Raw genomic sequence first — 144,179 nt, forward strand, 5'->3', positions numbered from 1 at the left:
TTCTTTCACTTTCCGTTTCCATTTCACTATCCGGCTCATGAGTATCTGACGAGAATCAACAAGCAACATTGAAGGATCCATTGCATGTTTCAGTTGGGCCTATCACTAGAGCAAGATCCAAGAAGATCAAAAAAGCACTTCATGAGTTTATTCAAGATATTTTGGCTTATTAAAAAATGGGGCACTCCAAGTTTGGCCTAAAGAAAGATGAAGGTTTAATAAAACTTAATCCAAGTTTTTGATGGAATTGATCTTGCTTAATGGCTATAATCTCCTTAATAATTTTGTGCTAATTCAAATATGGGATTTGACTTAATGGTGTAATATTGCAAGACAACTTAGCTTGCATGGGTTTTTAGTAAGTTGTGAGAGTCATCAATGTGTCTAGTAAGTTGGTGTATTTATTATGTGTGTCTCCCATGCTTGTGTGGGAATTGCTGAGTGTTTAATGTCCTTGTCCCTCATTGTAAGAGGACAACAAAATGGAATAAAAATGTGAGGCTTTGTTTCTTCTTGGTTATTTTGAGAACCTGTGAATTTATCAAGGAATCCTTCCTTGCGGCGTTCAAATTTTATATTTTTGGTTCGTGATTTAATTATAATCATTGGGTCGAGGTTTTATACCTGCAGGGTCCTGAAATTACACCCGCGGCGCTCACCCAGGCCCTAAATTTCAAGAACCCTACTTCAACCTCAAAATGTCATAACATTTTTAAATCAATACTAATTAAATAACAATTAGCCCCTTAATAACCCCCTTATCCCAAATTTGGGGTTATGCCTACGACGACCCCACGAGAAATATGCTCCACTGGACTTGTAGAGAATTATTCCAAGATTATTGTGGTGGTGTCCGATCGTCAATTGGGCTTATAATTTACAAAAAAAATTGAGGTAAAAGTGAAAATTTAGCTTATCCCAGGAGATACGCCTACGCCACTCCTACGACCAATCCGCTCCGATAGAAATGATGGCAATGGAAAATGGAGTCCAGCGATATCTTCTGATTTTCGATCAGGCAAATATCTTTCGAGAAAAATGAGGAGAGAGGGAGAGAGAACGAGGAGTGAGAGAGAGTGTACGCTGGAGGCCTGTGCAGAAGGAAATAGAAAAGAAAAAGGGGGGCTTAGTCTTCCTAAAGGATTAAGATCCTCCAGGAAGTTAACATATATATAATATAAAATAATAATAATAATAATCTTTAATTAATAATAATATATTTTATTAATAAAAAAAATTAATTATTATTTTTATTAATTTAATTTAATTAGTTAATTAATTAATTTTAATTTTTAATTTTAATTTTTTGTTGAAATCACCCCACTAATCTTTGTATAACCATTTTTGGGATTATTACAGTAATTATTCCCTCCAGCTACAATGTCATTTCCCTAGAATCCATCTTGAAGATAGGATAGAAACCGACTTGGAAACTCCTCATTTATCATAATTGAAGTAAATATGAAATGAAGAAATTACTAATACGTTTGAATTCTTAGTTTAAAAAAAAAATTCATTCCCCTAGTTCTATCACAAAACCAACAAGATAATAGTCTCCAACATAACACTGATTCCACACACGTACTCGGCCGCCCTAACGTCCCAACCTAAATTTCCGAACTCTAGTCCCTCAACCCAGAACTAAACCATCGATGGATTTACCATGATTTTCCTAAAATCGTCATCCTAGGAAAAACATTGAAAACAATCAAGGAACTCCGCCTCTAAGCTTCCAGACCAAAACCCAACCTAATTTACCCACTCTCATCCTTATCCTATCTTAACCTATACTCTGGTAATTATTAACCATCAAAGTTTATAAACCTAGCAAACCTGACTCTAATACCACCTATAATGCCCCAACCCGCCACGTGGGGCCCAGGGTGCTACTTTAGTGACATCTGTGTACGTTATACCAAACTCATTATATAAAATGCAGCGGAAATAAAAGATACAATCTCTAAAAATCCATTACCAGAGTTCTATACTACCTTTATATACAAATAATTCCATTTTCTCATGATTACATCTCATAAAACTAAATAAAAATAAAATCTCTATCTATACACACTACCTACACAAATTTACACCACTAGCCTGCTAGACCCGATCTCTATGATTTTCTGAAAAGACAGTTTGTAAAGTAGGGGTGAGGCACAACTCAGTAAGGGAAAGACTAAGTTAATGTCAGTGTGTGACCAACATGCATTTAGTGTACATAAAATAACCAGTTCATTAAGTAGATAAACACATTTATGAAATCATTCTTACTTTACTCTCACACACACAATTAGCCGAGGATAGGGAAGATTACCCATCTATACAAGTAGCTTCCCTCTGCTCTAATACCATTACTGCTATTAGGGCACTAACCTTTCTCAGTAAGCTCTTGAAATTATCTTATTAATTATCCATATTCACATAAATTAACAAATATGCACAAAAGACAATCCCTGTGACAAACACGCCATTTACTTCCCCCATGACATGGGTTGTGCGGCCCGAAGGCTGGACTAAGCCTAGGTGATCAACTCAAACAAAGTAAAAAAAAACAACATCCTCTACAAGCACGTCTGCAGGCATCCACAACAAAGTTGCAGGTTCGACGCCCTTACTTCAACATACGCAGAAAGTTCGCTGGGACCCCCTACACTTCTATCCATAACAGTGTGGGTGCACATGGTCTAACTAGCAACAGTACCGTGCTCACAATACACTGGTTCCCAGGGTTCCTAAAGCATAACATGCAATTTAGATAATAGAAATCATCATTTAAAATATAAATTCACATATATTTCCTATTATTCAAAAAACCTGGCCCCCAGCCACAAAATACAACCGGCATATAGCCGTCAATTAAAACTCGACCCTCGGCCGTCAAATAATAATCCTGAACCTTGGCCAATCAAACAATACCCGACCACTGACCATTATTTCAAACTTCTGCATTTCATAAACAATTCCAATATTTTCGCAAGCATTTCTAGTATTTCTTAAACAATTCAGTATTTCAAAATCCTAAATGCAGCTATACAATAATCCATATCAATAAAATCATCTCCCACACGATTTTCCACATTTTAACATAACCATATGAACAAACAAGCTTTCCATCGTTCATTTTATTCAAAAATACCATACCAAATATCCTAAGTTTGTAAAATCTATTTCGAACGCTTGGTTTTTAAAATAACCTTTAATTTTTTAAAATAAATAAATAAATAAATATATAACAATTTAATAAATTCATGTTTAATAAAATCCTGACTTAACTTAATCTCCCTTATCTGATTCCTGAAAAGCCTGATAAAACCCCGACCTATGCCCACTGACACTCAAAACCCCTGAAACCCTGAAATTCAAACTTTATCACATTATTCATCACAATTCTCAGAGTAATTTTCCCTAAAATTTTCCTAAATTCTGAATATTCTAAATAACCTATAAAAGCTTAAATTGTTAAACTAACCCCAGATTTAGGATTGGTGCCCTGGAGCTCTAACTCAAAAACCCGCTCCAACTAGATTGTAGAGAATCTCCCCACGAATCTCCTGACAATTTACGTTATTTAATTGGGCTTAAGATTTAAGAAAAATTAAGGTAAGAGTGAAAATTAACCTTACCCCATAAGATATGCCTACGCCACTCTCACGACAAATCCGCTTCGGTAGAAATGTTGGTGGCAGAGATAAGAACCCAACGGTATCTTCGGTTTTCCGATCAGCTGAATATTGGAGAAAAAATTGAAAAGAGTGGAAGAGAAAATGAATGAGACGAGAGAGTGAGCGTCTGGATTGAAAAAAAATCTTGAGGCTTATATCTGTATATAATATTATATTATATAATTAAAAATAATATTAATTTAATTGATAAATAAATTCATTAATTAATTATTTGTTTATCTATTTTATTTATTTATTTTTATTTTTTACATTTCTATGCATAAAAATTTTTGGGGCATTATACTTGTTCTTGATTAGATAAAGTCATTATTCTGAATGTTGATTGCACACATAGAGCACTGAGCTTATAGTTCCTATATCATTGATGTGTATTGATTGATTGTTAGTGGTACATATCTTAGTGAAAGAAGCATTTTACATGTACACAAATTATAGTGTAAATTTGTTGTATTCCACGCGTAGGCCCGAAGAGGAAGACCCCTGTTAAATAGTCCCAGATTGGCTTAGACCCAGTTAGAAAAGTCCTGATAAGGTGTAGGTTGAGGTCATCCCCGTGAATTAACCTGATTGTAAACGGTACTGCTCCACTCGTTAAGTGAGGTAATTTATAGTCTATATTTTTTTAAAAAAAAAAAGGGTATGAAATTTCAGGTTGTTACAAATAGCCTGAAGCTTCGCGTCGACAGAGGAATGGTGGTGGGCGCGTTGACGATGCTCCTGCATGTTCCTTGCTAATCTTGTCATGCAGTTTTATTTTTATTTTGGCATTGATGGAGAAGCGGAGTCAAAAGTATTCATTAATGTTCATTGAATTTTGCAAATGGTTTGGCAAACTAAGCTGCGAGAAGTCGTGATAAGTTAAAGTTGACTTGCGTTTTTGACAAGGAATATGTCATTTATGGTTGTAGGTTTAGCATAGATAAAAAATTTAATATTATCTTTTTTTTCAAAACCTTTTTCCAAGACTACTGCATGCAACGTGCAGGGGCCTTCTCTTTCTTCTCAAATAATATTATATATAAATCAATGTTATAGTTTTTAATTAATTATCTGATTGTGTTAGGCATCATTCTCTGAAGCCTCTACAGAAGCTTTTACAGGTTTTTTCCAAAACCTTGTTCCAAGGAATTAAACCCACCTGCAAGAGCTGGAGCAATAAAGACTAGAGATGGAGAAATGGTTTGGAATAACATAAATTTATTTTAAAAAACAACGATAGTAAACACGAATGTGCGTGAAGAATTTGGAGATGGCGCCACAACATTTGCTGAGCTCCCGCCGGACTCAGGGGAGCTTGCCGGCGTCGATGGGCATGATGTGGGATTGGTGGGTGCTAATGCGGGAGGCAATAAGGTTGGTGTAGTTTCTGGTGCGGGGAAATTCGCTGATAGAAATGGTGATGCTAGGGATGGAGCAAGTGAGGGAGAGACAACTATTGATGGAGAGGGAGACAGTAGAGGGGTAACCGTCGGAGTTGGCGATTTTGGAGCGTAGGCAGGTGTAGGGGATGAACGTGTCATGCAAATCTCGCTAAATGGTCCAGCGAGATTTGTTTGGGAAATAAACTGATCCTGATCTTGACGGGTGGCAAATCTCTATACTTGGTACAGTGAGATTTGTCCTGACGCATGACAAATCTCGCTACTTGGTTTAGCGAGATTTGTCCTGACACGTGGCAAATCTCACTACTTGGTCCAGCGAGATTTGTCCTGACGCGTGGCAAATCTCACTACTGCGTCAGGACAAATCTCACTACTTGATCTAGTGAGATTTGTTTAAATCTCATAGGACCAAATAGCGATATTACGTGAACGTTATTCCAGGAATATTTTGCCGAACAGGGTATTACTTAATATATTATTATAAATTAATAATAAATTGGGAAAAAAACTCCATTATTAGTGGCCTATTTATGTGATGAGCACATTCAAGTAAATGCTAGAAGATGATACTTTTTTATTGCAAGCATAAATTGGGGATGTAGCTCAAACGGTAGAGCGCTCGCTTTGCATGCGAGAGGCACGGGGTTCGATACCCCGCATCTCCAGCTCTACTATCTTTTTTATTTTTGCCCGCCAATTATTTAGTTCCACGTGGACGTAATTTTTTCCCGCGCAATATTCCTTCTCGGGTTTTCCCTTCTCGGCTTCCATCAAGTCCTCTGTTACTCAGAGCTCCCAGCGAGAAATTAGGGTTTTGCATTGAACCATATCTGATCTAATCAAACCATGGAGTCTACTCAAATCGCTCTGTTGCTAGATGAAACTCTTAGTTCAGAGGGCGATGTCGTCCGGTCAGCAACCGAGGCTCTCGATCGTCTCTCTCTCCTGCCTCAGTTCCCCTTCTCTCTTCTCTCCATCGCCACCGGTAATTCCTGTTTATGTTGCTCGAATTTTTATTTCTGTAGAATTTCTGATATCATTTCTGAATTTCTGCCTGTATTTTTTTGCTAATTGAGGTTACGTATGCTGCTATTTTTTTCCTGGATAAATAACACTGTTTGGAATCATGAAGTTGCAGCTTTGGATTTGGATTTGTGTGGAATTCAGCAAAATTTATGCAATTTTGAATTGTTTTTTATTAAAATGATCACAAATTCAAATTTCAAATCCTACGCTTCAAAACCGTGCTCCAAACTTAGTATAAGATTTCTTTTCCTTTTTTAACTCATCCTCTGCAACCAAAAGGAGCTTAACTTTCAACTACTCAGTCCCTTTCTTTATGATTTATATTTGTTTCTCAGTCGTACTAAGCCCCATCTTTTGAAGGACTGGAAAGTTGAAGGTCAATTTTTGTAGCTGTTTTGATCGGGGCGTGTTTAATGGAAATTGAATTTAACACCATTAGGCAACCAAAAGGATCTTAAGTTTCAATTGTACGGTCCTCCAATAGTACAGTCCTCTCCATTACCATATTGCATTTGTTTCTCCCCAGATGGGGTTAAGCCTGATTTATTTAAGAACTGAGAAAAAGGTCAAATACACCATTTGTATAGTTGTTTTGATCTGGATCTGGTTAATGGCAATTGAATTTAACACCATTTATAGGAGGGGAAAGTCGAGGTCAAAAAGTTGCTGCTGCTGCATATCTCAAGAACTTGACCAGGCGAAATGTTGATGGGGATGGTCAATTTTCTAGGGTTAGTAAGGAGTTCAGGGACCAGCTTATGCGAGCTATGCTTCAAGCAGAACCTGTGGTTCTGAAAGTTTTAATTGAAGCGGTATGCATTATTTTGGTAGTTCTATCTGTGTTTTTTAATCTTTCATAAGCATCCATTTCATGTGTGTAAGCTTGACTTGTCTGCAGTTCAGGGTCATTGTATCTGCTCAGTTTGTTAAGGATAATTCATGGCCTGAACTTGTGCCCGAACTGCGAACAGTTATTGAAAATAGTAATCTTATTAGAAATGGCGTACCTTGTGAATGGAAAACTGTCAACGCCCTATCAGTTCTTCACGCTCTTATCAGACCCTTCCAGGTACCATAATATGCAAATGTATAATTCAACTTGCTGAGATCCTGTGCAGATAAATAATAGATTATTGCTCTTTTTGTCTTGTCACTTCCTGAATTCCCCAGGGCTTGATTTGTTTCACAAACTAGCTTTTGGAAAAGTTTAGTGAGAAAAAAATTTCAATTATTGTAAGGAAAATTTATATTTGATTAGCTCAAGTAAATGAGCTGTGAATATATATCCCCATTCCTTGGGAACAACTTGGTCCATTAAGACAAGAGAGCCTCAGAAATTTTTTCTCATAAAAAGGTAAAAAAATTATTATTGATTATCTTTCTGATCACCTTCTGGTAATCTTGGGAGAGACGCCATGAGTCCCATGACTACTACTTTTATGTCTTCTCTCTGGCACTGCATGAAGCAAACACCTTTTGTTTTTTGTTTTTATTTTTTTCCCATATCAATGGGGAGGCTAAATTTTTATTAGTAAAAATATTATTTCTTTCATGGAGACAGGAATTTAAAAAAAATAAAAAATGACAGAGAATAATGGCTTTCGGACAAGTTGTACTCTTTCCTATTCACAAAAACTGCAAGCCCATGGGTCAAAACCTTCTCTGTTCCAAATCATTTTCTTATGGCGAGACTGATGGTGAATAGCTTCAGAAGGTTTTTATCCATGGAGAAGATCCCAAGCAAGAGTGTATAGATTGTATTTCGGAGGAAAGGAGTCAGGTGGCTGTAAGGAGTTTTTAGGGGTTTTGAAGGGTTTTATAGAGGGAATTGGGCAAACACAGATTGTAGGTTTTTGTCAACTCTACATTGTGTGGATTGTGGTTCCAAAAACATGTCTTGTTAAGGGGCAGGGAAACCAAACCTGCTTTTCTATGAAAGTAGACAAACTGTCATGGTTTTAGGCAAGGCTCCCGTGCCATAGTGATGGTGGAAGGCGAGGGAAGCCAAGCAAGGGAAGTATCTAATCAGGGAATGTTTGAACAATCCAGGAATGAGGGGGTTAGAGAAGGATCTCATCGAAATTTTTGACAAAATCAAAGGGAATTTCAAATGGCACCTCTTGAACTTATGGCATAAAAGATTTAATCAGGCCTGGCCTCTGAAAATTGTTTCTCTGGGCCAACTAATGAGAGGTTTGGGGGGTTTTAGGCATAATGGTTGGAGGGCCACTTACAGACAGATTTTAAGAAGAGGGGCTGGCAGAAATGGGCCCAAATGCGGCCCACTCACAACAAATGAGAGCCAGTGATGCTGGGAGAGGTTTTACAGGAGCCTTCTTCTTCAAGGGTGAGGTCTTTTTGGTCTAGTAAAAGGTGAATGCCATAGAGGCACATGCTGCAATTGGAGGAAATTCAAAATAATGAAGATGAAGAAGGGGGACACAATGCAGCAGCTTCCGACGGATTCAAAAATGGCGCAGATGCAGCACACAGTTGAAATATTGAGGACGTGCAGAAAATATTTGTTCAGGTATACTAGCCCATACATTATGAAAATTATCATGCATTCGTGGATGAGTGAAGTAGAAGATGGATGAAGATGGTTTATACAACAAGAAAGAAGGGAAGGGAGTGAAGTTATGGAATCAGAGGGATGAGGTGCTATCTGATTACGTAGATTACAAGAATAGATCACTGTCCTCTTACAACCTCTAGGTAGAAGAGTTGTTCATCTAAAAATTGAGGAAGAAGAGAGATGAAGAGACAAATAGGAGACTTGAAGATTGCAAATATTGTGGGGTTGATGAAGGCAAAATTTTAGAGACTCTTTCATTTGGTGAGGGTTGGATTAGCTTTGTTTCGAGAATTCAGAGTATAGATGAAGTGGTAATGGTCTTTCCACAACGACAATGTGATCTCCTCATTTTGATAAACTCATAATTCCAAACTCTCTTTGTAATGTCAGTGTGAGGATAATGGTAGGGGAAGAATGCAAATCTTGAAGGTAATTCTCTCATTCCTTTGTTATTTCATTCAAACCCCAAATCACTTGAATTGCCATAGGGAGTTAGAATATGAGGGGAATCTGAATACTTTTGACCCCTTTGGGAATGAGAAACAAAACTGCGTGGCCCCAGAACTCCTTTATGATTTGGGTCTTAGTATGCTGATTCCTATGGGGATGATGTTACGCTTAAAAAAGAGGCTATTGGAGAGAGTAGAAATACCTATGAATTGAGTGTTGAATTGGTAAGATTATCTTCTTCAAATAATTATGATAGAAGGGGTAGGTTTTCAAAGATTAAATGAAGCTTTGTTCCTCGAATCGTAGAGGTTTAGGGTGGGTTCATAAGAGAAGAATAGTTAAGGAGCTGGTTAATGGAGTGAGCTTGGATACTATTGTGAAAAGAGTATGGGATTGCACAGCGGAATATAAACGCAGCAAACAATGAAGAACCAAAATATAATTCACATGCGCAGTATATCTGAAAGCAACAGGAATCCACACATAAATTTACGTGGTTCGGCATAGTCTACATCTACGGGAGCAATTGACAAAGGTTTCACTATGAAAAATCAAAGTACACAATACAATGGTTTACAATGATCTTCTCTCATCCACAATATGCCCATAATGACATATTTAACATCCCCACGGAGGCTTCCCTCCAAATACCCAACCGTTCTAATGTTTTCATTCAAAATTTGAAATCATCCTCACAGCCCCGAGAGCAATCGTCGATGAAAGGGTCAATTCGTCGACGATTAATTGTTCAGTCATCGACAACTTCTAAATGTCTGAATTTTTTATTTGCTCTCAGTATCTCCAGTCGTCGACGAATAAGGCCTTTTCGTCGACAACTTCTGAATGTCTGAATTTTATCTGCTCTCGTTATCTCCATCCGTCGACGAATGCCTGTTGCACAGCACCAATGACTTCACACACATGCTTTTTTTCCTTTGTTTATGAACTCCACCAAGTATAAGAGCCACAAAAAAACACAACAATCTCCATCTTGGTGATTATACGCCCCTTAAGGAGAACTTGAAAAACATATCTAATTGCTCCACCTTGACCTTAGAACGTTCAGTTGGGTTTGTCTCCCTTTTAGCACTTGGAGACATGAAGTAAGTTCAAGTAATGCTTGAACTTTTCAGTAGTAACCGACTTTGTCAAAATATCCGTTGCGTTCTCAGATGTGTGAACCTTCTCTAATATAAATTCACCTGAAGTAATCAACTCTCGGATCGTGTTGAACCTCACATCAATATGCTTGGTTCTAACATGGTACACTTGATTCTTTGCTAAGTAAATAGCACTCTGATTGTCACAATGCAATACAACTCCATCTTGCTGTATACCCAGCTCTTTGACTAAACTGGTAAGCCATAAGGCTTCCTTTGCAGCTTTGGCAACTGCCATATATTCAGTTTTAGTTGTAGGCAATGTTACCAGGGATTGTACCATGGACCTCTAACATATAGGTTCTCCTTTAAGGGTAAAGACATAACCCGTTGTAGACCTTCTGTTATCCATATCCCCTGCATAATCAACATCAACAAACCCCACAGCTGATGGACTATCCTGTTGCTTACCGAACATGATGCCATACTCGTTGTACCCCGTAAGTATCTGAAAATCCATTTGACGACTTCCCAATGCTGTCTACCCCGATTAGAAAGAAACTTACTCACCACACTCACTGCATGTGCGAAGTCATGGTCTTGTACACACTATGACATACATTAAACTCCCCACGACTCTAGCATAGGGGACTTTTGACATGTCCCGGATATCATCATTCGTACTTGGGCAATATGCAGTAGACAATTTAAAATGACTTGCTAGAGGTGTACATACTTGTTTTGCATCAACCATGCTAAGCCTCTCCAACACCTTCTCCAGATAACTGCCTTGAGATAACCATAGCCTCCCTACAGTTCTGTCCCGACAAATCTCCATCTCAAGTATCTTCTTGGCTGGATCAAGATCTTTCATGTCAAACTCTTCATGCAACAGTTCCTTTAACTGATTTACTTCAATTAAATCTTTAGCAGCTATTAACATGTCATCGACATACAACAACAAGAAAATAGGAGAAGTATCATCAAGTTTGTTTACATACACACAACAGTCATACTCACATCTTTTGTAGCTGATCTTGATCATGTAGGAATCAAATATTTTGTACCATTGCCTTGGAGACTGTTTCAATCCGTAAAGAGATTTCTTGAAACTAAGTTTTCTTTCCTTGGTTCACTGAATCCCTCCGGTTGTACCATATAAATTTGATCCTCCCAGTTACCATGAAGAAATGCCATCTTCACATCTATTTGTTCAAAATGCAGATCATAATGAGCTACCAACCCCAACATTATCTTGATAGAAGTGTGTTGGACCATAGGTGAAAAGATTTCATCATAGTCTATTTCTTTTTTCTGTGAGTACCCTTTTGCCACTAATCGTGCATAGAATTTTTTTTCTTTCTTTTCTGAAATTGCTTCCGTCTTCCTATATACCCATTTGTAGCCTATCGCCCTCTTCCCATCTGGAAGCTCCACCAACTCTCAAGTTTGATTCTTATGCAGCGATTCCATTTCCTCAATCATTGCACCCATCCACCTACTTTTCTCCTGGCAGTGCATTGCCTCTTGAAATGTAGTTGGATCATTGCAACTGTTAAGAAAAGCATAAGACACTAACTCTTCAAATCCATACCTTGGCGGTGGTCTAATAGTGCGTCTGGATCTCTGTATAGGAACACTATTGACTTGCTGGTGTCTCGAGTTAGAACTCCCTGTAACCAAAGGACCAAGATCATTGCTGTTGCCCTGAGCTTCTAATTCCACCTGCACAACATGTTCATCTCTGCTCTAATTTTTTGGCTCCTGTTTCTGTTAATCACATTCTTGAGTACGCTTCACCATAACTTTCTGATCAAAAACTATATCTCTATTGATCACCACCTTGTTTGCCACTAGATCTCACAGTTTGAACCTCTTCACACCCTTTTGATATCCCAATAAGATGCAACGTCTGACTTTGCGTCAAGCTTCGATCTCTCCTCACTAGACAAGTGAACATAGGCTGGACTACCGAATATCTTTCTACTGCATTTCTCGTCCATACCTCTTCTGCCACTTTCCCCTCTAGTGATGCCCTCAGTGATCGGTTTACCAAGAAACACGCCATACTAATTACCTCGGCCCAGAAGTTCTTCGGTAGCCCTACATTAAGCCTGAGGCACCAAGCTTTTTCAGATAGAGTTCTGTTCATCCTTTCAGTCACACCATTTTGCTAAGGTGTCCGACGAATAATGAAGTGTCTCTTAATGCTCTGCCGATCACAAAACTCCATGAACATAGAATTAGCGTGCTCAGTCCCATTGTTTGACCTGAGACATTTGATTCTCCTCCCCGTCTGGTTTTCCACTTTAGCTTTCCACAACTTAAACCTTGTAAATGTATCAGACTTGTGCCGTATGAAGTATACCCAGACTTTTCTGGAGTAATCGTTAACAAAACTCACATAATAAACATGTCCACCTCTTGATGTTACTCTAACCGGGCCCCAAACATCGGAATGTACATAATCAAGAATACCTTCCGTCTTGTGAATAGATGATTTGAATTTTGCCCTGTTTTGTTTCCCAAGAACACAAATCTTGCAAAATTCCAACTTTCATGTTTTCATACCTTTCAAGAGTTTCCTCTTGTAAAGTTCTTTCATACCATGTTCCCCCATATGCCCAAGACACATATGCCACAAGACGGTTTCATCAGATTCAGTATCTACGGTTGTAGCTCCACCTACAGTAGTAGTTCCTTGCAGTGTGTAAATATTCCCATCTAGCTTTTGCCCTTTCATCACCATTAGATTATCTTTCAATACTTTCATAACGTCACCTTTGGACTTATAATTGAATCCATTACAATCCAAGGTGCCAAGTGAAATTAGACTTTTTCGTAGTTCCGGTATGTGTCTTACATTACTCAAAGTTCTCACAGCAACATCAAACATTTTAATTTTAACATTTCCAATGCCAATGATCTTACAAGAAACATCATTGCCCATAAGAATTGAACCTGAATTTACCAACCTATAAGTGCTGAACCACTCCTTGTTTGGAGTCATATGGTAAGAACATGCTGAGTCTAGAATCCATGAGTTCGTAAGGTGATTCGACCCCGACGAAACTGAAAGTACATCACCATCACTACAAACTGAATTTTCTTTTTGAACCACATTTGCTGATTTTGAAGTCCACTCATGCTTTTCAACATTTCCTTTCTTCCAATCCGAACACTCCGATTTAATGTGCCCATTTTTACCGCACTTATAACACCGTATATCCTTTTTATTCTTGGATTGAGTACAAGATTTTTAACTCGATCCACTTTTGAGTTTTCCTTTCCCACGCTCAGAGTTACCTTTCACCACAAGTCCTTCTCCATGTGAGTTTTCATCGCAGATTTTCAGCCTTTGCTGAAAACCCAACAAGGCACTTGCAACTTCTAAATTAAGAGTCTCTTTCACCATCACTACAAACTGAATTTTCTTCTTGAACCACATTTGCTGATTTTGAAGTCCAATCATGCTTTTCAACATTTCCTTTCTTCCAATCCGGACACTCCGATTTAATTTGCCCATTTTTACCGCACTTATAACACCGTATATCCTTTTTATTCTTGGATTGAGTACAAGATTTTTGACTCGATCCACTTTTGAATTTTCCTTTCCCACGCTCATAGTTACCTTTCACCACAAGTCCTTCTCCGTATGAGTTTTCATCGCAGATTTTCAGCCTTCGATGAAAATCCAACAAGGCACTTGCCACCTCTTCTAAATTAAGAGTCTCTTTCTCCCATGTAAGAGTGGTAACTAAATTTTCATAAGTATGAGTTGCTGGCAAGGAATTTAGTAACATCAAACCCTTATCATCTTCTTCAAACTTAACATCAACAGGCATTAAGTCACTTATGATTTGATTAAATGCATTGATGTGCTGATTTAAGTAAAAACCATCAACCATCTTAAGCCAATAAAGACGCTGCTTAAGGAATAGTTTTTAGTAAGTGATTTGGATATGTACTGGCTTTCAAGCTTTTGCCACACAGCCGCTAGAGAATCCTCCTCTATCACATGATAGAGCACTTTGTTGGCCAAACACAAACATATTGCGGAAACAACCTTTGCCTCCAATTCTCACCATTTTGCCTCATCCATACCTTCGGTTGAACACCATACAAGGCCTTCACCATCCCTTGTTGCACAAGAAAATCCTTCACTCTCCTCTGCCACAAATTGAAGTTTCCGGTTCCATCAAATTTGACAACGTCAAACCTTGCAGAAGAAGTACCCGATGCAATGACAACAACGCTCTGATACCAATTGTTGTGAAAAGAGTATGGGATTGCACAGCGGAATATAAACGCAGCAAACTGCGAACAATGAAGAACCAAAATATAATTCACACATAGTATATCTGAAATCAACAAGAATCCATACACAAATTTATCTGGTTCGGCAAAGCCTATATCTATGGGAGCAATTGGCAAAGGTTTCACAATGAAAAATCAAAATACACAATACAATGATTTACAATGATCTTCTCTCATCCACAATATGCCCAGAATGACATATTTAACAACCCCACAGGGGCTTCCCTCCAAATACCCAACCGTACTAACGTTCTCATTCTAAATTTGAAATCATCCTTGCAGCCCCGAGAGCAATTGTCGATGAAAAGGGTCAATTCGTCGATCATTAATGGTCTAGTCGTCGACGAATAAGGCGTTTTCGTCGACGAATTCTGAATGTTTGAATTTTTTATCTGCTCTCGGTATCTCTAGTCGTCAACCTCATTCGTCGACGACTTCTGAATGCCTGAATTTTATCTGCTCTCGGTATCTCCATTTGTCGACGAATGCCTGCTACACAACACCAATGACTTCACACATATGCTTTTCTTCCTTTGTTTATGAACTCTACCAAGTATAAGAGCTACAAAAAGCACAACAGATGCCTTGTTTTTGTAAGAGTCTAAACTAGGAGAAATAGATGCTCATTTCTTTAGGAGTATTTAGGATTCTAATCATGGGTCTCTTTCCCTTCTTCAAGGGGGGCTAGATAGTGGCTTAAGATACCAGACTTGTCTTGTTTAAAGACTGCATCTTAGGGGCTATTTTTCTTTGTTGGGTTAGAGATTAGGGGTGTTGGGGAGGGGTGATTCACGTCTGTTTGTGGCCCTACACAGTATTCATTGCCATAATTTTTTGAAGGAATTGGCTAGCTTGTTTGGACTTTTGAATTTGTGTTGGGTGGTGAAGGGTGATTTCATTGTTATTAGAAACTTGAGGGAGAAGTTTGGGTGTTCAAGAGTGACTAGTAGCATAAGAAAATTTGACTTTTCATTCAGGATTGTGACCTCAGGGATGTGCCCTTGAATAACAGTTGCTTCACTTTGGTGGCATCCAAGGATGGACTAGCTTCTTGTTGCATTGACAAATTCCTTTTCATCTCTGTTTGTGAAGACTTATTTGTGAATGTTGTGCAAGAGGTGCTGGTTTGGCCCATTTTTCTGACCATTGCTTGCTACTTTTGGATTCCAATCTCGTTTAGTGGGGCCCTACTCCCTTTCGGTTCGAGAACATGTGGTTATCACACCCTTATTTTCATGATAATGTTAGTGATTAATGGAGGAAGTGCTGTGTTTAGGGATGTGAAGGTCTTAAAAAAATGAGCAAGTTGAAGTTTTCTATGAACAAGTTAAAGGATAGGAATAAAAAGGTGTTTAGAAATGTCAAGGAGAAGAAAAATAATATTTTCATTGAAATTATTTGTATGGATAGGTTGGAGGAGTGTGGCTTGTTGAGGGAGGAAGATAAAGAGTTAGAAAGGCTCATTTATACAATGAGTTGGGGGCGTTTTTGTTGAGGGAAGAGAGGAATTGGCATCAGAAATCAGGTGTTACCATGTTAGTCGGGTTAAAGAATGGGAGGAGGAGGAGAAAAGCTCATCGAGGAGTTGGGGTTAGATGCAGGGAGGGTGGTCAAGATTGGGGATGAGATCACCAATTTTTATTAAATGTTGTGTACTAGTGTGTGCAAGAATATGTTGGTGGTGGAGGGACTTGATTGGAGGCTGGACAGTGGGCTGCAGATCGGTCGGAGAGGCATTTTGAATTGGAAGAAATTAGGAGGGCTGTGTTTGACATGGATAGGGATAAAGCACCAGGTCCAAATTGTCTTATAGTGGCTTTTGTTTTTTCAGTACAGCTGGGAAGTATTGAAAGATGATATCATGGGTTCTTGAGGAGTTCCAGTGATGTGTAAGATTATTAATTCTTCCTTCACTGCCCTCATTCGAAAAAGAGAAAAGGTCTAGGAGGATAAAGGATTTTAGGTCGATCATTCTAGTGATAATGTTTACAAGTTTTTAACTGAGGTTCTCTCGAGAAGAATCAGGGAGATGTTAGGGATGGCCAGTCTGCTTTTGTTAAAAATAGACAAATCTTAGATGCAGTTTTGGTAGGTAATAAGGTGGTTGAGGATGTCAGGAGGGTCAAAAAGGGTGTGGCTTTTGAATTAGAATTTTAAGAAAGCTTATGACATGGTTAATTGAGATTTCTTGATAAAGTGTTGCAAAATATGGATTTTGGGATGTGGTGTAGCTGGATTCTAGGGTGCCTTTGCTAATATGCCAGTTACTGTTATTGTTCAACTTAAGGATTGGTTTAGGGTTTCTCTGGATTCAAGATAAGGGGATCCATTATCACCTTTTTTGTTCACTGTCATGGTGAATGGTTTCAGAAAGTTGGTTCTTCGTGCTTAAGATCTTGGGGTGATTAGGGGTTCTTTTGATTCGTAGGGAGGAGGTGGAGGTGTTTCATCTTCAGATTGGGACGATAGATTTTTCCTAGAGAATAGTGTTAAGAAATTCCGCAAGGTCCTTACTTTGTTAAGTATTTTTGAAATAATTTTGAGGCTGAAGATAAATTTTTCCAAGAGTGGTTTGGAGTGTATTAATTTGAGTAGTGGAGAGCTAGAGGTTTCAGGTCTTCAGTTGTGACTCTTTGGCTTGGCTTTTATTCTTATCTTGGTCTTCTTTTAGGGGATAATCCTTTGTTAGATGCTTTTTGGAATCCGAAAATTGACAGAGTAGGGAGGAGATTAGAAGGCCAGAAGAGGGTTCATCTCTTGTGGGGTCTAGCATTGATGTAATCTTGTTTTTTTACCTTTAATGGAGGATGGCGTATCCTCCTTTTCTTGTAATTATTTAAATTTTTTTTTATTGGGATTGGTTTGTTATCTAAAAAACAATTTTTTTTTTCCTGTAAACACTTCCATTGAAACAGAGTGCACAGATCTCAATAGCTTAAATTTGATGATTTTTATAAATCAATCTTCAATTAGGTTTCAAAAATGACATTTCTTAGACTCTAGATTTTTTAATTGGGGAAAGTTTTTCATAGTTGTGTGTTCCATTAGAATAAATGAAGCGTAAGTTTGAATCAGAACACGCTACACAAAGCTTAGCAAAGCTGAGTTGAAGAAAATAATATTTAGAATTCTTTATTTGGGAGATCTGTATAAGAGCCAATGATGAAGCTAGGATTTCGAGGATGGGGGTTAATATACTTCAAAGTAAAGCATAGCCGCATAAGAGGGTCAAATCCTGAAAATTGTGACGATAGTTTTCAATTTTTAATACTTTAATAAATCTAATTAGTTAGAGTACAAATCTCCCAGCCAAATCATAATCATTTCTCCTTGTAGCATCATGCCAGATAATAGCAGGGATATGTTTTTCTGTATTTATGTATGTGTGTGTGTGTGTATGTATATATATATATATATATATATATTTATATGCCAACTTGCTTTCCTTTTACCCTGCACTTTTTTTGTTGAGTGCACCTCACATGTAAATTGTAATTCACTTGGTTCCTTTTTTGGCAGTATTTCGTGAATCCAGGAGTTGCAAGAGAGCCAGTTCCACCCCAGCTAGAACTCATAGCTAGAGAAATTCTTGTACCATTACTAGCTGTATTTCATCATTTTGTTGAAAAGGTTATGCCTTCTTCCTTTGCTGTGCTTTTTGTCCCAATTTATTGCCTGTATTAGAAGGGTCTTCTTGGTATTGCAATTGACGGTGCATGAAACAGGCTATACCCATTCATGGTAGAACAGAAACTGAAACTGAGAGAGTTCTACTGCTTGTCTGCAAGTGTATATATTTTTCTGTAAGTGATATTTCTGTTTCTGATTCTTTTAGTAATTTAGTTCCTAAATTTATTTATATAAGTAAGATTTGCACAAAATATTCATTTGATTAGTATCGTTAAGGGGAATCTTGGTATCTAGGAAATGAAAAGGATAAGGATGTGATTCCTAGTCCTAGTCTTTCTGACTGTGCTTTGTAGCATACGGGAATAAGAAGTTATGGCTATGATATTACATTAATCCTGTAAAGTGTGGTCTGTTTTTCCTTCCTCAAAATATTAAATATAAATTAGTCAAAGTGGAATGATATTCTTTTAAGATACCAATGAAACAAGCAAGAAAAGAGGGAAGGAGGATATCTCATTCCCTAAATAGGCAAAGAGAAAATGGCTCCAAGAACTGAGAGCATGAAAAATAAATAAATGGAAAAAGTTGAAAATTTTTTGATTTGTGACATTTGGTATCTCTCTAATTATATTATGCGAAAACTATTGAAATGAGATGCACAATTAATAACTGAAGTTTACCATGCAACGCTGCTCCCTTCCCAAAAAAGCAAAAAGAAAACTAGCTCCATGTTCATCCTACTTGTTACAATTCCCATGTTTATAGTACTGTTCTCTATTTTCCATGTATATAGTTTTCGTGATCCTTCCCTTAACCTTTTTTTTATTTATAGGAAAGCCAACAATTATAGATTGAGATGCCCATGATCTTTATGGATAATTTGTAGTGCTTGTGAATGCTTACTGCGATAAAATTTTAGGTGAGATCACACATGCCATCAGCTTTAGCTCCGCTTCTCCCATCATTTTGCCGAGATCTTTTTGGGATTCTGGGTTCCTTAAGTTTTGATAACATGCCAACTTTGGAAGATGGGTATATTTTAAGGCTCAAAACAGGGAAGAGGAGTTTGCTGGTTTTTCGTGCGCTGGTCACCCGTCACCGGAAGAATTCTGATAAGTAATACAACAAAAATTGCTGCCGAACTTGTTTGGTTAAAATATTTGTGATTAGTACTTACAGTTCTTTTTTTTTTTTTTCTCCAGGTTAATGCCAGATTTTATAAATTGTGTTTTAAGAGTAGTCAAGAATTCCGCGAATATTAGCGTAAGTTCTCTGAAATTTCTAGTAACTATGGAAGGAGAAGGGAGGTATGTCTTGCATCTTTATGATGTCTTTAATTTTGAGACATCCTATATATTGGCAGCTGGCATGAACTATAATATTACTCAGCGTGCATGTTATGCGTGCATTTATCTTGCTTGTGATATGGAAATACCATTAACTACTTGTCCAGTTGTCCTATTTTACATCGAGAGCGCCATTTTTTAGAGTTCCCTAACAAATTCTTGATTTTTTTTTTGTTTTTATTTTTAGTCCATTTTTTATTTGAGCTCTTCCAATATTGGTGTTTTGTTAGGTACTGGGTAATGTTCAACCCTGTAGGTTGCTTTTCAACTGCTTTATGTATAGCTTTACGTTTTCATGCTGCTGACTTCATAATTTTGATGTAATTTTTAATTTTTCAGAAGAAGGATGCCACATCAGAGAGGATTATTTCATTAGCTTTTGATCTTGTTTCGCATGTTCTGGAGACAGGCCCAGTAAGCATTTTCATTTTTGTTGGTTTTACAATTCAATATTGCCCTGGCTGTAACTTTGGTTTCTTGTGTTACCACAAAAAATCTAACCATCTGGTCTAATACTTCCTGGTTGCAATTGTCGCTATTGAATGTATGCATTATGAGTACAATGATTTCCTTAACTTTTTTTCTGTTTTCATACCTTGGAATAGGGATGGAGGCTAGTTTCGCCTCATTTTTCATCATTGCTAGACTCTGCTATCTTCCCAGCATTAGTGATGAGCAAGAAGGTGAGGTGTCTGATTCCTTCCACTTTTAAATGGGTCCAACACTGTAAACATGTGTTCTTATGACTAAAGTATTAAAATCTGATTCACTCTTTATGTTTTTACCTTTTGTTCTGCTGTCATTATGGCAACAATATTTACACCATTCCTACTGTGGAGACAGATACTTAATAGAGGTTCATGATAATCCAATACTTTTTATAACGACTTTTATCTGTTTTTATACCATGAGATGGATCATCCCTTGATAGGATTGCACTAGTTTTATGCATGCAGTGTTGCTATACATTCAAGTTGAAGGTAGCGTTCAGTTAGTATCAAGTGTTCTATGTACCTCATTCAAGACTGATTTAACTAATTGCCTATTGGAATTCTTGTACTTGTAAGCAGGATATCTCAGATTGGGAAGAAGATCCAGATGAGTACATACAGAAGAATCTTCCGTCTGATCTTGTATGAAAGTAAATCAGGATATTTTTGAGTTATTTATCTGTTTGATTGTATGCATAATTCACTTCTGATTTATGTTTCAGGGGGAAATTTCTGGATGGAGGGAGGACTTGTTCACAGCCCGGAAAAGTGCAATAAATTTACTGGGTGTTATTTCTGTGTCAAGGGTTGGTGTCCCATTGTATAGTTCTAGATATAAGATGTATGTAACGACCCCAAAAATAATATACATGTAAGTGTAAAAAAAAATAAAAAAATAAAAAAAAATAAAAAAAAATAAAAAAAAATAAAAAAAAAAATAAATAAATGAACAAGTAAATAAATAAATAAATAAATATTATTTTATTTATTCATTCATTCATTTATTATTATTATTATTTATTTTTTAACACTTACATGTATATTATTTTTGGGGTCGTTACAATGTATTTGTTCATATAATATTAAATTATTAATATGGGTTATTTTTTACTTCTTTTAGGGTCCTCCAGTGGTGGCTTTGAGTAACGGTTCTTCATCAAAGCGTAAAAAAGGTGAAAGGAACAGAGGAAAAGGTCAACGCAGTTCTATGGGGGAGTTGTTGGTTGTTCCCTTCTTGTCAAAGTTTCCAATTCCCTCTGATGCTAATGTTTCTGAAACAAAGATTCTAAATGAGTGAGCCACTTACTTTACTCACACAAATCCTATAATTTATCATCTTCTACTTGACTGCTATGTGGGCTTCTTGCTGGATGCAACTTTAATTTCTCCCTCGTATTTCTAGATACACCAGTAAATTTGCATAAAGTTTGATGGCATATATCTCTGTGTGTGTGCATGTCGGAATGGGGGTGGATTATGTATCACAAGCATTAGTATAATGCCGAAAGTGAAGTTGACCTTCCTTTTAGTGTTGGTTCACCTAAGTTTGCATTCTTTATTTGAAATTGTCTTGTGGTTCCTTCTTTTCATCATGGGAGTTCAAGTCTACTCGGTTCAGTGAATAGCATAGGGAGCTGATGCCAGCAGCATCTATGCTGCCATATGCCGGAGGATCTGTTAAATGATACAACCATCAGCTCCGCCTCCTTTTTATCTCTTTCTTCATCTTTTCTTTTTTTAAAAAACTTTTTAAAATTTTGTTTTCAAACTTTAAAATGAAAAATTAGGAACACGGATAGTGGGTTTATATGACCAATGAATTATGGTTTCATCCCTTTGGTTTTAAACATAAAAAGAAATGTTGGAGATCTTATTATGCGCAACAGATTTTGACCTTTTTGTTTTCGGGTGCAAGTGAGGGTGCCCATTTGTGCATCAGCAATTGAGCATGGACAAATAATTGTTCAGTGGAATGAAAATTGAGGAAAGTATCACATTCAACTACCAAAGTGAACAACAAAGGGGATATCAGATCACTCTGCCTAAGTCCACCTGAAGTTCCTAACCTTTTCTGGCTTCGCGTACACTTGCTTTGTTATACAGTTATTTCTTGTTTCTCTTTGGACCTGAGCTGCAGGTTCTTTCAGGGGGTGTTTCTTTGAGTGTGATATAAAGGGACTGGAGGGCTATTTACTCTGGAGGGTGTTCTTTTTTTGTTTTTATTTTAAGTTTGGTTTTTAGGTGGTAGGCATGTTGTCCAGACATAGTTATATTTGACTTTTGTGGCATTGAAAGCGAGAATAGCATGCATTTGATGTTTTTATTTTATTTTTTATATATGTGAACAATAAATTGTATTAGAGAAACAACAACAGCAACAACAACAATAACAACAACAACAAAACCAAGCCTTAGTCCCACTAAGTAGGGTCGGCTATATGAATCATTTTTAATCCGCCAATTTATGCGATCATGGATCATTTCTTTTGATAGATTCAAGGATATTAAATCCTTACTCACTATCTCCTCCTAAGTTATTTTAGGTCTACCTCTACCCCTTCTACTGTCCCCCACAGTAACTAAGTCACTCTTCCTCATAGGTGCACTATAAGTCCTACGTTGCAAGTGTCCATACCATCTGAGTTGTCACTCCCTTATCTTATCTTCTATAGGAACTACATCTAACTTACCACGAATATGTTCATTCCTTAATTTATCTTTCAATGTTATACCCCTTATCCATCTAAGCATTCTCATCTCGATAACTTTTACTTTTTGGATATTATGTTTCTTTGTCGCCCAACATTCCGATCCATATAGCATAGCTGGTCTTATAGCTGTCCTATAAAACTTCCCTTTCAATTTTAAGGGTATTCTACAATCACATAGCATACTTGAAGCACTTCTCCATTTTACCCAACCCGCTTTAACTCTATGCATTATATCATCTTCAATTTCTCCTTCAGCTTGCATAATAGATGCAAGGTATCGAAATCTACAAGTGCTATTTATTTTTTCATCATCAATTTTAACTTTGTCTCCAATATTCCTCCTATCATTACTAAAATTACATTTCATATATTCTGTTTTATTTCTTCTTATCCTAAAGCCTCTAGATTCCAAAGCTTCTCTCCATAATTCTAACTTAGCCTGTACTCCGTCCCTAGTTTCGTCAATTAATACAATATCATCTGCAAACAACATACACCATGGAACCTTCTTTTGAATACTCTTAGTCAATTGGTCCATTACTAAAGTAAAAAGATAAAGACTCAAAGCAGATCCTTGATGTACTCCTATGGTAACTGGAAATTCTCTAGTTTCTTCATCTATAGTCCTTACACTATTCATTACTCCATCGTACATATCCTTAATGACATCGGTATACTTACAACATACACCCTTTTTTTTTTCCTAAAACTCACCATAGAACTTCTCTAGGTATCCTATCATATGCTTTCTCAAGGTCAATAAATATCATATGCAAGTCTCTCTTCTTTTCCCTAAACTTTTCCATTAATCTTCTTAAAAGATAAATAGCTTGTGGTAGATCTCCCAAGCATAAAACCAAATTGGTTTTCTGAGATCTTTGTTTCTAACCTTAATCTTTGTTTAACTACCGTTTCCCATAGTTTCATCGGATGACTCATAAGTTTAATTCCATGATAGATATTACAATTTTGAATATCTCCTTTATTTTTGTATATAGGTATTAAAGTGCTTTTCCTTCATTCATCTGACATTTTCTTAGTTTTTACAATTGTATTAAATAAATTAGTTAACCATATAATTCTGTTATCACCCAAGCATTTCCAAACTTCAATTGGGATGTTATTTGGTCCCATAGCTTTCCCATTATTCATTTTTTTTAGTGCCAACTTAACTTCGTTAACTCTAATTTTGTGAATAAATCTTATATTTTTAGTCTTTTCCTCATTTGACAATTCTAAGTTTAAGCCCTCTATTTGGTTTTCGTTAAATAACTTACTAAAGTAACTTCACCATCTTTCTTTAATATCTTCGTCCTTAACCAAGACAATATCATCCTCACTTTCTATACATTTTATATTTCCTAAGTCCTTGCTTTTCCTTTCTCTAGCTTTATCAAGTTTAAATATATCTCTTTCCCTTTCTTTTGTACCTAATCTATCATACAAACTATTAAATGATCTATATTTAGCTTCACTAACGACCCTTTTTGCATCTTTTTTTGCCTCCTTATATTTTTCAAAGTTATCTCTGTTTCTACATTTTTGTCACGTTTTATATCAAATTCTTTGTCTTTATGATTTTTTGTACATCTTTATCCCACCACCAACTCTCTTTGCTATTCGAGAATCTTCCCCTTGATTCACCTAAAATCTCTTTTGCTATCTTTTTAATAGAGTTAGCTTATCTATTCCAAAGAGTATTTGTATCTATCCCATCCTCTAAGGTCCAATTCCCATCTTTGATCATTTTATTTTTAAAGGAAGATAAATACAAGGAGAATAATATATCCTCCTGTTACAAAAGGAAAACAATGAGAGGAAAAAGAAAATAATTACAAGACAACTTAAAAAAAAAAAAAAGGATTTGGCTCCAATTTGTTTCATGAATGCTTTTGTGTCGTGAACACCTTACACGTGATTTCTAGCTTAGAAGGTGTAGAATGTGGATCAAGAATATGCACTTGGTTTCCTCCTCTTTTTTTTTTTTTTTCCCTGTACTTCTTTCACCATGGTCATAATTTTCATCATTCATTTGTTTAATCTCATATTTAATATGACTTATTATGATTCTGTTTATTTGCACTGTGGCAGTTACTATGGTGTTCTTATGGCATATGGAAGCCTGCAAGATGTAAGGAGATCTTGTTTCATTAGTTTAGTGAAATGTGGTTTACTTAAAGGCTGTTTGGTATCACTGTAAAAAATTAGAGAAACGAAAATCAGAAACAAAAATCAAAAAGCAGAAACAGAAATTAAAAACTAGAAATCAGTAACCTGTTTGTTTAACATTTATAAAACTAATACAAATTAAAAACTTAACTAAAAAATGCTCATTTTCATCTTTAAATCAAATAATATTATAAAAATATGATTAAAATCATAAAATTACAAATAATACACATCAAAAAATTACTATAATAAAAATAAAATTTATTATATTATTTTACTTAATTGTTCTTTTCAAAATTTTACTTAATTATAGCCGACCCCACTTAGTGGGACTAAGGCTTGGTTTTGTTGTTGTTGTTCTTTTCAAAATTTACTTTACAATAAAAATTTTATTGGACATGACAAATGAAAAATAGTAAAGTTATTTTGTAATTGGCTTTATTATTATTTTTTGAAATTTATGTATGTTTTTATTTTAATAATATTGAATTTCATATGATCCTTTAATTTTGATTTAATTTAGAAGTGTATAAAATGAATTATTTAGTCCAAAAAAACTATTTCTGGATATTAAAATTTCTGACAATAGGCTGTCAAAACAACTGAAAATCATAAAATTTGGTTCAGTTTTTTGGTAAACAGCTGAAAACTGGTAACAGAAATAGAAACTAACAACATAAACAAATGCGTTTTTCATAATCTGTTTCTTCACTATGGAGAAACAAAAACAATAACGATACCAAATAGGCCCTTAGTGTCTGGGAATGACTTTATGAAGTTCTGTTGTATATGCAGTTTCTAAGAGATCAGAAACCTGGATATATAACAACTCTTATTCGTGCTCGAGTGTTGCCAGTGTTTGCATTATCAGTTTATTCACCTTACTTGGTTGCCACTGCAAACTGGATTCTTGGTGAACTTGCTTCCTGTCTCCCTGAAGTGAGTTTATACCCCTCAATATCTTTCAATCATTTCATTCAAAGAAATGTGGTGCTAATTTACATGTGCACTTGCTATTCTTTTAGGGTGGACTTATTTCTTGGGCTAAGGTTTTGTTGGATTGGACTGTATTGAACATTATTGGGTCAGATTGACAGGATAGTTATCCTATCCCGTGTTTGGTCTGCCTTATCTTGAGGTAGCCACTGGTGGGGAACTGGCCAGCTCTTGCCCACATGCGTATGCTAAGAAGCTCCCCCAGCCAGCCTGTTTTGTAGTTTACCTTTGTTGTACCAAGGATGGGCTAAGAGCAGCTTAGCAAAGCCAACCTATTCCTAGCCCATGGAACATACGCTCTCTATATATTTCATTTTGTTACCTTTTCCTTTCATGTTTTGATTTTCCATAGACAAGAGTTTAAGACGTTCCCGTATTGATGTCCAGTTTCGCTTTTTCAGGATTTGAGTGCAGATATATACTCTTCACTGCTCAAAGCATTGGCCATGCCGGATATGGGGGATATTTCGTGCTATCCTGTGCATTCTTCTGCTGCTGGGGCCATTGCTACTCTTCTTGAAGTATGTGGCTGATTTCAATATAGAGATCGTGTGATTGGGGTATGCATAATATATTTTGGTTCATTATCTGGGTTATGTGTTTATTTCTGCAGAACGACTACCTGCCACCCGAGTGGTCACCCCTTCTTCAAGTTTTGGTTGGTAGGATTGGTCGTGAAGATGAAGAAACCTCCATCATTTTCCAACTTCTAAGTACAGTGGTGGAGGTTGGAAATGAGAACGTTGCAGTTCATATCCCATGTATTGTATCAGCAGTGATTGATGCTCTATTGAAGTGCTTAGCTCCTAATCTAGATCCAACGTCTCAAGTATGTACTGAACCTATGTTAATTCTCTTTCTGTAGCTTTAGTAGTTTGAGTAATTTGCATTGTTGAATTTTTTATTGCCACTTAAAGACCTAATATCACAACATAACATACAGTACAGCGATTTATGGTTCCCCATATTATTTGATTGCTTTCACTAGAGGGACAAACAACTACTTGCGGGAATGTCAAAATTTACTGCTTTTTTTCTTCTGTTATAAAGAACATTTTTTTGGAAAGTCTCATACATTGGACGGATTAATTTTATTAATTCTATGATCCGGTGAATGGATCCTTAATGCTGATCCTATCAACTGATAGCCACCATGAATGCAGTTCATTTGGTTTGATTTTATAATATTTTGAAGTGTTCAACACTTTCCATGTGCGTCTATATTGATGATTTTGGGCCTTTTGGCACTTTTTGTGTGTGCACGCATGATCATATGGATGCACATGGTGATTGTTGGCACGGGGAAAGGTTTTTCTCTTAGACATGTTTAAACTTTAGAATGGACTGACACAACACTCATATAGATGGTTGAACGAGGCTTTGCGACATTAGCTGCGATGGCTCATTCTTGGGAAGACTCCATGCCCGAAGAAGTTGAAGAAAGTGAGTCCAGTGAAATGTGGATATCTGGTCAGGCTACCATTGCCAGAGGTTTCTCATATCTTTTACAGCAGGCTTGGCTTCTGCCATCACAGTCAGTGGTTAGTTCAAGTGCACTTTATTTTAATTTTTTGAGAAACTGAACTTGGAAGATATACTGCTGTTGCAATTCTCTATCCCCTTGTGGCAGTAAAAGAAAGAAAGAGAAATACTGAAAAGAAATCCTGCAGAACTCTGATCGCTTCTATATCAAACATAATACAGTGCATTTTATAATAGTTCCCCAAAAAGGTTTCCATTAACTTATAGAAGTAGGAGCTAGATCTTCTTTTACTAATTTTGGCCCCATACCCAGTTAGCCTGATTGTGTAGTCAATTTTTTGTTTGAAACCATACACATGACCGTAGTAAGTCACTTGAATTGTATTCTTATGCTCCCATAAGTCATCAACTTGTATAATTGGTGAAGCTCGTTGATTTTTTTTGGGATCTTAGATTCATATGTTTCTGTTGCAACCTTCAGCTTATAAAGACATAATCAAGTAATAGACAATCGCGCGAAGCTCTTTCATTGAGGTGGGATTGTGAGACAGCTGCTTTAAGGTTGCATTCTGTCTGTAGATGGAGTGTTGGGATATCCGTATTGAAGAGTGTCCTGTGTCAAATTCATTTTAAGGGAATTCATTTATTGTTAATTTGGTACCAGATCTGTGGGTAGCCATTCAGATTAACCTATGCCATTGCCTTTTATTTTGTAAAAACAGCCCCTTCTAATCGTACTCCCACTTATTACAATGAATTTCCCAGTTGTAAAAACCCCAGAAGTATTACTTGGTCATTTCATTTTTACCCTATTCTAATTCACTGTCCGCAGTTTGCCAACCTTGTTTTGCTGCTACCATGCGCCCACCTGCAACCAACACTTGAACCCCAGCCGACCTACACACACATCTCTTGGATTGAAGGGAATTAAGATTATTTGGTAAATAAATATGATGGCGCTCTATGATGTCTTGTGGATCTTTCCTGATGCCTCTATGTGCTCATGCACTCACATTGGTTAGAAAATATTTTTCTATGCATGTAGTATCCTTTCCTATTTTTCTGGTAATGGGAGTTGTGCAGAACAAGTTCTTTTGTTCTGGCTGAATCAACAGCAGTACATAATCTGATCAAAATGACAAAACTGCTCAAAATCACTGCAATCAGGCCTGGCACTTGCCTTTCTGCTAAAATAAGTGCTGTGTGCTAGAATGTATTGAAAGAAAATGGAAATGATAACTGTGGCCCAGAATCACTCTTAGGAGATTTGGCTCACATACATCAGTTATGTCAACTCAATGACGGATTACCTTTTTGGAATCATACTCCAGTTAATTTAACTTCCATCTTGAAAAACTTTATTCCATAGGGTGGATTATTTTGATAGTGGCTCTCTGTCCCTTACTTTATGGGTTGTTCATACATTTATTAGTTAAACAACTAAGTTTCCCTTTGGCCGTTTGATGATTGCTTGAATTTTATGTTAATTTATATTTCACTACTTCCCTGTAATGATGCAATATTAGGAAGGTGAGGTTTTGCGTTCATCGCCCCCTTCATCATGCCTAGATGATTGTTCAACATTGCTTTGGTTCATTGTGCAATCTGTTACTGAAAGCAACATGATGTTGGAGCTAAAACTCTCAGAGTTGCTGTTAGTTTGGGCTGATGCTATAGCAGACTGGCATGCTTGGGAAGAAGTGGAGGATCTGTCTATCTTCAAATGCATTAGTGAAGTTGTTCATCTCCATAAAAGATTTGGGCTGAAGAACTTGTTTGTAAGAGGGATGCCATCCCCTCCTGCTCCGCCGGTCCCACAAGGTTCTATTATTGAAGGAATTGGTGCTTTTGTCAGTGAGGCCATTTCACAATATCCTTCTGCAACTTGGAGGGCTTCCTCCTGTGTCCATATTCTGTTGCATGTTCCAAATTACTCATTAGAAGCTGAAGGTGTCAAGCAGTCACTGGTGACTGCTTTCAGTTTGGCAGCATTTTCTCATTTCAAAGATATTCAAAGCAAGCCTTGTTCACTGTGGAAACCATTGTTGCTTGTTATATCTTCGTGCTATCTGTGTTATCCTGACATCGTGGAGAGGATTCTAGAGAAGCATGAACATAACGGATTCTCAGTATGGGCATCTGCTCTGGGTTTTATCTCAACCAAAGCTTTCAGACCTGGTCTGTTGGTGGAGTCAGAGATTAAGTTAACTGGTTGGTATCTTACTTTCTGGTCCTTATTGCGTTGCACTTGGAGAAACATTTTAGATTTCTTTACAAAGTATAGAGTGCTCAAGAGGCATAATGATCGAAGTACTACTATTTTAGAAAGTTCTAGAGGACATAATATTTTCCTTTCAAAAATGAGTTTTTTGGTGCCAATTCATTTTACTTCGATCTAAAAACAAGTTTTACTTTTCTTTAAATGCATTCACTTTTCATCCAATTTCCTTGTCCTCTATAGATGCTTTAGGGCTTGACATGTTATTTTCTTTTGCCAACAAATTTAACATATCTGTTGATTGTATAATGGCTCTCAGTTATGGCATTGGCCAAGGTGGTTGAGCGACTGTCGGAACTGGGAAATCCAGGCGGGAGGTTGATTCAGGACTGCTTCACTTCACTAATGGAGACGTGCATGCGGTTGAAAGAAGTGCAGAAGGAAGAAGAAGAAGATTATGGTGAAGAGGCTGAAGATGATGATGATGATGATGATACTAGTGATGACGAAATTGATGATGACGAGGTTTGACTGCCTAGTTTATTCTTGGATTTTAATTTTCCTGGTAAAGCCATTTGTAAGATATGCTATGAGGGCACTTTATACACCATACCCATTGTTCAATGCTTCCATCTTTGGCAACCAAAATGAATGTGCCAACATATATGCTGGGTGGTCAGGCTGTTCTTTATACTATTTATCATTATCCTCTCTAATTACAATTGCATGGAAACATGACAATTTTTTTCTCAATGCCCCTTTTCCCTTTAGGACTCTGAGGATGATGTACGCGAAGAAACTGAAGAGGAATTCCTCAATAGGTATGCTGAGGTAGCTGCCAACTTAGAAAATGGGTTTGATGTGGAGGAAGAGGATGTAGAAGATGTAGACCAAGAGCTGGAATTGGGTAAGCTATTTCTTGATGTAATCTTGGAAAATCATTTCTTTATTATTTCAAAGTTAATTTATTGTCAGCAGAATTTTCTTTTTATTCTTAAAATTTGTTAAATTTCACATATTGAAAATAACCAACAAATATCAAAATTGACTGCATGTTTTTCATTGTTAAGAGGCTTATTTGGATAAACTGTTAGATTTTGATGTTTTCCCTGTGGAACTTATTATGGCTTTGGTTGTTTGAGCTATCTCATCATGTGGAGCATGACTCATTATTATATAAAATCAAAAATTGTCCTTTTCCAATGCCATGATTAAGTTGTGCGGGTGGCCTGAGGGCTGGCTCTGGTGTCGAAGGTTGGGATGGGAAAGGGAGATCAACTTTCACATCTTACCAATTGGGGAAGAAAGGAAAAAGGAATGGGAAAAAAAATCATGTCCTGTGGCCAGGTTATTTGCAAATAGACAACCTTAGCCTTTTCTTGTGATGAATTGCTATTAAGCCTTGATATATATTGTTAGTCCACAACCTAACTGTTTAAGCTTTTAGGTGACGTGGTTGTCTAACATGGCATCAAAGCAGGTTACCAGGAGGTCGTGGGTTCTAGTCTTTGTTGCCCACGTTTATTGTTTGGTGTTTAAAAAATTATTGTACTCCCTATAATGTGTGTTAATATCATGTACTTATGTTCCCACATGCTGTCAGGCTGCACACGCGGCCGTGCGGGTGAGTGTTATGACTTGATATATATATTGTTGGCCCATAACCTAATTGCTCAAGCTTTAAGGTGAAGTGGTTGTCAAACAAATGCCACATCTCTAAGATGAAATGGTTTTATTGATTGGTAGTGTAATACGGTACTATTTTTCTATTAAGGAGTTGATGATACATTAGGAGCTATGTACAATATACTTTACCACTATCATTTTGTTATGCTGATCCTGGAGTATATGCTAGGCTTGCTGAAAGAATTTGAACATTTTTCCTGTTGCCTTGCAATGAAGAAAATAACAAATTCTGATCAAATTTGTGTTGACTGCTCAATCCACAAGATTTTTCATATGTTTTCAAGCTCGATGTTTAGTTCTCGTAGTCCATATTCTCTATTTGGCAAAAGTAGTTTCTAAAAAGTATGGTGGGCATGCAGAGTGATTCATTGATTGGTTGTGAACTTCTCTATGTGGTGTTAGGAAACACAAATTTGGGATTGAAAATAAGACATCGTGTGCATTTTGAAAATTTTATGGAATTATGCCAAAATTCAAACAATTTGAAAATCATGGCCTCAAATTTGTGTTCCTAGGCACAGTTTAAGTCAGTTATTTAACTGAATCTTTTGTACTTTCTGCTATTGTCATGCTGGTTTAGGTGGATTGAAGGATGTAGATCAGCGGAGCATTTTGCAGCCATTGATGGAGAGATGCCACCAAGTTCTAATAAAAGGACAGCCATTTCCTCCTCAGCTCGTATCAAGTTTCTTGAGTACCTTCCCCGAGTATACTTTATTTTTCGAGCGGCCTCTATGACAGAGTTCTATAGCAGATTTTACGTAGCTTATGTATAGTGAAGAAAAGGGGTTATGCCATTTTTTATTTATTCATTATTTTTAAAATTAAGTGTTGGCCCTGTTGGAAGTTCCCATTTTTTCTCTTCTTTTGGTCCTACTGGATCTTTTCAACTGTAATGCTCTGGGTAAATGGGTGTTACCCTAATGTGTCTGTGAGGTATGGTCTTCAGAATCATTGTCTCCATCTTATAAAATTAAAATAAGACTTCTTGCGTTTGTTTTGTTTTTCAACAAAGGTTTAAACACGCTTAGAGCACTGATGCATTTTATGTTGAGAGAGAGAGAGAGAGAAGCAAAAACAGTTGCTTTAGATGATGTGAGTGCTGCTCTTTCTGGTTATTTTAAAAAATTTCCATCCCAATGGAACTCAGGCCTTTTGGAACAAGGATTTGTTAGAGGGAGGGAAAAAAAAATGAAATGTCAAATATTAATGACCAAGCATAATATATATATATAAGTTTTAAATAAGGCTTGGTGGTAAAGTCGATAAAACACTTGTTTCTTTCATATTTTAGACCTTAGTTCCATAGAACAATAGGCTATTGCTGAAATAGAGAAGAATTGAAATCTTGGATCAAAACGCCTTGTATGGATGGTATGAACTGCCTAAACAAGAATTGAATTCTTGAATAGCGAAATACTAGAATTAGTTATTAATGATCTAGCATAAAGAGGATGCTTTCCAAGAATTCTCAAAATTTGCCCTTATTTGAGATTATTTTCAGTAACAAAAATAAACTATCCTAGAATTTGAGCATAATTTAGGATAGAAATGAAAAAAAGTAGGATTTATCTAAAATTGCCTCAAGTTATTATTCCATATTATGGTGCCCATTATCAATATTTTTGTAATGAAATATATTTCAGCTATTACTATGCCATTTTTTAGTGTCTCTACCATTAGAAAGGAGATTTTTGTTTGGTCTAATTTTTGCCATTCTAAAATGCTTTTATAACTACCCATAAATATTCTAAAAGTCCCAATGAATATCAATAATTATTCTAAAACACCCCATAACCACCCATAATTAGCCTAGAATAATATTTTTCTTTAAATATATTACTTTAATATTTTCAAAAGATTTCATTTTTTCACAATTATCAAAGCATGCGGATCACGCATGCACGCAGCTAGTTTGTATTAATAATAGTTTTTAGGATAGAAGACACTAACTTTCCTCAAGACTCACAAAAAGACAAAAACCTTGCGTGAGTTTTCAAAAATCTCACAAACCTTTCCTACGATTTTACAAATATCAAAAACCAACCTTCACATTTAATTTTGGGACACTCATATTCCTAATTTTTTTTTTTCACCAAATATAAGAGAGATTTATGAAAATTTTTGAAATCTCAATGGTTTGTAGATTTTTGAAGCATCATAGGAAGCTCATATCTATTTGTTAAATCTCAAGGAAGGTTGATGTTTTTTATCTTAATTTTTAAGAGGTGAATTGTGTCGCAACTTCTTTAGTTAATGTCAGTAATATTTTAAATTATTAAATTTTATGATACAATTTCTATATATTTGAGAATATGAAATATTAACTTAAAGTAAAATTGTATTATTTTAATAAAATATAATATAATGCTATATTAAATTTAATTCAAATATAAGAAATTTAAATTAAACTTTCAAATATCTAAAACCAAACTCTCAAGGCATTAATTGATGGCTATTCTTCATTGGCCCCCACAAAAAAATAAAATAAAATCCCTAACTCAAAATCTTCATAGAGGTCCATGGCTTCTATCCACGTGTATAGTACGTGCGGAAGACGCAGTTGGCTTAGCATAGATACAAATAGTAGCTCGCCTGCACCAGAAACCCTAAGCCTAGCCTCAATTTCCATATCTTCTCCTCCATCATCGCGAGGATGCAGATCTTCGTGAAAACCCTGACTGGGAAGACCATAACCCTAGAGGTCGAGTCCTCCGACACAATCGACAATGTGAAAGCTAAGATTCAGGACAAGGAAGGCATCCCGCCGGACCAACAGCGCCTCATCTTCGCTGGCAAGCAGCTGGAGGACGGCCGGACTCTCGCTGATTATAACATTCAGAAGGAATCCACCCTCCACCTCGTCCTCCGCCTCCGTGGCGGCGCCAAGAAGCGCAAGAAGAAGACCTACACCAAGCCCAAGAAGATCAAGCATAAGAAGAAGAAGGTCAAGCTCGCGGTGCTGCAGTTCTACAAGGTCGATGATTCCGGCAAGGTCCAGAGGTTGCGGAAGGAGTGCCCGAACGCCGAGTGTGGGGCCGGGACGTTCATGGCCAATCACTTTGATCGGCACTATTGTGGTAAGTGTGGGCTCACCTACGTGTACCAGAAGGCTGGTGGCGATTGATAGATTGATCTGAGAATTCACTGTTTGCTTCGATGCTTTAAATTGATGGCTTTTATTTGGGGAATTATTAGACTGCAATTTAATATTTAGGTCATGAATTTTGATTATTAGGATTGTTGTGAACTTTGTGTTTTGGAATGAACTCCAATTCTCCGAGTTTGATATGAGTTTCCTGTGTTGCAAGTGATATGAGTTTCCTGTGTTGCAAGTGCTTTTATGAGTATAGATTTATGATTTGTGATATTACTAAGTCAAATGTATAAAGAGAATATATAAAATTAAGATGTTGAACTTAATGAAGTTATGTTGGGATTAAATAAGATTGATATAGAAAAGGTGTACGATTGGATGACAATTCTATTGAAGTTTGAAAACTCCTAAGAAATGATGAATAATTAAGCAATATGATTACTATAGGTATTTAGGAATTTCCAATCACCACATTTGTATGTAAAGGGTCTATAGTTTTGGTAATCTCCTATCACAAGGCATCCATATAGAGTTTTATGCTGCCTTATGAACTTGTTAAGACATTCAAAATGAGGTATGAGGATGCATATTATTTGAAAATTAGAGTTGGAATAAAATGTAAGTTAAAATTATGTAGAGAAATTTTAGACTTTAGAGTTTAAATATTTTAATATGAGTAAAAGAAAGACATAATTCCTAATGTACGATTTTAGTCATTTGAGATGTGTTTTGGAATGAACTCCTATTCTGAGTTTGATATGAGCTTCTTGTGCTTGATAGAGTTTCATTATGGTTATAGTTGGTTCGGTGGCTAAGGCTTATAAGACAGGACTAGAGTGGATTGTATTGAATTGGGTTGGCTAAGATTATTATCCTATCCTATGTTTGAACTAGGACACCCCATTGAATAGCTTCATCATTCAAAAGACTGAAATACCTTAATTTTATTTTTTTTAAAAATTAAATATTATAACAACATTTGATGATTTGTTAAAATTTTTGAATTAAATTTCATATGAATCAAGCTGCCCATTGAAGCTGTACCGGCCGACGGTCTCTAGGTCATTGACCGTTGGCCTGAGTGATGCAGGTAATCTCCTGTGTGATACTTGTGGTCGACGAGGCCGAAGAGTGTGTTGTGGAAGATCGTGGAGTAGACATTGGAGTCGCTGCTGATCTTGGCAATGTTCAAGTTGTAAGATCTGCTCCAAATTCACTCCACAAACTACCAAACACAATTTGCAAACAAATATACATGATTTCCAAACCTTTGCATCCCCAAATCAAATTCCTCCTTCAATTCTTATAGCTTTACCAACATCGCCAAATCAAAACTTTTGCCTCTAACTGCATGTTTCTCAATATCATATGCCAGCAAAGATGTTGGTGGAGTTGTTGGAGAAGTTCTTGAAGATAGCCCTTGTGGTGACAAAAGATGGCAAGTTCAGCTGTGGATTCCTATCCAACTATTTGTTCAAGAAGCGAAGGTCAAGTGGATGGAGACATCGAACTTTTACTGTCTTTGAGAGAACCATGGTGATGTAGAAATCAGAAAAAGAGAGATGAGGAGAGGGAAGAGTGTTGGGTTATACCACATCGATTGTGGAAGGGGCTGGTGGTCAATTATTAAGTGTGAGGGAAAACCTCACTCCTTGAGCTAGCTTTTGGGGTTGAGAAGGCTTAAGACCACCCATCACTGGTATCAGAGTCTGGTTCATCAACATTCTCCTTAGTGTGCCGTGCTGGGGGAGACCCCAATGGTTGCCTTGCCGGGAGAGACCTCGATGTGTGAGGGGGAGATTGTTGGGTTATCCCACATCGATTGTGGAAGGGGTTAGTGGTCAGTTATTAAGTGTGAGGGAAAGTCTCACTCCTTAAGTTAGCTTTTGGGGTTGAGAAGCCTAAGACCATCCATCACAAATGGTTAATCCTTGAAACATTCCTACCAACAATCAGCATGTCATCCACATAAAGTAGTAAGAAAATAAAATCATCATCAGAGAATTTCTGAACAAATACATAGTGATCTGAAGTTGTCTTCTTGTAGCCTTGCTCACCTATAACAGACTCAAACTTCTTGTACCACTGTCTTGGTGCTTGTTTCAAACCATATAGGTTTTTTTTTCAGTTGCACACATAATCCTTTTTCCCTTTCACTTTGGAACCCTTTGGCTGTTTCATATAAATCTCTTCCTCCAACATGAAGGAAGGCAGTTTTCACATTCATCTGCTTAACTTCCAAGTTAAGGCTAGCTGTTAAGCCGAGTACCGTACGGATTGATGACATCTTTACAATTGGAGAGAAGATCTCATCAAAGTCAATACCTTTTCTCTGACCGAACCCTTTTACTACTAATCTAGCTTTGTACTGTTGCCGTGAAGAGAACTCATTTGGCTTCTTCTTGTAAATCCACTTGTTCTCCAAAGCTCTTTTTCCTTTAGGTAGCTTCACTAACTCAAAGGTGTGGTTATCATGCAATGACTGCATCTCATCTTGCATGGCCTCAATCCACTCTTTCTTGTGTTCATCTTCCATGACTTCTACAAAACACTAGGGCTTTCCCCCGTCAGTCAATAACACATACTGTTTTGCTGAATACCGAGTGGAAGGATGTTGGTCTTTGGCTGACCTCCTGGATGGAATCTCTGGCATTGTCAACTGCTCATCATTATCAACATCTCCCTGAGCCTGTAAGGGAACATCCACATCACCTCTACCCTAGTGGTCATCTTGAACATTATTCTCAACTTGAGATGGAAAATTCTTCAAAGGAACTGGATCCACATCAGTCAAACTGTCACCCTGCTGAGACATAGATTTCTCTACCTTCTCAATATCTTGAATCGTCTGATCTTCTACATACACGACATCTCTTACCCCCGCCATAGCAGGGGGGGCATGGGTGTTCATTTTTTTCCTTCCCTTACCCCCGCCCTTTTTTTTGGCTAGTCTGGGTAGGTCGGTGGGAGGGGATTGGCCTAGCTTATCCTATATGAAAGGGGCTAAGTTTTATCATCTTAGCCAGTCCTGTACTATCATTGTGTTCCACCATAGGCTAGGTAGACACCAATCCAAACACACCCTATATATATATATATATATTTATATATATATATTTATTTATTTATCAGTAAAGGTAAATATATATTGATCAAAACGAATTTGTACAGTATACACTGGGCATACCCAGGCTAAAGGGATCAAAACTCCATCCAAAAATGCAAAATAAAGCATATCATCACACCATAACAGAAGCCTTGATCAAGTCCAAACTACATACTAATTACATAGCATCTAATAATAAGTCATTTTCAATGGCATCAATCAATTAAATGAAGTCCAAACCTCTCAAACACAGTTCTGTATGTATGTCTCCGAACCACTTGGATCAGCTCCTCTGCAGATATAGCTTTGCCTTCGAATCTCCTCTTGTTTCTGAAGTGCCATATATAGTATACTGTAGTTTCCAAGCAAATTCTCTTCCCCACCGATTTTATTCCATTTCCTTTTCTCCTTATGCAACCATTTTAGAGCTGCTTTCAAGGTAGTCATATCTCTCCTCAGTCCCAGCCATTCTCTAAGTTGGTTCCAAACACAAGATGAGAAGTTGCATTTAAAGAAGAGATGGTCAATAGTCTCAAAATCTGAGCCACACAGTACACAAGTCTGATTAATATCCTCCCCATGCTGCTTATCACAAGTGAGTAGCTTGCCTTTAATACCCAGCCACCACAACGTGAAGGCATATTTAGGTGTACATCCACTCTTCCAAACCTCTTTGAACCACATAACTTTAGCTTTTCTATTCCTCCAATAATTAGAACTCAAAGCAGAATTTTGCCCCCAATCTTTTATCATCCTGTCTGCTTCTAACCGACTCCCACAGCTTTGCAATCTCTGATTTTTCATGTCAATCATCTTCTTAAACAGAGGGGAATCTTCATGTTTAGAAAAAGCCCCCCACAGAGTAGACCCCTTTAAATAGAAATGACGTACCCATTTGGCCCATAACGTATCCCTCTTACCATGAATGTTCCATAAAGCACGAGAGAGAAGAGCTTTATTCCAGGCTTTAATATTAAACACTCCCAACCCACCTTCTGATTTAGGGAGACATACCTCCCTCCATGCAACAAGTGGCTTCTTCCTACCTCCCCAGAGAAACATCCTACAAAGTTTCACAACATGCTCTAGGACATTGTTTGGAATAGGAAAGATTGCCAGCAAAAAACACTCCACGCCTTGAATAACAGAATTTATAAGTTCCAATTTACCTGCATAAGACAGTGTATGATCTGGCCATCCTGAGAATAAGTTGGCTATTCTGTCAAAAAAGCTAGAGTAATGCATGGCATTCAGCTGAGAAGCTGCAAGTGGAATTCCAAGATACTGGAAAGGAAACTCCCCAATACTAAATCCAGTTGTTTGATACCATCCAAGTCATACTCCTTCACTCCAGCATGAAACAGATTTTGACTTCAATCGATTAGCATCCAGCCCTGAGGCATCAGTTAATATCCTTAAGCAATCCATCATGACCTTGGCTGACTTATAGTCCCCTCTAGAAAACAGAATCAAGTCATCTGCAAAGGCAAGGTGTGTAATCTTCAATTGCTCACACTTTGGATGATATTTGAAATCAGGACATCCCTCCAGGGAACTCAGCAAATCTTGAGAGATATTCAAGACAAAATCACAAACAAGATAGGGGAAAGGGGATCCCCTTGTCTTAGGCCTTTCCTGCCTTTGAAGAATCCATAGAACCCCCCATTTAGTGAGATAGAGTAGGTTGTGGTAGATACGAATTGCGTTATCCAGTTGATCATGATCGGTGGAAATTTTAGTAGTGTCAGCATCTCTTCCAAGAATTTCCAAGACACTGAGTCGTAAGCCTTCCTGAGATCTATTTTCAACATGCATCTTGGAGATACTCTCTTCCTTGCATATTTCCTAACCACTTCCTGCACCAAATAAACCTCTACCATACTCCTTTTCTTCACAAAAGCTGATTGAGCCGGGTTAATTAAGGACTCAAGGCAAGGCTTAATTCTTCCTGCAAGTACCTGAGCAATTACCTTATACATAACATTACAACATGAGATAGATTTGTAGTCACCCGCCCCCGAAGCATGATTAGACTTTGGAATCAAGGCAATTACTGTATGGTTAAGTTGCTTGAGAATTCTCCCAGAAGAGAAAAATTCCAGCACCGCTCTCGTGAAATCCTTACCCACCACGTTCCAAGCTTTCTTGAAAAAGCAAGCAGTGAACCCATCCGGACCAGGAGATTTTCCATCTTCAATACTAAACACAGCCTCCTTGATTTCCTTTTCTGTAATAGGAGCCATCATTAGATCAATTTGAGAGTCATTAAGCACCGGTCCCTTTGCCATAGTCTGCATCAACCATATTCGAATTACTCTCCAAACCCAGTAACTGGTTATAGAAACTCAGGAATTCCTCAGCAACTTGAGAGATAGATTGAGTCTGATTTCCATTTTCCAAGGTAACTGAAGAAATATGGTTCCTATTAATATTCCTTTTCATCAGAGCATGAAAGGAGGAGGAGCTTTTATCACATTCTTTAAGAAATTTGCATTTAGCAATCTCGGCCATGAACATTCTATTAGCCTCTGCTAATCCATCTGCTTCATCTCTTTTTCTTTTACCTTTACCTGCAAGTCAGAATCTGAAGGAGAATCATGTAGGAGTTGTTGCAATTCCACCAAATCAGAATTTGCTCTTTCAGCTGTTACATATATGTGTGAAAAGTGCATTTCATTCAGCATCCTTAGTGGACTTTTGAGAGCCCGAAACTTACTAACAAAACAGTATTGCTCACTGCCCTGAACACTGGCATTCCAATTATCTCTAATCAGTTTCTGAAAATCCTGATGTGAAGCCCACATGTTAAAGAATTTAAATGGCCTCCTTCCTAATCTTTCTTTCTCAAAAACTGACACATTACACACAGAATGATCAGATAGCAGCCCAGGAAACTGAAAGTTAGCTTGAGCCCTGAACCCAGCTTGATGGCAAGAATGGTTTACCACCACTCTATCAAGCTTGCACCAAACCTTCCCATTTGTCCATGTTAAAAAACACCTGGATGATCTCAAGTCAGATAGCCCCAATTCATTAAAACAGTCATTAATGTCTTTTGTTTCATACGCAGTAACTGGCAGCCCAAATCTCTTTTCCGCAGCATATGGAACATTGTTAAAATCTCCCAAAATCATCCAAGGAGCAGCAGTTGAGGTACCCAACTGGTATAAATCATTCCATAAAAATCTCCTAGCCACAATAGTATTAAAGCCATGTACAAAACTTAAGTTAAAACATTCAGCAGTAACTAAACACTTTGCAATGCAGTGAATTACCTGCGCATTCTTCCCAATCATCTGGATATGCACCTTCTGGGGGTTCCACAGCACCATGATCCTTCCAGCTCTATGGCTTTCAAAATTGTTGCATTGTTCCCAATTTCTAAATTTTTTATTCATCAGATTTTCTAGGTTGATGACCGACAATTTCTTTTCCAAAACACCCATAATATCTATGTTGTTTTTCCTTATGAGGTCATGTACCCCATTTTTTTTCAGGGGTCTATTTAATCCCCTGATATTCCATGCTGAGATCTTCATTTTGGTTTCGAAGGGGGTTTTAACCCCTTCCCAAACTTCAGAGCATCATACTACATTCTTCCCTTTTTTCTTCTTCAAAACTGTAGTGAAGCCCTCATCTTTTTCTTTCCCCTTTACTGATTGCTCCCCATGTGATATCTGTAAGTTATTCTTTGGTACATTAACATCTCCATTTCCATTCCCCCTTCCCCCAGCTTTGTCCACACCTGGGTCACTAGCAGCACTATTTATCCCCACAGATCCCTTCTCAATCCCCTTTCCACCTGATTATCATTGCCCCCACTGTTAGCATTGATCTTACCTCTGTCAGGAACAGACCCCATATGGACAGTAGGCGAATTGCAAATTATGATAACTTCATCAGAGACCTTTGTACCACACTTTGAGGAAACATCCTTGACCCCGTCACCATCAGAACTAGGATTACCTTTGTTATCCACATCAATGTCCTCACAAGGATCCTGTTCAACAGATGAAATACTAGCATCTGCATTTGCCCTGCCATCTTCAGGGTTAGGATCTTCACTCTGTATCCCTTTGCTGTTACAGATACCCTCATTCTCCTTATTCATCTCTGTATTACTGATTCCTGCCTTCACCTCTTCAGTTTTGGACATCTGCACAGGCCTTTTAGGTCTATATTGAGGGCCTACAGATTTTTTTGAGCCTTCTCTGGGGTTACAGAAAGCAACAGTGTGGCCAATAGCCTTACATTTAGTGCAAAACCTTGGTAACCCGTCATACACCACCTCCTGGGTTACTTCTACATCCTCTGGTAACAGGACATTCACACACTATTTAATTTCTTTAGCTAAGTCCACCTTCACCAATGCTCTAGCATAAGAAATTCTAGCTTTATTAGTTGTGAGTTTATCCATACAGAGAGGCCTCCCAATATCCTCCCAATTGCACTTGGGTGTCACAGCTCGAAAGGAAGGTCCTTCAATTGAACCACAGTCCTCTGCTCAATCCCAAACTGAAAAAACCTGGGCATTCTCTTTAGAACTACGTAATAAGGAGGTGATCTTTCTTCAATTCCAAACCCCTTCCCACATCTCTCTTAAGATTCTAACTTGAATCCAACACTTCCAACAATTAGCCTCTTATTTTGGATCAACAGATAATGTTTGAGGAAATAATCCTGTGGCTTTCACATCCCACAATTGATCTGGAATGTGAAGGATTATGTCGAGTTTCTGTTCTTAGCTTAGCGCTGCGTTTGGAGCATGAATTTCAGATTAGATCTGAAATTAAGTTTAATTGAAAATATGAAACCTCAGTAGAGTGATAGATTCTGAATACAGGAGCATTCTGTTTAGTGAGTTGGTCGGTTGTAGATGTTCTGCATGTGTTTTTTTTTTTTTAAAACGGATAAATGATCTTTCAATTGCAAGTGCTTGCGATGAGAGAGGTGATTTCAGTGCTGAATGATGAGCCTCAGTAGAGTGATAGATGTTCTGCGAGTCTCAAAATGCATTTCAGTGCTGAATGATAAAAATCTTTTTACTTTCATTTTCTTTGATAACTAATGATTCAAAATTTCTTTTCTTTTCTTTCAAATCCGCCCGCCATCTGCACTCTTAAATGCAGCATTAATGTTTTTCAAGTTTAAATGAGACCTTACTCCATAGAGAGACCTTAAATTTAGATTAGATATAATATAAAATTATGTTAAAATTTGTCAGTTCATTGAATTTGAATTAGGATAAATTTCAATATATTTTTCTACCACCAGTGTAGGGCTTTTAATAGTATGAAGGGTTTTGAAATTTTTACCCAATGTATGCAGTATTGCTATTGCTCTAAACATTTTATGCAAAAGATCAGAGCTATCACTATCAAAACTTTTAAAAAACGAAAAATAAAAAATTAGAAACAAAAATTAGCAATTTGTTTGATTAATATTTATATAATTAATATAAATTATAAACTTGGTTTAAAAGTACTTATTTTACCTTTAAATTAAATAATATTATTAAAATATGATTAAAATAATAAAATTACAAATAAAACACGTTAAAAAGGTACTGTAATATAAATAAAATTTATTAAAATTATTTTGCCTAATTGTTTTTCTATTTTCAAAATTTGTTTTACAATAAAAATTTTATTAGACATGATAATTGAAAATATAGTAAAAGTATTTTGTAATTGACTTTATTATTATTTTTTACAATTTATGTATACTTTTTTAGTTATATTTAAATTTATATGATCATTTAATTTTGATTTTAATTTTAGCATATAAAATGAATAATTTAATCAAAATAACTATTTTTAGATATTAAAATTTTATCAACTGACTGTCAAAATAACTGAAAACTATAAAATTTAGTTTTTTCAAATTTTTAGCAAATAATTGAAAATTAGAAAGAGAAATTAAAAACTGACAACATAAAGGCTCGATTGATATCACTGTAAAAAATGAGAGAAACAAAAATCAGAAACGAAAACTAAGAACTTAAATCAAAAACAAAAACCAAAAACCAAAATTAGAAATTATAAACTATAAACCAATAACCTATTTAGTTAACATCTATAAAACTAATATAAATTTAAAACTTAATTAAAAAAATGCTCATTTTTATCTTTAAATCAAATAATATTATAAAAATATGATTAAAATAATAAAATTACAAATAATATACATTAAAAAATTACTATAATAAAAAAATTTATTATAATTATTTTATTTAATATTTCAAATTTTAAAAATTACTTTAAAAACAAAAATTTTATTGAACATGATAATTAAAAAATAATAAAAAATATTTTCTAATTAGCTTTTATTATTATTTTTTGAAACTTTTGTATATTTTTATTTTAATTATATTAAAATTCAAATGATAATTTAATTTTAATTTTAATTTAAAAATATATAAAATAAATAATTTAATTCAAAAAAACTATTTCTGAATGTTAAAATGTAGCCCTCTGATTAATAGAAAACTGCCCATTCTAGTCATCTCATTTCCATTAAGAACAAATCAAATAGAGTAATCAATGAGTAGGTGACAGATTTAGCACTTGATCGTGTCGGGTGTCCCTCCTTGTGGGCCCAATGCCTTTGTCTCCCATTCAATCTCAAAAAGCAACCGGCGTCTAAAGCTTATGCGCAGCACCCAGCGGCCTCTCCATTCGTAATTCCCACCAACAGCAGCAACCTTGCGGCTCTCCCCAGAGTTTCATCTCCATTCTGATTTCCACACACAACCTCCGCCTGCAGAAGCTCCTCACGCCTGCCGAGCCGCTCACGCCTGCAGCCAGCGCCGGTGTCTTCTCTGCTGCAGCAGCCTCCTGCTGCTCTTCTCTTTGACTCTAGCTGCATATTATTATCAGCACATTGGGTTTTCTCTGGTGCTACTTTGATTGGTTGTTTGGAGTTTTGTTCACAATATTTTGTGAAACTTTTTTCATCTTGCTACACTTGTTATATACCTCCTGCTGCTCTTCTCTTCGACTCTAGCTGCATATTATTATCAGCACATTGGGTTTTCTCTGGTGCTACTTTGATTGGTTGTTTGGAGTTTCGTTCACAATATTTTGTCAAACTTTTTTCATCTTGCTACACTTGTTATATACCTCCTGCTGCTCTTCTCTTCGACTCTAGCTGCATATTATTATCAGCACATTGGGTTTTCTCTGGTGCTACTTTGATTGGTTGTTTGGAGTTTCGTTCACAATATTTTGTGAAAACTTTTTTCATCTTGCTACACTTGTTATATACCTCCTGCTGCTCTTCTCTTCGACCCTAGCTGCATATTATTATCAGCACATTGGGTTTTCTCTGGTGCTATTTTGATTGGTTGTTTGAAGTTTTGTTCACAATATTTTGTGAAGCTTTTTTCATCTTGCTACACTTGTTATATACCTTTTCTATATCTGTAAGACTTTGTGCCTTTTGTGCCCAATTTGTACGAATTTGGTGATAGTAGATTTGAACTATCGTATCCCGTAAACGTATCTCAATATTAGAGAGAATCACGTTAAATATATTGTATCTCATTTTTATTTATTATTTGCATTATACCATTGATTTACTATTCAGCCACAAGGCCCAAGATTTCCTTAAATTTCTGTTTGCTTCCTAAGAAAATATCAGAAAAGAATATGCCTAGGAATGAATCAACAGTTTAGTACGACCAGTAATATAGAGTTCATTAACAATAAAAATCCAAACAGCATATATAATTGCATCCACCAACAAAAGATTTGATCAAGACTATATAAAGTAATCTGTAATTTCAAACAAAGACAAAATCAGCCTGATGGAAACTCCGATCACATCCTGAACCCATCTGCACAAGAAACCCCAATCATTGCTGCAAAACTCAAACCCTAATCAATCCCATATTTGAGAGAGTGGTGTTTCCGCAGCTTCTAGTCCTCCCATCAAAATCAAAGCTGAGAACTCCCTTGGACAATCAGATTCCTCCATCAATGCATGGTGTTGTGATGCTTGATTTTGTCTGTACTCAGTTCAGATTTTGTGATGCAGAGGACGAAGAGAAACAAAGAAGAAGAGAGGCCGAAGCAGCATATGTAGGACTGCTGGACTCTGGTGTGCAGCATTGATCATCAGGTGTTCACTCGCATCCTCTTGCTAGAGGTTTGGGTCTGCAGAAGCAAACCCCAATACGGAGGAGTTCATGCTTGCAGGGAGGGAGGGAGGGGGAAGGGCAGCTAAGCAAAGTTAATTCAAGGAAATACTCACCAGTCTCTTCGTTTGGAACACATTCAATGAATCAGTTTGGTATACAACCTAGAGAACCCACTAAGTGCAAACAAATGCCCCCTTAGGGAAAAAATGAATAATTCATCCAAACTTATATTTTCAAAACTTTTTACTAGATTTAAGGAGCCATAGTTACATTTCACTAATAGTTCACTGCAACTTGGCAAGATGGGCTTAAGCATTGAATTAGATTTGTATGAATTTAAAATGAAATACGATTTTGTATTGCATATTGTCCAGATCTACCCAGAGGTCTACAGTCAAAGGCACAAAGCCCCTAAGCTGTTCTTATCACAGAATGCAATAAGCATGAAGAAAAAGAGAGCTAAAATACCATCATTCCTTCTTCTGAGCTAGATTTAAAATTGCTTATGGGAGTAGAAATGATGACCCAAAATTCAGTCCTCAAGAGCGATCTTAAACAAGATTATAAAATAAGTTCGCATAATTACACACAATAGCAAATTCTTCCACTTGCATATTTAAAAAAGGACTTCTTTAGAGTATAGACTTGATGAGTGCATAAAAGTGTACTCTAAACATTACTTTTTCTTGCTTATTTGCTAATTTATAAGGACAATTTGAATATGTTAGTGGTATGCTCCTGACTAGATCTTCATTTTATAAAGTTTTTAATTCTAATTAATTTTCAATGATTTTTATCATAGGAGTGAAGTTAAAAAGATTTGGAAGTCAACCCTTAGCATAAATGAAGAAGATCAGCCACCTAAATTGGAGGAAAGAATATTGGATATGATATAATCCCATTTTGGAAGAATCTCTGCATACCGTTCAGTATTTTCATCATAACTATCTCATCCGATATTGGTTTTGGGTGATTCAAGTTGTGTTGAAAACCTTACATAATGGGCTACAATTTATCCTGAAATAGCCTTTCGCTAACTTAGACTTTTATTAGGTCAAAAGTGGGCCGCAATTCAAACCTGTCCAAGTTTGAAATTTGTTAGGAGACAGCCTAGACATATTTCTGTAATTTAATCATAACACTCTCATCTGATATTGGATTGACATGATTCAAGTGACGTTGAAAAGCTTATGAAAAGAGCTACAATTCATTGTGAGATGACTAATATGGATGTTTACTGGGCCAAAAGCGAGCCGCAATCCAAGCCCAGAAACCAGAGGATATTATTTAGCGTTTTTTTTTTTTTTTAAATTTTATTTTATTTATGTTATTCTGTTTTTTTAGGGTTTTGAGAGGGACATATATAAGCAAAACTTTGTGTGAAGAAAGGGGGATGATTGGGGGTTGGGTTTTGTGAAGGACGACTAGGGGCTAGGTTTTGTGAAGGTTTTCTTGAGAGTTTATTTTTCTTTCATCTTATGATGAGGAACTAATTCCCTAACTTTAGCTAGGGATGAACTTGATCAAATAAAGGTATTTCAATTTATTTTTAATCCATATTGTTGTTCTTCAATGTTTTTATATTTTCTATTTATTGTTCATCAATTGTTATTTATTTTATTTCACGCTTGAATATTCACATATCTGAATCTTTTCATGGATTTAGTCATGCTTTTTCCATATAATTGTAAGGATCCATGAATATGTTCAAGACAAACTATTAATTTTGTTACATTACTCTTCTGCTGCGATATTGTCTCCGGATATATTGTTGTCGTCAAATTTTGTTAACAAAGTTAATAGCTTTTGAGTTTTTAACAAGATGAATAATATTTAGAAAATTTACTTTAAATTTATTAAAGATTTGTAATTCTATATCTTCCGATTGAGGATTTGGGATGTGAAATCTCCAATTGAGAAAACCAATGGATTAAAAATAGATTGTTTATCTGAATTGTGAAAGGGATTCCCGATGCCTTGGTTCTTGCAAACTTGATTTTCCATCCGCAAAAGTAATCTTAGTTTTAAATCTTTATAAAAACAAGTTATTTGTTTTTTCTTAAAAATGATTTACTATTCTTTTTATTTTTATTTGCCCATTTATGTTCCTTTTTCCATCTCCCTGTGGAATCGACACTCCACAGTTGTGTTACAACTACCGCATTATTCTTTGGGCATGATCAAGACTATAGAGTGCATTAAATAAAAAAGGATGGGAGAATCAACGAGGATCAATCTGTATCAATATATTGATGGGCCTTTAAGTATGTGATTTTTACAAACGACACAACTAAACAGCATTGAAAACAGGAGCAAAACATAAAACCGCCTCAATATAGAATAAAAAGGCCAACAACATAGTCCGCATAAAAATGACGAGGTAAATTAACATATGACCCTCAGGCAGAAAAAAAGCAACCAAATATTGTCCATGCCACCTCTAAAATTAGATAGAAAATTTTCAAAAATTATGTGTACTGGTTTTTTAAAATACAAGTTAGTAGATTCATTTTAACAACAAAGATGAGAGGACTGCTTCATTGGCACCCAAAGTGAGATTTCAGATTTTGGTAAAAAGTATTGTCCAATGGTAACATGTCAGACAAAGATGCAAAGTGTATTTTATAGATCTCTGGAGTATAAAGCAAAAAATAAAGATTTTTTTTCCTACCAAACTACAGATCAATGCAAATGATTGAGGGTAAAGAGTAAGAAATAAATAAATTGAATTTGCATCATTGACATAGTTTATGGTCTTTTAACAAAATAAGCTAAACAAAACCATAATCCTCATCCTCTGCCATTAAAAAGGGCGCTCCCAGGCCATAAGGCTCCCCGCTTTGCAAGGGTAAGGGAGAAGGTCATCCTCTGCCATACTGATCCAAAAATATACAACTCTTCACTATCATCATAAAAAATAAAATAAATTTCAACTTCCTTGTTTTTTTTTTTCAAAAAATGTACTGGGTTACTGCTGGTGATTCAATCTCCTCAACAGGGAGTCAATGAATATTAAATAGGGAAAAAAAACATTTCTTTTATAATCAATATAGGAATTCATATTCCAAAATAAATAAGCTAACAAGAGGGTAACTATGTCCATCTTCTGTTCTATAAAAAAAAAAACTTTGTCCATCTTCTGGATTAAGCCATGAAGAATATCAACGAACTCAAAGGGATCGTCTCTATAGATTAATATTTCAATCTTTATAAACAAGTGTTTTATGGGTTCAAAATTTTCATTTTAATAAAAAAAAACTAAAATGAATTACTGAGGTCAAAAGTATTCATTAAGTTTAAGTTTCAAAACAAATGCATCAAAATCTGGAACATAAAGAGACTAGCTGCAAATTTCCTCCGAAGCTTCTAACAGGAATTCAAACTGAATTTGCAAAGAAAAATGAATAAATTTTGACAAAATACCTGACACCTTATATTAGATGAGTGTCGGCAAGAATGCGAAATTCATACCAAATATTACACACAGAGAAACAATATCATCAGACACCTGCATAAATATTAAGTGCAAATTAAGACCAAAGAGGTCTGTTAGTTGCATGCTTACATAGCATTTCATAAGCATATATCAGAGCGAAATAATTGAAATTAAAATATTAAGCAACCATAAGAATAAAAGAACACCAAAAGCAAACCCTTTGATTATTTCTAAAGTTAGTAGGAAGCCAGAGATAATCAAAACTGATTTCATTAAATAGACTAGTGATTGAATATTTTGTTGTGATAATATTAATCACAACATTTAGAGTTCATGCTACCACACCAATTTTACTGTTCACATTTGCACTGTTATTGTAGCTGGTTTCTGTTCCTGTTACTCTAGCAATCTATTCTTTTTAGAGGCTTTTAGGCCTTTTGATATTTTTATTTGGGTCATCTTGTCCTAATCTTTTTGGAAACAACTGGAGGGCTAAGAATAAAAGCACCCAAATGAGATTAAGGTTTTGGATTTTGGGTTTTCGTAACTTAGGATAAAACCCTTTCTTGGAGGCTATTGTTTCAGCTTTTTTCAGATTTTTTTGATAAATTTTGAGTCATCTCTTGTAGGAACAAACCCTACAAACTCATTTATTATTGTTCCCTGTTCAATCCCCTGGCATTCTTCAGCCAACTTTCTGTTATATTGCAGCTAAAGTTGAGTTTAGTTTCACAGGAGCAAATTTTACTGCCCAGCACAGCAGCACCAGTAATGGCCATAAAGGGAAGAAAGGATGCAATATGAACTTTCTTAGACCTTTCTATAAGCAGCATTTGCACAAATCCAGGATTACCACCTACATTGATAAGATTGATCAGCAATATTTTGATAGTTCAGATATGATTTGTAAGAAGAATAATACGCAAACACTCATACACCCAAAAAAAACTAAGAAGCGCAAGTGCCATAACTACATGAGTGTGTAGACAAGGAAAAGGTTATCTAAAAGCTTCCACACAGTTATTAATACTTTTACGGTTGAAGCACCTAGATGCATAAATTTATGCTATATATTTAGGCCAAGAAGAATTAAGCCGAATTAGTATTCCAAATCAACCACAAGCATCACGAATCAAGGCTTATACACAGAAACATTCTAACATAGGAGAAACGTTTTTAATGGGCGGTGCAAACCTAAAAGAATTTCACACATTGTACAAAATCCTGGTACAATAAGTTATATTCAATAGCTTAGTAAAGACATAATAGAACTCAAAAAACACAACTTCATCTCATAAATTCACCTATGTTCCCATCTGAAGCAGAAAGAATCGCCATAAATTAGAAATTCAGAAGTTCAATCAAAATAGGTTACAGAAACAGATGAAGAAACAATATTTAACAACATATTGTTGACCCACCCATGTGGGTGCATTTATTCTGCTTGGTAGTTGCAGTGTTGTGGTGCATGCGCAGCCTCGAGCATGCATATTTCTTTTATTGCTGCTCCATCCCAACGTTCCTCTCTTATATATATATGTACATTACTTTGTATAGCTGTGCGTGAGTGTTTTGAGAAAAATTATACAGACAGAAGAAGAAGAAAGAACTGTGTGTGAGGCAGAGAGATTTGTGCTGAGAGTTGAGTGAGACCGTGTTCTCCTCCGCCACTGTATTCTTCTTGATAATATAGTGTGGCTCTCTCTCTCTCCTGTGGATGTAGGCCGAGTTTGGCCGAACCACGTAATCTCCTTTGTGTTCTGTGTGTTCTGATTGTGTTGTGTTTGTGTTGCTATTATCATCCCCTTTCCCTAACAACTGGCATTAGAGATTGAAAGGGTGAGGAGCGTGATCTGAGCTTACCTTTGGGTTTGGGGTTTGGCGATGTCGAGTTGGAGCTGCGACCACAAACCACGTCGCAGAGGTGTGAAGGGAATTTTTTTTTACGTGCCGCCATACCAGCTCCTTTGAGTTGCTTCCCCGCAAAGATCGCGTGCAGCTGCTAATCATGTTGATCGTGTTGGATCTCTTAGCCGCAAGAGTGGTTGCTTGGTGAGGCCCTGCGAAAACCTCCATCTTTTTTTTTCTGAGCTGTGACGGAGAAAGGTGAAGACGAAGACAATTGAAATCTTCCCCTGCAAGTCAAGGAAATTTTTTTATTATTAAACAACAAAGGAGGTTTTTTTAATAATAAAAAAAAATCATATCTTACTTTTTTGACAATTATTGCTTTGGAGCTTTTTTTTTGCATTGGAGAAGTGTGTGTAGAGGTGTGTTTGCTGTCACGCCCAGAATTTGCAACATTTTTGCCACGTCACCAGGGGGCCCACCTGCCCATGGTTTTAAATCGCGGTAGCGGGTAGTGTAACGTAACGGTAACAGGTGCAATGGGAAGCAGGAGTAGCAGATGTTACATAATGGGAAGCAGGTGTAACGGCCATGAATTTTTTTGAAGCACGCACAACCTTGTGCATATTAGCATACTTGCATGTTTTAAGCTTTTGGCCATTCTTAGAAAGGATTTTAGTGTATTTTGGACCCTTTAGTTCGAGTAACTAAGTTATTTGGTAAGGGCAACAAGTTTACATTTGTTTTAAACCATCATTGATAGAAAATTACGTGTGCGCGCGTATTTATACTTCATTGTTCTTATCTGTGATAAATTCTTATGTGTGCTAAATGAATTAATAAAATAAAATACATTATACACTCCATTAGTCTATTAGACACATAAGACATACGAATAATATAAATATAAAATAGCTAGAAAAGAAAGAAGGTTGAAGTTGAAAAATAAAGAACATAAATATCACATTACTAATATTATTAAAAAAAAATTCCTAACAAGTTAGTATTTTGAAATTGTTAATTAATGCATCTATTGTGAATATTTAAAGAAAAGTAAATTTTGTATCATTGTCATTCTCATTATAATCTTTTTCCCCTCTTGCCACTTGGTATATTGAGAATGATATATGAAAGAGAGAGAAAAAGTGAGAAGAAAAAGTAAAAATAAAATATTTTTTTGGTGTAACAGTCCTGTAGCGGTTACGTAACGGCTGTAGCGGCCTTTACGTAACGGTCGCGGTCCGTAACGGCCGCTACGGCCGTGATTTTTCTTCCCACCGATTTCGCGGTGTGTAACAATATCGGTAACCCAAAAAACCTTTACGTAACGGTGTTACGTAACGGTTGCGGCCTTTATTTAAAACCATGCACCTGCCATGTCAGATGTGGGGCCCACACATATCGGGTCGGACATATTCCTAGCTATTTTGACCATTCCGGACGCATTGATGCAGTCGATTTTGCCAAAAACAGCCTCTAAGTAACTGTTTTATAATGGATGACAATTTATCCAAATTCAACGTGGAGAAATTTGATGGTCGGAACAATTTCAGTTTATGGCAGAGTACAGTCAAGGATATCTTGATTCAACGTGACTTGATAAAGCCGCTAATTGGGAAGAAGCCAAAAAATATCAATGATGATGACTGGGCAAAGATGGAAATGAAAACGGTTAGTACTATTCATTATGTCTGTCAAATGAAGTTAAATATTCTGTTTTAGATGAATCATCACTTGTTGAACTATGGAATAAATTAGAACAGAGATACATGTCAAAATCTCTAACAAACAAGCTATTTTTGAAGAATAAACTCTATCAGCTAAAAATTGAAGAAGGGGTAAATATTATTGATCACATAAATGATTACAACAAGATTATGACCCAGCTAATGAGTCTTGGTGTAAAAGTTGAAGAAGAAGATAAAGCACTTCTTCTCCTGGCATCTCTACCATCTTCTTATGATAGTCTTGTCACAGCATTACTTGTTGGTAAGGAAACCTTGAATTTGGAAGAAGTGATGGCTTCACTACAGGATACTGACACCCTTAGAAAGCCAACTATTAACCTCCAAGGGTGTGCTTAATGTCACGGTCCGACTATTTTCACACCCTTGTGAAGGGCCGTGCAACGCTAGCTAAAACACTCTTGTTTAACTAGCCAGCCTATCGTTTACCAACATTCATCCACAAAGCACTTTCATTAACATTCATTCAGATAGCAGCGGAAACAGTAATCAATTCATGAAAGTCGTGATAAGCAAGCAGTAAACATTGAAGCAAACGTAATTCATTAACAAATCCTCCGTTGACATGGTGTACTTAGCGAGGAAGGCAAGTAGGCTAAGCACGTTGACAATTGCTAGTGAGTTTTACAATGACTGATGAACACTCACCCTCTCCTAAGGAGGTTTTTATGTAATTATCATCCTGGCACTAGGAAACATCAAAGTGACCGAGGAGTCATACTGCCTTATTTGGCTTACAAAGACTCTACTAGCAAAGCAGAAAATAACCCTACATTAGTATTTACATGATGGAAACCCATCCCAGGCATACGAGGTAAGCGGTCACAGGCAAGCATAATGCCTTGAACAAGCTTAGCTCATGATATTCTCCCCCACTTATGCGGTCAACGTCCTCGTAGACTTTTGGCGGTAGGTACACTTCAAATTTGTCCACGTACGATTGAATATCTTCCGCAAAATCCAGCTGATTTCTGTGTCATCAAGGCATTTCCACTTCACTAGGAACTTCTACCGCTTCTTCCTTGAGGATGTGAACTTTCTGTCCACAAGGATCTCTTCAACGTCATGTCTGTCAAGTTGCACTGTCTTCAACTCTGCTCTATTGGACTGACTTCTGCTCAGGTCATTGGTGTTGGCATTGAATGGCTTGAGGCAGCTGACATGAAACTGCGGTCTTCTCCCCTTATCGGCCCACTTTTTCATCTGCTCAGAAGCTTTCTCCAGATAGGCTTGGGCAAACTCTACATTTTGTCTCCCTTCACTGGTGAAGATGTACGCCCTGGGACTCTTTTGTCTGTACGGCTCGCCCACTGTGTGAGGTAACAGCGACAGCTAGCCTGTAACAAGCTCAAAAGGACTCTTGTTAGTTGTTGAGCGCTTTTGGGCATTGCCACAGAATGGAGCCACATCAAGTAGTTGCACGCCATTCTTCTGGTTGTCATTGACAAAATGGCACAAGCACTCCTCTAATAGCTCTCTGAATCTCTTCATCTGTCCATCTGTCTGTCGGTGAGAACTCAAAGAGATGTCAATATGTGACCTGAATATCCTAAAAAATTCTGTCAAGAAGTTGTCAGTGAACATTAAGTCTCGGTCACAAATAATAACTTGCAGAACACCCCAATGTTTCACAATAGTCACAAGGAACAATTGTGTAGTCTCCTCTGCCGAACAGTATTTCGGTGCGGCCATGAAAGTACCATACTTCTTCCGCTCCCCCTTGTCTTGTTGGCAAGTGAGACAAGTTTTGGTATAATGAACCACATCATCCCGCATGTGCAGCCAATAATACCTCCCCAGTAGTCCTGTCATTGGAGTCATTCTCCGCGAATACCCCTCAACGAACTTCCTACAGTATTTAGTAAGGCCAAGAAAGGAACGCAACTCCTTCACTGTTGTGGGGATCTTCCGTTCTTGAATCATCCTTACCTTTTCCATACCCCTCCGGATACGACCTTGTTCAACCACTTGACCAAGGATATTGTTGCTTTGCCGAGCGAAAGAGAAATTCTCCTTCTTCACATCCAGACTGTTTCCCCTCAGCTTGTCGAACACTTTCCGTAGATGCTCTTCATGTTTCCTCTGAAACAACACCGATGCTCCCAATGGTGTTTTGGAAGGGCTAACACATCCCGCTTCCAATTCATCAAGTTGCTTCCCCAACTCTACTATCTCTCGAGGCGCAATCCGACATGGCCCTTTAGCAGATGGTTTCACTCCTGATAACAACTCGATCTCATTCTCCACAGTCCGTTGTGAAGGCAAATTGGGAGGCAGCTTATCCGGTAACACCTCCTTGTACTCAACCAACATCGCTTAGATGGTCGTAGGCTCTAGCCTCCAGCTCTTGGCCTACTTCTTTGTCTACCACCACTGTGGCTAGACGTGTCTGCTCACCCTGACCCAATCCCTCACTGAGTTGTATGGCTGAAAGGGACTTCCCGTCGTCTCCTTTCGTTGCAATGACTTGCACCATGCAAGAGTGATCTCCCATCAGACACAAGGAACCAGCCGAAGGCATCAGCACTGCCCTCGTCCCCCTTAGGAACTCCATTCCTAGAATGACTGGAAAGTCATCCAATGGCACCGCTGTGAAATTTGCATGACCTTCCCACTATCCACGCTTTATAGTCACTTGCTTGGCTACTCCCAGAGTAGGCTGAGCTACAAAATTAACTGCTTTCATGCGTCCTGTATCCTTCTCTAAAGATAAGTTGAGTCTCCCTGCTTCCCATTGCGAAACAAAATCATGAGTAGCCCCAGTATCCACCATAGCGCGAGTACTCTTCCCATTTATCCTCAAGTCCACAAACATTAACCCTTTTGCTCGTGTAACTTTCGGGGTTTTTGCCTGCTTTTCCAATGCATTTACCAACCGCACTGAACCCACCCTCAGGGCATCATCCTCTTTCTCATCGTCTTCCACTGCCTGCTCTGCAATGGAAGCCTGTAAAGCATTAAGTGATGCTTTGTGAGGGCATTCAAAAACTCTATGAGACCCACTACACAAGTAGCACGAAATTTAACTCTTCCCCTTTCCATTAGGTGTGTTGAACCCTTGAGACGACAAAACTTCCTTTGAGGTTAATGATTTAGAGTCGGCTCACCCACTCTTGGGTTTGCCATTCTTGAAAGACTTTCCACTGTTTCCCTCTCCGCCAAACCGTTTGGACGAAGCGGTATTATCACCAGCATAGTCAATCAAACGTTCTGCAGCCGCTTGTGCAGTTGACAAGTCTTGAACCCTTTGCCTATGAAGTTCAATTCTTGCCCACGGTTTCATCCCCTCAAGAAAATAGAACAACTTGTCCTTCTCCGACACATCCCAAATATCCAACATTAAAGTAGAAAATTGTTTCACATATTCGCTGATTGACCCCGTATGCTTAAGATCTCTCAGTTTTCTCCTTGCATTATACTCAACATTTTCAGGAAAGAATTGGGCCTTGAGCTCTCTCTTCAAGTCTACCCAACTATCAATTACACAACTTCCATTTTCAATTTCTCTGTACTTGGTACGCCACCGCAGTTTGGCAACACCAATCAAGTACATGGTCGCAGTATCCACCTTTGCCTATTCTGAGGCCATCCTCACAATGCGAAAGTACTGCTCCACATCAAACAAGAAGTTCTCTAGCTCCTTGGCATCTCGGGCACCCCCATACGTCCTGGGTTCTGGCACCTTGGTCTTACTAACTCCCGGAGTGTTGGAGTTCCCCATAGCAAGAACCATCAGATTCACCTTTGCATCCAGATCAGCCATCTACAACTGCAAAGTTTCAACTGTGTGGCGAAAGTCCTCTGACATGTCGCCTATCAAACCGGTTTGATGTTTTTGTGATCCCATCACCTCATCAACAAGTTCTCTCATCTAGGCCACCTCCGCAGCCATAGTGTTGGTTGTTGTCTCAACCTGTGCTTCCAGCACGCTGATCCTCTCAGCAGTGTTTGGTGCCATGGTCCCTTACCAAAGCTTCCCAAATCCAACAACGAAGGCAATCGAATTCATGTGGCAACTCAACCTTGGGCTCTCACCAAGTGTCACCGACTTGGCTCTGATACCAACTGTCACATTCTGACTATTTTCACACCCTTGTGAAAGGCCGTGCGGCGCTAGCTAAAGCACTCTTGTTTAACTAGCCAGCCTATCGTTTACCAACATTCATCCACAAAGCACTTTCATTAACATTCATTCAGATAGTAGCAGAAACAGTAATCAATTCATGAAAGCCGTGATAAGCAAGCAGTAAACATTGAAGCAAACGTAATTCATTAACAAATCCTCCGTTGACATGGTGTACTTAGCGAGGAAGGCAAGTAGGCTAAGCACGTTGACAATTGCTAGTGAGTTTTACAATGACTGATGAACACTCACCCTCCCCTAAAGAGGTTTTTATGTAATTATCATCCTGGCACTAGGAAACATCAAAGTGATCGAGGAGTCATACTGCCTTATTTGGCTTACAAAGACTCTACTAGCAGAAAATAACCCTACACTAGTATTTACATGATGGAAACCCATCCCAAGCACACGAGGTAAGCGGTCACAGGCAAGCATAATGCCCTGAACAAGCTTAGCTCGTGACACTTGGTCACACAAGGTCAGAAACAGACCAGGAGTAGAAATCAAAACCGTGGAAGATCGAGAAGTAGACGGTCCAAATCAAGAGCTCCAAGAAATTCCAACAACACTTATAACAAAAAGCAGATCGAGTGTTGAATTGTGGCAAGATTGGCCACTACAAAAATCAATGTCAATCCCAAAAGAAGGAGCCAGAAAATAAGACCGAAGCAAATGTCGATTCTTCTTCAGGAGAAGGAGATGCACTGTTATGCTCTTTAGAAAGAAAGGGAGAATCTTGCGCATTAAACTCTGGAGCCTCGTTTCACGCAACAGGCAACAAAGAAATGTTTAATAGGTATGTACCCGATAATCTTGGCAATGTTTATCTTGGGTGATGACAAACCTTGTGAACTTGCACGAAAAGGAGAAGCAAAAATAAATTTGACAGGTACCACTTGGAGTTTGGTTGATGTCAGATATATCCCTGATCTCAAGAAAAATTTAATATTTGTTGGACAGCTTGCAAGTGAAGGTTACACTACAACCTTCTGTGGTGAAAGTTGAAAAATTTCCGAAGGCGCAATGACATGCTTGCGTGGTAAGAAAACTAGTACTCTCTATATGACTTCAGATGCTTGCATGTCAATTTTAGTTGCTGCAGGGAATGAAGATTCAAACCTATGGCACCAGAGATTCGGTCACATGAGTGAGAAAGGTTTGAAAATCATGAACTCAAAGGAGGTGATACTAGGTCTCCAATCAGCTAATATTGACTAGTGTGAAAGTTGCATCCTCGGCAAACTAGAAAAGAGTCAACTTTCAAACATTCGGCAGAACTCCAAAGAAAGAAAAATTAGAGCTGGTGCATACCGATGTTTGGGGACCGAGCCCAGTTTCATCCATTGGCGGGAAATCCTATTTCGTCACCTTTATTGACGATCATTCTAGGAAGGTATGAGTTTTTTCTTAAGACATAAATCTGAAGTGTATAATATTTTCAGGAAATGGAAGGTCATGGTGGAAAATGAAACAGGCTTGAAAATCGAAAAGCTGAGATCAGACAATGGTGGTGAATATGTAGATAGAGAATTCAAAAGGTTTTGCTACGAGCATGGGATCATACTTGAAAAAACCGTGCCAGGTACACCCCAACACAATGGCGTAGCAGAACGAATGAACAGAACCTTGACTGAGAGAGCCAGAAATATGCGATTACAAGCAGGTTTACCAAAGAAGTTTTGGGCAGAAGCTATCAACACAACTGCTTATCTTATCAATCGAAGTCCATTAGTACCATTGTAGTTCCAGTTACTGAAGGAGGTATAGAGCAAAAAGGAGGTAAAACTTTCACATTTAAAAGTTTTTAGTTGCGTTGTTTATGTACATATAAGTGATCAGGCTAGGAGCAAGCTTGATCCAAAATCTCAAAAATGCACATTTCTTAGATATGGTGAAAATGAGTTTGGTTACCGCATCTGGGATGATCAAAACAAGAAAATAATTAGAAGTCAAAATGTTGTTTTCAATGAAAAGATTATGTACAAAGACGCGACATCATCAAATAATCCCGCACTATATAACCCTGATATTGTAGAGTTAGATGATTTCACTAACAGCAATGTGGCACAACAGACTATTGATAATTCCTAGATAGAGGAATCTATCACAGAGGAGTGCTCTGAAGCACCACAAACTCCTACTCCGACTATGAGGAGGTCTTCCCGACCGCATGTACCAAATAGGAGATATTTGGATTACTTGTTACTAACTGATGCAGGTGAACCAGAGCGCTATAATGAAGTATGTCAGGTGGATGAGGCTAGCAAGTGGGAACTTGACATGAAAGATGAGATGAAATCACTCACCGACAACAGGACTTGGAAGCTAGCTAGGTTGTCCATGGGAAAAGAAACTCTTCAAAACAAATGGGTGTACCGCATAAAAGAAGAGCATGATGGTTTGAGAAGATATAAAGCAAGACTTGTGGTCAAAGGTTTTCAGCAAATAGAAGGTATTGCTTACTTAGAAATCTTCTCACCGGTTGTGAAACACAACCATTCGGACAATTTTGAGCATTGTTGCAGCAGAGAATTTACACCTCGAGCAGTTAGATGTAAAAACTGCTTTCCTCATGGTGATCTAAAGGACGAGATATACATGCACCAACTTGAAAGTTTTGCAGAGAAAGGCAAAGAAAAACTTGTTTGCAGGTTGAATAAGAGTCTGTACGGTTTAAAACAGGCTCCAAGGCAGTGGTATAAGAAATTTGACGGCTTCATGCAAAAGAATTACTACCGCAAATGTAATGCTAATCACTGTTGCTATTTCAATAGGTATAAATCAGGTTACATAATTCTTTTGCTTTATGTTGATGATATGCTAATTGCAGGATCAGACATGGACGAGATCAGAAAATTGAAAAGGCAGTTGTCCACTGAATTTGAAATGAAAGACTTGGGTCCAGCAAAGCAGATGTTTGAGATGAGAATCACTAGAGATAGAAAGAAAGGAACCTTGCGGTTATCTCAGGCCGAGTACATCAAGCGGATTCTCAGAAGGTTCAACATGAGTGATGCTAAGACAGTTAGCACACCATTAACCGGTCATTTCAAGTTATCAAAGACTCAGTCTCCAGAGTCAAAGGAAGAGAAGAAAGAAATGGACAAAATACCATATGCTTCAGCTGTAAGAAGCTTAATGTACGCTATGGTTTGCACGAGACCATATCTCAGTCATGTAGTGGGAACCGTCAGTAGATTCATGTCGAATCCAAGAAAAATTCATTGGGAAGCGGTAAAATGGATTTTACGGTATCTCTGAGGTACAATTAACAAATGTTTATGTTTTGACAAAAGTGATCAGACATTGTAGGGATGCATAGATGCAGACTTTACTGGCGAGATAGATCACAAAAGAAGTACTATTGGATATGTTTTCACTGTAGGTGCTACTGCCGTTAGCTGGGTATCACAAATTCAGAGAATCATTGCTCTATCCACTACAGAGGCAGAGTATGTCATTGCTCTATCCACTACAGAGGTAGAGTATGTGGCCATGACAGAAGCGAGCAAGGAGATGATCTGATTACAGGGTTTGTTGACGAAGTTGGGTCTCAAGCAGATGAAAAGTGTTTTGTATAGTGACAGTCAGAATGTTATACACTTGGCGAAGAATTCAGCATTCCACTCAAAGACCAAGTACAATGGACTCCGCTATCACTTCATCAGATCTCTTTTAGATAAGGATATTAGCAGTTGAGAAAATCCCTAGCAGTCAAAACCTAGCAGATATGTTGACAAAGACAGTGACTAGAGAGAAATTGGAGTTATGCTCAGATTCAATGGGTCTCCTAGATCTACTGAAATTATCCAGAAATTGATCCCTACATGTGCCCCTCAGCAAGGGGGTGCGGGCACTCTCTTGAAGGAGTGCGGATGCCTTGAGTCTAGGGCGAGGTCACAGTGTTGTAGCATTAGCGGACACTTGGCTGCCCCCACATGTTTGGAGGGAGTGATTTGTTGACCCACCCATGTGGGTGCATTTATTCTGCTTGGTAGTTGCAGCGTCGTGGTGCATGCACAGCCTCGAGCATGCATATTTATTTTATTGCTGCTCCATCCCAACGTTCCTCTCTTATATATATATATGTACACTGCTTTGTATAGCTGTGCGTGAGTGTTTTGAGAAAAATTATACAGACAGAAGAAAAAGAAAGAGCTGTGTGTGAGGCAGAGAGATTTGTGCTGACAGTTGAGTGAGACCGTGTTCGCCTCCACTGTATTCTTCTTGATAATATAGTGTGGCTCTCTCTCTCCCGTGAATATAAGTTGAGTTTGGCCAAACCACGTAATCTCCTTTGTGTTTTGTGTGTTCTGATTGTGTTGTGTTTGTGTTGATGTTATCATTCCTTTCCCTAACACATATTTCAAAACAGAGCTTTGCACTGTTTGAAATAAATGAAAATCAAATTTTCATTTACATATTCACAAGTTTCTTTCTTTGGAAACATTCAAATCAAGGAATTGAAATCTGAACTATCAAATAAAAAAATTGGCTCCTCCTATGACAAATACAATCATAACTGTTAGGAATCATGTTTCAAATATGAGAACTAAGTTTAATCCACATTCTAACATATAATACGCCACACACAAGTTTCATTTGCAAATGATTTCCAGTGAAGAATTCATTTACAAATGAAATAAAAACTATTTTCTTTTGCATTCCAAACAGAATTTTAATCATTTATAGGAAGGGCAAAAGATGATGACCTCTATAAAAATCCATGAACCTCTCTGAGTTTACCAAAAAGGCGCCAGTTTGACCCGAGATTTTAAAAACCCACAAACCTCTCCTAAGGTTTAGCTGGAAAAAAAAAAAGCGCAAATATCAATCTTCTCTGAAGTTTAATTATAAGAACACTTACGTCCTTTCTAAACTGCCAAAAATAAGAGAAGCCTGTATCATTTTCAAAAGTCAGGTAGGGTCCGCCAAATTTTTAGGCTCGTCTTTTTGGCAAGGAGAGTTGCAAATTCAAGGACATACTTTTTGCACTTAAAAGAAACCATGTAAAGACAATAGAAACTCGCCCACAGAAGGTCCATACCTCAACGTTTGCAGGTTCTGTGCACGAGAGGGATGCCATATCTCGCCTCAGTTCCCTTAAGCGTTGCTGATAATACTCGTGGCTTGCAATATCAGCCCGTGATTTGCATCATTCTTGCGTGAGTGATCGAAGTATGTGATCCAGAGATTTTGCTCGTCAAATATATGAATCAGAAACTTCGCTGGCGACAGGTGAATCGGGATCACTGCACGCAAAAATGATATGAATCAGGGGACAGGAATCGCCAAGCCACGAGTATCAAGGCCAACCCATACTACGGAGAAGAACGACTTCCTCTCCTCTCTCTCTCTCGAACGCGTCTGCGTACAGCGCTTGACAACATCGTAGAGCATCAAATTCTAGGGTTATATGCATAAGAAAAACCAAAAAAAACCCAAACAAACCCTAACCCTTGACCCCTTGGGGATATGTCAACGAAGACGGACAGAAAAGTTGGGCAGTTGGGTCTGAAAGCAAACCTAAAACGGCTACTTATGATCTGTCCAAAAGATTGGTCGTTGATCATCTTCCGCAGCTCAAACGACCTCGTTTTAGTAAAGCTGCTATTTGAAATTATTTTTTAATTTTTATTTTTAGGGCAAAAGACACTAGCGAGAGGTTTAACAAAAACACAATGCCCGTGAGGTTTAATAATTTCTGGGGAGCATGAGGTTTCAAAAATCCTTAATACCTCTCTGAAATTTGTTAAAAAGATATAAATTTTTTTATTTTGCGAAAAGACAAGTTTTTTTAGAGGAATTTTGTATTTTTTTTGGTAAACTTTATGAGAAGTCTATGGTATTTTTTTTGAACCTTTGGAGGTTTGTGTCATTTTTGACATACCTCGGGGGGGATTTTTGGGGTTTTTAAAATCTCAATGGAGATTTTTATCTTTTACCCTTATTTTAAATTTTTATTTTTGTAATATTTGATAGTGACACCAAATGACCCCAAGTGATTAGCTTAGAATGACCCTTCACCTTCTTTTTTTTTTATAACATTTTTATATTTCATTTTTCTTGTTTTTGCAATAATCATAAAACATAAAAGAAAAAATTTCTTAAAATAGGATCTGAAATTTACTAATTGTAGGATGTCATCGTTAATATTTAAATTTATATTCAATCGGACCTCCTATCTAATAAAATTACATGAAGTTACGTGCCTCATATGACCTTACTTGATATTGTTCATGAGTGGGGTCTAGTGGAGTCTATTTAGGAGTGTATTCAAGTTTAGCTGAATTACCACAATAGGACACTTGAACTAGATTCTACTCGAGAATTTTGATTCCGAAACTTGACTCGAACTCGATTAATCACAAAATTGTTGAAAATCAAACTCAATTAAGTTAAACTCGATTCCATTATAAATTAACATAAAAATAATATATATAATGTATATTTATGATGTATATAATATAAAATAATACAAAGGTCAATTAAGCTAAGTTAGGCTCGTGAGTAGTATCGCAAAACTCAACTTATTAAGTTATTCGAGTAGTTCAAACTTGATTTAAATTCAAATAGAATAGAATTGAATTGTAGAGCAAGTCAAATAGTTTGCGAGGAGACTTTAACTCATGTACAATCCTATGTCCACTAATTGATGTGCTTTTATTGGATTTGGAGGTCCAGTAACCAATCCAGGTACATTTAATTTTTTCCCATTCTGAGAAACATTATTATGTGTGAGCTCCAATTAAGTAGATCCCATAATTTTTAGTAAATTTTAAACATGAATATAACAACTTATAATTGGTGTATTACAAATTATATCTGCAAGAACTGTTTATTCTAAGAAAATTTCAATTCCCACTTCAAAAACTTAAGTAGCATTGGCTTGGCTTTCGAATTTGTGTTTCGCACACCAGCTGTTCGATGAAAGTCCCCAATGCCAAGAGACTACTACTCTCTCTCTCTTGATAATTAAAATTTGAATATTTTGTAGTTTTTGGAGACTGACAGACATGATCAAATTGGTGAAAGCTCAATCTTGATATGAGAAATAGAAAATATATATATAGTATCTGAAATGAAAACAAAGTATAAATTGAATTCCATTGATTACTAAAATCATATTACTAAAATCTAATTTCTGAAATGAAAACTCAATGCTTGATATGATGCACTGCTTTGTTTTTTCATATTCTCCTTGTTATTGTTAAATGGTAATCTTGCCACATGCTCATATTTATTAAGAATTTATTCTTTAATTTAAAAGCATGACTTATGAAATAGTAACATAAAATTTTAGCATCAGAAACCCAAAAATAATAAAAGATCAATAAAATATTTTGAATCACCCTGCATACATAATAAGAAATTAAGAATTATGCTCTTCCTTGCCACAATATTCAAAAAAATAAAAATAAAAAACGCAAAAAAAAATAAAATAAAGGATCTCAAGCGGCAAAAAAATTAATAATAGCAGCAGCAGCTATGATCCAGCAGTTAAATGCAGCAACTGATCCCGAACTCTGCTTAAGCCTGAGATAATTTTTTTTTTATTTAAAAAATGATAATTAGAAGAACAGGGACTTAAAATAAATTACTAAAAAAATAAAATTATTATTTATTTTAAAATTTTAAAAGCTGTGAAGAAAAAAACAGACTTTGCAATTGGGCATATAATTACAAGTGCATCCTACCCTGTTAGCAATGTTGTTTGAAAGCCAGTCAAGTCCCTCGTACAACCCTTCTCCTGATGTGGCACATGTGCTCTGGATATACCTGCAAGATATTGTTGATGATCAGATGTCAATGATGACCAATGGATTTTCTTTTCATTTTTTTGTTTCTTTTGTTTTTTGCACGTTAAGGGTATCAAATTTACCAATGGCGTTGTCGGAGAGAATGAAGGCCAAGCTTATCAGTGATTTCGGCAGCATTCATTGCATTGGGAAGATCTTGCTTATTTGCAAACACAAGCAGGACAGCCTCCCTCAACTCATCCTGCAAATAGGTTTATTATCAAATAAGACCATTCTCTGATGCCTCTACTTGAAACTGTAATTTGGTCCATTTGGGCCACATGAGCACTAGGCCAAATCAATTCAGTTTGCAAAAAATAAAAACCAATCTTAAACCCATAATCAATGGATTTTCAGAGCCTGATTGAACTTTAGGATCCACAGATAGCCCAACGAAGGCCCAACCTTGGGATCCATCAAGAGCCTACAATGTGCCCAAATCAAAACCAAAGACTGATTTTTTTTGTTTAATGAAAAACTAAAACCAAAAGGCATTAGCAGAAAACATGGCCAAAGTGATTATAAAAAATGAGTTTAATTTCTATCCAATTTTTGGTTTTCAGTAATTCTCTTACACCCTTCAACTTCACTGAGAGGAAGTTTGTCTGCCAAACCCCACATACGCGCGCGCATACAGGCAAGCACACACACATAGTTACTTTCTCATACTAAATACCTATCTATGCTGCTCAAACTGGTTATTGCATCAAATCTGTGCCATTTGGGCTTAATATTGCATCAAATCTGTGCCATTCAGGCTTAACAGCCCAAGACTTGCAATAGAAGTATATTTGCCCCAAATAAATATGACAAAATTCAGAAACAAATATTAATTCTTTGCAATACCTCATTCAACATCCTGTGCAGCTCGTCTCTAGCCTCAACTACACGGTCTCGATCGTTGCTGTCAACCACAAAGATAAGCCCTTGTGTGTTTTGGAAGTAATGTCTCCACAAAGGTCGAATCTGAAATTGCCCAGGTTGAAAGAATAGAAATTGCAAATTACAAAAGAGCAACGTCCACTTAATTAATTGAAACAATCTTTTGCAGAAACTAGTAGAATCCACAGAAAAATCAAGCAAGGTCAAATAGAAATAAAAGATGCTGGAAGAAACTTGTATTTTTCACTTGCATTACTGAGTAAAGAAAACCCAAATGTCACACAAGCACATCATATCCATATTGTAGCCCTCATGCTAGATAAGGGACACTAGATTAACTAAACTGAATTCGCTACTTAAAATTAGGCATGCACACTCTATTTGTTCAAATTCATCAGCCACAATCTAGATGATACACAAGAACAAGACATGTTCATTAATCATTAGTGCCTTTATTCTTTTGGGTTTTTCTAACCACCGATTAAACTTCTTTATTTTAAGGCATAATATTGCAATAAAAATGCTATGAGTTGTCTTGCATAACAGTGAGTACTATTATGGGCCTTTGTGTTGCATCAGTCACAATGTCAATCACCCTATCATAGACACAAGGTAAAGAGAGTATGAAACAACATCTAATCCTCTACCACATGCCTGTGGGAATGAATTTGTTCGATGGAAGATACCAAGAATTTTATGGCATTAAAGTCAATGGGCCTGCCTTCATGAATCAAATAGAATAATAAAAGCAAGGTGTTTTAAAATAAATGTCAGGGAAGATATCTGTTCAGTCAGTAATCCTCTCAGTCTACATTCTGCAGAAAACACATTTGTGTTTGCATTTGTGCATGTGTGTGTGTAAATTAACCACATTGCCACAACTAGGATAGCACTTCCAAACTAATCATAAAGCAGAGAATGCTGCAAGGCAAGTTGGCCCTGAAACTCTTGCTTATGATTATGTTAAACTGTTAATAAGAAAATTCATTGCGATGCATGAAAGTAATACAGACGTAAATATTTCTACAGATATAAGGTTATGTCAAAATTTTTCATAAAAGCAAATATTAACCAGTCATGCAATGCCTAGCCTGGACTAACAAAGCACATAAAACACTCAACAAATATATCTAGCTTATGTCAAGTGCGGACAAGTGACATTTATCAGCACTAGAACATCCAAAAGCACATGTTCCATAGCTGTTCTGGTGATTTGTAGACAAACAGAACAGAGCTATATACAGCACTCAGATGTCAAAAACAAGATGATAATTCTCTTTAAAGAAAAAGGAAGCAGTGCAAATAATAGACAAGAAGATTGCTCAAGTAGATGCAAGTTGAAGTTATGCTTGATGCTGATATTATCTAAATTTGTAAGTATGCAACTGACATGCAGTTTAGTTCAAGAGAAGTGGTTACCTTGTCCTGACCACCAACATCCCAAACTGTGAAGCTAATGTTCTTATATTCCACAGTCTCCACATTGAATCCTGCCAGTACAGATAAAATAACAGTTATAAGTATAATTGAAATAAATTTCCACAAATTTAGGAGATAGAGTAGCTCCTTGGGTGCTGTGGATTGTGTTCCATAGAAAACTACTATAATCAGCTCAGAAGATTAGGGCACGTGGCTACAAACCACGGTGTCAAAGGGTTTGAATCCTTCCTCACCCACAACCGGCCTAAAGGGGAAGGACCTTTCCCTCTGGGGGGAGGAAAATCATGACCGGGATAGTGGACCACCCCATCCTCTAACTCTAATATACATGTATTAATAAAGTAGGGAACTATTTCACCAGTTGAACTTATTTAAAAAAAAAAAATCCAAAAAAGTTTAGATGTAGAATTATCACTAAGAACTGAGGATAAAATGCATTAATCCCCTAGTGTCTCTCCAACAAATAGCAAAACACAGTCATTCCTTCTATACTTTTTAGCGCAATACAGAACTCTATTTAAAGAGCAAAAGCACTGATAAGGGACCTCAAATAAAGGGACAAAAATGAAAGAAGAAGAAAATAAATATTTACTACACTCAAAAAATAAACACACCAAAACATACCAATGGTAGGGATAGTAGTGACGATTTCTCCTAGCTTAAGCTTGTACAAAATTGTGGTTTTACCAGCAGCATCAAGACCAACCATAAGAATACGCATCTCTTTCTTAGAAAACAACCGACTGAAAAGCTTGGTGAAAGACAGCCCCATCTTTGTATCTAACAAAACCAACAAGCCCCTGTTAAGTCAGAAATTCTTTTGATACAGAGTTGTATTCATTCCAGAAATAAAATAATTCCATAATCACCAAATCGCAATAAAATTCTAGAAAAAACATACAAAAAAAAAAAAAAAGAATTTTAGCCCACAACACCTGAATCTCAACAACCTTGTGTTCTAGCTTCATGAAAACAAATATGTTCATTTTTTTTAACTTTGTTCCTTATTGTATGCATACATAAGCAAGATATAGTGTTGCATCTTATGGTCCAAATCAGATGCTCAGAATTTTATTTATAGAGAAAAGCGAGAGAGAGAGAGAGAGAGAGAGAGAGATACTACTCTACATAGGGAGATCATCTACAGGTCAATCCTATTTAGGCATGCTGCAGGCAATTGAGACTCCTCTACATAGGGAGATCATCTACAAGTCAATCCTATTTAGGCATGCTGCAGGCAATTTCTTAGCTACAGTGCTGTAATCACTCGGTTCAATGCTCTTAAGCAATAAATTAACAAACATAAAATGTAAAACATAATAAAACTGTGACAAAAGCCATATTCATAGGCAAATTTTATCGATCATCCACAAGCAATTAAGCAAATATTCATGCAAAGTTATACATAGAAGCAAGTCATTTAAGTTCATACAACCAACTTAATAAGATCTAATGAGAACATCTAGGCAAATCCTGAAATAAAAGCCACATATAGCACGCCAAATTGATCTCCCCTACAGATTGCCTACTGAATGCAAAAAATCAAATCATACAAATAATGCTTAAAGTGAATCCCTTTTCCCAGAAAATGGAGCAGAAGCAAAGTGCATTAAAAAGCCCATCGAATCTGGGAAAAAAATAATAATTGAAGGTCTCTAGTGCGGCAGAAATCAGAAACTTAATTTCATAAGGTTAATCCAGCACTTTATAGCACCAATCCACTCAAAGCAAAAGTCAGCCAAACAATACAATTTTCCATCTACGGTTTTCCATAAATAAAATCCGAGAAAACAGACTCCCTCATAGCTGATCCAATAATTTGCCTTAATAAATCCCCTAGCATAACATACAAACTACATTTTCATCTAATCTCTCAGCAATCAAAAAAAAAAAACTTTTTTTTTTTAAGATGAAAACAAAAGTATACAATACAATACAAAACAAGAGATGTACACAACGATCCACCACCCAAAAAAAATTCGGACTCTTTCAGAAACGAAAGTACCCAGCTAATATTTGCAGGTGAAAATACTAGCGAAGCAGATTAGATCTATGCATGGAACACAGAATTAAGGTTTAAAAAAAGGCAAATTATTGTGGAATGAGAGATCGGTTGAACTGTAAGACAAAACAAAAACAAAAACAAAAACAAACCAAATACAAACATATGAGAAAAACTTACCTGAGAAGAGAGTTAACGAGCGATGTTGTGTGTGCGGGTGTGTGTGTGTGTGTGTGTGTGTGTGTGAGAGAGAGAGAGAGAGAGAGAGAGAGAGAGGGAGAGAGAGGTGGGGGGGGGGGGAGGGAGGGGAAGAAATCTCACGAGGTGCTGTCTGCACCAGGCGGGTTGAAAATTATATACAAGGGTGTTGTCGCCAAAGAGCGGACGTTAATGCGTCGTTTAATTTCATCATCTTAATTTTGGTTTTGATGCACCGTTAAGGCCAGGCCAGTTTCTCCTTTTTTAAAAATAATAATAATAATAAATTGCTTTTATTCATATTCAAAAAATATGAAAATAGAAATAAAAAATTAGCCACATGTTTTTTTGGTATTTTTAATTTTCTAATATTAAAAACAAATAAACAACTTCATTGAACAAATGCCCATTTTCTTATTAGACCAAATAAAAATTAAAAAAATATTATTAAAATAAGAAAAGGACAAATTTAAAAAATATCATAATAAAAATATTGATATGGCCAAAATAGTCTAGCCAATAAGAGCAGGTCAACGCCTAGCCCGCCCCTCCTCTGGGTTAAACATTCTGACAAGCAATCAGCTCTAACCCAATAAAGAGGAGGAGAGATTCACGCCAGCGGTTTAAATAGTTGAGTGATGGGCACAAGCACTTTATGACCTAGGAGCGACTCACGCCCCTACGCAATAAAGACGAATCAACCAAGGGTCAACTCAAGCCTCTATAAGAAGGGATCTGGGGAAGAAGTCAAGGTAAGTCATTCAACCTATTCTACTATTGCATTCAGCCTCTCTAGAGCATCCATCTTACTTAGGCATTGGAGTGATCCCCTGGAGTACACCCCAGGTCCTCCAAGCCTTTCTGTTTTCTATCCTTTTCAGGTCATCAGAGATCTGAGAGCACCCCTATTGGTCGTCACTGATTTTTCCTCGCAACAGTTGGCGTCATCTGTGGGAATCCACTCTAGTGAGGCACTCATCCTGCTCCCCCCTTCAGCGTTGAAAAAATGTCCACCTCACATGGCTCTAGCTTCAGCCCCCGCCGGAAAAGAGTCAGCCCAGTCAATCCGTTCTACACCTGTAGATCCTTCAAGAGTCACCAGGGAGGAGTTCCTTGCCTTCCAAAAGAAAATGGAGGACATGTTCAACCTGCTCTTACGCCAAAAGAGTCAAGAAGCATGCGCCCCACTTCAACAATGGGTGAGTCCGGATCTACCCCGAAAAACAGATGAAATAAAGGAAAGCGAGGAGAAAACTTTTCCTACCAAAAAGATAGAAGACGTGAATAGCGTAGACATCAACCAATAAAAAAGATCCTCGGAATTGGAAGAGAGGATAAAAAAGATAGAGCAAATAGAAAAAATGAGGAAAGAGGGCAAAACTAACCTCCTTTATGGGGAAGTGTCTCTACGGTCCTCGAAGCCACCCTTCACAAGAGAAGTGATGGAGGTCCCGCTGCCCAGCAGATTCAAGATGCCCACCTTTGAGAGGTATAAAGGTCTCTCCGACCCAATTGACCACTTGGATACCTTTAGGATGCTGATGCAGTTGCAAGGCGCTCCTGATGCCATTATATGCTGAGCCTTTACAGCAACCTTCAAGGGTAGCGCCAGAGATTGGTACCGGACCTTGCGACTCGGATCAATCGGCTCCTTCTCGGAGATGGAACAACTATTCACTAGCCATTTCCTCAGCAGTCGAAGGAATTTCAAAACAACAGCTCACCTAATGAGCATGGTCCAGGGAGAGAGGGAGATACTAAAGAAATTCATGCATCGCTTCAACACCGCAATCCTGGAGGTCCGCAATCTAGACATAGGAGTGGCATTGGCAGCCCTGACCACAGCTCTCCAACCTGGAAGCTTCCGGTACTCGCTAAGGAAAAACCCATCGGTTGATATGGGAGAGTTGATGATCCGAGCGCAAAAGTACATCAACTTGGAAGAGATGATGGACACTAGGGGAAGTCGCATTGAGTTGAAAAGGAAAGGGAATAGCTAGGAGATGGGCGAATCCTCCAGGTCCGCCAAAAGGCATGAGACCACTATGTTGCTCGCCAGCCCTAACATGAGACAGAAATCCAGTAAGTTCTCCACCTATACACCCCTGAATATACCGCGTTCTGAAGTACTGATGCAGATACGAAAGAAAGATTATGTCTCATGGCCCAAACCCATGCGAACTCCCCTGCCTAAATGAAACATGTCTATATTTTGCCAATTCCACAAGGATCACGGGCACGACACAGAGGAGTGCATTTAGCTGAGAAATGAAATTGAAGCCCTAATAAAAAGGAGAACCTATCAAGGTTTATCAAAAAAGAAGATCCGCAGAGGGAACCTCGTGAGCAAAAGAAATCCAACGCAAACGACGAGAAAGAACGAGTCATAGGGGAAATTGCAGTGATCTTTGGAGGATCTGCTAGTGGAGGAGACAGTAGAGGCGCTCGCAAAAGGTACGCTAAATAGGTGCTCTCAGTGGAAAAAGGGGAACCAAATAGCAAAAGAAACAGACAATATGAAGATATCATCTTTGACAGCCGAGACGAAAAAGGGGTACAGCAACCACATGATGACGCATTGGTACTCTCCTTGTTGGTGGCAAACTACAAAGTTAGGCGCATATTAATAGATAATGGGAGTTTGGCAAACATTATGTTCTGGTCAGTACTAGAAGGGATGAAAATTGGAAAGGAATGACTCAAACCAATCGCAACCCCCCCGGTTGGGTTTGGTGGAGATGTTGTTCATCCCGTAGGGACAATCACGCTACCTGTGACCATGGGGACGTCCCCACAGCTAGTTACTTTATTGACAGAGTTCTTGGTGGTTGATCGGCCCTTGGTATACAATATTATATTGGGCCGCCCTTTTCCTAATGCAGTCTAAGTTGTAACGTCAACATACCACCTCAAGATGAAATTCCCTACACCGCACGGGACAGGGGAGGTCAGCGGAGATCAAGCAGCAGCTCGGAACTGCTATGTTATGGCCCTAAAAGGAAAAATGGAGGCAAGAGAAACCCTAATCATGGAAGATCTAGAGATAAGGGGGGGATATCCTCAAATCAGCATAGTAGATGAAGATATTGCCTGCGTACCCCTACATGGCCACTAGGAGAGATCTGTGCAGATTGGGAGTCACCTGCCTGAAACCCTGAGAGTAGAGCTAAGCCAGGTACTGAACGAATTTGCGAACGTGTTGGCTTGGTCTGCTGACGATATGCTGGGTATTGATCCTGCCATCATAGAGCATAGGTTGCAGGTGGACCCCAACCACCGACTTGTGAAGCAGAAGAAAAGAAGTTTCGCGATAAAGCGAATTAAGGTAATTGATGAAGAGGTAACACAGTTGATGCAAGCAAACTTCATCAGGGAGGTGAATTACGCGGAGTGGCTAAGCAATGTGGTCTTGGTAAGGAAGCCTAACGGAAAATGGCACACCTGCATAGATTTCACAAATCTAAATAAGGCGTGCCCGAAGGACAGCTTCCCTCTCCCCCGAATCGATCAGCTGGTAGATTCAACTTCTGAGCATAAGCTTCTCAGCTTTATGGATGCATACTTGAGATACAACCAAATCCCCCTACATCAGGGTGACGAAGAAAAAACGTTTTTTATCACTGAAAGGGGGTTGTACTGTTATCGAGTAATGCCCTTCGGATTGAAAAATGTATGAGCCACATACCAGAGGTTGGTGAACAAGATATTTAAAGATCAACTCGGTAAAACTATGGAGGCATACGTAGATGACATGCTGGTAAAAATCTTGAAAGCAGAGAAGCATTGCGAAGCCCTGAGAGAGACGTTTGAACTCTTACGCAGGTACCACATGAAGCTAAACCCATCAAAATGCGTGTTCGGTGTTTCAGTAGGAAAGTTCCTTGGTTTCATGGTGACACATCAAGGTATAGAGGCCAACCCAGACAAAATAAAAGCACTACTAGAAATGAAGGCCCCGCGGACGAAAAAGGAGATCCAAGTCTTAACAGGGAGGATAGCCTCCCTCAACAGGTTTGTCTCCTGCTCAGGGGACAAAGGCTTACCCTTCTTCAAAGCGTTAAGGAAGAGAGGAGGATTCGAATGGGGGGAGGAACAGAGCAACGCCTTCAAACAGCTTAAACAGTATCTCAGCTTCCCACCTCTGTTGAAGAAGGCAGAGACAAGAGAAGAATTATACTTGTACATAGCCACAACGACAAATGCGGTCAGCTTAGTTTTAGTCCGAGAAGAAAGCAGGTAGCATCAACCCATATATTACACTAGCAAAGTGTTGAGTGGAGTAGAAAAGAATTACAGCATGACTGAAAAGGCAACATTCTCCATCATCTGTGCTGCACGGAAATTAAGGCCATACTTTTAGGCTCATAAGATAATTGTGCTGACAAACCTACCGCTGAGACAAATTCTCCAACGGCCAGAAAGTTCAGGGAGGATGACGAAGTGGTCCATTGAATTGGGCGAGTTCGACATACAATACTTGCCAAGGCCTGCGGTCAAGGCCCAGGTGCTTGCCGATTTTGCAGCAGAAAGACCCCCCGAATTAACGGGAAGGTCAGATGTATGGGCGCTGCACGTTGACGGATCATCAAATGCAGCCGGAGGAGGCACAGGATTTATCCTCACAGCACCAAATGGTACCGAGACTCTCTACGCACTAAAACTGGAATTCTCAGCAATGAACAACGACGCCGAGTACGAAGCTCTGCTAGCAGGTCTTCGACTAGCAGAAGCATTGGGGGTACCACAGATTAAGGTTTCAAGTGATTCCCAATTGGTAGTAGAGCAGCTGAAAGGAGAATTGATTTGTGCTACCCCCAATGCTTCTGCTAGTCGAAGACTTACTAGCAGAGCTTCGTACTCGGCATCGTTGTTCGTTGCTGAGAATTCCAATTTTAGTGCGTAGAGAGTCTCGCTACTATCTGGTGCCGTGAGGATAAATCCTGCACCTCCTCCGGCTAGGTTTGATGACCCGTCAACGTGCAGCGCCCATACATATGACCTTCCCGTTAATTTAGGAGGCCTTTCTGCTGCGAAATCGGTGAGCACCTGGGCCTTGACCAAAGGCCTTGGCAAGTATTGTATGTCTAACTCGCCCAATTCAATGGACCACTTCGTCATCCTTCTTGAACTTTCTGGCCATTGGAAAATCTGTCTCAGCGGTAGGTTTGTTAGCACAATTATCTTATGAGCCTGAAAGTAGGGCCTTAATTTCCATGTAGCACAGATGAGGGAGAATACTGCCTTTTCAGTCGTGCTGTAATTCTTTTCTGCTCCACTCAACACCTTGCTAGTATAATATATGGGTTGATGCTACCTGCCTTCTTCTCAGACTAAAACTGAGCTGACCGCATTTGCCGTTGTGGCTATGTACAAGTATAATTCTTCTCCTGTCTCTGCCTTTTTCAACAAAGGTGGGGAGCTAAGGTACTGTTTAAGCTGTTTGAAGGCGTTGCTTTGTTCCTCCCCCCATTCGAATCCTCCTCTCTTCCTTAACGCTTTGAAGAATTGTAAGCCAGGAAACAAACCTGCTGAGGGAGGCTATCCTCCCTGTTAAGACTTGGATCTCCTTTTTCGTCTGCGAGGCCTTCAATTCTAGCAGTGCTCTTATTTTATCTAGGTTGGCCTCTATACCTCGATATGTCACCATGAAACCAAGGAACTTTCCTACTAAAACTCTGAACACGCATTTTGATGGGTTTAGCTTCATGCGGTACCTTCGTAAGAGTTCAAACGTCTCTCTAAGGTCTTCGCAATGCTTCTCTGCTTTCAAGCTTTTTACCAGCATGTTGTCTACGTATGCCTCCATACTTTTATTGAGCTGATCTATAAATATCTTGTTCACCAACCTCTGGTACGTGGCTCCTGCATTTTTCAATCCGAAGGGCATCACTCGATAACGGTACAACCCCCTTTCAGTGATGAAAAATATTTTTTTCTTCGTCAGCCTGATGTAGGGGGATTTGGTTGTATCCCGAGTTGAATCTACTAGCTGATCGATTCGGGGGAGAGGGAAGCTGTCCCTCAGGCATGCCTTATTTAGATCTGTGAAATCTATGCAGGTGCGCCATTTTCCATTAGGCTTTCTTACCAAGACCACATTGCTTAGCCACTCCGAGTAGTTCACCTCCCTGATGAAGTTTGCTTGCATCAACTGTGTTACCTCCTCATCAATTACCTTAATTCGCTCCATCGCGAAACTCCTTTTCTTCTACTTCACAGGTCGGTGGTTGGGGTCCACCTGCAACCTATGCTCTATGATGGCAGGATCAATACCCAGCATATCGTCAGCAGACTAAGCGAACACGTCTGCGAATTCGTTCAGTAGCTAGCTTAGCTCTGCTCTCAGGGTTTCAGGCAGGTGACTCCCAATTTGCATAGATCTCTCCTAGTGGCCATGTAGGGGTACGCGGGCAATATCTTCATATGTTATGCTAATTTGAGGATATTCCCCCCTTATCTCTAGATCTTCCACAATTAGGGTTTCTTTTGCCTCCATTTTTCCTTTCAGGGACATAACATAGCAGTTCCGAGTTGCTGCTTGATCTTCGCTTACCTCCCTTATCCTGTGCAGTGTAGGGAATTTCATCTTGAGGTGGTACGTTGACGTTACAACTCGGACTGCATTAAGAAAAGGGCGGCCCAATGTGATATTGTATACCGAAGGTCGATCAACCACCAAGAACTCTGTCAATGAAGTAACTAGCAGTGGGGTCATTCCCATGGTCACAGGTAGCGTGATTGTCCCTACGGGATGAACAACATCTCCATCAAACCCAACCAGGGGGGTTGCGATTGGTTTGAGTCATTCCTTTCCAATTTTCATCCCTTCTAGTACTGACCAGAACATAATGTTTGTCGAGCTCCCATTATCTATTAATACGCGTCATCTCCATCAAACCCAACCAGGGGGGTTGCGATTGGTTTGATTCATTCCTTTCCAATTTTCATCCCTTCTAGTACTGATCAGAACATAATGTTTGCCGAGCTCCCATTATCTATTAATACACGTCTGACTTTGTAGTTTACCACCAACAAGGATAGTACCAATGCGTCATCATGTGGTTGTTGTACCCCTTCTTTATCTCGGTTGTCGAAGATAATATCTTCACCTTGTCTGTTTCTTTTGCGATTTGGTTCCCTTTTTTCCATTGAGAGCACCTGTTTAGCGTACCTTTTGCGTGTGCCTCCGCTGTCTCCTCCACTAGAAGATCCTCCGAAAATCACTGCAATTTTCCCCAAGACTTGTTCTTCCTTGTCGATTCTGTTGGGTCTCTTTTGCTCGCGAGGTTCCATTGGCGGATCTTCTTTTTTTATAAACCTTGATATGGTATCCCCTTTTTATTAGGGCTTCAATTTCGTTTCTCAGCTGAATGCACTCCTCTGTGTCGTGCCCGTGATCCTTGTGGAATTGGCAAAACATAGACATGTTTAGTTTATGCAGGAGAGTTCGCATGGGTTCGGGTCACGAGACATAATCTTTCTTTCTTATCTGCATCAGTACTTCAGAACGCGGTATATTTAGGGGTGTATAGGCGGAGAACTTACTGGATTGCCGTCTCATGTTATGGCTGGTGAGCAGCGTAGTGGTGTCATGCCTTTTTGCTGACCTAGAGGATTCGCTCATCTCCCGGCTATTCCTTTTCCTCTTCAACTCAATGCAACTTCCCCTAGTATCCATCATCTCTTCCAAGTTGATGTACTTTTGTGCTCGGGCCATCAACTCCCCCATATCAACTGGTGGGTTTTTCCCAAGCGAGTACAGGAAGCTTCCAGGTTGGAGAGCTGTGGTCAGGGCTGCCAATGTCACTCCCATGTCTAGATTGCCAACCTCCAGGGTTGCAGCGTTGAAGCGATGCATGAATTTCTTTAGTGTCTCCCTCTCTCCCTATACCATGTTCATTAGGTGAGCTATTGTTTTGACAATCCTCCGACTGTTGAGGAAATGACCGATGAATAGTTGTTCCATCTCCAAGAAGGAGTCGATTGATCCAGGTCGCAGGGTCCGGTACCAATCTCTAGCGCTACCCTTGAGGGTTGCTGCAAAGGCTCGGCACATAATGGCATCAGGAGCGCCCTACACTTGCATCAGCACCCTGAAGGTATCCAAGTGGTCGATTGGGTCGGAAAGACACTCATACCTCTCAAAGGTGGACATCTTGAATTTGCTGGGCAGCGAGACCTCCATCACTTCTCTTGTGAAGGTTGGCTCCGAGGACCATAGAGACGCTTCCCTATATAGGAGGTTAGTCTTGCCCTCTTTCCTCATTTTTTCTATCTGCTCTATCTTTTTTATCCTCTCTTCCAATTCTGAGGATCTTTTTTATTGGTTGACGTCTACGCTATTCACGTCTTCTATCTTTTTGGTAGGGAAAGTTTTCTCCTCGCTCTCCTTTGTTTCATCTGTTTTCCGGGGTGGATCCGGACTCACCCGTTGTTGAAGTGGGGCGCATGCTTCCTGACTTTTTTGGCGTAAGAGCTGGTTGACATGTCCTCCATTTTCTTTTGGAAGCGAGGAACTCCTCCCTGGTGACTCCTGAAGGATCTGCGGGTGTAGAACGGATTGACTGGGCTGACTCTTTTCTGGCTGGGCCAGAGCTAGAGCCGTGTGAGGTGGACATTTTTTCAACACTGGAGGGGGGAGTAGGATGAGTGCCTTACTAGAGTGGATTCCCACAGACGGCGCCAACTGTTGTGGGAAAAAATCGGTGACTACCAATAGGGGTGCTCCTAGATCTCCGGTGACCTGAAAAGGATAGAAAACAAAAAGGCTTGGAGGACCCAAAGTGTACTCCAGGGATCACTCTGATGCCTAAGTAAAAGGGATGCTCTAGAGAAGTTGAATGCAACAGTAGAATAGGTTGAATGACTTACCTTGGCTTCTTCCCCAAATCCCTTCTTATAGGGGCTCGAGTTAACCCTTGGTTGATTCGTCTTTATTGCGCAGGGGTGTGAGTCGCTCCCAGGTCATAAAGAGCTTGCGCCCATCACTCAGCTATTTAAGCCGCTAGTTTGGATCTCTCCTCCTCTTTATTGGGTCGGAGCTGATTACTCGTCAAAATGTTTGACCTGGAAGAGGCGCGGGCCAAGCGTCGACCTGCTCTTATTGGCTAGACTATTTTGGGCGTATCATACATGTTAAAAAACTAAAAAATATAAGCAATAAAAAACTAAAAATCCAACATCAATCAAAATACTTTCGTAACTTTAATTTTACTCTATTGCTCCAAAACCTCATACATCATATTGATGAAAATACGACAAAATACACTGTCCTTTTAGCTCTTGTGGAAGCCCGCAAAGAAGTGTCTTGAATTTCCTTTCGTCATTATTAGCACCAAGGGTGGTTTTTGATCCCTTCTTTTGTAGGAGCATTCAATACGAATTTTATTTTAATATGACTTCATGTCAGGATATTCCTACAAAAATAGTGAATATTAGCAATGCAGAATATGAAACATGGATAACAAATGCATAACAAAAGATACAACCATTGTTTACAGAAGGCAGAAAACAATTACTCCAATAGGAACTTGACATCAGAAACAATGGCAAAGTAGATACTCATTAAACTGAAATGCTAATCCTCCCCACTCCTAAAACCATCCCTCCAAAGGCAAACAAAAAATAGATCAAAAGAGATTGACCGATTAATTTGATCAACACTGACTATGACTTTGTTGTGTTCTTAAGTTTCTTTTTTTTTTTTCGGTTGTTTGGATGCGCAGACTTCTGGTTGTTCGCTTTGTATATGCTCTCTTCTTTCAATAAAATTTTCTATTTTCATAAAAAAATAAAGGGAAAATAAAATAAAGCAGATGGCTTGGTGCTAAAAAATAGGGCACTAAGTTCACGCCTTTTAGCAAAAGGGAAGAATCAACCTCCTCTAAATTCATATACCCAGATAATGCTAAAAAGACTCAAGCGATAGCTTACAGTCCAAAATAACAATCCCCTTCGTGAGTTTCTAACTCCTGAATCAAACTCTACCTCAAACTCCTACTTAAGGAAGAAATCAAGTGATACAATCCCCCTCCCTCACCCATTTCAGAAATTCAGTCTAGCCTTCTATCTATTAACTAAAGTCCTCTCTGAAATCTTCACAGAAGCTTATCTAATGCATCTGGCAGATGAGCTTGCCTAGCTATTTGATCACCAAAATTCAAAAAGCATTCCCTCTCCTCCTCACTCAGCAATCTCATGCAAAATGCTACCCTTAATTCACCACCACCATCATAACTCAGAATTTTTATGAAAGCATCGCTTCTATTTTATTTATATCAAAGTTGTCAACTAGTCCAAGAATCACCCACGAATTAACAAACAACTTCTTTCACATACCAGGCACTGGCAACTTTGTTAGTATCAAGTATTAAACCAAATGCAACATTTCATGTTGCATCCTAATCAAATAACATCCTGTTTAAGAGCTTATACAACTAAATTATAACAATCCAAGTCACGAATAGTCATTGTATTCAATACTACTCAATTCTTGAGTCCACATGACTTATTGAAAAACAAAGAGGAAAAAGCTTAGAAACAATATTTTCTGTTTTTTCCCATATATGCAGTGTGGGAGCCTTGAGCACAAGATACCAAAATGTGTGTTGTAAGTACACTTCCAAAAAAAAAAACATATTGTTTAGAGAACTTTTTAGTACCAATATATGCATTGTCTAAATTCAAAGCTTACGGACTCCCTTTTTCTTTTTCTTTTTTTATGAGTAACAAGTTCGCATGCATAAAAGGGGAAGGGGCACCAAGGGAGTGCCAACCCAAAGCAAACGACGTGTCACCCACATTCAATAATTCTATGCTTCAAACACACTGTAATGGTAATTACCTATGCCCACATAATATTGCACCCTATTAATTTATTTTTTCTTTTTTGAAGACTTCTTGTCCTCTCTTAGGCTGTAATTTCTCTCCTCTTTCTTTATATATATTTTTTTGTTATCATACATATGCTAATATTTCACCTTGACCCATGCTTGGCGTTGACAGATTATCATACTCGCTGCGCCCTACTGTACAGAAAATCTACTAAATTGCTAAACATTCTCTACATCATGGGTGCATAAATCATATTAAGGCTTATTTTCATTTTGCTCATAATCATATCATCTTTACAAGATCCCTCTCACATCATTTTGATACAATTTAGCTTGCTGGCAGCTTCTAGAAGTTTTCTTTGTTTTGCTAGTTTTTTTTTTTTTTTTAACATAATAAAAAAAATTTGGTGGTGATCTACCGAAAGTTTGAAAATTTGTGCAAATGTAAACACGTGCAGTATAATCTTACACTTTTTCAGTAGATCTAGTCAAACTTTGTGCTCATTAATGGGATACAAGCACATTTTGTCCTCCCTTTTCTAATGATGACCAAGGCAAACATGGGTTTAGCATAAATTTAGAAGACCCACAACAATGAGGCGAACAAACAAGAGAATAAAATATGAGAAATCCAAACAATTTCCATGGCATGAGTCCATACAAACAAATCCACAGAGGAGAAAAAAAAAAATGCACCAGTACTCTAGTTTCATATTTGACTATGAAGATTTGATAAATGTTCTTTTTTTGGGAATTTGGAACTTTGAACCTTAGTGCCCTAGTTACTGCATTTAACTACATCTATATCTGTCAATCAATCAAGATATATTATTTTTCTTCCTCCATCTCCTTTATTTTTTTCCCTCCTTGTTATTGCACCTGAAGTGGTTCTATTCAATTAGCATGCATGCATAACCTCTCCAAACACATGCATCCCTATCATAGAATTCAAACAGGAGTATCTACTAGACTTCCATTTGTTGGAAGATCTGACTATTTAAAAAGCTAATAATATAAATGCAAAAATTTTAACAAGAGTTTGGCACTCTTTGGGGGCGTGGAGACTAACTACCTATGAATTACGTAGGATTCAAGCATCTACTCGAACTCGACTATCATATAAAACTGCCAGCCTATAATAGAATTAAAGCTAGAGACTATTTCACAGATTTTAGAATATAGAATTAACCAAAAGCCAGGGTGCAAAATTTAGATTTAGCCATAGCTAATATCTTGTGCTGTGTAGCTACTCACACGTGCATCTTGGGCAAAAATCATCTTACAGTTTTAGAAATGAGGACTCTCACATGCATCAAAAGCAAAAATCAAGATGCATTTTAGAATTACCCTCCCCAGGTTATATTTGTATGATAATGAACTTGTTCACCTATTCAATCAGTCCCTGAGAAAATAGTGGACAGCAATCTAAATAAAGGTCTATAGTTTATTTATTGAAATCAACTCAATAATTCAATTCACATGCTATAAAATTGTTATAGAAAGAGGTATAGAAGAAGAGAACCATCAGGATAGTAAGAACCATAGAGTTTAATGGCATTGTTTCCATGATTGGGCTTCTACCATCTGGCCTCCCACATCTCTGATGCTATGTCAAACAATGAGATTTCATCAGACTCGATATTATTGAAATTGAAAAATGAGAGAGAGAGAGAGAGAGAGAGAGAGAGAGAGAGAGAGAGAAAGCAAACCTTTGCCTGCGGGGATTGAGCACCAGAGCAAGCTTGGCTTTTCTCTATTTACGCAATTGTCAAAGAAAAGATAGGATATGCAAGGAAGGAGAAAATGAATGGGGGAAGAAGAAGAAGGAGAAGAAGTAGATATCTCACAAGGTGGAGATCAGGGAGTAACTGAACAAAGGGGGTAGGGCTTGATCAATTGTTGATGATTGGAGTTGTAAAATTCATGCCAAGGTTTGGAATTAATTTTGTGGGTTGCCCTAGAAACTCTCATTTGGAATCCAAGTCCAAAGTTACTTTGTGGTCTCAAACCATGGGTTTGAAATAGGCTCCATATTAGAGGAGAATCTGGAGACAATCAAGAGGATTCTCCACTTGTATAGCCTTTAACGTATCGCAAAATATGCTTCAAGGCACGAAAGTGATCAATAGTAGGAGCATGCATATATTGATAGATGGAATTAACACTATAAGACAAATCTAGACGTGTGAGAGTCAAATATTGCAAGGCTCTAGCCAAGAGCAAAATTGTGTTGCATCTGAATATGTTGACATGTTGTCCCAGCTTCTGAAAGATGAGAACCGACCACAAAGGGTGTGGAAATTGGTTTGCAATCCACCATTTCAACGCGAGTCAAAAGATCTAGAGCATATTTTGCTTGACTCAGAAAAAAGCCTTTGTCATTGCGAATAACCTCAGCTCCAAGACAAGAGAAATTCAATTGAAAGACGAACTTCAGTTAATGCAACATGACTCTTGCAGTGTGGCTGAATATGCTCGCTCTTTTCGCTCACTTTGTGATCAACTTAGTGCTATTGGCAAACCGGTTAATGACACTGATAAGGTACATTGGTTTCTTCGTGGCCCTGGATCAGATTTCAAAATTTTTTCGACATCTATGTTGTCTCAGATGCCACTGCCTTCCTTCGCCAATTTGGTTCCCAAAGCTCTGAGTCATGAGCTTTTCTCTCGATCCATTCCTAGTGATTCCTCTAAATAGTCGGCTTTCATTGCACAACGTTGTTCTTCTGCCAACTCTACTGGTCGCAACAAGCAGGAAAATTCTACACAAGGTTCAGCCAATTCCACTAAAGGGTCTATTTTTGCTTGCCAATGGTGCAGTAAAGAAAATCACACTTCCAAAAAGTGTTATAAACTTGGCAAATTATTAAAAAAGCCAAGGCTGGTGGCTTAATTGAAGCTTTCTCTGCCACGTCTCTTGATAATCCCATTGATTTCGAATGGTACACAGATACAAGAGCAACTTTGCATATGACAAATGATGTTGTGTCTCTTGATAATTCTATCCCTTACAATGGTAATCAACGGGTGTTTGTTGGTAAAGGTAACTCATTGCCTATCTCTCAAATTGGCTCCATCTCATCCATTGTTGCTCCCAAATCATTATCATTATCTGATCCTTGTTCCTGGCATTACTAAAAATCTTTTGTCTATCAGTAAGCTTACTCAAAAGAACAACTACTCAGTAACCTTTTCTTCTACTAGCTTTACCATACAGGATCTAGCAACAAAAGTGGTGGTGGGAGTCGGCCAATGTGAGAAAGGTCTCTACATTCTTAACCGTGCCTATGCAAATTTTTTATCTAGTTTTTCTTTATGTAATTCTCGTGCTACATAAGATATTTGGCATGCCTAATTGGGACATCCTTCTTCTCGCATTGTTTCTTTTTTGAATAAGCATGGGGATATTACCATTTCTAATAAAAGCAAGTTTGATTCTGCACCTTGTTTTGGTTGCCAATTGGGAAAAAATCATCGTTTACCTTTCTCCAATTTAGAACAACGTTGCTCCTCATTGTTTGAAAGAATACATTGCGATTTATGGGGCCCTTCACCCATCACTTCTCCATATGGATATATTATTATGTATTTATTGATGACTTTTCTCGCTTTAGTTGGATTTTTCCTTTAAAGCTTAAGTCAGATTTCTTTGATATTTTTGTCCGTTTTTATAAGTATGTCACTACTTAATTTGACAGAAACATTATATCCTTCCAATGTGATGGTGTCACGCAGTTTACCAAAAACCGCTTTACCTCTTTTCTTCGTGGGTGTGGTATAGTTCAACGCATTGCTTGTCCTTACATTCCTAGTCAAAACAGTATTGCTGAGAGAAAAAATCGTCATATAACTGAAATTGGTCTCACCCTCATGTTTCATTCTAGTGTTCCATTACATTGGGTGGAGTCCTTCTCAACGGCTTGCTATCTCATCAATCGCCTCCCATCACCGGTTCTTGAAGGGAAAACCCCTTATGCGATTTTATTTGGTAAATCTCCTTCTTACTCTTCACTTCGCACTTTTGGTTGCCTTTGCTTTCCTTCTTTGCGTGACTATATGCCTCATAAATTGTCTCCTAATTCAATTCCTTTTGTTTTCTTAGGCTATAGTCTTCTCCATAAAGGTTTTCGGTGTTTGGATAAAAACACTAACAGAGTTTATGTCTCTTGTCATGTGCAATTTTTTTAGGATCATTTCCCTTATGTCACAACAAGTTTACCAACTTTGGTTTCTACAGATTATATCACTTTTATTGATCCTCTTAAAACTCTTTGCCATGTGAAAATAAATCTTCTACAGGTGTGACTTCCATCGATCGCGAGGCTCCCATTTTTTGTGCTCTTGTGCAGACAACAACAGCAATTTGCTGCCACTTGTGCTGCCTTCAACATTAGCAACGTCTTCCACGTTTGCTGCCTCTCCTCAGCCACCCTCGCCCGCGATGGCATTGGAAGTCATACCTACAACACCTCCTTCAACCTCCCAACCAACTTTCTCTACACACCCAATGATTACTCATGCAAAGGACGGTATTCTTAAGCCTCACACTATTCATTCTATTAGCCTTGGGGGCTACATAATCATGGCTTAAAGTGTTTTGATGATATTAACCTATATTTTATTCCTAGTATATTTCATCTTTGTAGATCATGTTTAGTACAGGTTCCAGTGAAGAATACATGAAATATTGGATCAAAGGCAAAGATTGGACCGAGTAGACGTCAAGTAGGAAATATCAGATGGAAACTCACTCGGAAAGGACTCAAGCACCAAAGCTTAATGATTGTATTATTTGTAATGTGGGTGTGTGTTTGAGGTAGTTTATTTTTGTAACTCTTGAGGTTTTAGTTCGTGCATGATTTCTGAGCAAGAGTTGAGCAAAATGTATGCACACTAGGACAGATGAGTTTATAGGATTTCACCAAAGTCACAAACTCAATATTCATAGTTTTCAAAGTTAAATCAAAGAGTTTGACAAATGAATCCTAAACTCAAATATGTTTTCAAAAGGGATAAGTTTTCAACAACTTGGTTTTATAAACATTTTCATACTTAGTCCCTATTTTTTCAAAACAAGCTTTATGTCCTAAAGACTCAAGAAAGTCAAGAATACTTTTATAGAGGAGATATTTAGTATATAAGATATCGAAATAAGCTTTCAAATGTGTTTTATTAATCAAGATATTTTATATTCAAAGGGAAACTCACTTGGACAAGTTTTAATCTTCATTAGACTTAATATATTTCATATACTTTTGTCCAAGAATGTTTTAAGTCATTAAAAGGCTTTTTGATAAGGAAAAACAGAGCAATCATCGACTAACGTAGTGTAGCCTTGAGTCCTAAACACCTCTCGGTATTTGGGGGATATCTTTTGCTAGAAAAGTCCAAAAAGGACAATCTTGGTGTCCCTGGAAAGCTAAGAAAAAATCTCACAACTTTCATGTTGATGACTTTTTCTGATTCAGGGCACTTGTCGACGATTGGGTGCAACTCGTCAACGAGTCCAAGCAGAATGTTTACATTGCTGGCAAAGTGCCGCTAGTCGACGAGTGGGGGTCACTAGCCGACAAGACGCATCGTGAACACCGTAATAACGGCTAGAAAATGGCTATTTTCTTTTGGGACTTTCTCCCAACGGTCCAATAACGGCTAGTAAAGGTTTTTGGCTATAAATACAAGTCCATGGACTTGTTTAGCATGGTTTTGATTATTATTACAAGCTAATAGTGAAAAATATCATTTTATACAAAACCTAGGCACTTTGCATTTTTGTTATTCATTCACAAGTGCTCAAACTCTCTTGTTCTCTAGTCTTGTTTGAATCATTTCTTAAGAGAGTAGTGTGAGGATTGTTTTGTATCAGCTCAAATTAAAGAAGCATCATTTGTATTCATCTTCTTGTAAAAGGTTCTTTGTGAACCGTTTGGTGAAAGTTCTTGGTGAACCGACTTGCAAGGCATCTTGGTGATCCTTGTGGCTCTTGGTGAGCACGGTAGGGATTTGTTCCCAAGTGTAGCGTTTGGTACCCGAATTGTAAGGCTTGCTCCGCCGGTGAAGGAGTTTTATAGTGGATTGTGGAATCTTTGGCTTAGTGCTAAGGCGTGGATGTAGGCTTGGTGCCGAACCACGTTAAAACTCCGGTGTTTAAGCTTTCCCTCCCTACACTCTTTATTTTATGTATTGTGCTTGATTTATGTTTCATATATTGTGATATAATTGCTTGAATCTTAGCAAGAATTTAATTTTATAGAGAAAGCCCAAATATGCAAAAAGAATCCATTCACCCCCCTCCCTTGGACTTTATACTCCCAGGTGGGACGCTTAACACATTCGTTAATCGGTTTGTCAACTCCTCAATGGTTTCATGTACAGATGCCATTAAAGAGCCTCGTGGATTTAAGTCGGCTGTAAAACATCCAGAATGGCTCTCTGCAATGGATGATGAAATTACCGCACTTAAGCAAAATAACACTTGGTGCTTGGTACCTCATCCTTCTGATCATAATGTTGTAGGCTGTCGGTGGATATTCAAAACAAAACTTCGAGCAGATGGAACTATCGAGCGTCACAAAGCTTGCCTTGTTGCACAAGGATTTTCTTAGAAGCGTGGCATCGATTTTGAAGAGACTTTTAGTCCAATTGTTCGCCCTGCTACTGTTCGGATTATCTTATATCTTGCCACCATGCATGGTTGGTGCCTTCATCAGCTTGACGTAAAAAATGTGTTTCTCCATGGCTTTTTTTCAGAGGAATTCTATATAGAACAACCTCCAAGTTATATTGATGCACAATTGTCAAATAATGTTTGTCATTTGCAGCATGCCCTTTATGGCCTTAAACAGGCTCCAAGGACTTGGTTTCAGCATTTCAGCACTTTTTTCCTTGGTTTTGGTTTTCTTGTAAGCCATGCAAATTCGTCTCTCTTTGTCTATCATGGTCAACATGGTGTTATTTATCTCCTTTTGTACATTGACGATATGGTTATTACTGGCAACAGTCCAACCATGCTTTTTACTCTTATTGAGCTTCTTGCCATAGAATTTTTTATGAAAGATCAGGGTGATCTCTACTAGTGTTGAGGTTATTTGCAATGACAAAGGCTTTTTCTGAGTCAAGCAAAATATGCTCTAGATCTTTTGACTCGCGCTGAAATGGTGGACTGCAAACCAATTTCCACACCCTTTGTGGTCGATTCTCATCTTTCAGAAACTGGTACAGCATATTCAGATGCAACACAATTTCGCTCATTGGCTGGAGCCTTGCAATATTTGACTCTTACACGTCCAGATTTGTCTTACAGTGTTAATTCCATCTGTCAATATATGCATGCTCGTACTATTGATCACTTTCGTGCCTTGAAGCATATTTTACGATACATTAAAGGCACATCCCACTATGGTCTTCAGCTATCACAAGATCCTTGTTCAACTCTGGTTGGTTGCTCTGATGCTGATTGGGCCGGTTGCCTTGATACTCGATGGTCTACCATAGGTTTTGCTGTTTATTTTGGTTGAAATTTAATTTCGTGGTGTTCTAAGAAGCAAATCACCGTCGCACGTTCCAGCACTGAGGCAGAATACCAAGCTCTTGCATTTGTAGCTGCCGAACTCTCCTAGACACTTCAACTATTAAGTGCACTACATATCAAACTCTCCTCTCCTCCAAAACTGCTATGTGACAATAACAGTGCCATTTTATAACATCAAATCCTGTCACCAAATCTCACTCATACCACTATGGTCTTCAGCTATCACAGGATCCTTGTTCAACTCTGGTTGGTTACTCTAATGCTGATTGGACCGGTTGCCCTGATACTTGACGGTCTATTATAGGTTTTGCTGTTTATTTTGAACAAAATTTAATTTCATGGTGTTCTAAGAAGCAAATCACCGTCGAACATTCCAGCACGGAGGCAGAATACTGGGCTCTTGCATTTGTAGCTGCCGAACTCTCCTAGACACTTCAACTATTACGTGAACTACATATCAAACTCTCCTCTCCTCCAAAACTGCTATGTGACAATAACAGTGCCATATTTATAGCATCAAATCCTGTCACCAAATCTCGCTCTAAGCACATCGCCGTCAACTATCATTTTGTTAGGGAGCTTGTTGCTCAACGGGTTCTCAGTTTGGCGTTTGTCCCCTCTCAACTATAGTTAGCAGATGTTTTCACTAAAGGGGTTGCTAAACTACATTATCTATTGGATCGTGCCAAGTTGTGCGTGTTTCCACATTCCACCACGCCAACTTTGAGGGGGGTTATCAGAGGAGAATCCGGAGACAATCAAGAGGATTCTCCACTTGTATGGCAGTTTTTTAATTTTTGAATAGTAAATTTGTTATTCTATTGTAACGTTAACATAGAGCAACGTTAACATATACAGCTGTAAATATTTCTATAAATATGAAGATCCTCACAGCAGTTACGCTTATTAACCAAAAGTGGCTCTAATACCATGAGAAGGTAACGCCTCAAGCGTAACTGCTGTGAGGATCTTCAAATTTATAGAAATATTTACATCTGAATATGTTAACGTTGCTCTATGTTAACATTACAACAGAATAACAAATTTACTATTCGAAATTTAAAAAACTGCTATAGAAGTGGAGAATCCTCTTGATTGTCTCCAGATTCTCCTCTACCGGATTCCCCTCTAATACTCCAAATCCAAATCCAAGGTCCCAAACAGACCCTGAATATATTGCTACCCAAAACAAAAACAGCCCTAATACAAACCATTCCAAAACCATCCATCACTAGGAGGGGGAAAACAGGATTTCAGATTCTGCAACCCTCAGCAGTCAGGAGAAAGAATAAGATCCAGAGTGATATGAGGCCCTACTGTTGAATCTAGAAGGTTTGGTGAAGGGATGGAAACCTTTCTTGAGATTTTAAAAATCCCATGAACCACTTTTAACAGAACTCCCTCGAGGTTTTAGAAATCCCATGGATCTCCTTAACATTTGATTTTTGGAATACTTACACCCCTCCATGAGCTTGTCTTTTTCTCACAGCTCAAGGGAGATCCATGCCTTTCTGCAAGCAGACCATGAGATTTTTGAAATCTCAAGGGAAGTATGCAATTTTTTCTCAAACTGAGGTTTGTGGAATTTTGAAACCTTAAGGGAGGTCCACTTCTTTTGCCAAACCTAAGAGAAGGTCAGTGTCCTTTACCCTTATTCTAACTAATATGAAAATTTCAAGGAATGACTATCACAATGAAAATGTTATTCCTATGTACTTTCATGTTCATCAATATCTTTTTTTCTTTTATTCAGATAACAAAATCCATGAACATCACAACAGATGTACAGGAGGAGGATGATAAGACGTCCTCCATGAATTAGCTAATCACAATGGTGCTGCCCTCCAACACCTTTGAAGATTGGACAGTGATATCACCCTAAATATCCCAAAAAGAAAGTGCCCAAAAAGAAGCAAAAACTTTGCCTTGACAATGATTTTTTTTAAAAAAAACTATTACATTACTGGTTTGCAGAATGTTTATTTCTAGGAATAAAATAGCCATAATATAGAGATTAAATCACTGACAAAAGAAAAAATGCTGCCATCATAAAGCAAATGACAAGGAAAAAATTTTGTGAAGACAACAGGGAATAGATATGCAATGATTTCACTGTGAAAATGTCTATTCCTACCCTATTCCATGTTAGATAGAATATACAAAAGTAGTGACTTTCTTGAAAATTAGTTTATTCCTACAGAATTTCTTTTCCATTCCTACCTCATTCCAACAGCTATTCCATTTCCACCCAAACCAAAGTAACAAATTTTTTCAGTATTTCAATTCATACCTGGTCATAGAATACTGAAGTCTATATGAAGATCTATTCCATCAGATCAATATAACATTGACACTGAAACTTGTATTATTACCCTGTGCGATTCAATTTGAGAGCATACTTCACTGTTCTTAGGAACATCTGCAAGCTAGTTCACTGGAAACTGGTTTTTACCAACCAGTCAGACAGAGTGTCAGGCAAGAAAATCGTCCTAGCCAGTAGAGTCTACTAGGGGAGTAGATAATGCCATCCAAAGTCTATGTGCTTATCTTTTTACCCCCAAAAAAAAAACCCTTGTGATCATTGGTACTACATTTTTTCCTTCATCATTTATTCAGGGTTCAACAGAACTTAAAAGAACATTCATCTGATCCCAATATAAAGAAACCCTATAGACTTGTCCACATGATGAAGCATGTTGCATCCTGATTGTAAACAGTCGATAATATTTATTAAGAATGGTAGGATAATTTTTTTCCTTGCAACCCATTCATAGAAAAACCACTTGAATTCCATGCTGCTTTTGAATTTTCAATAACTACAGAAAGAATTAGGTGACAAAATTGCAATGCCAGCTTATGCATCCAAAGCATGGAAACGAAAAACAGCATGTCAACATACCTTCTCATCAAAAATTGTGAAGAAGGAAGAGACTATAACAAAAGCCAAACAACCCCTCCCAGGAAAGTTTCACATTCTAATACTGAGCCCTTAGGCATATAATATCTGGAAGGCTAACTAGTTTCTGAAACAAAAATGAAGATCCACTGAAGGCTTTTGCAGTTCAGGACTGCTACTTTTGACAGTATCTGGACCAAGCATGAAGTATCATTTTGCCTTTACTGACAATCTCTCTGATTGAACAGGGATAAAAAAAACAAAAAACAAAATAAAAAGTGATTAGATTTCATTTTTAATAGATTTATACTCAATAAAAGGGCCCATCTAGAACCCAAACTGTCTAGGGAATCTGGAATAAATGTCTACAAGCAATGTATCACAACAAATGGCACATCACCGGAACTATGTTGATAGTTGTTCCTAAACAATTCGTTCTTCAAAAAAAATATTTTAACGTCAACTTATGTCCCACATAAATCACAGAAACAATCTCTCCATGTTTGAAAAGATTGCACACATCAGACTCCAATGGCGTGGGAGCCTTCTGCATGAGATTTTACACTTTTACATATCAAAACATATAAATTTCTTGGTGGACAAAGACATCCTGTTGAAAATTTCAAAAAGAAGTTTCTATATAAGATTATGAATTTCAAAACGGCTTAAAACTGAAACACAATTTCAACTGTTTTCATAAAAAATTTGACCGGATGTACAGAGGAAATCAATAGAATCGAAGATCAAAAAATGAAACTACAAAGCTGGTCTTTTCACATATGACTAATGATTGTTTTCATCCCTAACCATGGGATCCATAGGGGAATATATGGAACGGGAACATACTTATCAGTTCATAAGTAACAATCATTGTAGTTCCATAGAGAGACATATTTAAGAACCGAGGTCCAAATCCTCTATAAAAACCCCTCCATCCATCTTCTTTCAGGAGTGCCTTCGTCGTCTTGATTACAGATGGCCTTCCAACACCATAATTATCCATGACCTTCAAAGTCAGAAAGCCACACAATGATTAGGAGTTGCTATGATGTGCCCAACAAGGCACCAAACCAAACACAGGTTCAGAAAGAAAGAAATTATATTTTTGAAAAATGCATCTGGAACTAAGCTGGAGGCTGTGTACCCCTGCCCTAGGAGAAGAAAATAATGAGGAAAACAAAAATAATTTTCCCCAATCTCATTAAAGCAGAAAACCAAGAAAATAAGTTTACACTTCTGCACAACCAGAATTCTAGCTCTGCCCCTGGTCCTCCCAGGACAGCAGCAGTCCAAAAGAAAGGGAAGATTACTACAACACATTACATTACCTGAAGTCGTGTCTTTATGGTGTCTATAGGAGTAGTAATAACTGAGGAACAAGCACCAGCCACCATTCCTGCTGAGGCCTGAACTGCAATCATCTCAATATGAGACGGTTTCCTTTCCAAATCATCTCTATAGCCCAAGCTCCTAAAATTAGAATAAAATAACATAATAAGAAACAAAAATTCCAGTCCCACATAAAATGATTTAGCAACATGAACAAGTATGTGACAGATCAGGTGGACATACAAGTATACCTCCAAATAATGTGTTGAGCAGCACCATAAGTCCCCCACCAAAGTGCAGATGCAGGGGATTGAGTCACAGCTGTTAATCCAAAGCCTCTATACATACCACGAAACCCTTCATCCTTTACCACCTTACGAATAACATCAAATGGCCCACTGCAAAATGTAGTCCCAGGAAGCCCTTGAACCATTAATCTAAGGCAAATCTGAGAAAAAATCATGTCAATCATAATGAGAGCATCATGAAGGATAAATACCACACCTGATTCTAATGACACTATCACACTATTTTAATAGACTAGTGAAATGTCATGTGCATTGCACGTGATTGAGAATGAATAATCTTGAGTGATATTTGATAATTTCAAATATAATTTAGACTTTTAAAAACAAATTAGCAATACATTATTCGAATATAAATAAGAAAACTCAAAATTATTTATTAGCATTTGTATTTTCTTTGTAATTATTAAATGTGGATATGAATAAGGGAACCTCATCATGCAAGGACACAATACATTCTAATACGATAGGAAAACATAAATTACACTATATTATATTTAGATATATTATGTATGATAAGTATTAAAATTTAATTAGCACAGAACTCTGTGTATAAAAAATATACTAAATGTATTATGCATCTTTTTTTCCTTTCTTTATTTCATAAAAAAATCAATTTATGACTTACTCCATTTAAAATGTCAATAAATTTGCTTTAGTTTTCGAAAACCTCAAAGTTCTACTTTTTTTTTATTAACTTAATCATAAATTAGTAAGTTCACTCAAATTTAAATAATTTTAACCTTTTTTATTTCAAGGGCACGTCTATATTTATGATTTTGCTCCTAATATTTATCTTTTAAAAATTATAGCATTGTTTATTTTAATAATACTAAAAACTTAACTGAAGTTTTAGAACCTGCCAAAAAGGTGGTTCATTATGCTTTTTAGGATATATTTTCAGCATTTAATATTTATGATACTTTTATGTTCATTGTAACTCCGCCTGTAATGCACTTAATGTCCTAATTTTTTCACACACAGCTGGTCCCAAGCCCAGGTTAAGGAGGAGGATTGCGTTAGGTAGCTGACAGCCAGCGTAAAATTTGTCAGATCACTATGATATGAATTCGGTACGGATTCATAAGATAGTGAGTAAGAATTTAATATCCTTGAATCTATCAAAAGAAATGGTCCATGATCGTATAAATTAGCGGAAAAGGATTCATATAGCCGACCCCACTTAGTGGGACTAAGGCTTGGATTTGTTGTTGTTGTTGTTGTGTATGGATAGTATTATACAAGGCATACCAGGGACTGAAAAAATATTTATAGGAGGAGATCTGAATGGATACATTGGAAAAGATAATAAAAATTATGAGAGGATACATAGAGGATATGGATATGGAGACAAAATTGAGTCTGGAGATATGATCTTAGACGCTATGTCATATGATTTTAGTATAAGAAATATTTGCTTTAAGAAAAGAGAAGAACACTTAATAACCTTTAAAAGTGGACAAAATAGAAATCAAATAGATTTTTTTTAACTAGGAGGGTAGATCATTTATCATGCAAAGATTGTAAAGTTATTCCAGGTGAAAGCCTAACCACACAACATAGAGTCTTAGTGTTAGATATATGTATTAAAAAATGGAAGAAAAAGGATAAAATAAACGAGTGCAGGAGAACTAGATGGTGGAACCTAAAAGGAGAAAATATAATAAAATTTAAAGATAAAATGATCAAAGATGGGGATTGGACCTTAGAGGATGGGATAGATACAAATACTCTTTGGAATAGATTAGCTAACTCTATTAAAAAGATAGCAAAATATATTTTAGGAGAATCAAGGGGAAGATTTATTGACCTTGAGAAAGCATATGATAGGATACCTAAAGAAGTTCTATGGTGGGTTTTAGAAAAAAATGGTGTATGTTGTAGGTATACCGATGTCATTAAGGATATGTACGATGGAGTAATGACTAGTGTAAGGACTATAGATGGAGAAACTAGAGAATTTCCAATTACCATAGGTGTACATCAAGGATTTACTTTGAGTCCTTATCTTTTGCTTTAGTGATGGACCAATTGACTAATAGTATTCAAAAGGAGGTTCCATGGTATATGTTGTTTGCAGATGATATTGTATTGATTGACGAAACTAGGGACGGAGTAGAGACAGAGTTAGAATTATGGAGAGAAGCTTTGGAATCTAGAGGCTTTAGGATAAGTAGAAATAAAACAGAATATATGAAATGTAATTTTAGTAATGATAGGAGGCATATTGGAGACAAAGTTAAACTTGATGATAAAGAAATAAATAGCACTTGTAGATTTCGATACCTTGGATCATTTATGCAAGCTGAAGGAGAAATTGAAGATGATGTAATGCATAGAGTTAAAGCGGGTTGGTTAAAATGGAGAAGTGCTTCAAGTGTGCTATGTGATCGTAGAATACCCTAAAAATTGAAATGGAAGTTTTATAGGACAGCTATAAGACCAGCTATGCTATATGGATCGGAATGTTGGGCGACGAAGAAACATAATATCTAAAAAGTAAAAGTTGCCGAGATGAGAATGCTTAGATGGATGAGTGGTATAACATTGAAAGATAAATTAAGGAATGAACATATTCGTGGTAAGTTAGGTGTAGCTCCTATAGAAGATAAGATAAGAGAGGGACGACTCAGATGGTATGGACACTTGCAACGTAGGCCTTATAGTGCACCTGTGAGGAAGAGTGACTTAGTTACTGTGGGGGGCAATAGAAGGGGTAGGGGTAAACCTAAAATAACTTCGGAGGAGATATTGAGTAAGGATTTAATATCCTTGAATCTATCAAAAGAAATGGTCCATAATCGCATAAATTGGCGGAAAAGGATTCATATAGCCAACCCCACTTAGTGAGACTAAGGCTTGGTTGGTTTTGTTGTTGCTGTTGTTTTATGTTCATTGTCTTTTAAATTAACTAAATTGATATTTTTAGGTTCAAACCTTGACCTGCTTAAATTGAAATTTTCAAATGCAATTTTATATATAATTTTAGTTGAATTTAATTCTTTGTAAAAAAATTGTATTACCTTTAAAAGCTAAGGATATTTTTGTCCACGAAATTATATATAATATTCATACTTTTGCATATACGATAGGTAAATTAGAAGTAGAATTGTAGAAAACAATAGCATATTGAGTAAACATAATTGCCAAAAAAAAAACTTCTTGAAATTGCATTGGCCTTAAATGGCCACATACTTGCAACTTTCCATATTCACCATCACAACAAAACTAATGCTCAACAGTTCCACGTTTGTAACCAGCCAACCAAAGTTTAATGTCCTCTATGCATCTTTTTTTACATTTTTCAACCACCTAACACTAACAAAATAAAAAGGTAAACTGCACAATTAATCCTTGAATTTTTACCTAATTGCACTTCAATCCTTGATTGTTAATTTTAGCATTTGACTCCTTTAACTTGCAACTAAATTGCAATTTGATCCTCGAGTGTCAAATTTGGCTGACAGAGGTTAACCCACTTGACAAACCCATGACTAGAATCTAAGAAATTAATTTTTATCCCTCTAAGCTACAAAATGGACATAGCTTGAACTCCAAGCCAACACACTCAAAATCACATTAAGGCAGCAGAAACAAGGGTGAGGTAGCACGAGAACAGATAGATTTGGCCTTTTTTTGGCATCTTGTAAAGAGCACAAAAGTAACTTAAGGTACCAATAATATGTCAGGTGGATTAACATCTATTGGGCCAAGATGATTAAGGATGACATTGCAAATTGGCTGAAACTTGAAAGTTAAAAGGAATTGACAGCCAAAATAAAAAACATTTGGAACTGAGGTGCAATAGAGGACTGAAATTTACCCAAATTAAAAATAGGTGATCTTGAGAAAACGAAACCCCCACTAGGAGCCATCTCCCACAACCAAAACAAGGAAGCTCGTAAATGCACCTTGTAATTTATAATATCATAGAGAAGCTTGCCAAAGTAATAGATTTTGCACCCTTAGTCCCTAAGCAAAAGAAGTTATTTATTTAAAGAAATAATCAGAATGTTTTGTGTTAATAATCTCCAAATATCCAACATAAAAACATACATTTAGTAGATTGGATTTGGTATTACAAATTTTGAGGGGCTAGAAAGAGCAAAGCTATAATATTATGATGCAGAATTAATCCTCTAAAGCACATGTTCAATTGGTGATCAGATTAGTATTTCACAAATATTAAATAACTATCTTAGATATTTTTGGTGGAGGTTTTGCAAGGATAAGAGTATTCAACCATACTCAATTAACAAAGTTATAGAAAATTCATCACAAGTATAACTTCTATTCTTTTACTTATAGTGGGGATTGTTTTTCTCGTCTTTATAGAATAATTTTTTAGCATTTACTTTGGTCCCCCTGAAAAAAGAGCCCTGGATCTATCCCTTGGACCTACTACAATATGATTGCAAATACAAAATTCTTTTTCCCAAGATCATGCAAATTGGAAAAAAAGGATTCATGTAGCCGACCCCACTTATGGTGATTTAAGGCTTAGTTGTTATTGTTGTTGTTGTTGTTGTATAAAGCAGCAAGCATTTGGGCTGTATTAAACATGGAAGCTGCTGGTCATTAGCCTAAATTTTACAGCCTTCAACAGACACATACATGCATGAATGGAATATAGGACAACAGAAGTAAATTAGTTTACCTACCACATCCAAAGGTACATAGTACACACAAGAAACTAAATTTGACAACATGCCTGCCACTCCATTTGCAACGCCAACACGTGTTGCCTCAGGCATATTAAGACCTTCAGTATACTTTAGCATCACATCTTTTGATACTTCAAGTGACGTCAATGCCAAGACCCTGCCTGGCAATGAGCCAATGGCAGAAGTACCAAAGCCTCTGAAAATGCCGGGGATACCATCATTTTTCAATGTATGACTGAATACTGTTATTCCGTGCATGCGCAAAAGTTCAGAACCAGCTACTTGCATTCTAGTCTTCACTACTGCTGTGGGATGTAGTAGCGCTGACTGAGCAGTAAAGAGGACAGCCCCGATAATATGAAACCTTGTCTTGTCCAACCTACATTTGAGATCATGAAATAAAAAAACAAAAAACAAAAAAATGATTCAACCCAACTCTAAGTAAAAGAAAATTTCAAAAAATAAGCAAGCCACCTCAGATATCATATATAGAGGCAAAAAAATAGAATTTAAAAAAAATGAAAATCCAATCCACTATTGAATAAAATTCATTAAGTTTCGAACATGAGTTAGCACAAAAAAATATTGCATCAATCATCCTAACTGAATAACTTAAATGTATTTACAAATGAAAAAGGGCAAACAGGTCAGTTCCAGCTATAGCTTTAGGTATATACTAAAATCCAACTCAAAGTTATGCCTTAATGGATCACATTTCACATGCATGAGGACAGTATGAATATTGGGAAAAAAAAATTCCATTTTGAGATTGAACAAAATCATATGGACTCAGCCTGGGATAGGTCTAAATTGCATGAATTTAACTTCAATGAGTGCAGGGATAAAAGAAATTTTTGCGTGCAGCACCAGTGAACCCTCACTGCTTACTACATTCTTTAATGCATGGTTCCAAATAAAGCATGACCGTCATATTACAGACCAGGCAAACATAATTTCTCACTCCTTCCCTATGAAGGAATGAAACACGGAACATAGGACACTACAATACATTCTCCAATGTCATATACCTCTTATGTCTTAGTACAAGCTATGTGTCCAATATCTCCTTAAATATTCCCAGATGATCTAATCCAACAGATTACCATTAAGAGCTGACAACACACCTTATTCCCAATAATAGAACATGATGCAAAACATTTGTCTCTGCCATTTAAACTGGCAAGATTTGCTGCACTGGGAAATAATCCAGTAGTGAGAATTTTTAAATTATGCCAGAAACACAAACCTGAGATCTAACATCTTTATACCAGAGTTAAAATGCTCAAGTGCTCCCTGAACTTTAAAAAATATTATACATTAGTCACTGTAAATGAAAATTAAATTTAAAAAATAAAATCTAATGTGATCACTGTACTGTACCTTCTGAATATAAATTATTGCAATCCAAGTGCAATCTGGTATAATTATTTGACAAAAATTGCAATGATTAATTAACTGTGACCCCATTAGGGAAAATATCGGTGATCAATACAGAAAATTTATAAAATTCAGTGATAAAGAGAGCATTTAACCCCATTATCCCCAAATTAAACTATTATATTGACTGAAAGCCCATAAAATAAGTTTATATTATTAGAAATCTAAAGCAGAATAGGCTAAGATTAAAGAAGGATCAAAGAATGAAAAAGCCTGTTACTAAAAACTCGATCCTCAGCAAGCAGAAGTGAAGATAAATTCGTCAAATAAAAAAGTAAGGGGTTGCTTGTTATCATTTTTACTTTCTATTTTTTGTTTCTTGTACAGTGAAGGATGACAAAGTTGTCTGCATTGCTGGTTTTCAATTTCAACTAGGTTATTTTGCGCACAATTTTTAATAAAATAAATAAATAAAACTGCATGCAAATTTTGAAATAAAATTAATCTTTAAAAATTCATTAAATTTCTTTATTCCAACTGATTTCTTCCTCAATTTTCTAATTCGCTGAACCGACTCTTACCAGAAGTATATAGGGACGATGAAAAACAATGGATCCCTTTATTTTTATTTGTATTTGTTTTCTTAGTATATCCTTTTAGGAGGCCCCAATAGCCATGGATCAAACCTATCCAATTTTTACAGTGCAATGACCAAATTTACCCCAAAAAAAATCGCCATTTTTTCAACCTCCATTATTGTATGCATGCTTTTGGGGTATTGGAAAATGAGTTAAATGATTGTAAATTCTTTTTTTTAGTTTAGCATTTTGTATTTTGTAGTCCTTTTTATTCACATTATGTAAATCATATTATTTTAAGTTTTTTTGCTTTGAGCAAAAACAGAGGGCAGGCCTTGGATCAACAATAAGGTTACTTCATTGTCACAGATTCAAATTCAAGGAAATAACCCCTCCATCATAAAGCAAGGAGGCTTGTGGACCGGGGATGCTTTTTTTTTTTTGCTTTGAACAAATACAAATGTGCATTCAATTAAGTTATAATTTTTTTTAGTTTAGCAAAATATTAACCAAATAAATTGTAGATCTTCAGTCTTTTGCTTTTAACTTTATTAAAAGTTATATATTTTGCGTCTAATTTTCTGTTTTCATAGTTTTTTAGAACAATGCTTAATGACCACTAACGAATAAGCACACACCACTATGACCATATTCATTTCAAATGTGTGCATGTAGAAATAAACAAATAATCACACGAAAATGAGTAGCCAATTGGAATAATAACAACCACAACAATAAACGAGATAGAAAGAAAAGAGATCGAACCTATCCCAATTGATTTCTGTTTCGGAAAGAGGGATCTCTGGAGCAGCGACCGCCTCCGTTTCCAGTGCCATTGCCAACTCGCGCCAGTTCTGATCACCGCCAAAGCTAGCAATGGTCCTTTGGTATTTCAACAAGCCTCCGAGGTTTAACGAGGGCTTTATAAACTATAATAGATATTTCTTCTGGGTGGAGAGCACAGAAGCTACCAGCAGTCATATTTAGAGAGAGAGAGAGAGAGAGCAGCAGAGACGACAGTTTTGAAACATCATCGCCATTCTCTCCGTAATTCCTGTTGCTGTAACTCCATCAAAATCAGGGATTTAATTCGGTGTTCTTCTTTCAAGCCCAACGGTCTTTAACTTCAATTAGGCCGGGCTGGGCTGGGCTGCATGTTTGGAACATATTGCAACGCCTAGGCCGTTGGTAAATCAATCAATAATTTCAATTATTATTATTATTATTATTTCTTTTTCAAAGCATTGCCAAAAAAAAAAACTGATTTTTAAATTTTTTATTCATTTATATTCAAGACCGAAAAAAATAACCATGTACTTTGATAACATATTGTTGAGGTGAATTTTCAAAGTTTTTTGTTGTGCGAGTGGGAAAGAGATTAATGAAGGAGATACACGATTGCACTAAACACCAGATTTGTTCTTCAATTATTGAGAAGAGGTGAGAAAAAAATAGAAATTTCAAGAAAGAAGTAGAGAAATGCATAGAGATGATTGAAGGGCAAAAGTCAATAATTTCAATCGTGACCTATATAATTTGTAAATGATGGTGTTAATCGAACTAATGGGAGAGTCGTTGCTAGCTTAGTCCTAGCTGACCAATTAAGAACCTATCCATAGCTCAAATAAACAACAGTAGTTCACTAAACCATAAACCAAAAAAAAAAAAAAAAAAACCTTCCCTCTATTTAAAGGCAATTGAGCACACACAAATGTTCCCCAAAAAAATTGACTTGTATCATTGTCTTAACCCCAACAAATGACAAGCAAAGCATTGGGTGAGATAACTATCATAATTAATCAAATCTAATCTCATTTTGCTTGATCTCATCTTGCCAATCTCAAACTTGTGAAATAAATAAACTGAGTACTATAAATTTTCATGATTTACATGTCACCTCCTTATGTTGTGATTGGTTCATGAGAATGTTATTCTTAAGGATATAATATTCGTATTTTGTATTCGTGTGAATTTCAAATGGAAGAACATGTAATCATTTCAAAAAATGTTACAAGAATGGAATTTGACTTTGTGTATCGGGTGTGAGGATCGAGTACAAGGTGGTTGGTCAATTGCGTAAGAACTTCCTAGAATCCCTTGTGTTGCAAAGAAAAACCTATGGTTTCTTAGCAAAAGTGGTATATGCTCATATATTGAATAAAAATAATAATAATTAGACTTCGATTGAACAAGGACATCCATACAACAAACTCTTTTAGCCCTGAGGATGTAGTAGGCAATATATTGATTTGTAATCCATTATTAGGAGTCATCTGACAATAGTTGTGACGACCCAAAAGTTCTACTATATATATATATATATATTACATAAAACCTTGATACCATATATATATACCACCCAACCCCCAAGTGGGTAACCGAATACAACAGTCCATAAGTTATACTACAACAGAGCGGAAGCATAATATACATACATCTCATATACAATACCAGAGTACTACCATCTCCGAAATATATACACAAATCCCAAAACATAATACATCCATAATCCATTCCCAAAAGCACAGAATACATCCTTACACACCCTGGGGGTCACACTAGAACTAACCCTGGGCAACACTGTCTATCCTTTCCCTAGAGCGCTCAAGTATGGTTTCCTGATTCCTTGAAATGTTGGAATTTATAGGGGTAAGACACCTCTCAGTAAGGGAATAAATTATTATTAGTGTGTGGTAAATGAGTTTTAGGGTTCTAGAAACACATTCATTAAATAATTAAATTTAACTGAGAAATCATAATAACTGTGCTCATATCCATATACATATATATATATATATATATATATATATATATATATATATATACACATTTGCAATCATATATTTTTCTCAAAAATATGAACTTGCTCAATACATTTTCCTGGGTCTGAAACCCAACTTGTCTGTAAACGTAGATTTATCATGTCTATAATGAGAAACCATCCTGAGGACAAACATACATCATCATCATGTAATCACCCCACATGATCGGATTGTGCGACCCGAAGGCGGGACTTAAACCATGGCAGGCCTACCAGGCTAAGTCAAAACAATTCTCGTCTGTAGTACTATTGGCCCACCGCAGCCTGGTCCGGACCTAGGGGCAGTCAATATCTCTCCGCAAACCCAATCAACTGCCAATACCAACACTCTCCCCGAGAAGTGTGGTTGCACTAACTCATATCCTAACAACGGTACCATCCTCTCATATACATCACTGGTCCATCAGGGTTCTCATTTCCATAATTCCACACTAATTTTATTATAACCATTATCATTTCTGTCATATCATTCCTTAGTATCAAAAATCATGTCTGTATATATATATCACATTTCTCAATATCAAATTATCATATCTGTATAAATCACATTTCCAGTATCAAAATATCATATTTGTATTTTTAATATTTCCATAGCCTATAATATATATCACATTTCATCATAAACCAGCATAAATTACATTTCTCATGCCACATAAATTTTAAATGATATTTCATAAAATAATATTTGTTTAGATAAATACATGATAATTCAACCAGTATTTTCAAGTGCCTAATATGTCAAAAAACTATATTTACAGTATTTTTCATATTCCTATACTTTCAATTAATTGAGTTAATTTTCAAAGTTCCTGACATAATTTATTCCTCTTACCTGATTCCTCAAGATATGCCTGCAAGGATCCTAAACAGTACTTGCGGCGTTCACACAAAACCCTGTATCCATATACCCTAATTTAATCAACTCAACCCCAAAAAATAATAACCATTAAATATTTCCTAAGCCCACACACTCTTAACAACTTATTAAACTTTAAAACATCTTACTTACCCTGGTTTTGGAGTGGTGTTTGCGAAGCCTAACTCACAAAACTGCTCCGGTTAAATTGCAGAGACACATCGTCAGGATCCTGATATGATGTTTCTCCTTCAATTCGGGCTTAAATCGAGTGAAAAATCAAGGAGAGAGAGAGAGAGAGACTACCGCAGCTAGAGAGAGAGAGAGAGAGGGGGGGAGGGGAAGAGGAATAAGTTTTAACCTAAAAAAAATGAATTGAAACCTATTTATAGGTTTTGGGCCCGGGGCAAAACCATCGACAGTTTCCTGAAACAATTGACGGTTTGGTTTTTAACCAAACTGACTTTTACTTTTTTACCCTTACCAAGCTACGGTAACTCAAAACCGTCTACGGTTTTCTAAGTTCACCCAAAACCATCAATGGTTTGGCCTGTGCCAAACCAAATTCTCCTTTTTCTTACTTATTATTATTATTATTATTATTATTATTATTATTATTATTATTATTATTATTATTATTATTATTATTTTTCGAGACTCTACATTCTCCCCTCCTTATAAAAATTTCGTCCTCGAAATTTGTTATTCATCACTTATATCACCAACTAAAAAACAAATCACTGAATCTTTATTAATTACCCTCACTTATAGCGGAGGAATACAATTGTAGAGACCCAAAAATTTATAGTCATTAAATAATAAAGAGAGAGAAAATAGGTGGAAGGAAAAAAAATTCAAAAAAGGGGACAAAGTAGGGTTCGTCGGCGAACCTTCTAGTCTCGTCGATGAACTCCTTCACTGGCTCGTCGTAGTGTCTCATCGATGAAAATATACCGAGAGCGATGAATTTGGGCCTGAAGGTCATCGACAAAGATTATAAGGTCGTCGAAGAACTCTCTTTTTGGCCTCGTCAATAAGGTGACGTGTCTCGTCGATGAAACCATGGGTACAAATACACAAAACTAGGGTTTTTAGCAAGAACCTACATGCAAAAATCCTCTCTCTCTCTCTCTCTAGAATTTCGTCTCCTTTGTCTTCTCTCTAAATTTTCGGATTCATTCTTCGCCAGTTCGACGATCGAAAACGGCCATGTTACTCCTGGGAAGATTCTCTTTAAGTCTGCTTGAGTAGATCGTTAGTTAGGTCAACTTGGACACCATTTCAAAATCTGGGTAAGTTGGGTGTTTTAAGTTTTATAAGGTATTTGGTATTTCTAGATCGAGGAAAGTGTAGTAGATGGAATAATACTAAAATTTTGTTAAGGAAAATGTAAATTTCAGGGTGTTGAACTAGGAACACCACAGGTGCATGTTTGGTTAAATTTGTGGGTTTCTCAGTAAGTTAGGTAAAAGGATAAATTAAGTCAACATTTTCATGAAATTATTTATTACTATACAACATTTATTTTCAAAAATTACGTATGATATAATACAGTGTTTGGGAATACTGCTGTTGAACAGGGAAATGAATTTTATACATTAACAGAAAACATGGTTTTAATTTAGATTTTATATTTAGAATAACATTCACGTTTGTGTGGCATGAGTATGATTTTCCATGAAAATTATGTTATACCAAATGATTACACGCCAAAATTGCACAATTTGGCACTTTAATCCGGTCTTTATGAGTTATATTTTTAATTAAATGTCCAAACTTATCAAATATTTTAATAGAGTGCCAAAATTATCATTCTTGAATTTTATTGTGCAATTTATGAATTTTTGATATTTTTTTATCGCAGAAAAAGTCCCGGGAACCAAAACCAATACTTGTTCATATTTTATACATAACTTTTCCGTCCGAGTTCCGATCGAAACGATTCAAATTTTTAGAGAAATAGAAAAGGATTATCTACAACTTTCATGTTTAAAGTTTTGTGAGAAACCGACTCCAGGAAGGTCAAATTTGGAGGTGGAACAAAGAAAAAAGAAAAGAGAAGAAACAAGAAAAGAAAAAAAAATGAAGTGGGCCGGGTCATGATGTGACCCGGCCATGCAAGTGACGCTGGCAATACACGCTGGCTGGGAAGCCAATTTGGTTTGTGCTTTTGGAGGGCAAAAAGGAGAAAAAGGAAAGCTAAGTAAAAGTGAAGGCTAGGGTTTTAGTTTTTTTTTTTGGGGTGAAGGGGCAGCCGTAGGCTTGGGAGAAAAGGGGCAGCTAGGGTCTTCTTTTCCTAGGAAGCGCGCAGCAGCAGAGCAGGCAGCTATGTGCGCAAGAGCTCCATACTCTACGGCCACCATCTTTATTCCTCTCTATCTCTTTCTCTCTCTCTCTCTCTCTCTCCTCTCTCTCTCTCTCTCTCTCTCTCTCTCTCTCTCTCTCTATTCTAATTTGTTTAGTTGTTTGTGCACTTTATTGTTATTTTAATGAATAGTTTAATGTTGAGTTCATGTTGATTAATCCATTAGATAAGTATTGTTGAGTTTATTTTTCTCTCTCTCTCCTTTGTTATCATTTAGTTGTATTAGATTACTTCATTGTCATTTTTTTTTAAAATACCTTGTTGTTATTTTAGTTGCATTTTGTTTACTTTAATATCATTTTAAATATTTTGTTAGCACCTTACTGTTTAATTTCTTTTTCACTTTAATATCATTTTAAATATTTTGTTGGAGTTTTCTATTAGCTTGAGTTTAATTTATTATTTTACTCTAGGTCATTTTAAATATCTTGTTGGAGCCTTTCATTAGTTTAAATTTAGTCATTTTTACTTAAGAGTTGTTTGAGTTTATCTATTGTTAGGTTTAGTTTATTTATTGTTTAAGTTAGTTTGCATTCATTTAGTTGATTCATAGTTTACGTTCATTTAGTTTATTTATAGCATTGTATTGAGTCGGCTTATTACTCTTACGTTATAGTTGAGGTTTAGGTTTAGTTTGTCTTTATTTAAATCTGATTAAGGATGTTCTTGCTTTTGGTTTACTATTTGAGTGTTTAATTAGTGAGTTGTTGATTGGTTTATGTGTGTTAGATTCATATTTTAGGTTTTGCGTCATTTAATTTCATCAGAAAATCTCAAAAACTCCAAGATTTTGAATCTGAACCATGTTTAGTAAAATTTGTTTTCTTATTTTCTTTCTTTTCTTATTTCGAGTTAGTTTAGAACTAATCTACATTCCCCGTGGAGACGATCTGACCTATTTGGGCTAATTATTATATGACGTAACTCCTATACTTGGGATAGCCCTAGTGCTACTCATTTTTAGAAGTGAGTCAAGTTTTTGGCGCCGTTACCAGAGAATGTCAGAATTAGTTTTAATCTAGTGTTTCTCAATTTATTTTGATTTCTCTCATAATTTAAAAACACAATATATATATATATATATATATATAATATTTTCAAAAAAAAAATAAATTGATCATGCTTGATTGCTGCTATGTTGGTGACTGTCTGCTATTTGGGTTGATGTTTGATGCAAGTTGTAACAACCTGCTAAATAAACTGTTTTATATATATATATATATATATCATAACATTCAACATACTCTGATGCCATACTGGCATAACCCAACCATAAACCTAAGCAGCAAGAAGCAGAACTGAATAAACATATCCATATGTAAATATATACAATACAAAAACCAATACCAGAGTACTACATGTTCCCCAAAATATACACATATCACTACATTCCCAAAATACCCACAACGATGCTGGGATATACAAAAACACTCCCAAAATATACTCACTCTTTGACAGGGCACCACAAAAGCCGCTCTACCTGCGAGCCTGATCTGCTCGCCTACCTGGATCACCTAAAAAATAATTCAATACTAGGATGAGCCAACGCCCAGTAAGAAGAAATATGCTATTACTAGTGTGTGGCAAATGAGCTACTATATATCATGAAATTTGTTTTCATATAAACATGAATAACTAAATACAAAAATACAGTACAAATAATAAAATACACCACCCATTTCCATGTTGCTTGACTTAGCAGTTTTATAGGTTATAATTCAAAGTACTTCTAGTGTACATAAGTATAATCTCTGTTTCTGTAAATCCGTACGTATGTAATAGTAACTGAAACTATTCCCTGTGGCTATTTGTGTCCCCTCATGACAAGGTTATGCGGCCTGTAGGATGGATTTACCTTGGTTGGCCAACCACGAATAAATCACTGTACTCCATAGGTCGATTTGCCAACCTCAACCCATATCTGGATGGGGAACCTAACCTCTTCAAGGGCCTAGGTGAACGACCTTACCACGTATTATCTAAATAGGTGGTTGCACTCATAAAGTAACATAGTATCTGTAGCAACGGTACCGTGCTCTATAGCTACAAGTCCAACAGGGTCTGATATCATATAATATATTTCTATACATATCTATCTGATTTACCATGATTCTGAAGTATTGAAATAACCATGATGCTGCATAAATTGTAACTGTAGTTCATACGTAATACTGAGAACTGTATAATCATAATATTGTCATCTGCATAATCATAATACTGATGTTTGTATAATCATGGTACTGAGATTCATAAAACTATGGTACTGAAATATCGTAAAATCATAATACTGAAATATCGTAAAATATACATTTGTACTATATTCATAATCAAAAGCCGCACGATACTGTAATACATAATTTTCATCAATTAATAAACTGCATAATATTTTAAAAATGCCTAGCATAGCATATTTCCCTTACCTAACTATTGGAAAGCCCCTATGGATTACTAGCCTAACATCCGCAGGGCCTCCTACAAAACACCCTGAAAACGATATATGTCAGAACATAATATCAGTATTTCTCCGCCTACATCATTTTTTATAACTATCATAAGGCCAAAAATGGACTAAAAGGCCTTACTCTGAATTTGGGATGAAATCCAACTTGATCCCACCGATGATCTGTCCTAGCAAACTTGAAGAGAACTCCGCCAGGAACGTCGTGGTGGCTTCGAATCATCAATCCGGCGTCTCGTGGGGCTGAAAAAGAAGAGAGAAGGGAGAGGGTTCGGAGGTGAGAGAGAGGAGAGAGAGAGAGGCATGAGAGATGAGTAAAAATCTGGTCTTTAGCTATTTATAGGGCAGAATTTGTCGACGAGACACGTCACCTCATCGACGAGTCCTTCATTAAATTCGTCGATGAGACCCTGTGTGCGTCGACGAAATTCAGAGTAGCCAAAACATCTCTCGGTATTTTCTCGTCGATGAAGCCCTGTATTCGTCGACGAAATTCTTCAGACCTTCGTCGACAAAACCCTGTGTTCATCGACGAAGTTTGGCAGTTTCCTTAAAATTACTTAATCCCCAAAATGCAATGTCGTCGACGAATGCGGAAGTCAATGGCCTTCTTCTGTTTCTGTATCTTTTTTCTCTCCCTCTTTATTATTAAAATGCCATTATTCTTCGGGTCACTACACCTTGGGTTAGAGACATTTCACATAGGTTATACAAACAGTCACCTAATACAGGTAGTAGGTTTCATATTTCTGTTGTAAGTAAGGACACTGAAATTGATTTGAGTGATCTTTTTGAAAAGAATTTTGAGGAAACCATGGCTGAACCTCCACCTGCACCTCGCACCTTGAAAGAATTTTTGCAGCCTACACGCACCACTACACCATCCTGCATTGCTTTGCCAAATAATGCACCAAATTTCACCATTAAGCATGGCTGTTGTCAGTAATACCTCAGTTCCACGGGATGGATTTTGAGAATCCTTACCAGTATTTGACCGATTTTGAGTTGACATGTACTACCTTCATTACTAGAGCAGGAACTGATGAATACATTAAGCTTCATTTATTTCCTTTTTCCTTGAAGGATAAAGCGAAGATCTGGTTTAATTCACTAAGACCTAACTCTATTTTTGATTGGACTGACATGCAATGGGAGTTCTTACATAATTTTTTTCCTTTTCAAAGAACCCAGTTCTACAGGAGCAAATCAGTCAGTTTATGCAGAAAGGTGATGAGACTTTCCAGGCTTGTTGGGAAAGGTTCAAAGAGCTGATTAATATTTGTCCGCATCAAGGGTTTGAGTTTTGGAGGCTGGTAAATTATTTCTATATTGTCCTTACTCTTGATTGTATGCAGTTTGTTCAGACTATGTGTAATGGGGAGTTCTTCAGCAAGGAGCCAGATGAGGTACTAGCATTCTTTGATTACTTAGCTGTAAGTGCACAACAGTGGAACACATGATTCGATCAGGCACCAATGAGAGTGCAACCTCTCAGGGCAATTGGTGGTGGAGGTAGATATGAGATAAAAGAGGAAACTAATATCTTGGCTCGTATTGTTGCATTAGCTAGGAGGGAAGAGGTTATGGAGTCAGAGAAGGTGAAAGCAGCGAAATCAGTTGAGGTGTGCTCTCTATGCGCTGACTCTAGCCATAAGGCCCAGGATTGTTCGATCATGATGGTAGTGCAGGAGAGTAGGTCTGATTAGATTCAATCAGCAAATTGGGTTAATAGAGCTCCCAATCAGCCCTTCTCAAACACTTACAATCCAGGATGGAGGAATCACCCAAATTTTTCATGGAGGAATGATCAGGCTGGTCAATCTTCTTCACAGTTTCAGCAGCCTTCCCAGTCCTTTGCACCACAGTCTCAGCACCCATATCAGCCACATCCGATTTCTCAACACTACTCACCTCCAAGGTTTCCATCTAATGTTGCACCCATTCCACCAAAAAGGTCTCTTGAGGATACTCTTCAGAAGTTCATGCAAATTCAGGCCACAACTAACAATAAACTGCGAGGCGCCATTAATAAGATCAGTACACAATTGAGTACCTTAGAGAAGGGGAAATTTCCAGCGTAGCCTTGATCAATTGTTGAAGTGGAGTGCTGAAGCTTACATTTGGGAATATGACATTGGAGATGAACGTGTTCAATGCTTGCAAGACGCGTAGTGGTTGTGATGACTCTGAGGTACGTGTAGTTGATGTGATAGATGATCTTGATATTTCATAGTTGTTACCGGTGTTTGGTTCTGACAATGCATTTGAGAATGACTCTGCCGAGCAGCCTGACGTTTTTTATGAGACAACTCCTTTGTCTAGAGAGTTGATAGAATCTGAGGGGCAGTGCATGGAGATAGATAGTTCCCCTCAATTGTTAAATGCAGGATATATGAGTAGTTGGCGTAAGCCAACTTTTGAAGCTCTTGACTTACCAGAAGTCATGAAGTCATCAGAAGAAAAAGTCCCTACACTTGAGTTGAAGCCACTACCTGAAGACTTGAAATATGTTTTTCTAGGCTCATATGAGGGCACATTCCTTGTGGTAATTTCGTCTCATCTTACTTTGAAGCAGGAAACTGAGTTATTGCAGGTATTGAGGCAACATCGAGGAGCAATAGGCTCGACTATTGCAAACATCAAGGGGATTGATCCTGCAATTTGTACTCATAACATCTTTCTAGAAGGAGATGCAAGGCCAGTTCGTGATGCACAACAGATATTGAATCCAACCATGAAAAAAGTGGTAAAGAAAGAAGTGCTGAAACTATTAGCTGCTGACATCATCTATCCCATCTCCGACAGCAAGTAGGTAAGCCCAACATAGGTAGTACCAAAAAAATCTGGTTTGATTGTCATTGAGAATGCTAGTGGAGAGTTGATCCCATCTAGAAAAGTAACGGGTTGGATAATGTGCATTGATTATCATAAATTAAATTCGGTTAGCCAAAAAGATCACTTCCCATTACCCTTCCTAGATTAGATACTCGAAAAAGTAGCTGGTAATGCTTTTTATTGTTTTCTGGATGGTTTTTCTGGGTATTATCAAATTGCCGTAGCACCAGAGGATCAAGAGAAAACCACCTTCACTTGCCCTTTTTGGCACTTACGCTTTTCCCAGGATGCCATTCGGATTATGCAATGCACCCACTACTTTCCAGCGCTGCATGATGAGTATTTTCTCTAACTAGTTAGATGAGATGTGTGAAATTTTTATGGATGATTTTTCTGTGTTTGGTAAGTCTTTTAACACTTGTTTGAAAAATTTGACTTCTATCCTAAAAAGATGTGAAGAAAAGAACTTGTTGTTGAATTGGGAAAAGTGTCAGTTTATGGTAACTAGTGGTTTGGAACTTGGTCATTTAGTTTTTGAGCGTGGTGTAGAGGTTGACAGAGCCAAGGTAGAGTTGATTTCCTAATTACTTGTCCCTAAGACAATGCGGGATATTCGTTCTTTCTTTGGCTATGCCGGCTTCTATAGGCGTTTCATTTAGAATTTCAATAGTATTGCTAAACCACCATGTTTTTTATTGCAAACTGAGATTGAATTTTTATGGACTGATGCATGCCAATAGGCTTTTGAGACAATGAAAAAATATTTGACCATAACACCCTTTATGCAACCCCCTCAGTGGGACTTGCCATTTGAGATTATGACTGATGCTAGTGATTTCGCTCTTGGGGTCATTCTTGGTCAAAGAGTTGATAACAAGCCTTCGGTCATCTACTATGCAAGTCGTACCTTGAATGATGATCAGAAAAATTATACCACCACTGAGAATGAGTTGTTGCTGTTGTGTTTGCCTTAAAAAATTTTCGCTCTTATGTCATTGGATCTCCTGTTATTATTTTTACTGATCATTCTGCGTTGAAATATTTGTTGGCAAAAAAAGATGCTAAGCCCAGGTTGATCAGATGGATTCTACTTCTTTGGGAGTTTGACATCACCATTCGAGATAAAAAAAAGGGAGTAGAAAATGTTGTAGCTGACCATCTTTCTCGTTTGCAGCTACCTAATATATATGTGTCCCTTTCCCCTTTAAATGATGATTTTCCTGATAAGCGTCTTTTTGCAATGTCGCACGCTCCTTGGTTTGCTGATATTGTGAACTACCTTGTCACCGACCATTTGCCAGACCATTAGGTAACTCAGGACAAGCGTAAGTTCCTTACAGAGATACGACACTACTATTTTGATAATTCATATCTGTTTAAATATTGTTCTGATCAATTGGTTCGCTGATGTGTGCCCGATGATGAATTTACTTCTGTGATGCATTTTTGTCATAGTGGAGCGTGTGGAGGGTTGTACTTTTGTAACAAACCATTTGAAAAACTCATGCAAAAGTATGGAGTGACCCATAAGGTCTCTACTCCATATCACCCTCAGACTAATGGTCAAGCTGAGTTGGTCAATAGAGAGATCAAAATCATACTTGAGAAAATGGTGCATCCTAATCGAAAAGACTGGTCATAAAAACTTGTTGATGCACTCTAGGCCTACCGAACTGCATTCAAGACGAATTTAGGGATGTCTCCCTATGGGTTAGTTTACGGTAAGATATGTCATTTACTTGTTGAGATTCAACATCGTGCTTTATGGGCTATAAAACAGATTAACTTTTCACTTGATGATGCCAAGGATTTAAGGAAATTGCAGGAATGTGAGCTTGAAGAGTCTAGGAGGGAGGCTTATGACAATGCCCACTTAGCAAAGGAGCAGATGAAGTTACTGCATGACAGAAAAATAAAAGACAAACAACTTTTCCCTACTTATCAAGTGCTTCTCTATGACTCCAGATTGTATCTATTTCCTGGGAAACTGAAGTCCCGTTGGGGTGGTTTGTATATTGTTGAAAAAGTTCATTCCCATGGCGTGGTAGAAATTATAGATCCAAAGAATGGCAACAGCTTCAAAGTCAATGGCCAGCGTCTCAAACCCTTCATGACTCCATTTGATCCACATGAGGAGGTCTTGCTTTTGCAAGACCCTAGGGGAGTCCTCTAACCTTTCTCGTTTACTCTTTTCTTTTTCTTCTCATTTTATTTGTTCTTATTTGCTTCTTTCTTTTATTTTTCTACTGTGTTTTTTGGTTGTGACTCTCTATTGTTCTTTTTTTTTTTTCTATTAGTTTGTTTCTTTTATGCATATCTTTTCATTTTTTCCCCTATGCTTTCACATTGAGGACAATGTTTTATTTTAATTGGGGGGAGAGAATTTGCACGCCCTAACAGTGTGCTTCCACTTAATGAGTTTTAATGTGATATTTGCATATTATAGATGTTTGCATGTTGGTTAGGCCCACCTTTTGGGAAACACTGGTATTGAGCTCAGAGCATGCTGAATTCCTTATTTGTGAACGTTACATGCCCAATTTTTTTTTCTTTTTTCTTTTTGAGGATATGGAACAAGTAGGATGTAGTACAATCAAAGTTTGAATCAAAAGAGACTTTTATCCATTTCATTTAGTTGTAACCAAGAGAAGGATGTTGAATGTCTTGCTACACACACTACATAGGTTAGACTAGTTAGAAAGACTACCTGACAACATTTATGGTTGATATACACTTCAGTTGTTTGAGACTCTAATGAACCATATCCTATTGGCTTAAAAAAAAAAAAAGTTTGAAGCAAATGAAAACAAAAAACAAGTCAGGGATCAGTTGCAAAAAGAAGAAGAAAAAAAAAAGAGGAAAACAATTGTGTATTGGAAATGACTACCTATTACCGGGGCTCCAACTAAACAAAAAAAAGTGGGTACCTTTTAAAGTGTAGTAGTGTGAAAGCCACATTTGTACATTCATGCACTGGAAACGGCTACTTACTACAGGGGTCCTAACTAATCAAAAAAAAGTTGGTGCCTTTTAAAGTGTAATAGTGTGAAAGCCGCCAATACAATGGTTTTGAATTAGAGTAAGACCGTGCGGTTGTCTCAGACTAATTGATTGTGCTTGAAATCGTTAATGTTTGCTAGTGGTCAATCTTGGAACTCTAATCCTCTCTTGTACACGTAAGCTTTGTTACACTCCATTACCTCAGTTGTTTTACTAAATGGTGTATAAATCTTCCAGTTGAGACGTAACTTGGATTAATCTGTGTCCTGTGTTCCTAAACTCATTAAGCATATTTCATGGCATGTAATTTTGATAAGTATTGAAATTTAGTGCTTTTTTCTTGGTTTAATTGCATTCATGTTATTTGCTATGGACTAGCAAAATGTTAGTTGGGGGGTGTGATTACGCGCCAAAACTGCGCAATTGGGCACTTTAATCCTGTATTTACGACTTATATTTTTAATTAAATGTCCAAATTTGTCCAATATTTTAATAGAGTGCCAAAATTATCATTCTTGAGTTTTATTGTGCAATTTACGAATTTTTGATAATTTTTTATCGCAGGAAAAGTCCCGGAAACCAAAACCGATACCTGTTCGTATTTCATACATAACTTTTTCTTTCAAGCTCCGATCGAGACGATTCAAATTTTTAGAGAAAGATGAAAGGATTATCTACAACTTTTGTGTTTTGATTTTTGTGATAAACCGGCTCCAAGAAGGTTAAATTTGGTGGTGGAACAAAGAAAAAAGAAAAGAAAAGAAAATGAAGTGGGCCTGGTCATGATGTGACCCTGGCAATAGGCGCTGGCTGGGGAGCCAATTTGGTGTGTGCTTTTGGAGGGCAAAAAGGAGAAAAAGGAAAGCTAAGTAAAAGTGAAGGCTAGAGTTTTAATTTTTTTTTTTAGGAGAAGGGGCAACCGTAGGCATGGGAGAAAAGGGGCAACTAGGGTCTTCTTTTCCTGGGAAGCGCGCCGCAGCAAAGCAGGGAGCTATGTGTGCAAGAGCTCCATACTCTACGGCCACCATCTTCATTACTCTCTCTCTCTCTCTCTCTCTCTCTCTCTCTCTCTCTCTCTCTCTATTTTAATTTGTTTAGTTGTTTGTGCACTTTATTGTTATTTTAATGAATAGTTTAATGTTGAGTTCATGTTGATTAATCCATTGGATAAGTATTGTTGAGTTTATTTTTCTCTCTCTCTCCTTTGTTATCATTTAGTTGTATTAGATTACTTCATTGTCATTTTTTTTTAAAATACCTTGTTGTTATTTTAGTTGCATTTTGTTTACTTTAATATCATTTTAAATATTTTGTTAGCACCTTACTGTTTAATTTCTTTTTCACTTTAATATCATTTTAAATATTTTGTTGGAGTTTTCTATTAGCTTGAGTTTAATTTATTATTTTACTCTAGGTCATTTTAAATATCTTGTTGGAGCCTTTCATTAGTTTAAATTTAGTCATTTTTACTTAAGAGTTGTTTGAGTTTATCTATTGTTAGGTTTAGTTTATTTATTGTTTAAGTTAGTTTGCATTCATTTAGTTGATTCATAGTTTACGTTCATTTAGTTTATTTATAGCATTGTATTGAGTCGGCTTATTACTCTTACGTTATAGTTGAGGTTTAGGTTTAGTTTGTCTTTATTTAAATCTGATTAAGGAGGTTCTTGCTTTCGGTTTACTATTTGAGTGTTTAATTAGTGAGTTGTTGATTGGTTTATGTATGTTAGATTCATATTTTAGGTTTTGCGTCATTTAATTTCATCAGAAAATCTCAAAAACTCCAAGATTTTGAATCTGAACCATGTTTAGTAAAATTTGTTTTCTTATTTTCTTTCTTTTCTTATTTCGAGCTAGTTTAGAACTAATCTGCATTCCTCATGGAGACGATCTGGCCTATTTGGGCTAATTATTACATGACGTAACTCCTATACTTGGGATAGCCCTAGTGCTACTCATTTTTAGAAGTGAGTCACTAAAATATTATGTTTTCTTTAGAATAAGCATGTTATGGCAATTTTCAGAAAAACCATAAAAACAGCATAAGAACTGTGGTTTTGAAGTATTATGTTAAACAGTATAGAAGTATCAAGATTCAGTATGTTATGTTTTATGCCAGTGTAGATGTCATGATTTATACAATATGATATGTCGGCGCAGATGCCGTGATTTATACGATATGATATGTTGACACAGATGCTGTGATTACATGTTATGATATGCCGACGTAGATGTCATGATTTACGTTGGCATAAATGTCGTAATCATGTATGTTATGTTAGAATTCATGAAAATATGATCATGTCAAATATTTATATGAAATATGAAACAATTATGTATCAGTATCATGAAATGTATTATATGTTATCAAAGTCCGAATGACTTAGTTTAGTTTCATGAGACACGGTACCATTGCTATATGTTCATGATCATGATTATGTTAGTGCTACCGCACATCTTAGATAGAGTGTGGGAGATGGCAATCGATATGGCTTAATGGTAGTGCAGGTGTCCCACTGGCAGTTTGGACCAAGTGGGGCAAGTCTATCGTACTTACAGACTTATGTTGACTTAGCATGGTCAGCCAGTCATTGCTAGGTCTCGCCTTCGAGCCACACAACCCTGTCATGTGGAGGGTAAGACATGACATCGGCTAGCTATCCATCCTAAGTATTATTTCAAGTACTATATAGTTATATAAGATGATTTACATGATCAAAAATACAGTATGATATGTTATGTTACGTTTGATTATGTTTATTCAAAAATCATACAGACAGTTTTTACCAGATATGATTTATGTACTGTTTATATTTATCACGAGAATACTCATGTTGCCACAATCCGATGTTAGTTTATCTCCCTTACTGAGAGGTGTCTCACCCTAGCATTACAAACATTTCAAGAAATCCAGGTAGGAGGGTGGGTAAAGCCCCACAACAGTAAAGGTTGACCATACTTGTAATGTGTCATGCCCCGAACTTGCAGATGGGTCCCAAGTGTGAATATAGTAACCTAACATGTTTCTGTATCAATTCAAACATACATGATACAATACAATAAGAGGGTCCGACCCCGTGGGGTACACGGATTCCCTATACACGTACACATATACATCCATACTCATCAGTTACGCAGCGAAAAATGCTTCATCTATCTATATAACATACCATACCAGAGTCTGTACAAAACTAAGATATATGTACCCATACAATACTAAGGTATACAATCCTATAAATACCGTACATACTCTAAGTGTCTACAAAAACCATCACGACAACCCGGTTACAAAAAACTCGTACCTAATCAGGCACTAACAGCTGCTACGACAACCCCACTTTCGATTGCTAAAATACTAATTACGGCTACTTAATGGACCTGAAAACATTGTATGTACATTTGGGTTGAGATACCTCTCAGTAAGGAAGAAAGCAAGTTATATTAGTGTGTGCCATACCAGTGTTATTTTACGCAAAACATAACACTGTACAATACAATACAGTTCGAAAACAGTTCCATACAATTTCATACAGTTTTAGTATTTTCACAAATGCATTCCAGTACATACGATATCCAAAACATACGGTCAATGTCGTCACAATAATACGCAACTACGCTATGAAACCCGAAACTTCGAGCGATTACATTGCCAATACGATGTAGCTCACACTAATACGCAACTACTCCATAAGCCCGAAGTTCCATAGCGATTACATTGCCAACACGCAACTAATCCATGAAACCCGAAGCCTCACAGCGATTACATTGCCATACAGTGTAGCTCACACCCCTCGGTGACCAGTCGAGATACGTAGTGATATTTCACACCCTCGGATATAGAGTCGGACACTCTCTCCCACGGTTTTCACACCGGCACATGGCGCAGCGTATGGTAATTAGTCGCCACATAGTTGTTTCGGCGTACTGTAATTAGGCGCCAATAGCCGATTTCATAAAACCTAGAATCATTTTGGAGCTCACACTCTTATACATATTAGTGTACGGTAATTAGCCGCCACATAGCTGTTTTACAAAATACCTAGAACAATTACATACAACCATACATACCACACTTATTTGGTTTACGGCAAATCATATTGTTTTACATTTCAAGTATACAGTTTATGCAAATATGGATAACAGTCATCTCAATATTACAGTTTAAACCAAACAACCAGTTTTCCAAATAAAGTAGAGATGATACCTGAAATCTCCAAATTTTCCCAAAAACTGTAACCCAAAAATCCCGTATTTTACCCGATAGATTTCCCCAAATAAGTTACCAGAACATACATACGATCATAGCCTACAAGCTTACCATTCCCGATTTTAAAAATAAACTGATATAAACTGAATCCCCTTACCTTAAACCGAATTCCAACTACAAACTCTACGGTCCCAAAAACTACAAAACGAGACTTCAAAACCTACAAACCACAGTACAATACATGCTTACAACTCGTACTACTACTCATATTCTGAATCATAAATGAAAATCGAGCCTTACCTCGATTTTAGCCCAAAACCCGAAAACGCTCAAAATGAGATTCTGATCCGTTAAAAACGTAGAGAATCCTTCCCTGATCCTTGCAGTAACATTGGTTTATGAATCAGGCGACGAACGGCGAAGAAAACTAGAAAGAGAGAGAGAGAGAGAGAGAGAGAGAGAGAGAGAAAGAGAGAGAGAGGATATTTTGAGATTACTTAGCTTCAAAGTAATGGAAATTGATATTTATAGCCCTCGACTCGGCCGCCCTCGTCGACGAAATGGCGCCCTCGTTGACAAGTCTGCCATTACCTTCATTGATAAAATGGTGGCCTTGTCGACGAGTCTGAGATCCCCGTTTTCTTGAAATCTCTCGGCTTCTTCTCGTCGACGAGCCTCTAAATTTCGTCAACGAGAAAAGAAGGGACTTCGTCGACGAACTCTGGCCTCGTCGACAAACTTTGCCCAATTTACCAATTTACCCTTCTTTTACATAATTAAATCCACATACAATTCGGGTTTTTACAACCTCCCCTCCTTACAAAAATTTTGTCCTCAAAATTTGCACTCTCTCATTACGAACACATTCATACTACTACATACATATATACTCTGAGGTGAACCGACGACCATTTATACATAGCCTTTCTACGATACATACATACTCTAAAGAAAATGGTGGCCATTTATACGCAGCCTGGTCATGATACATACCTACATATTCTAGAGAAAACGGTGGCCATTTATACACAGCCTCGTCCTGATACACATATACATACATTCCCTCACTTATGGCAGAGGAATACCATGGTTACATACATACACGGTCTCGGGAGCTCACAATACAATAGGACTCTCCCAGAGACTAACCACCAATTACTAATACGATAACATAAAATTACATACATGCATACATACATACATACATACATACATACATACATACATACTCATACCACCCTGCTATCCAACTACTACTCAAAACAACTGCGGGTACTTCTGGCGTATTTTCGTTTCCAGTTCCCAAGAAGCTTCCTCAACCTCGTGGTTTCGCCACAATACCTTCACTAATGGTATATATTTGGTACAAAGCTTCTGAACTTTACGGTCTGGAACCTGAACAGGCATTTCCTCATACTCTAAAGTATCCTCAATTTCCAACTCATCATAATTGCGTGAAACACATCATGGACCCTCGAGAGTGCTGGGGGTAGTGCAACTTTGTAGGCTACCGGACCCACTCACTCAATAACCTCGAATGGTCCAATATACCTAGGGCTCAACTTGCCCTTCCTCCCGAATCTCATCACTCCCTTCATCAGAGCGATTGTAAGGAATACCTTACCCTGTACCTCGAACCCCAACTCATGGCGGCGAACATCCGCGTAACTCTTTTGCCAACTCTGAGTCGATCTAATCCTCTCCTAGATCAAACTCACCTTCTCATATGCCTGTTGTACGGTTCAGGTCCTAAAACCTGACGTTCACCGACCTCATTCCAATACAAAGGAGATTGACACCTCCGACCATACAAAGCCTTAAACGATGCCATCCCTATACTAGCCTGGAAGCTATTGTTATAGGCAAACTCCACTAGTGGCAGAAACTAGATCCAACTACCACCGGAGTCTAATACACAAGCACGTAACATATCCTCCAAGATCTGTATCGTTCTCTCCGACTGTCCATCAGTCTAGGGGTGGAACGTTGTATTGAAAGTAAGCTTTGTCCCCAGTGCTTCCTGCAAGTCCTTCCAAAATTGAGAAGTAAACCTTGGATCCCAATCTGAAACAATTGATACCGGTACCCCGTGCATTCTTACTATCTCATGCACATACAGGTCCACTAGCCTACTCAAAGGGTAGCTAATTTTCGTCGGTACAAAGTGAGCAGATTTTGTCAACCTATCCATGATTACCCAAATAGCATTCTGCTCATGAAGCATTACCGACAATCCGGTAACAAAGTCCATGGAAATGTGCTCCCATTTCCACACCGAAATAGGCAAAGGCTGCAACGGCCCTACCAGCTTATGATGTTCAGCTTTCACCCGCCGGCAAGTCAGACACTGCTCCATGAATCGGGCAATGTCCCTTTTCATACCACTCCACCAAAAGGACTCGCGCAAATCCCGATACATCTTCGTACTACCCAGATGTACCATATACAAAGAACGATGCGCTTCCTCCAGAATCGTCCTTCCAATCTCATCGTCGTTTGGAACACAAAGCTTGGTCCCAAACCTCAATACACCTCCGTCAGAGATGTTAAAATCCATAGCCAAACCCTGCTGCACTTTTCCCACAATCTCAGCTAGCTCCGCATCATTAGCCTGCGCGGCTTTAATATGCTTAAACAAGGTCAGCTGGATCACCAAGCTAACAATGAAATCCTGATGATCACCAAACACCAGCTCCACGCCAAGGCTTTCCAAATCTCATTTGACATGATGCTGAGCTACAACTGCAGATACTGCTGCATGTTCTGACTTCTGACTCAATACATCTGCTACCACATTAGCCTTCCCCGGGTGATAACTGATCATGCAATCGTAGTCTTTGATCAACTCTAGCCACCGTCTCTGCCTCATATTCAGTTTCTTTTGTGTGAAAAAGTACCTGAGACTTTTGTGGTCAATGAAAATCTCACACTGAACACCATACAGGTGGTGTCGCTAGATCTTTAGGGCATAAACTACAACAACTAATTCCAAATCACGCGTAGGGTAATTCTTCTTATACTCCTTAAGTTGCTGAGAGGCATAAGCTACCACCTTACCATGTTGTATAAGCACACATCCCAAACCCTTTAGGGACGTGTCGCTATAGATCACAAAACCCCAATCCCCTGAAAGAATGGTCAATACTGGAGCAGTAACCAGCCGGTGCTTCAACTCGAGAAAGCACTACTCACAATCACTAGTTCAGTCAAACTTCACCCCCTTATTAGTTAATTGTGTCAGAAGTCCAAACAATTTAGAGAAACTCTCTACGAACCAATGATAGTAACCCGCCAGTCCCAGAAAACTTTGAACCTCCTGCACACTCTTCGGCCTCGCCCAGTCAACTACAACTTCAACCTTGCTAGGATCAACTGAGATACCGCCCTTAGACACCACATGGCCTAAGAACGCGACCTGATTCAACCAGAACTCACACTTCTTCAGCTTAGCATACAACTTCCTCTCTCGCAGAATCTGCAACACCAACCTCAGATGATTCTCATGCTTTTCTGGACTCCTCGAGTATACTAGAATGTCATTGATGAACACTACTACGAACTGATCTAGGTACTCATGAAACACCCTGTTCATCAAATCCATGAACACTTCCGGCATATTGGTAAACCCGAATGGCATAACCAAGAACTCATAGTGGTCGTATCTGGTTCGAAAAGTAGTCTTTGCTATATCCTCAGATCTAACCCTCACCTAATGATACCCTAACCGTAGGTCAATCTTTGAAAATACCTGCGTTCCCTGCAACTGGTCAAAGAGATCATCTATATGAGGCAAAGGGTAATGGTTCTTCACCGTCACTTTGTTGATCTCACAGTAGTTAATGCATATGCGCATTGACCTGTCCTTTTTCTTCACAGAAAAAACTAGAGCTCCCCAAGGCGAAACACTCGGTCAAATAAAACCCTGGTCCAATAATTCCAACAACTGCTCCTTTAACTCTCGAAATTCTGCTAGAGCCATCCGGTATGGAGCTTTAGAGATCGGTGCTTTACCAGGCACTAACTCTATCGCAAACTCCACCTCACGATTCGGAGGTAAACCAGGTAAATCATTAGGAAACACATCTGAAAACTCATTGACTACCCGAATATCCTTGAGTCTCAACCCATCCTGCAGTGGTTCCTTCACACAAGCTACGTACCACTGACACCCATCCAAGAGTAGCCTCGTCGCTTGTAATGTAGATAGAACTTGTGGCGTCAAACACACACATGATCCTACAAACTCGTACTCCCCCTCTCCAAGGAGGTCTGAACACTATTACCTTCCTACGACAATCAATCACTGCAAAACTAGAGAACAACCAATCCATCCCCAGTATGACGTCAAAACCATACATGTCGTATACTTCAAGGTTCGCTGGTAGCAGTCTCCCCTGGATTTCGACTGGGTAGTTCCCTAAACTCTTACTACAGATCGTTACACTCCCAGTCGGCGTAGTCACAGACAACATCCCATTCATCATACAGGTTTCAGCCCCACACAACTTCACAAAACTAGAAGATATGAATGAATGGGTTGCCCCTGAATCAAAGAAAACAACAGCTCTATTCGAAAGCAATAACATGGTACCTGTCACCACGTTCCCAGCGTGTTCCGCATCTGCTGGAGTCGGTGAATATACCCTCGCTGGAGCCGTGGTTGCCTAGTAGTTCCTCTAAGGCATCTGATTACTGCCACGATTCTAGCTCTATGTAGGCGTATCTCTCCTCGGTGCCTGGCAACTCCATGACATGTGGCCCGGCTTGCCACAGTTGTAATAGTTTCCCCAGAACGACTGACATTCACCATCGTGCCTTTTACGGCACTTAGCGCACGGTGCGGGGAACGGATCTCTCTAATAACTCTGCCACTCGGTGTTCTATTGATAACCAGAACTGTAGCTCTTCTTCTTCTTCCACTGTCCCTGCCGAGGACCACCCTGAGGACCAGAAGATACTGGCCTCTTCCCCTGATACTGCACTACCTCATCTTCCCGAAGGCCGGTCTCAACTATGGTGGCTTTATCCACCAAGATAGAGAACTCACGGATTTGCATCATCCCCCCAAGATGGCGGATGTCATTCCTCAGACCCCTCTCAAACCTCCGAGCCTTCTCGTGCTCATTCGGAACCAAGTACGGCGCAAATCGAGACAACTCGATAAACTTGGCAGCATACCTCTGCACCATTAGAGTTCCCTGCGTCGGGCTCGAGAACTCATCGGCCTTGCCATCTCGAGTGGAGACCAGAAAGTATCTCTAAAAAAATACCTCTTTAAACTGGCCCCACATCATACTAGATGGACCAGCTCTCTGCCTCTCAAGTAGACTCACCGCCATCCACCAACGCCCTGCCTCCCCAGTCAGCTGGAAGGTAGCGTACAAGACCTTATACTTCTCAATGCAGTAGAGGACTTCCAAAATCCTCTCGGTTTTCTCGATCCAGTCCTTCCCTACTATCGGATCAGGTCCTCCCGTCAATGTCGGAGGGTGCATGTGTGTGGACCTCTCGATGGTACACCCCGCATCAGTAGGAGAGCTCTCGCATCTCCTATATCGCCAAACCACGAGACACAGAAGGAGACTTATCGCTTGTCGTCTCCTCGGAGCCACTCTCCAAGTTATTATCCTCAGGCTCCATTCTGAAAACAAAATAGGAATCGGTTAGAATCCCTATATCGTACACAGTTAACACAATCATAGACCTAATCATGTCAATTATTACTCTCACAGGTCTAAGCCTGCCCCGCCACACCGACACGAATCCATCAATGGTTTGTCCTGCCTTTACTAGAATTGTCATCCCAAGAAAACACAGAATACCGCCGACAAATCCCGGTCTAGCAACAAAACAACCCTCGACCAACACTACCCATTTCTTACATCCTATACTCTAGTATGTACAAATCAATACTCCTAACCAAGTCTACAAGACTTAGTAACCTGGTTAGCTCTGATACCAAGCTGTCATGCCCCGAACCCGCATATGGGTCCCAAGTGTGAATATAGTAACCTAACCTGTCTCTATATCAATTCAAACATACATGATACAATACAATAAGAGGGTCTGACCCGTGGAGTACACGGATGCCCTATACACATACACATATACATCCATACTCATCAGTTACACAGTGGAAAATGCTTCATCTACCTATATGACATACCATACCAGAGTCTGTACAAAGTTAGGTTGCACGTACCCATACAATACTAAGGTATACAATCCCATAAATACCATACATACTCCGAGTGTCTACAAAAACCATCACGACAACCCGGTTACAAAAAACTCGTACCTAATCAGGCACTAACAGCTGCTACGACAACCCCACTTCCGATTGCTAGAATGCTAATTATAGCTACCTGATAGACCTGAAAACATTGTACGTACATTCAAGGTGAGACACCTCTTAGTAAGGAAGAAAGCATGTTACATCAGTGTGTGGCATACCAGTGTTATTTTACGCAAAACATAACACTATACAATACGATACAGTTCGAAAACATTTCCATACGATTCCATACAATTCCAGTATTTTCACAAATGCATTCCAATACATATGATACCCAAAACATACGGTCAGTGTCTTCACACTAATACGCAACTACGCTATAAAACCCAAAACTTCGAGCGATTACATTGCCAATATGATGTAGCTCACACTAATACGCAACTACTCCATGAGCCCGAAGTTCCATAGCGCTTACATTACCAACACGCAACTACTCCATGAAATCTGAAGCCTCACAGTGATTACATTGCCATATAGTGTAGCTCACACCTCTCAATGACCAGCCGGGATGCGTAGTGATATTTCACACCCTCGAATATAGAGCCGGACACTCTCGCCCATGATTTTCACATTGGTACATGGCGCAGCATACTGTAATTAGCCGCCACATAGCTGTTTCGGCGTACGGTAATTAGCCGCCACTAGCCAATTTCACAAAACCTAGAATCATTTTGGAGCTCACACTCCTATACATATCAGCATACGGTAATTAGCTGCCACATAGTTGTTTTACAAAATACCTAGAACAATTACATACAACCATACATACCACACTTATTTGGTTTACGGCAAATCATATCATTTTACATTTCAAGTATATAGTTTATGCAAATATAGATAACAGTCATCTCAATATTACAGTTTAAACCAAACAACCAGTTTTCCAAATAAAGTAGAGATGATACCCGAAATCCCCAAATTTTTTCAAAAACTGTAACCCAAAAATCCCGTATTTTACCTGATAGATTTTCCAAAATAAGTTACCAAAACATACATACGATCATAGCCTACAAGCTTACCAATATCGATTTCGAAAATAAACTGATATAAACTAAATCCCCTTACCTTAAACCGAATTCCAACTACGAACTCTACGGTCCCCAAAACTATGAACCGAGACTTCAAAACCTACAAACTACAGTACAATACATGCTTACAACTCGTACTACTACACATATTCTGAATCAGAAATGAAAACCAAGCCTTACCTTGATTTTAGCCCGAAACTCGAAAACGCTCTAAACGAAATTCCGATCCGTAAGAAACGTAGAGAATCCTTCCCCGATCCTTGCAGTAACGTTGGATTTATAAGTTAGGTGACGAACGACGAAGAAAACTAGAGAGAGAGAGTTCCTCAAGTTCTAGAGAGAGAGAGATAGAGAGAGGATATTTTGAGATTACTTCGCTCCAAAGTAATAGAAACTGATATTTATAGCCCTTGACTCGGCCGCCCTCATCGACGAAATGGCACCCTCGTCGACGAGTCTGATATCCCCATTTTCCTGAAATCTCTCGGTTTCTCTTTGTCAACGAGCCTCTAAATTTCGTCGATGAGAAAGGAAGGGACTTTGTCAACGAACTCTGGCCTCGTTGACGAACTCTGCTCAATTTACCAATTTACCCTTCTTTTACATAATTAAATCCAAATACTACAGTTCGGGTTTTTACATAACGACTCAAAGAATAATGGTATTTAAATAATAAAGAGGGAGGAAAATGGAAACAGAAACAGAAGGAGGCAGCAGACTTTGTTGACAAACGCTTGACGATGTTGCACCTTGGATGTAATAACCTAAGAAATTAATTCATGGCCTCGTCGACGAACACAGAGGATTCTTTGATGAGGGTACAAGAGTGTCTCGTTAATGAGGGCATGTTTCGTTAACGAGAAGATACCAAGAGGCTATTTTCTAAGCTCTAAATTTCATCGACGAGAAGGTGGTATTCATCGACAAACATCCTTCATGACCTCGTCAACGAGATGACTTTGCACGTCGATGAAGGCCACAGTATAAATAGTGTGAAACATAGTTTTTTCACAGAAAACTCACCAGGAACTCTTTCTCTCCTCTCCCCTACGGTTCTTCTTCCCTCTCTCCTTGATTTTGGCCCCGTCTACTGCTATATCGACGATCTGAGGCCACCACGATGCTCTTGGGAAAGTTCTCCCTAAGTTTGCTAGAGCGGATCGTCGGTGGGACAAAGTTGGATTTCATCTCAGATTCAAGGTAAGTCCTTTTGTTGAAATTTAACTTTCCAGTAGTTGTAGGAAATGCAGTAGACGTAGAAATAGTAATATTTTGTTATGGGATATATGGTTTTTAGGGTGTTGAGTGTGAAGCCCTGTGGGTGTAGGACCTAATACAGTAGGGGGTTTTAGCTAGAATTAGGTAAGGGAAATATGCTATGCTAGGTAAACTTGTTTTGATTCAGTACAAATTATAAGTTTTTCAGCAAATTATTATTCAAATTATTTGAGCAATTTCAAAACTTGATAATATTAATGTTTAATTGTGTGGCATGAGTTTATTATTAGTCCAGTACAAGGTTTCCATAATTTTCAGAATACTATGATTTTCAGCACACGCATAGAAACTCGTATTTTACAGTATTTCTCAAAATATTATGATATAGCCATTTCAAAACCATAACATTCAGTTTATATAGTTAGACAAAAAATTCAAGTATTCAGTTATGCAGACATATCAGCTATCCAGTTATTACAGTTTATTCAGCTAAGTATTTATTGTGTTATGGTTATTTCATTTGTTACAAAATCATGGTAAAAACAGTAATTTAGAAATATCAGTTATGTATATAGTATCAGACCCTAATGGACCATATTCAGTAGCAGAGCACGGTACCGTAGCTATATTCAGTTCAGAGTGCAACCCCTATTCAGATAATAGGTGGTATTCAGAAGTCGGTCATGCCTATGTTGTAGACAGGCTCCCCATCAAATATGGGTTGAGGGGGCACGATCTGACTGTTGGAGTTCAGTTGACTTACCCCGGTTGGCCAACTAGGTTAGGTCCCGCCTTCAGACCACACAACCCTGTCATGAGGGGTTAATTCATGACTTCAGTTATCCATCCAGGGAATTTTCTTAGTTATTATATATATATATATATATATATATATATGAGCAGATTTATAGAAAATAGACATACTTATAGTTATTAGCAGTAGTATGAATAAGATATTCAGAAAACTCAGTTTATGTTAAGCAACATAGGTATGATGTATATTGCAGCAAGTATACAGGTTTCATTTAATTATGTTATTTATGGTATTTTTCTAAATCATATTTTGCAAACATGTAGCTCATCTGCCACACACTAGCAATAACATGTTTCTTCTTACTGAGCATCGCCTCATCCCAATTGCATATATGTAATTTTATGTTTTCTGTTGCTTAGGTATTAGAGTTGTATGACAGGTATATCCCTGGTACCCATGGGTCCAAGTTAATCACGACTATGATTGTTTAACAGGATATCAGGATTATTATGTATGTTATTATGTGAAGAAAAAAAATATATATGGTAAATTAGGCAGGTTGTTACAACTGTGGTTACATTCAAGGCTTATGGGAGATTACAATCAATCACATAAAAAGGAAATTCTCCCAAAAATCATTCATAACCTAAAATAAAAAACACGAAATTATAATCAACTAACCTACAATATACACATCAAAAATAAAAAACAATTATTTACCTTTACCTTTACTAGTTCAATGATGGGCCCCGCGGAACGGGTGTGGATACTTCTGACGCATCTTATCCTCTAACTCCCATGAAACTTCCTCAACTGCGTGGTTGCGCTAGAGTATTTTTACCAATGGGATCCTTTTAGTGCGTAACTCCTGTTCCTTTCGGTCCAGAATTTGAATGGACACCTCTTTATATGACAGGGTATCTTTGAGTTCCAGTATTTTATAACTGATCATGTGTGAAGGATCAGAGACATACTTCAACAACATGGATACATGGAATACGTCATGGATCCTAAATAGTATCGAAGGTAGAGCTAACCTGTAGGCAACTATACTAACTCCTTCCAATATCTCAAATGGTCCAATATGCCTAGGGCTTAACTTATCCTTTTTCCCAAATCTCGTAATTCTTTTCATTGGTGCAACTCTCAAAAACACATGATGTAATGACCTAAAGAATAATGGTATTTAAATAATTAAAAGAGAGGGAAATGGAAATAGAAACAGAAAGAGACAGCAGACTTCGTCGACGACGTTGCACTTTGGGCTCGTCGACGAGGTTGTCCTTCGTCGACGAATAGATACCGAGAATATATCTGGGTGACTCTGAATTTTATCGACGAGAGGGGAAGTTCATCGACGAGTTGCCTTCTTTACCTCGTCAATGAGGTGACGTGACTCGTCGACGAAGGTCACAATATAAATAGTGTTAAACGAGGATTTTTACGCAGAAATTCAGTAGAACTCTCTCTTCTCTCTCTCTACGGTTCCTTCTTTCTCTCTCTTCGATTTCGACCCTGTCGTTCACCGGAATGACAATCTGAGGTCACCACAACGCCCCTGGAGAAGTTCTCCCTAAGTCTGCCGGAGCAGATCGTCGGTGGGACGGAGTTGAATTTCATCCCAGATTCAGGGTAAGGTCTTTTTGTCAAAGTTTGGCTTTCCAGCAGTTGTAGGAAATGTAGTACGCAAGGAAATAGTGATATTTTGTTATGGGATATATGATTTTCAGGGTGTTGAGTGGGAAGCCCTGCGGGTGTAGGATCCATCTCAGTAAGGGATTTTAGTAGGAATCAGGTAAGAGAAATATGCCATACTAGGCAAACCTATTATATTTCAGTATAAATTATATGTTTTCAGCAAATTATTATTCAAATTATTTATGCAGTTTCAGAGCCTGATAATGTTGATATTTAATTGTGTGGCATGAGTTAGTATTAGCTTAATACAAGGTTACCATAATTTCCAGAATACCATGATTTTCAACATATGCGCAGAAACTTGTATTTTGCAGTATTTCATAATATTATGATATATCTATTTCAAAACCATAACATTTAGTTCATACAGTAAATCAGATATTTCAGTTATTCAGTTAAGCAGATATCTTAGAAACTCAGTTATTACAGTTTACTCAGCAATTTATATGATGTTATGGTTATTTCAGATGTTAAAGAATCATGGTAAAAATAATAGTTTAGAAATATCAGTTACGTATATAATATCAGACCCTGATGGACGATATTCAGTAGCAGAGCACGGTACCGTAGCTATATTCAGTTTAGAGTGCAACCGCTATTCAGATAATATAGGTGGTAATCAAAAGTCGATCGTGCCTATGTTGTGGACAGGCTCCTCATCAGATATGGGTTGAGGGGGCCGATTTGACTTTCAGAGTTCAGTTGACTTACCTTAGTCGGCCAGCCAAGTTAGGTCCCACCTCCAGGCTACACAACCTTGTCATGAGGGGTTAATTCATGACTTCAGTTATCCATCCAGGGAATTTTTATAGTTATTATTTATACATATTACGATCAGATTTACAGACGACAGCTATACTATAAGTATTATCAATATTATGAATAGAACATTCTGAATAATCAGTTTATGTTAAGTTACGTAAGCTTGTTTTATATGATAACAAGTATACAGGTTTTCTCTATTTTGTTATATATGATATTTTTGTTTAGATCAGATTTTCCAAGTATATGACTCACTTGCTACACCCTAGTAATAGCATGTTTCTTCTTACTGAACGTCATCTCATCCCATTTAATTGATATTTTTTAGGTGATCCAGTTAGGCGAGCAGATCAAGCTCGCAAGTAAGGGGCTATAGTGCTACCTTGCCAATAGGGTGAGTGTTTTTGGGAAAGAGGGTATTTTTGTGTAGCCCTAGTTCAGTTATGTATTTATAATTTGGGAGTATTTAGAACTCTAGTATTGTATAGTATATGTATATGGTTGTGGATACTTGACTTCAACTTCTTGTTGCTTAGGTTGATGTTTTATTCCATCCGGAGTTATCAGTGCAGTTTAACTTAATATAAAAATATATAAAATTTGAGCAGGTCGTTACACGTGATCTCCTTCATCAAACTCCAGCTCTCACCGGCGAGTGTCTACATAGCTTTTCTATCAACTTTGAGCGGTTTTGATTCTATCTCGAATGAGTTAGATTTTCTCAAAGGTCTATTGTATGACTTTCGGCCCCAAAATCTGCTTTTCACTAATTTCATCCTAATATAACAGGAATCAACACCTTCAACCATACAACGCTTCATATGGTGCAATCCTAATATTGGTATGGTATCTGTTATTATATGCAAACTCAACCAGTGGCATAAACTGGATCTAACTACCATCAAGATCTAATACACAAGCTTGCAGCATATCTTCCAATATTTGTATAGTCCTTTTTGTCTGTCCATCGGTCTAAGGATGAAATGTTGTACTGAATGTCAATTAAGAACCCAAGGCTCCTTGTAAACTCTTCCAGAATTAAGATGTGAATTGTGGGTCTTGATTAGAAACGATGGACACTGGCACACCATGCAGTTTGTGTAATGATTTGATTTTTCATGCTATTTTATTATATATATATATATATATTGTAAAGTTTCACTGCTCTAATACCCTATAATATAATCCATAACATCATCACGGTCCAAGTGGGGATCGTGGAACCTGTATATCAATATTCTACTTATGCAGCAAAATACAAAAATGCATATAACCACATTATATACAATACCAAATGTCAGTACTTCCCCAAAATATACATACAATGTAACGACCTGTTATTTAACTAGGTTTTTATTTTTATTTTTTATACTATAACATTTAAAATGCTCTAATACTATACTGGATTAAACCCAATCATCAACCTAAGCATCAAGAAGTAGAAGTCAAATAAACATAACCATACGTAGTTATATGCAATACAAGAGTGCTCAAGTGTTTCCCAAAATATACATATATGTATGTTTTCCAGAATACCCTCAACTGGCTAGGGCTATACAAAAATACTCCCAAAAATACTCATAGTACTATCAGGGCAATACCGAGGCCCCTCTATCTGTGACCATGATTTGCTCGCCTACGTGGATCACCTAAAAAATGTTAAAGTAATTGGGATGAGCCAACGCTCAGTAACACGAAATATGTTATTGCTAGTGTGTGGCAAATGAGTTACAATACTGTGAAAATCAATTACTATATAGTCATTTATCACTGAATTTGTAAAGTACAATACTAGTAATATAATCTTCATCTTTTATCTGTTGCTTAACATTTCTGTACTTTAAGTTTCTACTCAAAATATTGCTAATGTGGTGACCCGAAGAATAATAGTATTTTAATAGTCAAGAGGGAAGAAAAATGGAAACAGGAACAGAAGGAGGCAGTAGACTTCATCGACAAACGTGTTCGTCGATGAAATCACACTTTAGAGATAATAATAAAAATTTCAAGGAATTTTCAGGCTTCGTCGATGAATACAGGGGTTCGTCGACGAAGGTTCTTCAGGACCTCGTCAACGAGAAAATACCAAGAGAAGGATTTGGGCTACTCTGAATTTCGTCGACAAAGGGTAAGGTTCTTCGACGAAGGGTAAGGTTCGTCGATGAATTTACTTAAGGACTCGTCGACGAGGTGATGTGTCTCGTCGATGAATCTGGCCCTATAAATAGTGGAAACTCGGATTTTTATTCAATTTCAATGCTTCTCTCTCTCTCCTCTCTCTCTCCTACGGTCTCTCTCCCTTCTCTCTTCGATTTTGGCCCCGCCAGTTGTCGGATCGACGATCTGAAGCCACCATGACGTTCTTGGCGGATTTTTCTTCAAGTCTGCTGGGGTAGATTATCGATGGGATCAAGTTGGAATTCATCCCAAATCCATGGTAAGATTTTTATTCAGTTTTTGGTCTTTTGACAGTTATAGGAAATGATGTAGGCCAAGAAATATTGATATTTTGTTCTGGGATTTATGATTTTCAGGATGTTGAGTGGAGAACCCTGCGGGTGTTGGACCGTTATAGTAGGGGATTTTTAGCAGGAAACAGGTAAGGGAAATATGCTATGCTAGACAATTTTACCATGTTTCAGTATAAATTATACGTTTTTATCAGATGATTATTCACAATAGAAATTTATATAGTTAATTATTTATGTATAATATGTTTAAAACTTCTGTGTGGCTTGAGAATATTAGTATAGTAAAGAAACATGTTTTACAGTATTTTCAGGATATGATTTACAAAGTATACAGCCAGTGGGCATTTTTTATAATAATTACAGAATACCATGATTATACAATATTCAATATCATGATTATACAGTATTCAATATCATGATTATACAGTTTTCAGTACCATGACTTACATATTACAATTCAGTTCAGAAATACAGATGATACAATTACAGTTATTACAGAATCATGGTAAAACAACTAGTTGTATATGGAAATATTTTATATAGTATCAGACCCTGTTGGATTATACAGTTACAGAGCACGGTACCGTAGTTACATACAGTTTATAGAGTGCAACCACCTATTCAAATAATACGCGGTAGTAGGTCAATCGTATAATACCCTAGACGTGGACAGGCTCCCCATCAGATATAGGTTGAGGAGGGTAGATCAGACCGAGGGAGTATAGTGGTTTACCCTGGTTGGCCAGCCTAGGTAGATCCCGCCTACGGGCCGCACAATCCTGTCATGAGGGGTTAAATCATGAAACACAATTATCCACAAGGAAGATTTCAGTTATTATTATGTATGGGCAGATTTTCAGTGACAGAGAATATATTTATGTACATTACAAGTATTTTAAATAGTAGCCTAAAGTACTGACATGTTAAGCAACATGGGAATGGTGATGGTTTCTATTACTTGTACTGCTTTTACTGATCCAGTTATACATGATTTTATAAAAACAGATTTTCATAGTATTATAACTCAATTGCCACACACTAGTAATAGCATATTTCGTCTTACTGAACGTTGGCTCATCCTAGTGTTGAATCATTTTTCAAGTGATCCAGGTAAGCGAGCAGACCAGGCTCGCAGATAGAAGGGCCTCAGTATTGCCCTGATAGGGAAGTGAGTATTGTGGGAGTATTTTTGTATAACCCTAGCCAGTTGAGGGTGTTTTGAGAAAACATATATATATATATATATATATATGTATGTATGTATGTATGTATGTATGTATGTATATTTTGAGGATACATTCTAGCAGTCTGGTATTGTATATAATTATATATGGTTATGTTTACTTGATTTCTGCTTCTCGCTGCTTAGGTTGATGATTGTGTGTAATCTAGTATGGTATCAGAGTATGTTAAATGTCATAGTATAAAAAAAAAAAAAAAAAAAAAACCTAGTTAAATAGCAGGTCGTTACAGCTAATATATATATATATTCTGTTTCTGTAAACTTGTATAAACATAGTAATAACTGTAAACTTCCCTGTTGATAACTGTGTGTCATGATTTAACCCTTCATGACAGGGTTGTGCGGCCCGTAGGCGGGATTTACCCTGGCTGGTCAACCAGGAATAAATCACTATACTCCATAGTCTGATTAGCCCTCTTCAACCCATATCTAATAGGGAGTCTGTCCACTCGTGGGCTCTATGTGATCGACTTTTATACCACGTATTATCTGAACAGGTGGTTGCACTCTATATACTGTATGTAGCTATAGTACCGTGCTCTGTAAACTGTATAGTCCAACAGGGTCTGATACTATATAATACATCTCTATATAAAACTATCTGTTTTACCATGATTCTGTAATAATTGTATAAACCATGACGCTATGAAAAATTGTATCTATATCAACTGTGTTTTTGTAATTAACTGTAAATCTATATGTCATCGTTTTGTAAAATTGTATAATCATGGTATTTTTGTAATTACTGTAAAATATATTCACTGTCTGTATATTTTGTAAAACATAACTCAAGAAAATACTGTAAAACATATTTCTGTACTATGTTTATATTCTCAAGTCACACAGTAATTCTAAAACATATTAATCATACTTGATAAACTGTATAAATCTCTACTGTGAATAATACTCTGGTAGAACATTTATAATTTTATACTAAAATCATACTCAAATAACCTAGCATAGTATACTTCTCTTACCTGTTTCCTACTAAAAATCCCCTACTATAACGGGTCCAACACCCGCAGGGTTCTCCTCTCAACACCCTGAAAACCATAAATCTCAAAACAAAATATTACTATTTCTACGTCTATTACATTTCTTACAACTGCTAGAAACTCAAATTCCAAATAAAAAACCTTACCTTGGATTTGGGATGAATCCCAACTTCGTTCCATCGACGATCCGTTCTGGTAGACTTGAAGAGAACTCTGCCAGGAGCATCGTGGTGGCCTTAGATCGTCGATCCGACGACTGGCGGGACCAAAAGCGAAGATAGATAGAAGAGGGGCTATAGGAGAGAGAGAGAGCGGCGCTGTATTTTTGAATTAATCTGAAGTTTTACACTATTTATACTGCAGGATTCGTCGACAAGATACGTCACCACGTCGACGAATCCTGTAGAAAGTTCGTCAACAGATCTGCACCCTCGTCGATGAATTTCAGACTTCCTAAAATTCCTCTCTTGGTATCTTCTCGTCGACGAGACGGGATCTCGTCGATGACGTCCTGAAGAACCCTCGTCGACGAAGTTGGCTGCCTCCTTCTATTACTGATTCCATTTCCCTCCCTCTTTATTATGTAAATACCATTATTACTCGGGTCATTACAGACAAAATCTTACCTAAAATGTCCCACCCAATCACTTGGGGACCACTCAAAAATGTTTCTTCTAAAATACTCACTTTACAGACTAGGCGGCACAAGATCCCCTCTATCTCTGTGCCTGATCTGCTCGCCTGCCTGGATCACCTGAAAAGTGATAAATTACTGGGATGAGATAACTCTCAGTAAGACGAAATATGCTATTACCAGTGTGTGGAAGATGAGTTTCCATAATTGTAATACTTGATTTAAAAGTACCGTATGTTGTAAGCAATTGGGTCTGAGAAAACACATATAAATAAAACACAATATAACTCACACCTATGTTACTTAACATAAACTATTTTCCTAAGTATAATATTCAATTTACTTTTAATATTTATAAGTATGACTACAGTTTCTGTAAATCTAGATATATAATAATATCTGAAAAAACTTCCCTAGATGAATAACTAAAAGTCATGATTTAACCCCTTATGACAGGGTTGTGCGGCCCGTAGGCGGGACTTAACACTGGTTGGCCGACCGAGATAGGTCAACTGAACTCTGATAGTCAGATTGACCACCTCAACCCTAACTGACGGGGAGCCTATCCACAACAAAGGCATGATCAACTACTGAAAATCCACATACTATATGAGATATGTGGTTGCACTCTGAACTAAAATAGTATCATTACTGTGCTCTGAAAACTTATCTAATCCATCAGGGTCTGATACTATATATATATATATTTATATAACTGATATTTCTATATTATTGTTTAACCATGATTCTGTTTAACTGAAATAACCATAACGTTATAATTAATTGATCTGAATAAACTGAAGTATCTGTATGTTATGGTTCTAAATTTGTATATCATGGTTTACTGGAACTAAATTTCCTATTTCTGTATAAGCTGTAAAAATCATAAATTTGCATAAATCATAATTTTGGTTAATACTACATCTGGTGTTTTCTGTATAGATTGTATATTAATGGTACTAAGAAAGCTAAATATTTTAACTCTGTAAAACTACATAAATCCCGATAACTTGAAAGCTGCATAAATTATGTACTGTACTAATAATTTCTCATACCACACAATTAATTAAATAAAACACATATACTAAAATCTATAAAACTATATAATTTTCTTACTATGAAAACACCCATAATCATATATCATATTTTACTGGTAAGTGTTTTTTAATCAACTGGCATAGCATATTTTCCTTACCTGGCAAACTAAGCTCGTTTGCTAATTTTAATTCACACCCACGATGTTCATAATTCCAAAATCCTGAAATTATACACACACACACACACACACACACACACACACACACACACACACACACACACACACACATATATATATATATATATATATATATATTTCATTGTCAATCAACTGAAAACCCAAAATAATTTTCATACTTATATTTCCTAAATTATAAACTGTTCACCATCTTACCCCTCTAGGTTCCCTAACCTGCCTGCAATATAAGCCCTAAAATCCTAAATTCACAATACCCAAATTTAATCCTCCCAAAAATCAGTATAACAACATATAAAACCAAATTTGGGTTCATGAAAACTTATAAGCCAAATAACCCTTGAATAACCTACTTACCCTGATTTTGGGATGGTGCCCAAGCTTCTCAAATCGAAATTATGCTCTAACTAAGTTGTAGAGAATCTCCCCAAGATCATCGTGATAGCTTCTAATCGTTGAACTGGGGAGAAACAGAGCCGAAAATCTAGAGAGAAGTTAGAGCAGTCGAATTTTAGAGAGAGAGAAAGAAGAGAAACTGATATTTTCATCCAAAACTCGATTTTTGCATATTTATAGGTGGTTGGCCATGTGGCTTTGTCGACGAGACACGTGGCCTTGTCAACGAGGTGAAGAAGGGAGTTCGTCGATGAAATAAGGATCTTGTTGATGAACCAATGGGTCTGAAACACCCCCTCTCGGTTTCTCTTAGTTGACGAACACTAAAATTCCTCCATGAATCCTTTAGAGAGTTCGTCGAGGGCATTTGTCGACGAACCCTATTTGACCTATTTAAATTTTCTTCTTCTCTTTTATTTAATTATTATAATTTTAGGGTCTTTACATTCTCCCCTCCTTATAAAATTTCGTCCTCAAAATTTGTTGTCTATATTATACACCACCCTCTAAGGAAAATTGGCTACTTATTTTATTACTTACCCTCACTTGTGGCGGAGGAATACCGTGGTTACATACAGGGTTATGGGAGATTACAAATATATACATAAAAGAAGATTCTCCCAAAACCAAAACATTATCTATCCTAAAATCTATCGTACAATTCATACTTTAACTACTCTGCACTGAAATAAATAATACTAATTTTATTTGAATTATTGCTCCTGACTACCACTAACCCCCATCAAAACAGTTGTGAGTACTTCTGTCGTATCTCCTCTTCTAGCTCCCACGAGGCCTCCTCAACTGCGTGATTTTTCCACAAGACTTTTACTAATGGAATTATTTTAGTGCTTAACTCTTGCTCATTTCTATATAAAATCTACAATGGCGTCTCCTTATATGCTAGTGTGTCTCTCAACTCTATATCCTCATAATTGATCATGTGGGAGGGACCGGGGATGTATTTTATCAATATAGAAACGTGAAATATGTTGTGTATCCTGGATAGAGCTGGTGGCAAGGCTAACCTATAGGCGACTAGACCCACTTTTTCAAGTATCTCGAATAGGCCAATATACCTTGGGCTCAGTTTACCCTTCTTCCCAAATCTCATAGCTCCACTCAATGGTGTCACTTTCAAAAATACCTGATCTTCTACTTCAAACTCCAATTTTTGGCGACGAGCATTTGCGTAGCTTTTCTACCGACTTTGAGCTACACCGATTCTGTTTTTAATAAGTCAAACTTTATCGTATGCCTGTTGTACTAACTTCGGCCCCAAAACTCGCCTCTCTCCTGTTTCATCTCAATATAGTGGAGAATAGCATCTTCTACCATATAGCGCCTCGTAAGGTGCCATACTGATGCTGGCCTCATAGCTGTTATTATATGCGAACTCAATTAGCGGGATATGCTGGGTCTAGCTACCCCTGAAATCTAGCACGCATGCTTGCACCATATCCTCAAGTATCTAGATTATCCTCTCTGTCTGCCCATCAGTTTGATGATGAAATGTTGTGCTGAAAGATAACTGAGACCCCAAGGCCTCCTACAAGTTTCTCTAAAACCGTGATGTAAAATGTGGGTTACGGTATGAAACTATGGATACTTGCACTCCACGAGGTCAAACTATTTCTTGAATGTATGTCTCTGCCAGTCTATTCATAGGATAACTAACTTTGATGGGTAGGAAGTAGGCAGTCTTTGTCAGTCAGTCCACTATCACCCAAATTGCATTCTGACCATGTAGCGTCGGCGATAATCCTATAATAAAGTCCATAGATATATGGTCCCACTTCCACTCGAGGATGTGGAATGGCTGCAACTGTCTTGCCGGCCTCTGGTGCTCAGCCTTCACCTACTAGCACGTCAAACACTACTTCATAAATTTAGCTATCTCCCTCTTCATACCGCTCCACCAAAATGATTCCCGAAGATCCCGATACATTTTAGTACTGTCAGAATGAACTGTGTATAGGGATCTGTGAGCCTCCTCTAATATAGTCCTTTTGATCTCAGCATCTACAGGAACGCATAGTCTGGCACGGGATCTCAGGGCTCTATCCTCTGAAATATTGAACTACTCTTCCTATCCATCCCGCACTTTCTCTATTAACTCTGCCAACTCTGCATCATTCTTCTGTGCAGCTTTAATTTTCTCCTGCAAGGTAGGTTGTACCACCAAGTTGGCAATGAATGTCTGGTGCTCACCCTCTATCAGCTCTAAGCCTAACCTCTCCAAATCCATTTAGATATGGCGCTAAATCTCCACTGTTGACACCGTTGCTCTTGCTGTTTTCCTACTTAGTGCATTAGTCATCACGTTTGCTTTTCCTAGATGATAGCAGATAGTACAATCATAATCCTTAATGAGCTCCAACCATCTTCTCTGCCGTATATTCAAATCTTTCTAGGTGAAGAAATACTTTAAGTTTTTATGATTAGTGAAGATCTTGCATTTCCCACCATAAAGATAATGCACCAGGTAGTTCTTTTCATATTCTTTAAGATGCCAAGATGCGTAGGCAAAACCCTCTCGTGTTGTATCAACACGCAACTGAGTCCCTTTAGGGACACATCACTATATATCACAAATCCATCGTCTCCTAATGGAATAGATAATATCGGTGTAGTAATCAATCGTCGCTTCAACTCTTAGAAGCTCTGCTCACAATCATTGGTCCATTAAAATTTCATATTTTTCCTCATAAGTCATGTCAAAGGACCTGATAATCTAGAGAAACCATCCACAAAACGCCGGTAGTACCCTGCTAAACCAAAAAAACTCCTAACCTCTTAAACATTTCTCGGTCTCACCCAATTCACTACTGCTTCTATCTTACTCGGATCAACTGATATGTCGTCTCTAGAGATCACATGCCCAAGGAAGGTGACCTGCCTCAACCAGAATTCACATTCCTTGAATTTTGCGTACAACTTTCTTTCTTTGAATATCTACAACACCAGCCTCAAATAATGCTCGTGCTCCTTAAAACTCTGTGAATATACCAGAATATCATTTATAAAAACTACAAAGAACTGGTCCAAATACCGATGGAATACCTAATTCATCAGGTCCATGAATGCAGCTGGTGCATTAGTCATACCAAACAGTATAACTAGAAACTCATAATGCCCATACCTAGTCTTGAAAGTTGTCTTCAAAACGTCCTCCACTTTAACTTTTACCTGGTGGTAACCTAACTGGAGGTCAATCTTGGAATAGACCTAGGTCCCTTGGAGTTGATCAAATAGATCGTCGATTTTGGGAAGAGGGTATTTATTCTTGATCGTCACCTTGTTTATCTCTCTGTAATCAATACACATCCTCATGGTCCCATCCTTTTTTTTCATGAACAAGACTGGTACTCCCCAAGGTGACACACTAGGCCTGATAAACCCTTTATCCAACATATATTGCAACTGGTCTTTCAATTCTTTCAATTCAACTGGCGCCATTTCGGTAGGGTGCTTTGGATATTGGCACCGTACCAAGAAGTAAATCCACTGCAAATTCAATCTCTCGATTGGGTGGTAAACCAGGTAATTCTTTTGGAAAAATATCTGGGAATTTTTTGACCACTGGAATATTAGCAAGCTTTAATTCTTTCGTTGACATTTCCTTAATGTAAGCAATATACCCTTGGCAACCACCCTGAAGTAGCCTTCTCGCCTAAATAGCCGACACTAACTGTGGCAAGGCATGCACACGTGAACCCATGAACCTGAATTCTTACTCACTTGGGGGTCTGAAAATTACTTATTTCTAATAACAATCAATGCTGGTATAGTTAGCTGCCAACCAATCCATACCAAATATCACATCAAACCCTTGCATGTCTAACACCACAAAATCGGTTGGTAACATTTTTCCCTGAATACCTACTGGATAGTTTCTAAGTACCCTCTTACATCTCACTACTAATCTACTCGGTGTAGCTACTGATAACTCAGCATCTAATAACTGTGTCTCGACCCCAAATACTCTAACATATCCCGATGACACGAAGGAATGGGTGATACCTGAGTCAAATAAAACATCAACTTTATATGGTAAATCAATAAGTATACCTGTAATAACGTCTCCGGCAGCTTCAACATCTCCCAATGTCAAAGCATAAACCCTCGCCGAAGCTACATTCCTCTACTGGCCTCCACAGGGCACCTAATAACCACCCCATAATGGTCTAGGAGATGGTGCATGGATTGGCAGTCCTGGATATGCTTGTGTCATATGGTCGGGTCTCCCATAACGATAATAGACATCTTTCCCTACTCGGCACTCTCCCAAATGTTTCGTTCCGCATATCTGACACACAGGGTAGATTTGCATACCCTGATTCTTGCGATGTCCCATCATTTGCCTCTGATCTCCACTATATCGGTCTCCTCTCCATGGGCCTCGGCTAGGATGATCTGAAAACTTAAGGGAACATACCTCTTCTTCTGGCTTGATGTTCCTACATCTCTCTGATTGCTCTTCTCTGCTATGGTATCTACAAACTCATAGAAATCTTGTACCTTAAAAACTGCCTCCTATTTATAAATGTCCAGCCTTAAACCCTTCTCGAACATCCTGGCATTCTTAGCTTCATTTGGGACAATATAAAGGAAAAAGCATGACAAATCGATGAATTTTGCCACATACTTATGGACTGTCATCTGTCCCTAAGACAAATTCAGAAACTCATGTACTTTAGCCTCTCTGACAGGGGCGGGAAAATATCTATTGAAGAATATCTCTATGAATTGGCTCTAAGTCATAGCCATCGGTGTGGGTCGCTACTCCTCCAATAATCTCGTAGCTGTCCACCATCTCTCGCCCTCGCCAGTCAATTTATATGTAGCATACAGAGCCCGCTGCTCATCGGTGCACTGGAGTACAATCATAATTTTCTCAATCTCCTATATACAGTTCTCAGCAGTTGTATGATTAGATCCTTTTGTAAATGCTGGAGGATTCATCTTCATGAACTTTTCTATGGTACAACCCGGGCCTGCAGGGCCTCCCTGGACCTTGGAGCTCCTAGCGATATCAGTCATAACCTGCTGAGCCACGTTGTGCAAAACAGCTTGAATCATCTCCACCTGTCCTTGAGGGCCCTGCGCCCTCATTATCACTAGCGTGGGCACTGCTATTCCCCAAGTCCATCCTGAAAAGACAATGAACATAGTTTAATGACCCTATCTCCCATACATATAGAATATATTTCATCTAACTAAAATCTTATTTTTCCAATTAACTTGCCCTCTCTAATTTTAATTCAAGATTCAATTCTGCAACCTAGACATACGACCCGATAATAGTTTGCTATGACTTTCCTGAAATTGTCACCCCAGGAAAGACATAGAAACCACTATGGAAATCCTGTACATTGATCACATAACAAAACCTCAAATCCTTTTTCCTATACTCAAATATTGTTTCGGCTGTACTCTAAAGTCTACATAACTTAGCAACCTAAGCTTTGATACCAAATTGTAACGACCTGATTTTTTATACCCTTTATTATTATTATTATTATTATTATTATTATTATTATTATTATTATTATTATTATTATATAAATATTGTAAAGTTTCACTGCTCTAATACCTTGTAATATAATCCAAAACATCATCACGGTCCAAGTGGGGACTGTGGAACCTGTATATCCATATTCTACCCATGTAGCGGAATACAAAAATGCATATAACCACATTATATACAATACTAGATGTCAGTACTTCTCCAAAATATACATACAAAATCTTACCCAAAATGCCCCACCCGATCACCTAGGGACCACTCAAAAATGTTTCTTCCAAAATACTCACCCTATAGATTGGGTGGCACAAGATCCCCTCTATCTCCGTGCCTGATCTGCTTGCTTACCTAGATCACTTGAAAAGTGATAAATTACTGAGATGAGATAACTCTCAGTAAGATGAAATATGTTATTACCAATGTGTAGCATATGAGTTTGCATAATTGTAATATCTGATTTAAAAGTACTATATGTTGTAAGCAACTGGGTCTGAGAAAACACATATAAATAAAACACAGTATAACTCACCCTTATGTTGCTGAACATAAACTGTTTTCCTGAATATTCTATTCAAAATACTTTTAATATCCATAGGTATGACTGTGGTTTATGTAAATCTAGATATATAATAATAACTGAGAAAACTTCCCTGGATGGATAATTGAAATTTATGAATTAACCCCTTATGACAGGGTTGTGCAGCCCATAGGTGGGACTTAACACTGGTTGACCAACCAGGATAAGTCAGCTGAACTCCGATAATCATATTGGCCACCTCAACCCTAACTGACAGGGAGCCTGTCCACAACAAAGGCACGATCAACTACTAAAAATCCACATATTATATGAGATATGTGGTTGCACTTTGAACTGAAATAGCAACGGTAGTGTGCTCTGAAAACTGACCTGGTCCATCAAGGTCTGATACTATATATTTTATAACTGTTATTTTTATATTACTGTTTAACCATGATTCTGTTTAACTAAAATAACCATAACGCTATAATTAAATGATCTGAATAAACTGAAGTATCTGTATGTTATGGTTCTAAATCTGTATATCATGGTTTACTGGAACTGAATTTCCTTTTTCTGTATAAGCTGTAAAAATCATAAATTTGCATAAATTATAATTCTGATTAATACTATGTCTCGTGTTTTTTGTATAAATTGTATATTCATGGTACTAAGAAAACTAAATATTTTAACTCTGTAAAACTACATAAATCCCGATAACATGAAAGTTGTATAAATTATGTATTGTACTAATAATTTCTCATGCCACACAATTAATTAAATAAAACATATAAACTGAAATCTATAAAACTATATATTTTTCTTATTCTAAAAACACCTATAATCATATATCATATTTTACTGGTAAGTATTTCAAAATCAGCTGGCATAGCATATTTTCCTTACCTGATAAATTAAGCTCGTCTACTAATTCTAATTCACACCCACGGTGTTCATAATTCTAAAATCCTAAAATACACACACACACACACACACACACACACACACACACACACACACACATATATATATATATATATATATATATATATATATATATATATATATATATATATATATATATATTTCCCTTTCAATGAATTGAAAACCCAAAATAATTTTCATACTTATATTTCCTGAATTATAAACTGTTCACCATCTCACCTGAGTTCCTGGGAACACCCTCTATGTAACGACTTGATTTTCATGCCATTTTTTTTATATTATATGTATATATATCATAAAATTATACTACTCTGATACCCTGAATAAAATCTATAACATTATCCTGATCCAAGTGGGGACCAGGAAGCCTAAACATCCATAAAATTTCCTATGTAGCGGTAAACAAAAAGGCATACTTCCACATTTACAATACCAGAGTTCCAGTATTCCCAAAATACCTACATACAACGCAAACATCTCCCAAAAATCTTTCGTTTAATCTCCTAGAGACCACTAAAAAATGCATCTTTCTAACAATACTCACCCTATAGACAGGGCAGTACTGCAGTCCCCTTTACTTCCAAGCCTGATCTACTCGCCTATCTAGTTCACCTGAAAAGTGATAAATTATTGGGATGAGACAACTCTCAATAAGATGAAATATGCTATTACCAGTGTGTGATAGATGAGTTTGTATGACTGTAATACCTGATTAAAAGTACTGTATGATGTAAGCAACCGAGTCTGAGAAAACACATATAAATAAAACACAGTATAAGACACACCTATGTTGTTTAACATAACTGTTTTCCTAAATATTATATTTAAAATACTTTTAATATTTTTATGTATGACTTTGGTTTCTGTAATTCTAAATATATAAAAATATCTAAGAAAACTTCCCTGGATGGATAACTGAAAGTCATGATTTAACCCCTCATGTCTGGGTTATGTGGCACGTAGGCAGGACTTAACATTGGTTGGCCGATCAGGATAAGTCAACTGAACTCCGATAGTCAAATTGGCCACCTCAACCCTAACTGATGGGGAGCCTGTCCACAACAAAGGCACAATCGACTGCTGAAAATCTACATACTATTTGACATATGTGGTTGCACTCTGAACTGAAATAGCTACGATACCATACTCTGAAAACTGATCTGGTCCATCAGGGTCTGATACTTTATAAATACAACTAATATATCTATATTACTAATTAACCATGATTATGTTTAACTGAAATAACCATAATGCTGAAATAAACTTATACGAATAAACTGAAATATCTGTGTGTTATGGTTCTGAGTCTATATATTATGGTTTTCTGAAA

At 37.5% G+C, this 144,179-nt stretch overlaps 6 protein-coding genes and 1 non-coding gene across 11 annotated transcripts; 4 read left to right on the top strand and 3 right to left on the bottom strand.

The window, feature by feature from the left end:
- Positions 1-5,657: 5,657 nt before the first annotated feature.
- Positions 5,658-5,730, top strand: TRNAA-UGC (transfer RNA alanine (anticodon UGC)). Its single transcript has one exon. It is a non-coding gene; the product is annotated as a tRNA-Ala (tRNA).
- Positions 5,731-5,806: 76 nt separating this feature from the next.
- LOC131151690 (importin beta-like SAD2 homolog) lies at positions 5,807-32,268 on the top strand. The gene is made up of 21 exons (XM_058103033.1): positions 5,807-6,050; positions 6,731-6,903; positions 6,990-7,160; positions 18,053-18,163; positions 18,259-18,336; positions 19,083-19,279; positions 19,366-19,426; positions 19,849-19,923; positions 20,115-20,192; positions 20,580-20,642; positions 20,723-20,806; positions 21,121-21,293; positions 24,803-24,842; positions 25,676-25,819; positions 26,278-26,397; positions 26,490-26,705; positions 27,241-27,417; positions 28,885-29,569; positions 29,896-30,101; positions 30,348-30,483; positions 31,843-32,268. The coding sequence occupies exons 1-21, from the start codon at positions 5,912-5,914 to the stop codon at positions 31,998-32,000; spliced, it is 3,285 nt and encodes a 1,094-aa protein (XP_057959016.1). The 5' UTR covers positions 5,807-5,911; the 3' UTR covers positions 32,001-32,268.
- Positions 32,269-33,783: 1,515 nt separating this feature from the next.
- Positions 33,784-34,556, top strand: LOC131151691 (ubiquitin-ribosomal protein eS31 fusion protein). Its single transcript, XM_058103034.1, has one exon. The coding sequence runs from the start codon at positions 33,919-33,921 to the stop codon at positions 34,387-34,389; it is 471 nt and encodes a 156-aa protein (XP_057959017.1). The 5' UTR covers positions 33,784-33,918; the 3' UTR covers positions 34,390-34,556.
- Positions 34,557-37,708: 3,152 nt separating this feature from the next.
- LOC131150325 (uncharacterized) lies at positions 37,709-39,976 on the bottom strand. The gene is made up of 4 exons (XM_058100964.1): positions 39,739-39,976; positions 39,424-39,692; positions 38,807-39,100; positions 37,709-38,749 (listed from the first exon to the last, which is right to left on the bottom strand). The coding sequence occupies exons 1-4, from the start codon at positions 39,974-39,976 to the stop codon at positions 37,709-37,711; spliced, it is 1,842 nt and encodes a 613-aa protein (XP_057956947.1).
- Positions 39,977-64,054: 24,078 nt separating this feature from the next.
- LOC131151692 (ADP-ribosylation factor 2-like) lies at positions 64,055-69,331 on the bottom strand. 4 transcript variants are annotated; one of them, XM_058103037.1, is made up of 7 exons: positions 69,202-69,331; positions 67,503-67,658; positions 66,858-66,928; positions 65,403-65,522; positions 64,640-64,758; positions 64,455-64,536; positions 64,055-64,293 (listed from the first exon to the last, which is right to left on the bottom strand). In XM_058103037.1, the coding sequence occupies exons 2-7, from the start codon at positions 67,648-67,650 to the stop codon at positions 64,288-64,290; spliced, it is 546 nt and encodes a 181-aa protein (XP_057959020.1). In that variant the 5' UTR covers positions 67,651-67,658; positions 69,202-69,331; the 3' UTR covers positions 64,055-64,287. The 4 variants fall into 4 exon arrangements, with proteins under 4 accessions (XP_057959020.1, XP_057959021.1, XP_057959018.1 ...); XM_058103038.1 differs by having other exon boundaries at positions 69,061-69,315; XM_058103035.1 differs by having other exon boundaries at positions 64,055-64,536; positions 69,061-69,267.
- Positions 69,332-87,064: 17,733 nt separating this feature from the next.
- LOC131150336 (uncharacterized mitochondrial protein AtMg00810-like) lies at positions 87,065-87,529 on the top strand. Its single transcript, XM_058100982.1, has 2 exons — positions 87,065-87,346; positions 87,452-87,529. The coding sequence occupies exons 1-2, from the start codon at positions 87,065-87,067 to the stop codon at positions 87,527-87,529; spliced, it is 360 nt and encodes a 119-aa protein (XP_057956965.1).
- Positions 87,530-90,145: 2,616 nt separating this feature from the next.
- Positions 90,146-99,686, bottom strand: LOC131151693 (uncharacterized). 2 transcript variants are annotated; one of them, XM_058103041.1, is made up of 6 exons: positions 99,356-99,686; positions 96,633-97,014; positions 91,918-92,114; positions 91,666-91,807; positions 91,184-91,343; positions 90,146-90,573 (listed from the first exon to the last, which is right to left on the bottom strand). In XM_058103041.1, the coding sequence occupies exons 1-6, from the start codon at positions 99,424-99,426 to the stop codon at positions 90,548-90,550; spliced, it is 978 nt and encodes a 325-aa protein (XP_057959024.1). In that variant the 5' UTR covers positions 99,427-99,686; the 3' UTR covers positions 90,146-90,547. The 2 variants fall into 2 exon arrangements, with proteins under 2 accessions (XP_057959024.1, XP_057959023.1); XM_058103040.1 differs by having other exon boundaries at positions 90,146-91,343; positions 99,356-99,680.
- Between the last annotated feature and the right edge of the window lie 44,493 nt (positions 99,687-144,179).

Source organism: Malania oleifera, chromosome 3 (genome assembly GCF_029873635.1).
Source record: "Malania oleifera isolate guangnan ecotype guangnan chromosome 3, ASM2987363v1, whole genome shotgun sequence".
In the NCBI taxonomy this organism is placed as follows: Eukaryota; Viridiplantae; Streptophyta; class Magnoliopsida; order Santalales; family Ximeniaceae; genus Malania; species Malania oleifera.

What these genes read in the sequence shown, in the direction of transcription:
- LOC131151690 (XM_058103033.1), top strand. Translation starts at nt 5,912, where the DNA reads ATGGAGTCTACTCAAATCGCTCTGTTGCTAGATGAAACTCTTAGTTCA. An exon ending in AGAATCTTCCGTCTGATCTT is followed by an intron (nt 20,643 to 20,722) that starts GTATGAAAGTAA and finishes TTTATGTTTCAG; the next exon opens with GGGGAAATTTCTGGATGGAG. An exon ending in GAAACAAAGATTCTAAATGA is followed by an intron (nt 21,294 to 24,802) that starts GTGAGCCACTTA and finishes GCACTGTGGCAG; the next exon opens with TTACTATGGTGTTCTTATGG.
- LOC131151691 (XM_058103034.1), top strand. Translation starts at nt 33,919, where the DNA reads ATGCAGATCTTCGTGAAAACCCTGACTGGGAAGACCATAACCCTAGAG.
- LOC131150325 (XM_058100964.1), bottom strand. Translation starts at nt 39,976, where the DNA reads ATGGCCGAGATTGCTAAATGCAAATTTCTTAAAGAATGTGATAAAAGC. An exon ending in AGACTATGGCAAAGGGACCG is followed by an intron (nt 39,693 to 39,738) that starts GTGCTTAATGAC and finishes CTCCTATTACAG; the next exon opens with AAAAGGAAATCAAGGAGGCT. An exon ending in TTTCATGCTGGAGTGAAGGA is followed by an intron (nt 38,750 to 38,806) that starts GTATGACTTGGA and finishes TTTCCTTTCCAG; the next exon opens with TATCTTGGAATTCCACTTGC.
- LOC131151692 (XM_058103035.1), bottom strand. Translation starts at nt 67,650, where the DNA reads ATGGGGCTGTCTTTCACCAAGCTTTTCAGTCGGTTGTTTTCTAAGAAA. An exon ending in ATGTTGGTGGTCAGGACAAG is followed by an intron (nt 65,523 to 66,857) that starts GTAACCACTTCT and finishes GGGCAATTTCAG; the next exon opens with ATTCGACCTTTGTGGAGACA. An exon ending in TGCACAGGATGTTGAATGAG is followed by an intron (nt 64,759 to 65,402) that starts GTATTGCAAAGA and finishes ACCTATTTGCAG; the next exon opens with GATGAGTTGAGGGAGGCTGT.
- LOC131150336 (XM_058100982.1), top strand. Translation starts at nt 87,065, where the DNA reads ATGGTGGACTGCAAACCAATTTCCACACCCTTTGTGGTCGATTCTCAT. An exon ending in AAGATCCTTGTTCAACTCTG is followed by an intron (nt 87,347 to 87,451) that starts GTTGGTTGCTCT and finishes TGGTGTTCTAAG; the next exon opens with AAGCAAATCACCGTCGCACG.
- LOC131151693 (XM_058103040.1), bottom strand. Translation starts at nt 99,426, where the DNA reads ATGGCACTGGAAACGGAGGCGGTCGCTGCTCCAGAGATCCCTCTTTCC. An exon ending in ACTATGTACCTTTGGATGTG is followed by an intron (nt 92,115 to 96,632) that starts GTAGGTAAACTA and finishes ATTTTTTCTCAG; the next exon opens with ATTTGCCTTAGATTAATGGT. An exon ending in GCTCAACACATTATTTGGAG is followed by an intron (nt 91,808 to 91,917) that starts GTATACTTGTAT and finishes TTCTAATTTTAG; the next exon opens with GAGCTTGGGCTATAGAGATG.